Here is a 116,431-nt window from a genome sequence, read left to right as displayed (position 1 = left end):
GTGGACGATGCAGAGAAGCCCTCCAGGGCTGTGTGGCCTCCACTTCTCCCCCCTCCTCCCTGCTACTTTCCTTTCCTTTCCCTCCTCCCCTTCTGATGATGTCGAGGCTGCTCTCCCTTGAGCTCTCAGCATCTCTACTTTTTCTGGCTCCGCTTTGCCCTCTATTTGAAGCACACTGGAGGCAGTCAGCGTCTCTTTTTCCTACCTGCCTTTGCACCAGAGGCAGTCCACAGACAGTGACCTCTCTCCAGAGAGGGCTTCCCGCTGGGGCTGCATTAAACGAGGGAGCTGGGGGAAGGGTAGTGGAAGTGAACTAGGAGGCATTCCCGCGGCTGCCTCTTCTCATTTTCACTCAAGCACTCAGTGCCCCTCCTCCCCTGTTCCTACAAGCCTGCTGTGCTCTGGGTCTCTCTCCTTTGACAAGGGCAGATTCTTGCTTTTGTTAGTCATTTTCTAACAATTCCCCTCTTGCCTTCCCTCAAGGGCAGTAGGGATCTGAGACACAGTAATGATAGGCGGTTCGACAAGAATGAGAAAGGAGGGATGGAGCTGGGTGTCCTGGGTTGGAAGTTCCGCAGAGGAATCCCTTGGGGCATGGAGTACCGCTCCTCCGACCCTAGAAAGGGAGAGTACAGGGAAGGGGTGGAAACCGAAATGGGCTAGGAGTGCTGCTCTCTCCAGGCCTGGCTGGTCAACTTTTGCACAAGCCCCTGTTCATATTAGATGCGGGCAAGGCTATTGGGATACACACTCAAAGGGCAGGGGGAAAGGGCCGGAAGGGGGAGATCTGACAGCAATAAGGGGCATGAAAAGTCTGAAGTAAAGAAAACTCCAGAAATCACATGTAGTTTGGGCTGCTACAGTCATGGCCTTGGGGCAGCAGGTTTAATGGTGTGACAGAGGCAGGTGGTGGAGGCTCATGCGGACACAGTACCAAGTGTGTCATCTGTCTTCCCCCATCCCACACTGTACCCTCGTCTCCTTAGTCTCAGGTCCTCAATCCTAGTTCCTTGTGCCTGGAGAAGGGGACAAAGCAGAAAGAGAGGGACAGCACCTGATTGAGGAGCAAAGATTCTAAGAAGCAACTGACACTTCCCTCTAAAATAATCTTTTTTTTTCTTTAGAGGGGAAGGGAAGGAGAGAGGGAGAGAAATATCAATGTACGGTTGCCTCTCGTGAGTCCCCTGCTGGGAACTGGCCCGCAACCCAGGCATGTGCCCCGACTGGGAATCGAACCGCCATCCTCTGGTTTGCAGGCCCGTGCTCAATCCACTGAGCTACACCAGCCAGGGCCCCTCTGAAATAATCTTGAAGCTGTGGTTGGCAGTTGGTACTGGCTATAAAAGAGTGTAAGTGTGTGTAAGGGAAGGCTGTTGGTTAGACTAGCAGGCTGGAGTCTTGGTTATGTTTCCTGCTTTGTGCATGGTGGGCGAGGCTGGGTTGACTATAAGGTCTATATCTCCAGCTCCCTGGGGCCCTCTGGGAAGGGGTGACAATGCAATCCTCAGACTGCAAAAGCATGAGGCAGACTCTCTATTAGGAGGCATCATAGCTGTGCTAACAGTGCAGGCGGGAGGTGTAGGAGGCCTGTGCTGCTTGGGATGGGATTCTGGTCCACGTGGCCTTGTTTCCCTTCCCTTTTGGTATCTGAAGCTGGCTTGGCTGGGTCCCCAGCATGAAAGTTAAGGTCAGAAGAGCTTGGCAGTGACTCGGTTACCCCCAGAGTTCTTATCCCCAGAGGGCCGAGGTGCCACAAAGTCAAAGGTCACATGATGCTTGACCCGTCCTTTGCCCTTGCTCCAGAGGGCAATGAGGCCAAAGCAGAGGGTCACAGAGGTAAGGAAGGGGAGGAAGCCAACTGCCAGCACCACAGCTACACCTCTGCTGTCTAGGAAGAAAGGCCCTGGGACGCCTGGCGTGGTAATGTTGTGGTCAGAGAGAGTGCCATTTGGTGCCTCAACTTGGATCACTTCTAGCCAGGTCCTCAGGGAGTCATTCCCAGCGACATTGCTGACCACACAGATATAGGCCCCTCGATCCCGTAGCTGCACTGAGCGGATCTCCAGGGTCCCATCCTCTAGCACCCTTACTCGCCCAGCCCTTCCCAACCAAGCCCTTGGAGGCCTCATCCAAGAGACAGTGGGGGCAGGGTCCCCATCCCCAGAGCAGGAGAAAACAGCGCGTCCCCCCTCCTCTGCTATGACCCATCGTGGCCCAGACTTTTGGATCAGGGCTGGTTGGCAAGTGAAGTGCCCTGGAGGTAGGATGTCTGAGAAGTCCCTCAGGCTCTTTCCCCGGACATGCTGAGGGCCAGCACAGGCAGGGGGGGATGTGCCAAAGTCCAGGCGGCGGCGCAGCCGGAGCAGCCACAGGAGGCGGCAGTCACAGGTCAGGGGGTTGCCAGACAGCCTCAGGGTGACCAGTTTATCTGGAGAAGGGAACGCCTTTTCCTCCAGTGTCTGAAGGGCATTGTCTGCCACATCCAGGAGGTGGAAGGCCGTCAAGCCCTGGAAGGCGTGGGCAGCGATGGAGGTGAGGCAGGCCCCGGATAGTCGAAGCTCCTGGAGTCGCACCAGGGGACTGAGCCTTCGGGCTGGGATGGCTGAGATGGGGTTCTGAGATAGATCCAGGACCCTGAGGAAGCTCAGGTGGCGCAGTGCCTGGAAGGGCACGGAGCTCAGATTGCAGCGGGTGATGGCCAGGCTGCTAAGATTGAGCCCAGCCAGGCTCCCGGGCTCCAGGGACTCCAGAGCTGGCCAGTGATGGATCTCCAGCTCTTTTAGCTGCCCCAGCCCCCGGAGCGCCCCTGCCGGCAGCCTCCCAATATCCAGTTCTCGAAGCCTTAGGGCCCCTAGTTCGGGAAGCCGGGCCAGGGCCAGGCCGGGCACTGTGCTGAGGTTGCAGCGCTCCAGGGTGAGGGCGTTCAGCTTGGCCAGCCCTGCAAAGGCCCCCGGAGCCACAAACACCAGGTGGTTGTCCCCAACCTCCAGCTGCTGGAGGCTGCCCAGGTCCCCAAATGCTCCGTCAAGAAAGAGCACAATCTGGTTAAGGCGGAGGTCCAGCAAGGTAAGGGAAGACAGGCCTGAGAAGACCCCTGGCCCCATGATTCGCAGCCGATTGCCCTGCAGTCTTAGGGTGAGTAGGCTTTGTAGGCCATGGAAGGCCCCTGGCTCCAGGGTGGACAGCTGGTTGTAACTGAGGTCCAGTTCCTGGAGCAGGCCCAGGCGGGAGAGCATCCCCTGCTGAAGCGCCCACAGGTGGTTCCCACTCAGGTCCAGGAGCTCAGTGTCCACCGGGAGTCCCCCAGGCACGGCCTCCAGCCTCCGGTGGTCACAGAGCACTGCCCGGGGCTGGGAGGCGCAGTCACATACAGCAGGGCAGCCGCCACTGCTCCCTCCAGGCAAGAGGAGCAAGAAAAGGAGAGGGGGCCATGGGGGCCAGGCTAGCTTTGGAGCTACTGTGGCTGCAGCCATTCCCTCTTCAATCCTGGAACAGATGATGACATGGACCTTTTTGGAAAGTGGCTTCAGGTGATGGTGACCACAGACTTCCCTGGGCCTCTTTAGAGCAGAGGAGGTTGGGGGCAGGGGGGAGAGAGAAAGAGAGAGAGAGAGACCATCTCAGCACTGCTGGGACGTGGGGCACAGACCAGAGGAATTCTGGTATGCACCGCCCTGGGGCCTCCCGCAGCTTTTCTTTGTGGGAATGTCTCCTTTCCTCTGGGCCCTAGGTGCCTGCAAGTCAAGCGGTACTCACTCACAGAACCCTAGTCAAACCTGATTGCTGTGGGGCCTGGGCCTGGGCCTGGGACAGGAAGCCCAGGAGGTGCTGTGGGAGGTAACTGAGAATCTCCCTGCAATGGGTTTTCCCTTCATCTACGAGATCCAGAAGTGCTTCAGGCCCCTTCTCCCCGATACATATTCTCCCCAAGTTCTGCTCTGTCCCTCTCTTCTCCTCTCCTGTTACCTACCTGTAGCTTTGTCAAAGGCTCAGTGGGATCATAGCCTTGGATCCTGAATGGAGAGAGAGGCCTTGCTGTGAGTCAGTTGCCCAAGCGTGAGAACCCTGCAGGCCTCAGCCCCTCCGTCTCCTCTTACTGCCTCTCTGCCCTCCTCCAGCCTGGCCCAGATTCTGAGGCCCTGGACTAGCAAGATCCAGTCTCCTCAGATGCTCCCCAGATGCTGCCAGGGTATGTGAGGGACCCAGGAGATGCCCAAGCTTGGACCTTTGTTGCTGGGTCCTCAGACTTACGCTCCTCGTATGTCCCTCCTTCATAGTGTTTTGATTCAAGTCCAGTGTGTGAATGTGAGGGAATCTCTTATACCTTTTGGCACTGGCTGCCTGAGCAATACACAAGAGACCGACTGTGAGCCAGGGAGGCACAGACAAGCTTGGAGAGACAGCGCCTGACCGGATGTGGTGTGTGGGAGTGAGGCGGCCCTCGGCTGGCACCGCAGATCTCTGGACACAGGCCCTGTGCACAGCCGTTCACTTAAAGCAGGTCTCTGGGTGCCAGGCTTTAAGGGGCCTGGACAAATCCAGGAAGACTATGACTACAACGACCACTGGACACTGAGGGGACAGAAGAGAAAGGTGGTGAGGCCCCGTGACTTGTCCTGTTCAGTGCCAACATGGACCCCCAAGGAGGGCAGGGTGTGCAGTTGGCAAGGGATGACAAAAGGGAGGCGGGATGCCCAGGTTTCTTTCTGGCTGCAGATCGTGGTCACCTTTGGGCTTTCAGGCTTCAGGCTTTCTGGGTCCTAACAGGCTTAGCTTCCTACTACACGCCTCCCTTTCTCCCACATGGAACTTAGGAGGGCAGATGAAGAGATGGTATGATTTCTTCTCCTTTCCTCCCACTCTGCACCTCCTCTAGGATTGTTGTGGTGACTGTCCTGTGGCACTTCAGAGGCTACAGGAATTGGGAAACTGACGAAAGAGGCCAGAACAGCAGACGGTGTAGGACGCTACTCTGAGGCTCCAGAGAGATGGCATGGGGCAGGCAAAGGCTGGCGGCCAGTCTCCTCTCGTCCCTGTCCCAACCTAACAGGTATCTATGGCATGCTAAGAGTTCTCTGGGGAGACAAATACCCCAGCCTCCCTCATTCTCCCTGTGCCTGTTCTGGGAAGTCCACCTGACAGCTATCTCTTTATCACCACTGCTGCAGCTCCTGCTCATCCTTTTGCTCTGCATTGGAGAAAAGTGCAGTGAAGCATGTAGCCCAGCTCCCCTCCTTCCCACTGCTGTGACTTCCTCCTTGGTTCCCAAAGCCTCCTGAGCCAGGGGCTGGGGGATCTGGGCCCAACCCCTCTACTTTATCTATAAGGTGGCTAATTTAATCACAGACCTCCCTTGCCAATCTCCATGGCTACAGGACTGCCTTCCGGCCCCTTTGCAGGAAGAAATAAGTGACAGAATCACTTCTCTCTCTCTCCTTAAATGGGCTGGGGTCTGGGGCACCATCCCCTAAGGGAATAGGGTGCTTCTTTTGTCTCTGTGTTGCAGTCCAGAGACACTTTTGAACCTGGAAATCCTCTTTAAAGCAGACCTGATTGAGACTTGGGGACCTGTGTGGGGAGGGGCCTCTTGGAGGAAAGATTTCTGGACTATCCATACTGATTTAGGGGCCAGAAGACCCTTCTCAGAGGTACAGGGAGCACTGGGGAGATACAGACAGGTCTCCTTGGAGTCCCAGGGGCACTTGGGACATCTTAGTTTTCTCATCAAAGTCCTGTGGGGCCAGGGTCAATGGTTGGCTGAGGTGGGGTGGGGGTGGGGCCACAAATCCTCTAGCCTTGACCGGCCCACAGGTCTGGCCTTTTCCCTGAGAATGTTATGGAGAAGGGCAATTCCAGTGCTGGGACGGGAGGTGGGGGCACTTACCGGAGAAGCTGGGGAGCCGCATCAAGTTGGGCGCTGCATCTGTCCAGGGCGGGGGGCCGTCCCATTCGAGCTGCACCTTGCCTCACACCGGCCCGGAGCTCACTGCCACTGACCCCCTGCCCGCCTGTCTGCCTGCCTGCCTGCCTGCCTGCCTGCCCGTCTGTCCTCCTGTCTGCCGGCTGCTTCTGTTGGTGCTGCATCCGCTGCTGCCAAGACCGAGGTAGAAAAAGAGCCAGAAAGCATTTCTCCTTTTTTTTTCTCTCTCTCTCTTTTTAAACCAGGCGAGAATGAGTCTGCAGCAACCCTGTTGGTGCAAAATAAATAAATAAAGCAACCAGGGAGGGCTGCAGCAAGCACCACTAGAGGATGGCGAGTGAGGGGGTGGGCCCCCGGGTGGGCCCCCCTCTCCCGGTGGGCCCCCCAGGCGGGCTCTGGAGCCCCCGGGGGTGGGGGTGGGCAGTAGAAGCGGCTGGGTAGCTCCGAAGGCTCTCTTGGACATCCTGCTTCACTTCTGTGGAGCTCTGGGGCCAAGCGCCTTTCTCAGAGTTGTCTTTCAGTCTCCCAGAGGCAATGGAATTCTGTGTAACCCCTCGATGTCCCAGTCCCCTGTGGGTATCATTTGTGGGGAAAGTTCTCAGCCCAGAACACCCTCTGTGGAGATGAGTTTGAGGCTCTTTCCATGGGGGCTTCTGTGGACCGGCTCCCAAGCTTCAGGAGGGATGATGGAAGTGGGGGCTAGGGTCCTTACACACACTGGTGGGTGGCTGGGCTGAAAACCTGGGTCCCCACACAGGAACCAGACTGCCGAGCAGAGCCTAGGTAATCTCATTTGAGGCTCCCCTGACACACACACCTCTTGCCTTTAAAATTATTTTATAAAGAATGGCACAAGTTGGCGTTTACGTTTACCCAACTAACCCCTCCCCTGCCAGGCACCCCCCCCCCCAGGACCTGCTGTTAGTCCCTCAGCAGAGGTTGCACAGCTCTTTTTAAAGCCAAAAGGAGGGCCTCCTCCCCGCTGGAGTCGGTGGTTCCAGACGCTGAGTGGCAGAACTGCATCTACTTCCTTTCTCCTTAAGCAGAGCAGGGCCCACACAGCCCTCCAGGGGTCTGTCCTTGGCCTTCCGACTGATCAGTGTCTGGCCAACTCTGCTTCTCTCGGATTTCCTTGTGATAGGAGGCAGCTGGGCTGGGATAGGGTTTGGAGCACCCCAGGTCTAAGGCTGGCGGGTGGGGCACCATGGGAATGTTCTGGGGTCCCTCAGTATTGGCACTCTTCCTGAAGCTCCCCTGAGCAATGCATTACCTCAAGGAAGTCAGAGAGTGTGTCAGATCAAGTGTGTCTGTAGAGCTGCGTGACTGCAGGTTGAGTGTGTGTTTCACCTGTATGTGGACGTGCGTCACTGATCAGATTTGTGCTAACCTCTAATGTCTATTTTTAAAGTGCACATAGGAAGTTTGAGTTCTAACTCTCTCTCTGTCTAGGATGCTCCTGGCTTTCCTTGTCTCCTATCCTGTACCCAAATTCCATTTAAGAAACTAACCCCAGCCCCTCACTGTTCATGTATGCAGGTTTTTTTTAAGACCCCAGGAAAAGGGCAGGGTGTCTAATCATTTCCATGCCGAGCTGGGAGGAAGGAAGAAGGCAGGAAATCTAAAGATACAGATTCAAGTTGTCTACAGGTCCTTCTGGGCTCCAGCCCCAGTCTCTGAGCCTGACCTCCGCTGAAGCCCACAGGAAAATGCAATGAGGTATTTCAAAGGCCTATTCTTGCCTTCTGAGCCCAGAGTTGAGTTCCATTCCTTCAGGGTGTCCTGGATCCCCTTGTTGTCCCGAGGACACCTTGGTCTTCCTGGAGGTCCTCTCCCACCCCCGTCCAGAAGCTGGGGGGAGGGGCACGGGAAAGAGGACAGAACAAAGCTGAGGCTGGAGATGCTGTTCCTCTACCCCTGTCCTCTGCCTCTGGCACACTGCCAGGCAGGCCTGTGGGCAGAAAACCAGTCTCAGCACTTGCTCAGTCCCACAGAGCAGATAGGGCGACCCTCCAGGGGGCACGGGAATGGAAAAGGCTGAGGGTGGGAGGGGGTCCAGGGAGGTGGTCCAGTAGGCTCTGGGAAGGGAAAGGAGTCCCTCTTCCAGGTCACTCAGACAGCCCCTCAGGCGACTCAATTTCAGTGCTGAAGAGTTCCTTGTAGAGTGGGGGGAAAGCAGCTTGGACCACGATGGGGTGGAGATGCTGGAAGTTTCGCAGCTTTTCCATGTGCTGGCTGCACAGGCTCCGAAGCTTCCCCTTCGGTGGCAGCTGGAGATGCGTTAATGGGGAAGGAGGGTCAGTACTTCATGGCTCTCCCCAGAGCAACAAAGTCCTCTCCTCCTTCCTGGCCCAGAGGAACCCTCATTGCCGTCTGTCTATGCACTTGGCACTTGTGAAGCAGCCAGCCCCACTGCTGAGGGTAGGTATGTATCAGGAAAGTGGAGGCCAGGCTATGCTCATGCGGGCCAGGTACATGTTTTCTGGGTGAAACCCCAATCACATTCCCGCTACTCTTCAAGGAGAGCCTTTAATTCACAATCTGTGCTCTTACAAGAGTGAAATTCTGGGACTCTCTGCTTTACATATTGTCACATGACTCTCTGCCTTATTGATACCATTCCCTTTGCCTGGAATGCCTTTCTAATTCTTTGCTCGGCTAATTCTTACTGTCAGTTGTCAGTTCTGAAATAGTACTTTCAGAACTATTTCCTGTGGGAATAGTTCTCTAACTAACCCCTCCTCCCCCCAGGTTAGGGGCCCTTCCTCCGTGTAGCACTCAAATCCCATTTTAGGAAAAAAATGATCCAATTTGTCTGCCTTCTCACCCCAGGTTTAAGCTCCTTGGGTGGTGTCTCAGTCTCTCCCTCCCTCTCCCTCTCTCCTCCCTCTCTCCGCTCGCCCCCCTTCCATAAATGCTCAATTGCTATTTATTGGAACTGAACAGTTTCTAAGCCGGTACCCAACACTGCCAGGACTCAGTGGCAGGTGGAATGAAAAAGATCCAGAGACCCCTGAGGAGAGAGGGAGACCTCACTGGAGAAAGGCTGAGAAAGACGTTTATCTTCTGCAGTTTCCTCTGTAAGCAAGGGAAGCTTGAGAACACCCATCACAGCTACCCCCACCCCCTGCTACCCATCTGAGTTTCCCAGGAAAGGGGCAGCCAGGGAAGAGTTTGAGTTCATCATCTTTTCATTTATACGGCTTTACTGTTGAGCTTGTCCGGGCTTTTGCAATAGCTTCATTCATTCATTTATTAATTCAACAAATAGTTCTTAAGAACTTACTCAGGTAGGCACTGGGATAGGCTGTTTATTTTATTCACTAAAATAAATCAGTGAATAAAATAAAATATCTGCCTTTATTAAATGTATATTCTAGTGAAGGATCCAGAGAATGCACAAATATATAATATGTCAGATAATATTTTAAAGAACAATGAAGCAGGGGAAAGGGCTTTTTGTATGATGTGTTCTGGGAAAACCTTTTCAGGATGAAGGGATGGAGCAAGACATTTAGAAAGCTCCAGGAAGAACCTTCCGGCAGCTGGAACAGGAAGTACAAAAGCCCAGACACACAACTGTGTGTGATGTGTTCAGGGAACAGCAAGGAGGCCAGGGGACTGGGTAGTTGAGAGGGCAGTGGAAGGAGATAGGGTGGGGAAAGAAGTCAGGAGTCGTGGTGCAAGGCCAGTAGGCCCTGACACAGGCCCTAGATTTGACTCTCAGCATGATGAGCACCTGTAGGGAGGCTGAGAAGAGAGCTGTGTGGCTGACATAGGACAGACAAGGGGGGAGCAGGCAGGGGTCCAGTTCGAAGGTCTCTCCAATAGTCCGAGTGAAAACTGAAAGCTGGGCCGGGGGGGTGGGGACGACATGTGGCATGTGGGGTGACAGTGGGAGGTGATGTATTCTGGAGGCAGATCGAACCAGAGTTGCTTCCAACTGCTCTCCCAGGTTCCGGCCTCTCCCCCTCCTAATCTGTCCCACCAGACCAGGAGTTCTTCAGGGCAGAGACTGCTGCTGAAGTCACTGCTGTCTCCTCAGCACCGGGCACGGTGCCTGGCACTTAGCAAGGGCTTGTAGCTCGAGTGCTTACATAAGCGGTTCCTTTACACTGGTTTCAAATTAAATTGCCTAAATAATAGTTCTGATGATATCATCCCTCTAGCCCTTGGGGCTTGCCATTGCCTAGAAATAAAGCCTTTACTCTTTAATATGTCATTTCAAGTCCTTTCTGATTTGCTCCCTGACCTAGTTTTCAAGCTTGTCTTCGGCTACTTTCCTGCCTCCCTCAATCTATTCTGATTTTGCACGTCCGTCAAAACGTGCCATGAACTATATGCTCCATGCAGGCATTATTTTGTCTCCTTATTTTTGTTCACGTTATTCTCTAAACTTAAAATGCCTGCCCTACTCTCATGAATGTCTGTTGGAATCTTACCTGTTTTGTGGCCTAGTTTAAGTGACACCTTCTCTAGGAAGTGTTTATAGTTCCCTGCTTTTATCTCCAAATTATTTTCAGTCCTGTTCTGTGCTCTTCTAACATTTCCCCAATATTTCTTACCCAAGAAATGCATAGGGAGACAGGGATGTGGTAGAAAGAGCAGGGGTTAAATCTCACATTTACCACTTCCCACTCGTGTGAACTTGGATAAGTCACGTAAGTGTCCGTAACCCAGCAGGGAGATATTAGTACCTGTCCTATTGACAGAGCCGCCCTGAGGATGAGAGACCACCTCTGCAAAAGTACTTTGGTCATTGCGTCATTACTGTATCACATATTACCTTCTGTTCTATGTTAGAGCTATTGGTGCATGAGTCTCTCCTTCACAGCAGGTAGAAAACTGGTAGTGGGGATAAGGACACCTCTCTGTATCTTTCCATTCTTTCCACTCCACAGTGCCTCGTACAAGCAGGTGCTGGGTAAGTGTTGGCTATATTAAACTGAATGGCTCCCTGGAGGCCCCTTCCAATTCCAGGCTCTCTAACTTTCCAGCCTTATGCAGCTCATAGAAGTGACTGCCTGTTCCCTCTGTCCTGTGCCGTGGCAATCTCTCTAACGCATTACGGCAGATGTTCCTCTGCACCCTCAGACCCTGGGCTGCACAAGCCCTGATGTCACAGCTCTGGCGCTGAGCCTGGCCTCTTCTACCCCGGAGACTGCTCCTACCTCTGCCAAGATGCCTTGGCGATGAGTCTTGCAGAGATGATGGTGAAAAGCCACCTCCAGATTGGCCTGAAGCTGCTCTACTTTCCTTTTCTCTTGGAGCCCTGGCCGACCTGAAGGAGGGGATGGGACCGTAGTGAGAACAAAGAAAACCATGGACGTTAGCTTCCACCAAAACAGGGTTCCATTTTGGACATCTGTGCTAGACAAGGGCTTTCAGCTGAGTGTGTGTGCCTGTGGGTGTGTCAACTTGATCATGGTTAGTTCTGGGGCCTTGGGCTGGGCTAGCTGGCTACAAGGAGAACTGGGGAGAGGGAGGAAAGGCATGAGAACACCTAGTCTCCTCCCTCCAAGCTGTCTTCTCTCTGGTACTCTGGATACTTCGTCCATCCAATACTAGCCACTAGGACTCTGCCATGGGGGAAAAAAGGGACTGGAAGAGAGCCCCTGTCCCCTAGCCAAGGATGACCTCAGATAGGAAGGAGGTGGCCTTTGTGAAGCCACCTAGGCCAGCATCAGGGCCACTGCATCAGTCTGTAGCCAACACAGCAGACAAGTCACCTTTTGCCCTGGGTCTGCAAAATAGCTGGAAGTCATTTTTTAAATCTTTATTTCCAGTTTAAGGAATATTTTTAGGTCTCTGCTCATTGGCAGAGCCAGAAGACTACCTTTGGTCTGCAAACTCAGGTTAGTTGCGCTACCCTTTTCCCCAGGTTCTCTGAATAATGACCATTCTGCCAGCCCAGCCCACTCCCTGCTAGTGGAGTGGGTGTCCAGCCATGATGGCGTACAGGCTTAAAGTTGGCCCACACAGAGCTCAGGCTTGGGGGCACACTATGACCACCTGCGGGAGGCTGGGAAAAACTCGGGAGCTCTGGCTGCACCCCAGATTAGTAGCCCTGGAGTCTCCGGGAGGCGGGCCCAGGCAGCAATCCTTTTTACAGCTTGCCAGGTGAGTCCAGCATGTGCCGTGGTGACATGACTGACTTGGATGTCCAAGCAGACTCACTCCTCTCAGGGAGGTGGCCCACCTCCCCTTGTCCTCACATCTCCCCACTTCTCCAACTCCACCTGTGCTCCCCTTCCCCCTCTCAGGCTCCTCTGGATCTTCGTTTTAAGTCATTTGACAGAAATTTTGCACTTTAACGGCCTCATATGCTCTTTAAAGCAATTCCCCAGATTTAACCACATCGGAAGGTCCAGACTCCTCAATAATTGTCGCACCCCTACTAGCTGAATGTCCCTTACTCTAGCCCAGCGACACTCACTGGCATTGATGAGGACAAGGGCTGTGTAGAGGGCAATCTCATCCTCGGAAAGGTGCAAGGCACTCAGGGAGCGGGAGAAGTCAAAGATGGAGCTGATGAGCTCACTGCAGCCTGAAAGAAATGAGAGTGAGCAAGCTGGGTGAGACCACATGCCCAAGGACGCCCACCCTCTTGGTGTTTGGAGCAGAGTGGGCAATCTGCCTGGAAAGGAGGGTGCCCTTGAAGCTTTGGACCCATCTGACTCCTCTCTCTCATTTCCCCTTGACCCTCACCCAAGGCTCGGAAGAGCTCCATGCCACCGTATTTGCCCTCAAAAAAGACCGTGTGGTTGTTGGCGTCGTAGGCCCGGCACATCCTCACCAGCACCACTTCCATGGCTCCTGCGAAGGGAGGAGGGGTGTGGGCACAGCGTCACAAGAAGCCAGGCGACTGTCTCCGTTCCCCTTGTGTCCTGGTTCCTTACCCACCTCCCTCCACTCGGCCTGGCCCCACTCCACACTCTGTCCCCCTTCCCTCCCGGCCTGCCCACCCTCCCTGGGCACCTGCTTTGAGTAGCACAATCTGGTCATTCTGGCAGAGCTCCATAAAGCCCGACAGCCTCTTGGCAAACTCCACCACGTACTGAATGGCCTCAGTGAGCCGGTGGGCGCAGCGTTCCCACATCTCCCACATGGACTGCAGGGGAGGAGAAGGGTCCCACTGTAGCCCTCTTTATGACCCGGCGGCCGCTCCAAGCCCCTGGGAGCCCGGACTGACAAATTGCAGGGGGTAGGTTTTGAACTCCCTCACTCTGTCAGTCCGGCTGGCCATTTTAGCCTATTCTTAGCACAAATGCGCGCTTGGGGGCAATTCTTGTCATTGGGTCACACTTACTAAGCCCCCACCAGCTGCTGGCACCGAGTGGGCTCTTGCAGGAGAATAAAAAAAATCTAAGATACAGCTTTTCCCTCAAAGAGTTTGCATCTTGTTGACATAAAAAAAAATTCTGACCCCCCTCCCCAAAAGGACATACCCCAAAGTTTTAATAACCTAGAGGAGGAACAGTTCAGTGCCAAACGAGTGTTTTTAGAGCAGGCGATACTGTCAGAGTGTGAGAGAGAGACAACATAAGCTTTGGAGCCCAGTGGATCTGAATTTGCCTTTGGTTCCGCCACTCTGACCTGGAGTGACTCTATTAACCACTCTGAGCTCAGTTTCCTGGTCTCTTAAAAATAGAAACACATGCAAGCCTCCTAGGGTGGTTGCCATAAGGGCCAAGATAATGTAAAAAATCATTTGGCACGGTGCCTGGCAGAGAAGGGGATTCTTTCAACAAACGGTAATCAGGGCTCTGGCTGAGGAGGAAGGACAGTGCGCTGAGCTGGGGTGATGGAGGCTGAGTAAAATGTTACTAGTCAGGGGCTCAGGGAAAGCTCTCGCCCATCTGCTGGGATGTACACAACCCCCCCGCTTTGAAGTGTGTGCACGTTTGTGCGTATCTGTAGTACCCAGCCTCGCCCTAGCCCACACAGTGTGCAGGCTGTAGCTATCTCTGGACTCCTCAGTGGTTGGATGTCCTCCCTCCAGGCAGGTCCCCTGGCCTCACCTTCCTCTGATAGCCAGCCACCTCCTCCCGGGAGAAGAGGTTGGAGCGCTGCTGTAGCAGGTCCTCCAGCCGCAGCTGACACGTCTCTCGGTAGGACTTGCACACATTCTGCACCAAGTGCTCTGGGGCCAGAGGAGAAGGCACGGGCTCCATCTCAGCCAGCTCCTACCTACATGTACGAAATGCACCCCTCTGCCTGGCCTACCCTTGCTTTGCTTCCCCCTCAATCCCTTCTCCAAGACCCCTCAACTCCCTTGGCTCATGTTTGGTGGACGTGGGGTGCCTACCAGGGCCTCTCTCTTGGAAGCCCCCCTCACCTTCCCCACCCCTCTGCCTCCTCAGCTGCTCACCAATCTCCGTCAGGGAGGCATAAGGCGCCTCTGGGGTGCTGTGGAAACTGGGACTGCAGTAGCTGTCCAGGCCTTGTCCTGGTTCCCCTGGCCCGGGATGCCTGGGGTCTTCAAAATGGAGTCCATATCTGTCAGGGGCCAGCTGGCTGCCTGCGCTATAGAAACTTTCTCTGCCGTCAGCCTTGCCATGCTCAGGACTGTATTCAAGATGGTATGAGGCCCCGTTGAGCCTAGCCTTGGCCAAACTGTGGGAGTAGGAAGACCTGGGGCCTGGGGCTCTCAGGAGGCCAGGGGGACAGGCAGAGGCCTCAGGCAGGTCAGGCGAGGAGCCCAGGGGCAGCTGCCCGTCTGGAAGCCCCAAGGTGCAGGAGAGGGGGTCTGCCCCTTGGGGCCCTGCAGGAGGGGTCCTGGCCACTTGCTCCCGTTGCTGCTGCTGTTGCTGCTGTAGTTGTTTCTGCACCTCAGCGTGTAGGCTGTCCCTTTGCTTCTTGGACATGCGGCCAAACTTGACAGCTGAAAGAGGTTGGGGATCAGTGTTTGAGGCAGGCATTCTGATCAGTGTGGGATGAGCCCTGAAGAGCTGACTCGCTGACTCCAAGTAGATCTTTTCAGGTCTGGCCTGAGAACCTCCCTTCAGGGGACTTTTGTTAAAGATGCACCCCCCACCCCACCCCCGCCTCTGTCTCTCCTGCTTGCTTCAGGGCTCTGTCCAACCCAGACGTTCTGGTCTCCTGAGAAAACTTGCCTAGCTTGAAGACAGCTTCTAAATGTGGCAGAGTTTAAGCAATGAGTCTAGGCTGAGAATTCTGGCCTCCTGATATTGGGGCTAGGGGTGGTCGAGTAGGGGCCCTCAAGCTGTATTGGGGTCACCTCGCCTTTCTAGGAGGGTCGGAGGAAGAGGAGCGCTGAGAACACAGGTCTCCCTGTGGTCAGGCCTGCAGGCTCCCTGGTGACCTAGATACTCACCACAGCCCAACCCAGGCTCCGCGGCTTGTTTCTGAACATCCTCTTCTGCTCTCTCTTTCCTGCCTTTTCACTCCCCCCAACCCCTCCCAGGTGTGGGGGCACAGCCCCTCGCCCCGCCTGCCCCCTGCACCCCTGTGTGTTTCCTTTCACTTTGTTATTTTGGGCGCTGAAAAGTGCTGACAGGCTCCTTCTGGCTCCTCATCACCTCATGCCTCCCCCGGACCCCGCCTTGGGTTCCCTCTGTGGTGGGGGTACGGGTAGGGGTGGGGGTGGGGGCGTGAGGAGGTGGTGGGTAAGCAAGGTGGAGAAAGGCACCAGGAACAGCAGGCCTCCTCATCCTCACTGCTGCTGGGTTGTTCTCAGGCTGCCATTCCTGTCACAGTGCTATGTCCCAGGGCAGGGGTAGGGGGCTAAGGAGGAAGATGGGCTAGGACTGCAGTGATAGGGCAGAACCTGGATGGTTTCTGGGCTGTGGGGAGAGAGTGAGGAGAATCCATCCCGAGGAGAAGACAAGGAAGACTTGGGGACCCTGGGGAAAGGAAGGTTGTTCTGGCAGAGCCTGAAGTTGGGGACTGTGAAGCGCTCTGATGAGGGTGGCCTGCCCACCCCCACGTTGGACAGTGGAAGAGACAGGGCCTGTCAGGGAGGGGCAGAGCGTGGACCTCCGAGGGTGTTTGTACTGCCCCCCAAGCCTGCAGGGAAAGCTCGGATGGCTGCCCGGGTGGCCTCACCATCTCGGGACATGCCCAGGGCCAGGCATTTCTTCAGGCGGCAGTGCTGGCACCGGTTCCGACTAGCGCGGTCGATGGGGCAGTTCTGCTGCCGGGTGCAGGAGTAGGCCACGTTGCACTGCTGGCTCCGGCGGAAGAAGCCCTGGGGAAGGCAGGTGGAGGCCTGGCTGCTGGTCCTGGCGGGCCCCGCTCAGTCCCGAGCCCCTCCGGCCCACAAGCTCCGGCCCAGCTTTCCCAGCTCCTATGATCAGGTTTCTCTCCTCCACTTCTTAGCGTGATTGTACTTTGTCCTGCAATCACTTCCCCAGCTTAAGGCAAGGCCCCACCGTGTGTGGGCCCCTCCAGGAGAGGCACCACCCTAGCTGCCTCAGGAGCCCACCCCTGGAGCCAGAGGCCACCAACCCCCTCTCCTCATCTCTGGGAGACTGTGTACAGATGTGTGCTCACCTTGCACCCCTCGCAGGTAATAACCCCATAATGGATCCCAGATGACTTGTCCCCACAGATTTTGCAAGGGATCACTTCAATTTGTGCTGGAAAAGAAAGAGCAGGTTAGCCCAGGAGCCTTTACGATGTTCCTGGGCTGTTGGTGCAGGGCATGGTGTTTCCCCACCCTCCTGGCTCCAGCTTTGTTCCCCTCTTGCAAAATAGAAGACATGAAGTGCCAAATGCTGCTAAGCAAAAGGTCTGTGGAGGCTGTTTTCTGTTTTGTGGGGGGGCTGGGAGTTGTACCAGCTCTAGAGGGCAGAGAAAGCAGCTGCAGAGAGGCCACCTGCTCAGCCCTTCAAGTTGAAAAGCTCCAGTTGCCTCCCTCCCGCCTGGAGACCTAGGAGTCCTCACTGCTTCGAAACACCTGCTTCCCGCCCAGGGGGCTTCCTCTGTGTCACCCTCCCCCACTGGGGCCGGGCTCCCCTGGGCAGAGTGTGGGGCATGGTGGGAAGATGTGGTGAACCAGGCAGGGGGCTCCTGGGGGCCAGGTAGAGATGCCAGCCGCCCCCAGCTGGGCAGTGACGGCTCAGGGACAGACAGAGTCCACAGGGTGGGGCCCACAGAGGGTAGGGGAAGACCAGCTGGAGCGCAAGAGAGTGGGGCTAAGCAACTACCTCTGCTAGATTCTTGAGAGCCAGGGAGAGAACCAAATGGGCCTCCTGAGCTCCTGGCCCTCTGAGCAGAGAGAGGGCGGCCCTGTGTGTATTGGAACGTTAGAGTATGCTTATGTGCGTACGAGGGCCCCTGTGTTCAACTATATGTACAGAAATCATGAATGTTAGCCACTGCCTGGGACTTGAGACCATCTCCTTCAACCTGCACCAGGTTCACACAGCGAGATTGTCCCTGAGCTGGGTCTACATCCCAGTTCCCCTGAGCTTTCCATTATGTGTACACTGCTTTTGGGGTGCACATATCACTGGGCACACACATAAGAAGTCCATGTGATTTGTGAGCCAACAGTCATGTTGAGCCAGGCTGCGCATGTGCATATTTGTGTGTTAGTGTTTGTTCACTGGGCGATAGACCCCCCTCCTGCCCACTGAGCTCACTGTAAGCTATGCCTGCGGCCATCCCTTCACTGGTGTTCGCCTCTATGTTGCCTTGACCCTGTCAATGCCCACAGCTCTTTTCTGAGTTTCAGCAACTGGTGGTTGGCCCTCCTCCAGCCCGTCTTCGAAGGGGAGCAGGGGTTTCTATCACTCCCCACTCCCTCCTCTCCACCATTACTGACCTGCTGCCTGCCCTCTGAGGGGGAGGCCTGGGGCAGAACGGGCCAGAAAAGTGGCCTAGAACTGAGGCCTCTACTAATCTCTGACAGGTCTCCCCCTCCCCCTCCCCCCAGGGGTCAAAGGAAGCAGCAGCCTGCCTGCAGGGCAGATCCACATTCCTGTGAGCTCCCCTCTAGCCCAGACCTACACCCTGGTCACATGCAGGGCCTGGAGGGTGAGGCGGAAGGGTGACCACAGCTTGCCTGCTACTCCCTCAAATGTTGTTTCCATCGTCCTTGAACCATCCTCCCTTCGGGCCAGCCTTGAGGTGAGTCAGTGAGCAGCTGCCTCCTCAAGGGAACATGGCGGATGGGTGTCTAAAACCCTCCATTGGGACTCTACTCCCCAGCCCCCCAGCCCAACCTGCCTGCCGAACACCCACACAGCAATCTCTGATCATCCGGGACAGATGGGAAGTGAGCTTTTCAGGTTCTTTCCAGTGCACTCAGAGCATTCAGAGTGCATGGAGGGGAAGAGAGAAGGCTTAGAAGTCCTTGGAAAAAGGGTGAAAGTACTTAGAAAAAGTACTTAGAAAAAGGGTGGAAAATGTGGGGACACCTGCACGTCCAGTCACTTAGACTCTCGAGGCCTCAGTTCCCCGTCCGTAAGATCACATGGATAAAAACACCATTGGCTGTCCCTGGGGTGATTGCAGGTAATACAGTTAAATGATGTCACCCATGGAAAGCACTGTGCGTGCCTGTTACCCCTGAGCCGAGCTGAGGGCAAAGAAGGTCTGTGGGCATCTGAGGTGGATGGACATTCTTGTACCCCATCCAGTCGGCCCTTCCTCAACACCTCCCCCCAACACTGTGGGCTCTCTCTACTCAGTGGACCTAAGCACAGAGAGCAGAGAAACCAACCTGGGTCACCCAAAAAAGTAAGCGGGAGGGAGATTAGGCCAAGCCACAGTGGGAACTCAGGCCCCACCATCAACCACAGGCCTCCCTGCCTGTTCCCTTCTCCCAGAGCCACATCCGTGTGCGTGTGTGTGCTGACCACACAGGTGACCCAGACACATGCCTCTGCCCCACGACTGACCTGCTGCTGGTCTTGGTCCCAGGAACCTCACAACAGTATCACCAAGACCTCCCCCTTCTCATGGGACAGTGTGGCCAGCCACAGGCCCCCTTCACAATACCGTGTTTGGGGGATGTCTGAGTTAGGACCCCAGCCACCAGGGCAGCCACTCCCCCATGTCCCCAACTGTAGTCCAAGACAGAGGCACCCCGTGAGACAGACACAGAGTCAGAAGGGCCAAGCCAGAGGGTCAGGTTAACTGAGACTTGGACCCAGAGATAGAGAGATGGCCAAAGGACGAGAGAGAACCCACTCATGTCCTGGTCCTGTCAGCCCTAGCGGGCCCTCTGTCCTTCTCTTTCCCCCGTCCATGGCCACTGGTGTCCCCTTTGATGCCATCTACCCAAAACCTCAAGGAGAAAGTCCCTGTGTGCATGAGTGTGACCGTGGAGGAGGAGAGGGGAGGGCAGAGGACGGGAAGGGGACTGGCAGAGGTGCGATGGGGGCAGCAGGAATTGAAAAACACCTCGGATACCTCACCTTCTAAATCTACCCCTGAGCCACTGCCCTGAAGCAGCAGGTGCTGGGAACCCAGATTTGGGAGGGGGAGCTGAGTAATCACAGGATTACTCAAATTGTTGCCTGGGAGCCGGGCCTGCCAGGAACTTGCCATCTAAACGCCTGACAGTGCCAGGAACTAGAATCAAGCAAAGGTCAGGAACGTCTAGGCAAGCCCTGCAGCCCGACTCTCACGGCAGGCCTTCCTCTGCCCAAGCTGCTGCTCTAAGAAGATCTGTGGGTCTCTCTGCCGCTGTCTCCCCGGGCCCATCAAAGGAAGCCCTCTCATTCCAAGGAGAGGGAAATGCCCACACACGCACGTTGTCTTCTAAGATCATCTAGTGCCTGCATGACTCTAGCCCTTTTTGTCTCAGACAAGATTGCCTAGGGATCTTTTAAAATGCAGGTCCTGACTTGGGAGGTCTGAGTGGGGACCCAGACTCTGCATTCGAACAAGCTCCTGGTCGGTGCCCAAGCTTCCTGGGCCTTAGCCTAGACTTTTGAGTAGCGAGAGCTCCCTCCCTCTCCCTGATTTTGTGCTAGGCTGCTCTGCTCCCCCTGGGGGATGTGGTGCTGTTGGTGGTCTCCTCCCTGGCTCATTCTGGTATCTTCTCCATCATCCAGTGTGACCTCTAACAATGTCATTCTGACGCAGTACTAGGAAAAGGAAATGAGTCTCTCAGGGACGGCTTTGGACACTGAAGGAGCACCAGGGGCCTTCCTACGGGCACATCCTCCTGGGGGAAACACCGGTAGAGACAGAGTAGTCTGTGCTCCCCTCCCTCCGACCTCCTCTAATCTCACCCTCTTCACAGCTGCGAGATTCACTGATAACGCTCTTTGAATACACCCAGAGCTGGTCCTGTGCCACCCATGAAGCCAGCACTGGGCCCCGTCCAGGTGCCCTACGCCACAGAGAGGAAGTGGTAGACACAAGTGGGGGGTGCAACCCTGGGGGTCTCTCTCCTCAAACCCCAGAACCACCCCAGCCTGGTGGAGAATGGATGCAGACAGAGGAACCTGGGGTCCTCATCTCCTCTGTGCTCTGTCAGCCTAGAGCTGGGTGTTCCCTCTCTTCTCTATCTCGTTTTCTCCAGTGGAGGTTGGGTAAACAGGAGTCGCAACCATAGGCATAAGCACTGGCTGAGTTGTAGCTCTGTGCCAGAGTTTGTCTTCATTTTTCACTTAACGATCACAACAACCCTGTGAAGTAGGTACTACTTGTATTGTCCCATTTTACAGGTGAGAAAACTGAGGCGGGAGAGAGTAAATGGCTTGACTAAGGTTACATAGCCGGAAGGGGCAGGTCTGGCATGTGAAGCCTAGGCTCTAACTTGAGAGCCAGCATCCTCAACAACTTAGCTATATACCTTATAAGGATGAGCTGCCCAAATGCGCTGAGGAGGATGGGATAAGGGACAGGTCGCTTACTGGCTGGGGGGCGGGATGCAAAGTGAGGCGGGTGGGCTAGGAAGGGCGGAATTCAGGAGGACACCCATGGCCTAAGGCCAAGACTTATGCCTCGTGTAAGATCCTGGCACAATATTCCCTCTGTCCCAGCTCTTCCCCTGTGGTGTCAGCTTCCTCCCGCCTTCACCCATTTCTCAGGGGCAGGCTCCTGAGGTCCAGGTGGAACAGCTGGCCCATCCCAGCAGAGCTCCTGATCTGGGACTCCGCTGAAGACCACAGCTCCTTTGGGGTATGGACTGGCTTTCATACATCTCAGCAGACCTCTTTGCAGAAATGAATGAACGTAGCACCTCTTTTCTTAGCTTAGGTGCCCACCCCTCTCCCCGCAGCCCAGACTCTCAGTCCCTTTCCCCACGGAGACCGGAGACCGCAGCTGGTCCACCGTGTGCGCCAGCCTCCCTCCTTTCTCAGCTCTCAGTTCCCGCAGCTTCTGCAAAGCTGGAAACCACGGGCGGTGGGTACCACCACAGGGGAGAAGGAGGGGGAGGGTTGGGCGGGGATCAGGATAAAAGCAGTTCTACCTGGCGAGCACTCCTCCCAGCCATAGCGAGAACTTTCTGCTGATACACCCAGATCCCAGGGCTGAGAAAGTAGCGAAGCTAAAACTCAGGTGGGCGAGGGAGAGTCTGGGGTTTTGAAAAGCCACGAAAGACAGCCAGCCACCTGAAACCCCCTCCTTGTGCCCCCGCCACCCCCGCAGTCTGGGACAGGAGAAAGGAGGGGAAACAAAAGAACTGAGTGAAAACAACCAGTGAATGGGGGAGGGGGTGAATCACCAGGAGGAAGGCCTGCGGAGTGGGAGCCCAGACGGCCCCACTCAGCCCCTCCCCCTGCCTCCAGGGCCACATCTCCTTTCCAGAGGCCTCAGCTGCTCCTCGGGGCCAGGAGGACTCAAAAGACCCTGGCTCTGTACCCAAGGCCCTGCCCTGCTACCATCCCTCCCCAAAATACATCTCTGTCCTCTCTGAGTCCAAAGTCCCAGGAAGGGGCAGCATCGCCGCAGCAGGAGTGGACTAGCCATGGCGCGCGCGCAAGAGGAGACCCCAGGGCTGCCTTTCTTGGAGAGCTCAGCAGCAGGGGAAAGTCCCCGATCCCTGTCTGAGTCAGGGGCACAGAGGTGGGGCACGGGGAGGGAGCACCGGGGAGGGAGCACTGGGGAGGGGCGGCCATGCCCACACCCGCGTCTCATTGTGATGGGACAGGCTAGGGAGCCTTGTGCTGGGGGTGGGGGATGGGGTGGGGGATGTCTGGGATCCTACTTGGGGGCAGGGGATCCTTGTTAGGAATGGGAAGAGGGGTAAAGGGGAAGGTGGAGGAGTGATGCGAGAAAGGAGGGGCCCTTTGTAAAGTCAGGTGGCGCCGCTGCTCAGGGGGACATTTGTGGCACCCTGGGGAGTAGACATGTCTTTGGCCCATGCTCCTCATTAGCATGACCAGACCTGAGAAAGATCAGGTGCAGTGAAGACAGGCAGGCACCTGTACGCCTCATCCTCCCACCTGTCATCCAGGCCTAACACTAGGGTCTTAGGCCTATTGGCTCCACACTGGCCATGGCTCAAGCCAGATGACTGGGCCGCCCTCCTGGCTGGCTGGGGACTTTTTTGGCTCATGGACATTTCCTCTCTACCTAGGAGGAGGGAGCCTGTACCATCATTCCAAACCCTCCGTAAAGTCTGTGCCTCCCATTTTCCACCTTCCTAGACCCCACAGGTACTCAGCGGCTCCCTTCTCCTGCAGGCGTGCTGCCCTCTGCCTCTGCCCCAGAGGCTGCGTGCCCGGCTGTCTTCTGCACTCCAGCTCTGCTTCACGGGGTTCTGGCTTTTCTGGGTTTTCTCCATTTAGGTCTCCCTCAGGACATCGCTCTCTCCCAGAGATTAACTCCATTAATCTCTGTCTTTTGAGTTGGGCCTCTGCATCTCTATTTCTCAGTCTGTTTCTGCTCCTTGGCCTTTGGGTGCATCACCATCCCAAGTCCCCAGCTGCATCCAAGGGCGTGGTGGTGGCTGACGCTCATGGGGGGACAGTCAGAGCAGATGGGGCTGTGAGATACCCGGAGATGTCCAGGTGAGAAGGGCCGGTGGCACAGAGACCCTCTCTCCTTCCTGCCAGCCTGGATGGAGCTGTGTGGGGGTATCTTGTAGAGGTTCCCGGTGTCACCCCCACCCAGTCCTGGGGGCTCCTGCCCTCCTGCCAGACACTGAAGCACACCCAGTCATTGGTTCCTAGGACGGATTGGCTGATTTGTGGAAAGACAGGTCTGCCAACCTTTGCTGCTAGTGGGAAGAAGCTAGAAGGGAAACTAACACTCCAAGGGGTCCTTCTTCCTGTGGAAGTTTTTGGCTCCCCTGCTCGCACCCGCCCCCAGCCCACCCCAGCCATACCCTTGCCCTGGAGTCCCCATCCCAAGTGTGGACGGGGGCCTCTTCCCTTTGCTTTCCTCCTCTCTCCACCCTCTGGGAAAGCCGAGTGTCCTCCAGTATCCTGACTTGGGGACCAGGACTCTCTCCTTGGTGCTGGGCCCTCAGAACTGGAGCCTCTTCAAAATTGGTTTTGTTTTTAAATTCAGCACCCCCCCCCCTCCCGCCACCCTCTTGCAGATGAGGAGACCATGGCCCATGCCTTGCCTGACTAAGACTACATGGCTAGTCAGTGACAGAGGTGGCAGCAGCACCTGGTCTTTAGACTCTCAGCCCATGGGTCTTTCCAGGTCCCAAGATGGCTTTGCTTCTGTGTCTTGTGGGAAGACCCCGGGTGAGGCTAGGGCTGCCTCAGGGTTTACTTCACAGGGGCACAGGGCTTCCCTTTTTCTCTTTCGCCCAGTGCTCTGAGAGGCTCTCTGGCTTCTCTTACCCGAACACAGGGGCTGGCAGATTCATCCACTCTTGCTCTGCTAGAAGGCACAGGGACCCCAGATACCTGCCCACCAGCTGTCAGCCCATGGCTCCAAGCCAGGAAGCGGGTGAAGTTGAAAGCTTTCTGCTTCCATCTCCGCTGTCTGACCCCCCTTATCAAACAGATGACTGAACCTCGGGGCACACACACTCACGGCACCCTGGCTGGATTCTACTTGGTCCTCATGTCCTTGCTCCAGGCAGAAAGCACGGTGGCTTTGGGGCCTGGATGCCGGGGTTCTGACCCCCTCTGCCTGCTGACCTCGCCTGACTGTCACCGTCCTGCTGCTCCAGGGCACAGCAGCTCCTCTGGCCTCCTTTCCTCCCCACTCCCAGGCAGGTTGAAGGCGCAGAGAACAACACCACACCAGAGCCAGGGGAGTGCACTCAGGACGCCTGTTAATCCTTAGCCTCTGTCTACTACAGCTGTGTGATCTGGAGTGACGCTCTTGGCCTCTCTGGGTCTCAGTCTCTCTCTAAAATGAGGGGGCAGTGCACCTCAGGTACTCTTGAAGATCCTTTCCTGCACTCTTGATGGAGAAGTCCCTTTACTGCTGTTGCCCTAAGAGAACTGCCTGGGGAACCAGAGCCCTCAGCTACTCCCCCCATCTCCCAGCAGACCTCGGCCTTGACCAGGACACACCCTGCCTGGGGAGAGCACTCAGCTTTGCTCACTTTGTTCCCAAGACACCCCTCCTTTCCTGAAGGCCTGGGGACGACCATGGGATCTAGGCTTCCCCCGCTCCCAGGTAGCCCCGTTCACTTACTTCTCATGGCTGAACTGCGGGCTTTGCCACCTTGGCTCACTGTCCTTCTCAGCAGGAGGGGGTGGTCCAGAGATGGGGTGCAGCTGGCAGCAGGGTTGGGGGCGAGGTCTCTCAGCAGAGCCTCTGCTCGTTGCTCTGCACCCAGCTCTCCCCCAATGCTTCTGGGCAGGGGGGTTTAAGCTAGCACCACACAGGTGGCCGAGGGACAACCCCCCCACCCTGCCACCCCCCACCACTCCCTGGGGTGCAGCGGGTAGGATGACAGGCGCCCCACGTGGCCAATCTGGGTCTGGAGCAGGGTGTGAGGGGCGGGGCAGCCAATCACAGGGGGCGTTGGAAAATTCCAAAACCACATGCGACAGCCACACGCGGTAAAAGCTGTTTCCACCTGACAGGGTAGCTCTGGCTGGGGAGCCAGAATGGAGCTCACATGAGCCTGGGGCCAGTTTTCTACTCCTCCTCCCTTTGAGGACCCCCAAGTCTGACTCTCTTTGCCAGGTGACTCCAGGGACAGGGATGTTTCTAGAGGTAAGTCACAGGATGTCTGCCCGGGGTAGTGGCAAGTTCCACCCGAGACCCTGTGGACGGCCAAGAGCGGTGCCCACTGAGGTACAGTCTGGAGGCTGCCCCACCACCCACCGTGCTCATGGCCTCCCCACGGACATGGTGTATGCCCTGGGCTAGGGAATAAACTATAATAGTAGCAGAAACCATCAGACAAATGCCCCGGATCTGTAGGAGGGCTTAGTCTGCCAGACATTTCCTTAGGAGCAAAACTGTTGAAATTAGAATGATGATGATAATTTACTATGTGCCAGAAGTAGTTTTTAATGTTTTATGTGGATTATCTAATCCTCATAAGATGCTTTATGAGGCAAGTACCATTATCCTCATTTCAAAGATGAGGAAAGTGAGACACAGAGAGGTTAGGTAACTTGCCCAAGGTCACACAGCAAGTAAGTGGTAAAGTCAGGATTCAAACTCAGGCAGTCTGGCCTCAGATCCCACTTGAGAATTGGTATGGTCTCTCCGGTTCAAGTCTGCTCTTGTGGGCATCTCAGCTTGGGAGGGCTTCCTGTGGCCTGGCGGGGGAGGGGGGTCTTTCTGAGGGCCTGATCAATATTAGAGACCCTCTCAGGCTCATATCTGCTCTGTGGGGCACTTCAGCCTGTGTGGGGGTTCCTTTTCCAGGGCCCCTTAGTAATCAGGCCCTCTCTTGGTCTGGTGGTCCCTCCTGAGTTTCTCCCTTCTTGGGGTTGCCTCAATTTGCAGCCCCTTCTTCAGGGCCTCTCTGCCTGGGTGAGGTGTTAACTTTTCCTGGCTTCTCTGGGTCCAGTCTGCTAAGGGGTCTCTGATCTTGCTGGAACTCCAGTAGCTCCTCAGCCTGGTACAGGCCTTTCCCTGCTGGCCTTCCTCAGCTTTTAGGACCTGGATTGGGTGAAGGGCTACCAGCTTGGGTTTTTGGGAGGACATTCAGAGGGTGAGGGTTGCTCAGGGCTAGTGGGTTGGGAAGGGCATAAGGGTGTGTGGCCCTGGCTGAGGTTTCTGTGGTAAGGGGTTAAGGGTAGGAATGGAGTTTAGCCTCTTCCAGTTCTAGCTGCTCCAAAACTCCCCCTTCACCCCCCACCCACATAAGGTCCCTCGCTCTCCTCCCCCAGCTCACACGTCAGTCCTTGACCCGTTTTCCTCCCAGGGCCCTGCTCAGCATTTCCGTGGGGCCCTGTGGCTAGGGGCAGGCGAGGCACTGATCAGGATTGTGCTGAGCAAAGCAAGCCCCCACCAGGAGGATGTAGCACCCTGGGTGGCCCCCAGCCCCTGTCTGTCCAGCTCAGGCAGAGAGCGATGCTGCTGCCCTCCTTGGTTCCTCCCCCCGAAATAGGGAGGTTCAAGGTGATTCGGGCAGCAGAAGGGGTGGGAGTGAGCCCTCAGGAGAAACTGGTGGGCCATTCAAGGGAAGGCCAGAGAGGTAGGGTCTCCTGCCCCAGAGTTGTCCTCATCAAGTCAGGGACCCCTGCTCATGGAGGGTTCCCCCTGAGTGTCCTCCGGCTGTTAGGGTGAGCATGGCTCTGACGGGATATAAGCTCTGGGGCTGAGGTGGAGTGGGAGCATTTTCTGAAGGAGAAGCTTCTCCCCAAAACCAGGAGGGCGGATCTGATGTGTTGGGAGGTCCCTAGAGAGGGCACTGCTTTACTCCCTAGTATCCACTGGGAAGTCCTTCCCAAACTCTAGCCCCTCCTTACATGCTGTAGCCTCAGTCTTCCAGGGCCCTGGGGCCCAGGGTGTCCCTTCTGGTTGTGTTTTCTACAGAGATCAAGGCTTCCCTGCTCTCCAACCCTGCACAGCCTGGCTCCAGGTTCATTCGCACCTCAGTATGTGTTAACCGCAGAGATGAACACCAAACCTGGCGCTGCAGCCACACAGCCCAGTGCAGCCTCCCCGCCTCCTGCAGGCCCTAGCCCCTTCCGGCTCCTGCGTCTCTGTCCAGCACCTCTCTGTCCTTTTCCCACAGCTGCCTTTTAATTGGTCTCCTAGTTTCTTTGCAACGTCTTTCTTTGCAAGATAATGAAGATAATTCATTATCTTCAGCTTTCTTCCTTATCTCCTACCATCGCCCTGATCTTGAGGTGTCTCCATCCCTCCCTCTCCTTTCCTCATCTCCCCATCTTCCTTGCTTCTCTGGGCTCCACCTCTCTTCAGGCTGGGCCACCTCTGCGCGGCTCCTCCACCTCTGCATCGTCTACATACCTTTACGAGAACCTCCCACAGCCCTTGCTGGATTCTGTGCCATCTCTCCACACCCCAGCACCAGTCCTTGCCCCAGTCCTCTACTCACAGGTGTGGGTCTTCTTTGCAGCCAGCAGAAGACCACTGTGAAGAGAAGAGAGGGGTCAGGGCCAGCAGTTTAAGACCGCGGGAACCGAGAGACACTCCGCCCACTCACAGGCCCCCATCCCCACCCCAGTGGAACCTGGTGTCCCAGAAGGTGGGACCATCCTCTACAGCACCTCCTCCTCTTCTTTCTCTGCCTTTCAGTCGTACTGGCCCTCTTCCAAGTCTGCAGGAGCAGCAGGCTCCTCACCAGCTCTGGGACTGCCCAAGCTATCCCTTCTGCCTGGAATGCCCTTCTCTCATATCCCCTCAGTCTAGCCAACTTCTCCTCAGGCCTCAAGTCTCTCATTCTGCCTCCTCCCTGAAGAAGCTGTATGTGCCCCTCTCCCTGCCTTGGTGTTTTCACACTTAACACTTGCATTAGATTTCCTGGCACTCACTGCATCACCTAACTGATAGAATTGTGTCATTACCTGTGAGCCGGGCTTTTCTGTGAGACGGTAAGCCTAATGGGGAAGCAGGGGCTGTGTCTGCCTTGTTTGCCCTGTTCTTCCCAGAGCCTTCTATTGGTGAGGGCCATTAGAGGTACTCAATCGATATTCTTCAGCCAGAGTTAAAGCTCCGTGGGCATTCAGTCTCTTGGGTTTATTTGTGCCTGAAAGCACCTGGGAATCCCAGAGGTGTGGGGGTTGAGAGTAGGTTGGTGAGGGTGTTTGGAGGAAGAGGCCTGGGGAGCTGCAAGCACAGAGCTCGCTCCACCTTCCAAAGGCCCTGGCTCCTCCACACACCAGGCGGCACAGGAAGGACTCCCTGCCCCCCTGCTCTGTGGTGTCTGTCTGGGTGGAGAGCAGGTGGGCACCAGGGAGCACAGGTAAGTTGACGTGGGGTGAGTAGGGAGGCGCAGACCTCCAGAGGGGCAGCTGCTGAGGAGAAAGCCTGAGCTAGAGCATCGCTGAGCGTTGTTCATTCATGTGGTTAACATTTATCAAATATCCGCCCAGGGAGCCCCTGAAGGCCGCCCCCCCCCCCAGACCCGGTCCATTTGCTATATCCGTGCAGCAGCTCCTCACAGGGTACAGGGCCAGTCTTTCGTCTCAGAAAACCCTNAGAGCAGGTGGGCACCAGGGAGCACAGGTAAGTTGACGTGGGGTGAGTAGGGAGGCGCAGACCTCCAGAGGGGCAGCTGCTGAGGAGAAAGCCTGAGCTAGAGCATCGCTGAGGGTTGTTCATTCATGTGGTTAACATTTATCAAATATCCGCCCAGGGAGCCCCTGAAGGCCGCCCCCCCCCCCAAGACCCGGTCCATTTGCTACATCCGTGCAGCAGCTCCTCACAGGGTACAGGGCCAGTCTTTCGTCCCAGAAAACCCTGCAGCCCTGCCTTATGCCCCCCATAGTTTCCCTAGCCTCCGAATGCACTTTTCTGTTATCTTTTTCCTTCTGTGGTCCCATCCTGGACACCCCCCTCCCCCCAGTCCCCACACCATCCCTATGGCAGGCTTCCTCCACCGGTCTGAGTGGACTTGAAGGCCTGGCCCCTGCTGGGTTGGGGGTGGGAGTGGCTCCATCCGGCCCTTCCCGCCTGCCCCACTGATCCTGCCTAGCCCCACCCAGCTTCCTCTGTGAAGTGGCACCTTGGCATTGCTCTCTGGCCTCCAGTCTTGCACTTTCAAGACTGGAGTTGGAGGTGATCCCTTGCATGCCTGGCAGTGGCGTCCTTTCTCCACCAGGGGGCCTCAGAGCTTGGCAGCCTGGCACTCAAGGTTTCCCCTCAGTGCTTGCAGCTGACCAAGCATGTGGCCATTGAATGTGCTCTAAGAGGGTCTCCGAGTTAGATCACTGGTGGGGCCAGAGGCTGCCTGACTCTCTGCCCCCTACCTCCCTGGGCTTGGGACCCCACATTCTCTGCAGAAGTGAAACCGCATGCCCCTGGGCCAGTGGGCATGGGCACCTTTCTTCCTCCCCTCTGACAGACAAAGCTGACAGACAGCTTTGTCTGTCATCCTCATAGACAGGACAGGTTTCTCCACTGGTGAATGAACAGAATTGTAGAGGCTGCCTTTCCAGCCACTGCTCCCCAATCCCAGACAGCTGAGACTGTACAGCAGTGTCCCCACTGCTACCAGGTGCTGCTGACATATGGGGGCGTTTGCCCACATTCTAATCCTTCTCTTGATCTAGCTTCCCTGCCTGTGCCCCTGCCTCCTCCACCCACCCCACTCATCTCCTCCTTCCTCACTTCTCCCTTTCTTTTCCCTTCATGTACTTCCCATGTACTTCTCCCCGTTTCCTATCTCTACTTCTCTGTCACGTCTCCTGCCCCCCTTTCGCCTCTATCAAGACCTGTCCTGTCTCACCTGCCTGTGTCCCCTGACAGTCCATCTCTCTCTCCCGCCTTGTTCCTCCTCCCTTCCTCACTTCTTGACCAGCCCCATCTCTCCCTCTCCTCTGAACCTCCTGGCAGCCCCTTCCACCTGCTGCCAGGGCATAGGGCCTCTTACCCCTTGTGGCTCGGTGGTGTCTCTGTGGGGCCCTGTCCATGGGGCAACTCCCTGGGTGCCGTCCTTGCTGCCCTGGCTGCCCAGGAGGGCAGGGAGCAGGGCCCAGGGGAGGGGGGAGGGTGGAGGCAGGGAGCACCTGGCCCGTCATCAGGCAGGGGAAAGGAGTGGCTGGCAGAGCGTCCTGGCACCAGGAGGGGACAAGGGAGGGACCAAAGGGATAGACTTTGGAGCTTTGAGGAGCAACAGGACAGGTGAAGGGAAGGGAAAGGGGGCTAGCATTCACCTACTGTGTGCTTGGCCCTTTGCCATGTATTTTATGTAAATTCATTATTTTCTCCAATCCTCACAACACCCACCAGGAGGCAAACATAATTACTCCAGATTTACCCATAAGCTAAGTGATTTAACACACTTGCAAAAGGACAGTAAGTGGTTGAGCTGTGATTTGAACCCAGGTTTTCGTGACTTCAGAATCACAAAGTGCTTTCTCCCCAACAGATGGTGGGAGACAGGGAGATGGGAGGGAGAAGTGGGCTTATGTGGCGGGATTGTGCCTCTTTTTTCAGGATGTGATCAGACCAAGGTGCCTTGGTTCCTTGAGGCCTCTGCCTGCTTAGCCCCGTTCCCTCACTGCCCTTCTCCAGAATTCCCCCACTCCTTAATGCCTCCGCGTCCTCCTGGGCTGTTGGGCCTGGGGGAGAGTGTGGAGGCAGAGGAACAATGGGAGGGGAGTGGAGGAGAGAGGTGCTACACTTTGCTAGTTAGGGGGTAGAAGGTCCCCCAGGCTGAGTGGGCCCACACTGGCACCTGCACCAAAGAAGGGCTCTGTGGGGGTGGGGGTGGGGGGGCTGCAGGACGGGGAGGCTTCGGCAGGTCCTGGACGCCACTTCTCCCTCACACAGCCTTGGCCCAGAGTTTGATTAGCTGGGCCTGGCTCTCCTCATTACCCAACAGGCCAGCTGGCTAGGGGCCAGCCTGCAGTGGGGAGGTGCCTGGCACCTCCTCCTGCTTTCCCTCGCAGCTGGTAAACAGCAGAGCGAAAGCGGCCACGCCACAGCCTCGTGACCGTCCCACTCCCCCCCGACCTGGTGCACGTGGCACCTGGCGTGGAGAGGGCAGGCAGCTGTCCCTTCCCTCTGGGCCCTCCCATCTTGCCACAGTCTGCTCCTGCCCGGCCCTGGAGCTTCCCACTCTGCTGCCATCAGCACCTCTGTTCCTGGGCAGCTCCCAGAGTCTCCCAAAAGCTGCAGCATGAGGGACAAAGGTTAGAGGTAGAGGAGGAATTTCCGTCCCCCCAAATGGTTGACAAAGGAGATGGGGAAGATTGGAGTGGAAACTTTGGGGGACCACCTCATATGGAGGGTAGGGTGTGTGTATGTTTGAGCCTCTGACTGTCCCTGTGTCCTTTTGGTAAATTCGCGGCCCACGCATCTCTGTGCACTTCCCTGCACAAAACAGGATGTTGGTCTGTTTTGGGGCTCTGTCCTTAGGCAGGCTTGAAATAAGAAGCAAAGCTCTCCAAAATGCCACCCCACCCAGCACCCTCTGGCAGAGGACCAGAGCTAGCAGAGGGCGGTGGGACAGGGTGCTGGGCCACGCTGTCCAGCTCCCCCTGCCCTCTGGGGCCTGGATTTGCTTCCACTCAGCATTCTCTGTCTCTCCCTGAGCCTTTCCCTGTCTGTGGCTCTTCTGTTTTCTGTCCTTTCCAACTGTTCTTTCTCTGTCTCTTCTCTTTAGGCCTCTCTTCCTCCGTGACTCTGGGTCCCAGGCCCTTCCTGACCTCTCAATCATGGACACAGAGTGAGACCACGCAGAGTGCCTGGGAATGGGCAGTTGGCCGCGGCACCATGCCAGGCAGCCCTGCCTGCCCCAGATACCACAGGTATGGCTGCCTCTCCCAGCTGGGCCACTTTGTACACTGTGTGGGATGGGGAGGAAGTGAGGGGTGGAGCAGGAGGTGGGGGGGGTTGGAAGACAGGGTCCTGGCCTCTAGGCCTAGGTGAGTCACGTGCTTCTCAGATATTTTCCTGTCTCCACCTTTTTCTTCCCTAAAGAGCATGGATGACTGCGGTTCTTTCTCCCCAGGGCAAGAAGGCACCTTGGTCATCCTTCTGGGAAGTTCCCCTCCTGCCTAACCTTCCTTTCTGCTCCAATCACAGCCCCTTTTCTGAATGAATCAGTCCTTTCAAAGCAGGGTGTTTCCTTTTCAAATACATTTTTATATTCTTATGCAAAGAGGAGGCTGATAGGGATCAAGAGAATCATTTTACCCCCCACAGTGCCCAAGTTACGTTATCAGGCTGGGGCATCTCAAAGCAGGGGGCAAGCAGCCTGGAGCGGGTGGAGGGTGGTGGTGGCGGCTTGGAACTGGGGAGCAGTCACCAACTTCTCTTTCCCTTCCTCCCCACCCCTTAAACCACAGAAACCACTTAAAGCTCAGTACAAGCCTGTCCTTCTAGGGAGGGCCTGGGGTTGTGAAGGGGAAACGTATGTGGGTCTTGGGCAGCCTGCACGCCCTACCACCCTAGCACCCCCTCTGAGGGCCACCTCCTCTGGGAAGCCTGATCTCACGATTAGAGACCAGTTTTCTTTGGGTCCTTTCTAGGAGGTCCATGCCTGGGGACACCTCAATCTACTGGAGTGATTCAGGGAGGGGGCGGTACCTCCTCCCCCTCATCCATTAAAAAAGAACAACCCTCTCTCTGTTAATATCTATAGTTCTTACAGCTTCCACCCCTCCCCCCTCCTGTCACAAAGGCCACTGTGGGTGGAGGGAACAGCTGGAGTTTGACCCTAGCTCCTGGCCCTGAACTTCAAGAAGGGTTGAAAAGCAGGAGCGCTGAATGTTGGAACTAAAAAGCTTGGACAAGAATGTGTGTGTCCTGCCACCCATTAGTCCTCAGTTACAAAGGGGTCTGACACGTGTTTGTGAAAGTGCTTGTGCTTGAAGGCCAGAGCAGTCCGTGGCAGGAGGTGTTCTTAGGACCTGATCTGCCCCAGGCCATATCTGTGGCGTTAGCTAGCCGGGAAGTTCCTCCAGGAACACTGTGGCCCCCATCACAGGGGGACAGTCACAGCTCTGAATTCTGGGTGAAATGCTCCCTAATAGGGTGGACTTGGGTGCTGCCTCACAGCCTCCTCCGAGTGGCAGGGGGCAGTGAGGGCCTGGGCGGAGCTACAGTCCTCAGTCTTCCCTGTAGCTAAGCTGATCCCCAGGTAAATTTACTTTCCCTCCCTGATCTAGTTCCTCAGGAAAATGGGTATATGGGCAGGTGGCAATTAGCTGGGTAACGCAAGTAAAATACAGGACCTGGTACAAAGAACTTGGTCCCTTTTCCCTCCCTCCTTTCCTCCATTCCTATAACTTTCTTCTCTTTATCTGACTCTGCCCTCCTATACCCCCTTTTTGCTTCATTTTTCTCTATAACATAACACCTAGTTACATTTTTTACATGTAACTTATTTATTTTGTGTCTTGTCCAGTCCCCACATCTGATTGGACCACTGCTGTAGCCTGTGCTGGTTGTCCCAGCCCCGCCTTCGGTGTTTGTTGGAGAAATGCACCAACAAAGGTTAAGTGACCTCAACATTTCTTTCCAGCTATTTTCAAATGGTTGTTGCAAGAAGATTTGGGGCTGAAGTAGAGGGCAGTAGTAGAGATAGTGTTAGACTGAGGGGTGGCCTTCATAGACTGAAATGGTTGGAAGGAGGAGACCCCTTTCAGGGTGACCTGGTGGGGAGGCAGCAGCTGGCACCGAGGAATATTATAGTGAAGTGACTCTGGAGCCAGACTCTCTGGGTTGAAATCCTAATTCTACTCCTCACTAGAGAAGTCCAAAGTCACACTGAACCCAGTAGTACTTAGCTCTCATGGGGGTCGCTGACAGGAATAAATGACTTAAGTTGTTGGAACTATAGTGCTTTGCCTGGTGATAATCTTGTTGGTCAATGCTACCACCTGGTGGACACCTGGAGCAAGACATGTTCCTGGCCTAGGTGGCCTAGGGCTAGGGTTGGAAGAACCTAACTTCTGGAAGCAGAAGGAATTAGGGTGCTGTTTGAATGGAGAAGTGTGTGTGTTGTATTAGCTTTACACATGCATAGGTATCAGGATCCAGCAGGCTCGGCCCTGGATCAGGGCGCTGTGGAAAATGAGAAAGGGCTCAAAGGGAAGGGCAAAAGAAGCTGTCCCGGTGCCTCCCTCCTCCCCTCCTCCAAGCCTGGCTTGAGCCAAGAGGAACCAGCTCCAAAGAGGGTGGAAAGACAGAAGGTCACTGCTGACGTCAGAGACATTCAGGTAGGAGGTAAACACAATCTGACCTACATTCATCCATCCACCTTCCATGCCCTCCCCCTGCTCACTGGGGCGCCCTTTTCTGGGCATCCCCAGCTCTCACATCCCCATAGGACCCTCTCCTCGCCCGGGATCTCAATTCCTGGGGCATCATATCTTGGTCATTCAGGACCTAAGTGCTACTCTGGCTCTGGGTTCTGGCTTTGCCCCACAGGATGGCACAGGTGTGGAAGGGACAGGCAAGAGCCAGGACACCTAAAGGCACTTCCAAGACCCACCCATTTCGCCTTTCTTCAGGACAGATGTGGCTCGTGTAGGGAGGTGGATGGGCGAGGGAGCTTTGATTTCCCCAGTGTAGCCCCAGGGAGCCCTCAGGGGAAGGTGGTTTTAGTCACAGAACTTTTCCTGGAGCGATTCAGTGGTTGGAGGGCTCCCTGAAAGGGCGGGGGCCTTGTTGGACAGGGACCCCAGGTCCTCCTCAGTTGAGACCTACTGAAACTAGTGTCAGAGTCTCCTGGGGAATGGAGCCCAGGACTCTGCGTGTTTAACACATACCCCCGGTTTTCCGATGTCTGGTTATTCTGATGCTCTTCTGAGTTTGAGGACAACTACTTTAGGTCTGCTCCAACTTAGGGTCCATCTCAATGAGCTCCTTCCATACCTGTATGGCCAGGGCAGAGGTAGGGGGCTGGGCTGCAGACCTGAGAGTTTGTAGGGTGCAAAAAGTGGAGATATCTCACTAAAGATAAACAGACCTTTTATTAAAAAAAATAAATAAATACGCCTGGCAGATGGAAAGGAATGGGAACTACAGACCCGGTCTCAGACTACAGGCTGTAGTGCGCAGGCGCCAAGGAGGCCCCTGGACCTAGCCCCCCACCCAAGGGGGGCAGCAGGGCAATAAGGGGCGCCTCGCACTCCCCCAGCAGCGCGTCCCTGCGCAACCCTGCGCCCCGTTCCAGCACCTTGGCCCTCAGACTGCGGGCGGCCAAGTCCGGCGGGCCAAGCCCGTCGAAGAAGAAGTCCTCGTTGAAGATGGGGTTGGCGCTGCGCCTGACCACGCGGCTCCGCTGGTCCCGCGACCGGACGCGCGGCCGCAGCCCCAGCACGACGAAGCAGCCGCCGCCGCTCCCGGGGCCGGCTCGCGGGCGGGGCAGACCCTCCGCGCTGACAAGGCGCAGCCGCAGTTGCCCGAGCCCGGCCTGGTACTCGGCCGAGAGCCGCAGCTGCCCGCCGCGGGGCCCAACGCGCAGCACGCTCTCCTTGGTCGGCCGCAGCTGGCAGCACAAGAAGTCCAGGTGGAAGAGCGGCGGCGGGGCCGGTTCCGCGCGGCGCGGCGCGTACGGGCTGGTCTCGGCTGAGCTCGCCTCCTCCGGGGACAGCGAGTGCGGCCTGGGCGGCCGGGCCTGGCCCGGGCCGGGCCGCGGCGAGCTGAAGGGCGAGGATTCTGGCGACGAGGCCGTGTCGCTGTCGGGGGCCCAGCAGAGGCGCAGGTCCGGGGCGGAGCCGTGCAGCCGGTCCTGAGCCGGGGGAAGTCTCTCGGCGGGAGCGGGCTGCGGCGAGTGGAACAGGGACTCGCGCCGGCGCGTGTGCGGGCTTTCCGGCAGGAAGGTCCAACCTTCGCGGCCCGCCAGGTGCGGCAGCGAGCAGGCCGCCGGGAGGCCCCGCCCGCTCGCTTCGCGCGCAGGTGGGGGTTCTGCGCCTCCGGGGTCCGGGAGCCGAGGTGGGATGAAGAATTGCGGGATGCGATCGGGGGTGAGGACGTTGGGGCAGGCGCGCACGGTAGGGCCCGGGACGCGGCGCTTAGAGAACAGGCCGCAGGTCGCCCACCGGGCCCCGGGCTCCGCGGTCCCCACCCTGTAGCCGGCTTTCTGCAACAGCCACATGCGGTGGTTGGGGGTAAGGAAAGTGCGAGCTCCGGAGAGGCCAGAAGGTGCCAAATGCAGGGTCTCAGTGGCGGTCTGGGGAGTTGGCTGGACGAGGAGAGAAGAGGAGAGGAGTCCGAGGTGGGTGTCGCTGGAAAGAACACCTGGCCGTCCGCCACCGCGACCTTGCCCGGGGCCTACGGTGCGCACGGTCCCCTATTGGAGCAGGAAAATCCAAGGGCGGCGAAGTCTGGGGGCTCGGGGAGAAATGGAGGGAGCCGGGGGCTAGGGACATTTTCAGATGCACACTCATTGGTACTAAAGTTGTCACCCACTTTAGAGCTAGAAAGCCCAACACACCCACTGGAGTACTAGACTTCTGCTGTGAGACTAGAGCAATACCTGCTTATCACAAGGTATGTGGTCACAGACGGACCCAGGTCCTAACCCTCTTCATACACACGTTCACCCTGAAGAGACACCGCGGCCCTTGGCCGGCTCACCCATCCCCAGCTCTCCCCTGCCCATTCCTTAGATTCGGGGTCTCCTCCAAGATCGGCCCTGGAGCCCCCGGGAATCCCTTCCCCCGCTGCCCAGGCTGCTATTCCCTGTTCCACGGCAAGCTTCTCCAGGCTGAGCAATCCTTCAACCGCAGCACCCTCCCGCACCGCACGCCCCCCCCCCCCCCATCGGCCTCCTCTTGCTCCTCCCTCGCCTTCCGGAGTCGCTCCAGTATAGAAGCAGACTCGCAGCACACCCAGTTGCTGCAGAACGGCACCCAGGGCCAATCCAAGAGACGCACCCTCCCGGGATGCAGAATCCCACCCGCCTTAAGCCCCAAAGGTCTGGCTGCCTCCAACTTGGCCCCACCGCAACCAGAGTATGCAGGGCGGGAAGGGCCTGGGCCGCCCCTCCCACTCTCCACTCCTTTCTCCCTAGGAAACCACCGAGCACAAAGGCAGCATTGATTCTCCGCCACCCGCACGGGCTCGCGGAGGCAACTGCCACCTTGCGCTCGCCGCACCCCTGCGTGCGCGGGGTTCCAACAGTCTGCCTGGGAGTCTGGGCCCATGCAGGCTCAGTCGGGCACCCAGAGGGCAGGCCTCACCTTTGGGCGGCCGCTGGGTCTTGGCCTCTGGTCCGGAGGCATTCAGAGCAAGAGGGAGCAGCTTCCTCTCTAGCTTGCTCCCATAGCCCAGTCCCACTGGGAGGAGCTGGCAGGGGCCTCCGTTGCCTACGTACGACCTCTTTTCCTGGATAAACAGCGCTCTGTCTCTGTGGCCATCAGCCCGGCCTCCTTAACTCCTTCCTCCAGCCAGGTTTCTAGCAGCATGCCAGCCCAGTGCCCCCGCCCCCTCTGCTGGGCCAGGCTCCTTGGGAGTTGGAGAGGGCTTCCGTGAAGAGGGAAGTGGCCCTCAGCGTGCGGTGGCCTCCAACCCTCTCTGCTGCGCCGGCCCCACCCAGCCCTCCTAGGTGAAGCCCACACCAACCACATCTTCTGCAAAACCCTCCTTGCTGGAGTCATGCCTTGGTCCCCATTGTACAGTTCTGGAGCCATCCCAATAGCTCCCAGACAGAGTGACTGGCAGTGACTAGTTCTCTGAATTGCAGCGGCCCCAGGAAAAGTGACCAGGGTCAGGATTTCTGAACGTAGGAACACTGAGGAAAGAGCTGGTTCTGTCAGTAGCCCAGGTCAGGCTTGTCAACAACTTCTCCTGCCCCTTCCTTAGTAGACGGCTATTAAATTGTGAACATGGAGGATGTCCCCCCTTCCCTCTTCTCCCCATGGGTGGAGCTTGGGAAGCACAGGCCACTGCTGCCAATGTGAGACAGACGCCAACTGCAGGCCAGGCATACCCATCATCCTTTAGTCTCTCAAAGCATCAAGCTCATTTCCTTTTTAGGACCCTCCCATAGACTCTCTTCCCTCCCCGGACCACTACCCCTTCATCCTTCAGGCCTGGAGGCCCTCTCTAACGCCCAGCACCCCATACTTTTCCCTTGTGGCATCGATCACATTTTTCCCCTGTGACTTATGTATGTGATTATTTAATGTCTTACTACACTTGTGCACATCATGAGGACAGTGCTTAGAAGAAGGTAGGTATTCAATCGGGATTGTTAAATGAATTAATGATATTAAGCAGAATTGTGCTTGAGTCACTTCTTTCCTCCATTTATTGTGTGAGGTGCTGGGGTAGCTAGGATGGAGAGGAGTCTAAGGGGAGAGACAGGCAATAAATGTGCAGAGAGCAGCAAAAAAGATTGTGAAATGCAGGAAATAAACAAGATAATTATTTTGACCTGTGATATTTGAGGATTTTGAGGGAGCATTTCTTTTGTGGAGATTCATGGCCACCCCAGGCCCTCCATTCCCACGGCTCCTGACTCAGCTCGGCCCTGGCCCTGGTGTCGTGACTGGGGCAGGTGGTCTTTGTGTCATGCTGCAGCCAAGAACATCACGGCTTTGGCGTTAGTCAGGCTGGGCCCTGGGCCCTGGGACACACTAGCTGTACTGTGTGACCTCTGATAGGTACTTTCATCTCTCTAGGGTCCACCTTCCCCGTCTGGAAAGTGGGGAAAATATACGTAACTCTCAGAGCTGGCGTGACGATTACGTGAGATCACAGGGGCATCGGTGAGGTTGACTTCTGGTAAAGCACAGGAACGCAGAAACCCCAACTGGAGCCTGCCCTGACAATAAGGACACTTTCGGCTTCTACAATAAGAAGTCCAGAGGTAGGGTAGAATTCAGGGGAGCTTGATTCTGTGCCTTTATTCACTCATTTATTCACCCATAGTTCTTTACCACCTTCCATGTGGCAGGCACTGTGCCAGAGTCTGGGGACACAACAGTGAGAAAACAGATAAATCTCCTGGCCAGATGGAGTTTATACTTCAGTGGGGAAAGAAAGACAACAGACAAAGATAACTTAGTAAAAATAGTATATTGGATGGAAGTCAGTGTTGGGGAGGAAATTAAAGTAGGGATCAGGAGAGTATGCAATTTCCAATAGTGTGGTCAGGGTGGCCCCTTTGGGAACATAATGTTTCAGTAATGACATGCAGGAGGCGAGGGGGATGTGTGAGGCTAAACCATTCTGTGTAGAAAAGTTGCAGATGCAAAGCCCCTGAGGCAGAAGCATGCCTGGAGTGTCGAAGAGGCAAAGAGGCCAGCGTAACTGGAACAGAACGAGTGAGGGGAAGATGAGGTTAGAACGGTGGAGTCTGTAACCACTGTAACAATCTCAGCTTTTACTTATGGTAAAAGCTGAGGAGTGATGTGACTGGACAAGTGTTAGAAGTGTTGCTCTGGTGGCTGTAAGTAGGGGGATAAGGATGGAAGTAGGGAGATGAGATAGACTTTTGAAATAATCTTTGCGTGAGATAATTGGGGCATGGATTGGGTTGTAGCAGTCAGTTGCCGGACATATTCCGAAGATGAAGTCAATAGGGTTCTTATCCCTGTCTAAAGGGAAAGAATGATAAGGTTTTTGGCCTGAGCAACTGGCAGAGGGAGTTGCCATTTACTGAGAGGGGGAAGTATTAGGAGCTCAGGTTTAGATTTGTTAAATTTGAGATGCCCATTAGACATCTAACTAGAGATGTGGAGTAAGCAGTTGGATATGCGAATCTGGAGCTCAGAGGAAAGATCCAGACAGGAAGTATAAATGTGGGCACCAAGAGAAATGTAGATGGAATTTAAAGTCACAAGACTTGATGAAGTGTAGGTAGCAAAGAGAAAGGATCCAAGGACTGAATCCTGGGCGCTCCAGCATTTAGAGGTGGGGAGGATGAGGAACCAGCTGTTCCAGATGCTGTGGCAAGGTCTGGTACGATGAGGCCTGAGAACTGACCATTGGATTTAGCAATGCAAAGTCACTGGTGACTTTGACAAGAGCAGATTTGGTGGGGTGGTGGAAGCAAAAGCCACACTGGAGTGACCCCGAGAAAGGGTAGGAGGAAGAGGGAGAGCAAAGGCTCTTGGAGAGTTTGCTGAGAGAGAAGAGAGAAGTGGGGTAATGGCCAGAGGGGGAAGGGTAATCAAGAGAGAATTTTTTCAGTGACAGAAATAATGCTGTTCTGTTCTGCAGATGGGAAAGACCCAACAGAAAGGGGGAAATTGATAACACAGAAGAGGGGAATTTTGGGAGCAGTATTCCTGAGTAGACGAGAAGAAATAGGTGTGGCGCATAAGACAGACTGTGCCTGCTGCGGGAACAGTTCACCCGCAGTTACTGGAGAAACGGTAGAAAAAAATGGGTGGAGATATGGTGGTGGAAGCTTATTTTTTCTAGATGCTTCTGATTTCTCAGTGAAACAGGAAGCAAGGTCATCAGCAGAGAGGAGGTGGTCCTAGGGGTTGGAGTAGAGAGGACCAGGAATAAAGCAGTCACCTAGGAGGGCAGGAGAGTGGATGGTGTAGGGAGCTGCGGGATGACCACTGGGTAGTACCACAGTCCCACTGGAGGGTAGTGATCATGACTTTAAAGTGAGACTGGACAGCGTGGTAGTGTTCTTTCTCCAGCTGGGCTGGGCTGCACATCGTGAAAGGGGAAATGAGCAGAGATTTGTATTTAGCCAGGAGTGTGCTCAATCTTTGACAGTTTACCTTCCTGCTCCCTCTTTCCTTCCATTTCCTTCTCTTGGTGGATATTAAGTTAATGAAATCAAGGGGGCCTACCAGAGTGCTCACCGTCTGTGCGCTGCACAGCAATGGGATTGAAAACCAACCGGAGATAATATGCAGCCTGGTGGGATCAGTCAAGGTCCAATCAGGAATTTGGCACTTGCTAGGCGGTTCAACAGACGGAGTTTAACACAGGGAACTTGTTACAGAGGTATTGAAAGAGCTAAACAGTCAAATAGGATGGCGAGGGTTGTTTAGCAGGATCTGTAACCATGGAGACACAGCTACTACTTGAGTTGCCTTCCACAGCAAAGAGAAGAGGAGAAATACCTGACTTTTCCCTACTTCCCACCTTCCAGTCTTTGGTAAAACTTCTCTAGTCCTTGACATCCTCCTAGATATCACCTCCATATACTGGCCTGGTTGGAATCCTGGCCAGTGAGAGGATTTCACCTTCTTCCTGTGGAAGAAGCTGTTTCTCACTCCTGTCCTCCGCAGGTACCACTGTTCTCACTGACTTATCCATCTTGCCAGCTGGCTCGTACCTTCCTTTTACCCCAGGTTGGTGGCACTCCAGGTACCTGTTTTCCAGCAGCAGCTAGGCCTTTGGCATGCTCGGCCCACATGTACTTGGGCATTTGTTTTTCTGGTCCTCATAGTGACTTATCCAGTTCATTATCTTCCCTCTAGAACTTTCTCCCTCTGATGGTCTTGCCTCCTATTTCACTGAGAAAGTCAAAGCACTCTTGGATGAACCCTGTCAACTTCCCCTCCTGTTCTGCCCCCTCCCCTGCCCACTCCTTCCCTTTGGTCTCAGAATCATGCTGATGCTCTCCCATGACTACTATCTCCAAAGTGCCCTTGACCCATCTCTAAGACCAGATGGCTGTTCTGTTGGATGACACCGCTCTCTCCCCTAGACTAGAGTTTCAGTCTCTCTCCACTGGCTCCTTCCAAAGCAATTTATAAATACACCCAAACCTTTCTCTTTTTTTTTTTAAAGATTTTATTTATGTATGTATCTTTAGGGGGTAAGGGGAGAGGGAGAGATACATCAATGTATGGTTGCCTTTGTGCATCCCCTGCTGGGAGTTGGCCTGCAGGGAACCAGCCTGCAACCCAGGCATGTGCCCTGACTGGGAATCGAACTGCAATCCTCTGGTTCACAGGCCTGTGCTCAATCCACTGAGCTATACCAGCCAGGGCTCAAACCTTTTTCTTTAAATAACATTTCAACAACAAAATTCCTAGAAAGAATCATCTAGTTTCACTTTGTCATTCCCACTCATTTTTTTATCCACCATAATCTGGATTTTGCTCCCACCTCTTAGCACAGGAGACCAGCACCTTCCTCATGGCCAAATCCGAAGGCCTGTTTTTACTTGTCATCTGTCTTGCCTTCTCTTAGTATTTGATACAGCTGACCTAACCCTTGTAAGGACCATCACTCCTGTGCCTCCTTAACGGGCTTTTTGTCCTCTGCCCCAACTGCAAGCCTTAGTGTGACCAGTGGTTGTATCTGGCCCCCTTTCCTGTCATTTCTTTTCTCTCCCCACCCACCCCTCCTCCCCCGCCATCATTCCCCTCTCCTCCTCCTCACTTGCACTCTGCATAATCCACTCCCAGGAGCTCCATGTCAGTTTTTCTATTGAAGAGTTGCAGATGAAATCAGTCAGTCATCAATGTTGAGCTCCAAACCATCATATCCAGGTTCCTGCTGGTGTTCGCCACATGACGAAAGTTCCATGGACACTTCAAGCTCAATGCATGTGAAAATGAACTTATTATCTCTTCCCACCTCAAACTTGCTTCTTTATATTCCCAATCATGCCACCTGGAACCACCAAGCCAGAAACCTGGAGTCACCCCTGAAGGCTCCGCTTCACAGACCCACCAAGTACAAGTAGCGGCGAAGTCCTGCACTCTGTTGTCTGTAACGTTTCCCATATCTTTCATCTTTAGGGCTCTGAGCCCCGTCAGGCCCTTACTCTCTCTAGTTTGGAGTCCCACAAGGTTCTCCTAACAAGAGCTCTCACCCTTAGTCTTGCTGACCTCCTACTGCCACCAGGGTCATCTTTCTTAAAAACAAAAACAAAACTGTATGTCGTTCTCTAGCCCAAACCCAGTTAAGGCTCCCTGTTGCCTACAAGACAAAGTTCAAACACCACAGCAGGGTTTACGGAGCCTTCTGTGGCCTGCCTCTGTCCCTGCCCCCTTCTCTTTCCTCAAACTCCTGCCCCACCCACTCCTTGCCGTTTTTTTTTTTCCCCCAAGGTCACTGTGCTCTCTCACTGTTCTGTGCCTTTGCTCTTACTGTTCCCTCCTCCTGGAGAATCCTCCGTCCCCCGCCTGCCTAGAGAACACCACTTAGCTTTTGAGACTTGGTTTCAGAACAGCTTCCTCTAGAAAGCCTTTTTTAAAAAACCACTTTCATAGAGTAAAACTGACAGTCCGCCCCAGTGTCTGCACTGCACCCATGCCAGGGGCCGAGGTGGAGAGGAGAACCAATGGGGCGCTCTGTGACTCAGCTCCGGCTGCACCTCAAGGCCGTGGGTCCGCTCTTTTCATGGCTGTGTGTTTAGTGCCTGACTTAGCGCTGGTGCCTGGCAGGGGCTCAGTAAATCTCTTCCATTGGTGCTGATTGGGAAGGTGGGTGTGTGGGAGGCCCTGGAAGGACTTTGACTTACAACTACAGAAGCGTCTTGGGCTGAGAGTGGGGTTGTGAGGCTTTATTTGCTCAGAGGAAAGTGCCCCCTCCCTCACCTCATCAGTGGCTTCCCTGGGGAGCCCTCCCTGCCCTGCAGTGGGTCCCAGGCAGGCTGGACAGAGGAAGGCTCTCCTGAAGGTAGAGTGACTGCTACTCCTGTTCCAGCTGCAGCCGAAAGAAAACACCTGCAAGAGAAGGGCGAACGGGGTGGCAGGAATGAGGGCAGAGATGGCAGGAGCTTGGTGGGGCACTCTGAGCATTTGCATTCAGTTGCCCAGCTCCTGGGTCCTGTCCTGCAGTATAAGCTGGGCAATCAGCCATCGGAAAAACAAATCGTAGTTGGTCTGTCCCTCACTTCACCCTGTCTACAGCAGGCATCCAATCCCAGGTTGAAAAGCAGGACCTCAGCTTGGGACTGGATCCTTAGTATTCTTTCTTCCATTTGTTCCGGGGCTGGTTGTGGCAGGACAGGGCCTGGTGCTGAAGGACCTCTTTACCTGAGGACTTGGCATAGATGGTCTTCTGGTCTCTGCTCTGGGTGATGCAGGACATGTGAAGCTTCTGGTCCTCAATCTTTTCCACGTCAATGTTTAGTACAGCCAGAGAGCCCACGGGGATCAAGCTGGGAGAGGAGAAGGCTTAGTTCAGCCTTCATACAAACCCCTGGCCCTTGCTCCTTCACCCCTCTCATCCCCCATCATTCTCTTCATCCCACCTTGCCTCAAGGACTATGGTGGCTCTGGGCTCAGGACCCGCCTGCCAGCTCCCAGAACTGGGGAAGGTGACAGACGGGCGGGGCTCCCGTACCCGCCCTGCCCAGGACAGCCACTCCCCAGGATTAAAAGAACCACCACTGGCCAGCACTGTGAGGAGCTGTACTTACTTTTTGAACCTGATGTTGATGCTTAGTGTGAGCAGCCCCTCTCCAGCCAGGTAGGCAGTTTTAGAAAAGGTCTCATCTATCATAGCTGCCAGGGACCCGCCGTGGGCAAACCTGGGGTGGGGGTGGGGAGCAAGGCTGGGCTGCAGCACTGGGCAGACTGGTTTCCTGTGCCTTCCCCACCCTGAGGCAGAACCACCCCGCCTCTGCCTTTCCCGGGGAGACCAAGGACCCGGAGATGGATCCCACCTAATAGAATCAGTCAAAATCAACTGTTGCTTCAGCGTGTTAGGTACAATGAATTATTTCATTTCACCAGGAAAAAAGTTTTTTTCCCCTGATAGAGTTAATAGGAAAGCATGTTTCTGATTCGTCACCTAATTGCTGGTAGCAATTGCCAGAATTTGAGGGGCACACTCACAGAGGGGAAGGAAAACCCCAGACTTGTTTGGCTTAGTCTCTGAGGAACAGGCAAGCTCCACCTTATGAGCCAGTGCTGAGCCCACATTAAAAAAATATTGTTTGTTAATTTTTTTAGAGACAAGGCAAGGGAGAGAGAAATAGAGGGAGAGGAACATCAATCTGATCAGTTGCTTCTCTTAGGCGCCCCCAAATTGGAGCAGTGACCTTTTGCTTGGCAACTGAGCCACACTGGCCAGGGCCTGAGCCCACATTTTCAAGACAGGTAACTGTGAAAGCTAACTTATGACACAAACTTATGACATAAAGTGCCGATAAAGGGGACTCCCGAGCAGCGCTGCCTGAGAAAGCCCAGGACCCCCTTCACAGGGTGTGGCCAGCGTCTGGTCATTTGAAGTGCAGAAAACTGTTCTCTGTAGGCTGACCAATGCTACTTCACTGTTGGTTAAGTTGGGGACGACTGGAAGGCACCTGGCTTTAGAATGCAGATAACACAACACAGATTCGAGTTTCTGGCATTCAAAAGCACAGTTCCAATTCTCCATGGACCCAGGCACCTGTCCGGGCTGTATCACATGGGTTACCTGTGCTACAGCTCCTCCCACCAGCAGGCTCGCCATGGAGCCACACCCACCTGGTGTGACTCCTGTTTGATCTGGGGCAACCTGTTAAACCTTTCTGAGCCCTAGTTTTCCAGGACGAATTGTGAAAAAACATTCTTATCAGATTAGTTGAGGTAATGTTTTCAAAGCCTCATATCCACTTCTTGTCACTTCCCTCCCCACACTGCCCTCACTGGCCAGGCCAGACCATAGGCAAGTGCCTCAATTCTGCAGGGCGGCTCTTGGCCAGTCAGCAGCCTACCTCTCCTCGCCTAGGGGCGGGGTGGGTACTTGTGAGACAATAGAAAACTTACAGATTGGTCTCTGCCCCCAGCCTGGCACATAGCTCCTGAAACCCTTGCAATTTCCAGGTGGATAGGAATCTTTCATTAGGCAGATGTCTCCTGGATACCCCAGGTCACCAGAAAGATCAAGCATGGTTCGAAGCTTGGACTTTTCTGCCCTGCCTCCTTCCCTGCCCCCCACCCCCACATTCTCTTGAGAAGGGAGAAGGACTGGAAATGGAGTTAATGATTAATCAGGCCTCCATAAGGAAGCCTCCATGGAATCCCAAAAGTGCGGAGTCCAGAGGCCTCTAGGCTGGCAAACACACTCACACTGGGAGGGGGATGCACCCCAATTCCACGAAGACAAGCTCCTGTGCTCAGGACCCTCCTAAGCCTTACCCCACACATCTCTCCATCTGAATGTTCACCTGTCTCTTTTACCAAATCCTCTAATACACTGGTGAGCATGTTTCCCTGAGTTCTCTGAGTCACTCTAGCAGACCAATCAAACCCTGGGAAGGGATTGTGGGAACTTCAGATTTGTAGCCAAATCAGAAGTTATGAGTAACTTGGGGACCTACTACTTGTGATTGGCATCTGAAGGGGGGCAGTCATGTAGGACTGAGTCCTTAACCTGTGGGATCTGACACTCTGTCCAGGTAGACAGTGTTGGAATTGAGGTAAATTGTGGGATACTTCACTGGTGTCCCAGAGTATTGCTTGGTGTGGGAGGGAAGAACCTCCACATATTTGGTGGCCAGAAGTGTCAGAAGTGGAGCGTTCTGTGTGAGCAGTATGGGGACACAGGGGAAAGAAAGACGGAAGAACTGTGTTTTTCCCTGCACAGGAGGTAGACTGAACTGGGATTTTCTAATTCAGTAGTAATCTCTTCTCTGGACCCCTGAAGTACACTGACCTCAGGGTGGGATGGTCCTCCAATAAAAGCCAGCCACACGTAACCCCCATCCCCGCCTCCTTGAGGTCTTCTTCTTCAGAAGGCAGGGGATCCCTGACCTGGGCAGGGCTCTGGCCTTGTTCTCTGGGTCTGCATACACTAGTGTGGAAATCAGTGTCTCCACGGAAGGTGCCAAGGGCTGCAGTCTGAACCCACCACCCATGGAGGGCTGACATCCACTAAACTCTGTGAATTCTTTTTTACTACAGTTGGGTCCTTCTCAGGCCTTGGGACCCTGAAGCTTATTCTTATCTCTCCTTCCTCTGTCTCCCTTGCAGGAATTCCAGCAATCCCAACAACCTTCAGTGACTGCCCAAAGCAGGAACTGGGAGAAAATTATGGATTGGGTGGTTCACTAGCCTTAGGCAAGAGGCTCAGGGACAGCCTGATTTAAAACAGTTTTTAAAAAAGTCTTACCTGAGAATATGTTTATTGATTTGAGAGAGAGGGAGAGAGAAACATCAATGTGAAAGAAACATCGATGTGAAAGAGAAACATTGATCCATTGCCTCCTGTATGCACCCTGACCAGGGATCGAACCCACAACCTAGGTATGTGCCCTGACCAAGAATTGAATCTGGAAACTTTTGGTGTGTGGAACGATGCTCCAATCAAGCCACCCAGCCAAAGCCACCCTGATATTCCTTGTGGATGTATTTATGTCCAGAGTGGGGTCTTTCCTAGCTCCCTTCCAAGTTTAGAGGCAGTAGAATGCAGTGGAGAGATAGCAATGGACTTGGAGCCCCACTTCCTGGACTAGAGTCCTGCATCTGACCTTGATTGCATTGTGTTACCTTGGGCAAGTTAAGTTCTCTTACCTCGGTGTGCATCAGTTTGCCTGTGGGTAAAACACGAAGTGTGGATAGATGGCGTGTGATAGCTGTTTTGTGCTTTATGGTTGATGAGCACATAGGCCCATGATATATCTGTCAGCCACCCTGGTAGGTAGGTACTATTGCCCCAGGTTTTATGTAAGACGACTGAGAGCCAGAGGTTAAATTGCTTGCTTGAGGTTCCAAGGCTGGCAGTGGCAGAACAGGACTGGAGGCCTGGCTCCTCTTCCAAGTTCGCCACATCCTTCTCAAAGTGGCCTGTAAAACCCCTTCTAACTGGAAAATTCTTGCACTTAGGAGGAATTCCTGCAGCTGGGAGGGAGATAAGGAGCCTCTCCTTTATCCACACAATTGGACTGGGTTCAGTGACTCAAATGTCCTTGCAGGCTAGTGCAACCCCACCCAGCTCCTTAGGGAGAGGTAGTCGCAGGGCCTGGTGTGTGCCCCATCCACCTGCTGAGCCAAGCCCCAGAAGCAGCCAAGGACTTCCACCTCAGCCTTGTCTGTAGCCTTACCCAGGGGGCCCCTCCAAGTAGGGGCCTGGTTGGAAAAGACAGATGGACTTCTTCTTGGATGGATGAAAAAAGATGACATACTCATAGCCTCGTCCTTCCACTGGGATGCACCTGGTGAAGAGGCGCCAGTCACTTTTGTCTGGGGAGAGATGGGCATTGGAGCAGCTGGAGGAGGGAGTGCACAGGGCAAGGATGGGGTGCCAGTCATTCAGCACCACGGGGTTGAGGCCTGAGTCAGGCACAGGGTCAAGGAGAGAACCAGAGGACGCCCAGGCTCCACACCCAGGAGTCTTCCATCAGAGACCAGAGGCACAGCCATGTCCTCAGGAAGCCCTGGGTCTGGAGGGAGAAACATGCAGGAAGCTCCCTGGCTAAGGGTGGGTATAGGATCGGGATCAGGTCAGGACTTTAACAGACTCTATACACTGAAAATTTAAAAATGCAACTCACGTGATTCATCTATAGTAATTCAAAATAACAACAATACTAAACAGCAAAATAAGTGCAGAAAAGCTCACCCAAATTCTGATTCCACCCCGCCAAAGACAACTACAACTATATCCTTTTTGGATGGGTACCAACTTCTTTCAAAAATTATTTTGGTGCCCTTGCTTTTTTTGTGCCATAAACCCAAGGGTAGTCTGTGTATCATACCATCCATTCATCACTGGGCAGGAAAAACATACACATGAATGAGAGTCAAGAAAACATGGACACACACTTGCTTACACCCAGGCACACGCACACACACATACAAGCAAAAATATGGAGGTAGAAAACTGTCACTCTGGTGGGTATTTCAGGAGAGTCAGTGTGGGCCTAGCAGAGCATTGATGTGGGCAGGGCCTGCAGTGCCGGAGGGGCCCCAAAGCCTTTTGGGCTGGGGGAGGAGGATTTGGGATGAAGCCAAAGGGTGGAGGTCTGAGATGGCAGTTCTCCCGTGGGGCGTCTAGGGTAAGCTCTTTTCAGATGGGAGGAGAGAGCCCAGACAACCAGAGGATGCATTCCCTGTCTGGGGCTGTAGCACAAGGGGAGGAGTTAGCAAAAAAACAAAACAAAACAAAACAAACCAAAACACACAAAAAAACTTCTGGCTGAGAGTCAGGAGCTGTGAGTTTCCTTCCCCCGTGTCTTTGAACACAGGGGCAGGGGTTGGCTGACCTGACTCCAGTGGGCTGGGACAGCTGTGCTGATGAACCTTCTCAGGCCAGGCCTTACCTGAGGTGACTGCTAACCCAGATGGGAGCTTGAGCCCCTGGATGTGATCTCTGTTGGACTTGAAGGAAGGCAATTTGATCCAGCCATCGGCCTTAGTCTTCTCCAGAAATTCCTGGTACAGGCTCAGCATGTCCGGACACCAGCTGGCATTCGGAAGGGCATAATCCTTTAAATCTGTCCTCTCTAGGCAGAATTTTGAGACCTGAGTGAGAAAAGTCAGGGAGATTAGACTAGTGTGCTCCTGCATTCTTGGTTTCCTTAATCCCTTCCACCAGTGGTGACCTGAGGGAAATGCCCATCTTCCTTGCAGGGGGTTTGGGTGACTGGGCTAGGAGACCTTAAGGCACAAAGTAAGGGGAGAAAAGGAATCGGGGCTGACAATTAGGGGCATGTTGCTTGTGGTTTGTGCCTGGCAATTATCCTGTTTTAAAACCTGTGAGCTGTTCTTTGAAGCTGTGAATTGCCAGGATTAACCCCACTGTAAAGATGGAGAAACTGAGGAAATATGGTAAGGCTGCCAAGCTTGTGAGTGTGAGAGCTGTTGGTCAGACTAGAGCCCTTTCTGAGAGACTGTCTTCCCTGGGGGCTGACCACAGTTGGTGAGGACCGTGGTTACCAGTTCTCCCCCTCGGACTACTCCAGCTTGTCCACAGCTGTGGGCCTGCCCCAGCAGGGTGGCTCCTTTCAAATGGGTTTTGAATGCCAGGTGGGATGAGAGATCCCCTATGGCTTCACATGCAGCAATCACAGCTGTGGGCAGTAAGCCAGGGGCTTGCCAAGATCACACACAGGGTCCTCCCACTGGGGATGCCCCAGCTCAGCCGCAGCAGGAGGAGAGTGATTCACTGGATGGCCACACACAATTCAGGCGAGTACGACAATGTCCTGGTGGTCTTAGTTTTTGATCTAGGCTACTTGGTGTCCCCAGAGCATCTTCCCTTTGCCAAATCAAATAGTTCCCTAACACGTGTCCACCTGCCCTGGCCACAATCTAGGAAGAGGAGATTTGGGGTGTTCCTTACGTCCTCGGCCCCCAGGGAAAGGGCTGTCCATTGGCTGAGCTGGGAACTCACCAGGGAGTCCGTGGAGGATCCGAATGCTGAGGCAGGGCTGAGTCTGGGCAGGATGCGGGGGGCACCAGGAAGGGCTCCGTGGTGGCTGAGTCTTGCTGCACCTTGGAGGCCTCTTCTTATCATGGCTGAGCTCTGGGGTCCAGTTGGCAGGGCTGCTGCCTGAGTCTTGAGGAAGCCACGGGTGAGAGCACTTTTCAGCAGCACCTTGGGGCCTGCACAGCCAGCCCTCAGACAGGCCTCCCCCTTTCTGTCACAAAAGGTTTCATCTGCAACCTTCCACTGCAGGAGGCCAGACAAGACCAGGTTGGTTGAAAAACACCCACAGGTGCTTGGGGCCTTAGCCCCACCCTGGGCTTGGGGAGGGGCAGATGCAGTTAGGGCAAGAGTGTGTACGTAGCAGGGCTGGCTTGAGTCCAGAAAGAAGTATTTGTTAAAGAAGCAAGAAAACATGTTAAAATATGCACAGAGAAAGAGTACACGGAGGCTTGGAGAGCTGCCCTGGAGTTCTGGGGGGAGAACCCAGAAGAATTCCCAGAAAGATAAAGGAAGCCTGTCTCTTGATTATAGGGTGTTGGTGGTGTGTCAGTGTATGTTGGTGTGTGCTCTCAAATCTTGGTTACCATTCTGGGACTCAGAAAACCAACCCAGAGCCCTTAGCCAGGCAAAAAGCAGCACGGGGAATCCCCTACCTGCTGGTCTCCAGCAGGGATAGACGGGGAGGGGAAGGACTTGGAGCGGAGAACAGAAAATCATGTGGGAGGAAGCAGCTTAGCAAGGGTCCTCCATGGCTTTGGAAACTCCAGGGAGGGGACGATGGCAACAGAAAGTGCTGAGGGTGAGGGGAGGCATGGAGGGGGGCAGGGGAAACTGTCCCTGCTAAGCCTGGAAAAGAGGTAGGTTTGAGTTGGGGGTTGGCAGTGCTCAGCCAGCATTTGCAAGGTTGTGGACTTTTTTTCTTCTGGTGGTGTTTCTCCTTTTCAGTTAAAACTGCCAGTTTTCAAGTAAAAGTCCCCGTTTCTAGTTCACTAGGATAAAGCATATTCTAAAGGTCAGAACCGTACAAATGCAGAATTATAAGAATAATAATGGTGATGACACGTTGGCGGGTTCTGAAAGAGCAAACCGATTTAACGTGGAAGTTTAAGAGTCTTGTCCCACTTTCTGGATTCGGCTGCCCTAGAAGACTAGAGTATAAATGTTTTCCTTATCTCTTATGAAGCTTTGAATGAGACTTCCTCAAAGACTGGAGGAACCAGTTTTTTAAAATCTATCCCGGTTCTGGGTCCAACCAAAAATATGTGAATTAGTTGTCAACACTAAAACAGGGAGTTTCATACAAAGCAAAGGGTCAAGGATCTCCAGGTAATTGGGAAGATCTGGCAAGGGTGCATCTTCATTCCTCCGCAGCAGCCTCAGCCAGCTGGAGCTGACGCCCCGCGCCCTCTGGCTTGTCTGGTGTCTCCAGGGTACTGGGTATTTCTTCATTCCCTCTGCCTGCCTCTGAGGGAGGTTCTTGATTTGGAAGATAAGACTTGAGGAGGAGACAAGAGGAGTCTGAGGGAAAGGGGAGAGTCAAATCTCCACAGGGACCCTCAAAGACTGGGAGCTGATCTCAGAAAGGCTGCCCAGGGGAGATGCACGGGCTATTCTCCCGAGTCAGTAGTTGTACCTGGGAAAGGAAATTCTTGTTTCATTGCCTCAGGGCCACTTGGGAGCTGGGTTATCACCCTTTCTGTGGCCAGATTTTCTCTGCAGTTTGTACATCCCAGTGAAATCTCCATCTCTTGTTGCCTGACTAGAGGAGTCACACCTTCTGGGAAACAATAGAAAATGATTGGTCTTTGCCCCGTGTTCCTGGCACAGAACTCCTGGATGGCTTAGAATTCCCTGGGTGACAGGAGTGTCTTTTGTTCTAAGGAGAGGGCTCTGGGTGGGCTCCTGGATGCAGCTGACCACCAGAAGGACCAAGCCATGATCAGGAACTTGGAATTTTTAGTTTCACTTTCCCTCCTGCAGGAAGGGGAAGGAGACTGGAGATGGAGTTAATATTGATCACGCCTCTGTGAAGAAGCCTCCACAAAATCCCCAAAGTATGGGGTTTACAGAGCTTCCAGGATGGCAAACCCCAGCTCCGTGGAGAACCTGTAAGTGTTTCTCTGAGTTCTGTGAACTCTTCTAGCAAATGATTGAATCCAAGGATGGTGGGACCTCCGATTTGTAGCCAAGTCAGACAGAAGTTGTGGGTAACCCAGGGACCTACTACTTTTAGTTGGCATCTGAAATGATGTCAACTCAGTCGTGGGTCTGCACTTATTCTGGTTAGTGTTAGAATTAAAATGTGGGGCATGCGTCCAGCCGGAATCCCAGAGAATTACTTGCTGTGGGGGAATAACTCCCACATCTGGTGTCGGAAGTGTTGTGTGGAGGGTGAGGGAGAAACACAAAATTTTTCTCATAGATACCTTCCCACTTTAGTTGTTTCACAATTTTTTGGTTAAATCAGCTTTCAAATATTTACATCATTATGAGTTATGTCCATTTTGCTCTGGGCCTTAGCACATATTATAGTTCTATTTCTTTTCTTGTGTAACTCTTATTTTCCTTGAGTTGGTAATTACCAAGGTTTGGCTGGAGGCTCTGGTCTAGGGGAATACAGGGCAACTGAAGGAGCTGACTGGTGGTTGAGGGGATCAACCGTCATCTCCCAGCTGGGAGGGAAGAGAGTCCAAGAGAGAGAAAGGAAAAGAAATGAAGGTCTGGCTAGATCTGTGGTACTGAGAGCAGACATAATGTGTTCAAGAGCATGGCCAATTGAAGATAATTAGAAACAAAGCGTCCGAGAGAACATTGACGGTGATGGCCGAACCGTGGATGAGGCCCTGATTTGGGTAGCTGGAGGAGCATGGAGGAGGCCGGTGAAGGCCATCCTGGGAGAGAAACGTTAGAATTGTGGAGAAAGCACTCTTCCCCTTTTCTGACTCTTTTCCCACTGTTTCACAGATCTTGTGGATTCTCCCTGCAACAGTGATCCCTTTCTAGATGTAGACTGGGAGGTCAGCTATCCAGAAAGATGGGAAGGTGCTTGGCTAGTGCCTTGAGTGGTTTCTATTACCTGGGCTCTGGCCCAGTGATTCTTCTGTGAACTCAAAGAGATCAAACAAAACCAGAGAAAAGAAAGTGTCTCCCCAGACTTGGGCTCTCTGGGGAAGCAATCAGAAAAGAAGAGGCTAGTCTTGTTGCCTGCCTGGTCCATTTCCAGTTTGGGATCTCTGGGCAATGTTGAGTCTGGGGGCTCCTCTTGCTGAGATATTAAATATTTCCAGAAACACACCCTGGATCTGACCGGCCAGGGGGTGCACAGGGGAACCGGCAGTGATGTGCTGGTAAATAGTCAACAACCAGCTCTTTGCAGGGAGGAAGCTCTAATTGGTAGCATTTGCCAATTTCTGTGGTATAAATATTTCTGGAGTGGCTGATTTCAAGCTACCAGTGTGAAGCCACTGACACTCACTGTGAAGTTGGGAAGAAATGTGCACAATTGGCTCCTGCAAGTTTGTAGGAACTGGTTCTAGCACACCACTGAACTAGAAACTTCTTTGGCGTGGAGAGAAGCAACAGGAGTAACTAAGGCCTTGGTAGGTGCAGCAATCATTTCATGGTCCCAGCCTTTTCTCCCTTTTATTAGGCTCCCAAGTCTAAAGTCACGTCACTTCTTTCCTTGGAGTTTCCTTTTCTCACAAGGCTGACTATGCTGTAGCACTTAGTCTTTCCAGATCGTTCTGGACATGTGGTGGAGCTCCCGTGAGGTGGGCTGCACTTCCAGGTCATTCTGTTGGGATGGCCCCCACCTGAAAGGAACTTCCATGGTGGTCCTCCCTAGATGCTATTGCTATTTAGCCCTCTGTGAACTCAATTCCTCCTGAAGCCTGGCCCTGTAGGCTCACCCAGGGTGATTGCTGGAGGGCTCCCAGACTGCCCATTCGCCTCTCGGTCCATGGCTGACCTTTATACTCTGCTCTGGCTAACCTGGCCCTCAGGGAAACTCAGTTTCTTGATATTATGACCTAAGGGTCAGGGGTCAGGCTGGGTGGGGGCAGCTGTGCACAACAGAGAGTGAGGGGAAAAGTGGGCGTACACAGAGTAGTCAGCCCTGGCTCAGCCTCACTCAGGAGCTGTCATGATGCAGGACACGCCTAGTGCCAGTTTCCCTACTTTTTCAAGAAAAGCCAGCCCAAATCCAGACTTCTATGTGAACCAGACAATCGCGGTTCGATTCCCAGTCAGGGCACATGCCTGGGTTGCAGGCCGGTTCCTTGCAGGCTAACTACCAACAGGGGATGCACAAAAGGCAACCATACATTGATGTTTCTCTCCCTCTCTCCTTCCCCTCTAAAGATAAATAAATAAATAAAATCTTTAAAAAAATATTGCATGAACCAAAGCAAACATCTCCAGCTGGATCTTGTGCTGCAGGCTGCTGATTGCGCCACACAGTCCCTTTCCTCCCATTATTCTTCCCAAGTCTGTTGCTTGTGTGCCCAGATCTAGTCTCTCTGCTCCCAGATCAGCTGTCTTTTCCTGGTTCCTTTTTGGGGGGACCTTCCTAAGATTCAGTTTACAACATCAACACCCACTTTTGGGTGGGCCCTTTGGAAAGGAAAATAACTCTCACATGTCGAAGCCAGTTGGCTGTATGCTGCCTCAGGGTTTTTGCTTCATCCAGTTTCTAAGGTTTTGGGTCTTGATTTCGGATGGGAAGTATTAATTGGGATGCTTGGGGAAGAGCAGAAACTGAGCTTCAGACTATAACCAACACAGGGAAAAGGCTGTCTTCACTGTCTTCACTGAGTGTGGGGCACAGCATGGAGGTAGAAAATGTGGTTGCTTAGTACTCTGCCCAAAGGGGCCCTGGGTGGCTGGACTGGTGGTGTCCCTGCCTGGAAGGGCAGGGCTGGGGCAGAGGCTCGTGTGCAGAGGGAACAGGGAGCTGATAGCAAGTGCTGGCTCCCAATGCCACTGCCTGTGTGATTACTAGGCTGATGGAGGGGTTTGTACAGGGACAGAGAATGTGCCAGGAATGAGGGGAACATGAGTTGCCCCCAGAAACGTGAGAGCCCCTGCCACAGCTCAGCTGGAACTGAGTTCCTGTTTGTGAGCCCCTGAGAGCAGAGTCAGGACCTCTCTGCTCAGAAAGTGACAAATCCTGCAGGGTGTGTGTTTGTGTGTGTGTGTGCACACACTCAGGGTGGGGGCACAGGCATTGCCAGGTCTGAAATCCCCTTTTCCTCAAACCCAGACAATCACTGAAGAGGTGGCTTCTCCAAACCAGTGGAAAGGCCACATGGTGCCACTGGCACATCTGCTTTACCAGCTTGGGGTACAAGGTAAGGTCACATTCCTTTTAAAAGCATATTAAATGATTAATACCAGCCCCACGATCTCCTGAGCCCCTCTGTCTCCTGAAAACTCTGATATAGGGTTTCAGTCACTGTTCAACCAGTCAGGGGCAAAGCTCACAAATCCTCTGAGTGTGGACACCCTCTGAGCAGCACCCAGCTGCCGTTGAGTGCCTGGAATCCCTGTCCCCTTTCCTCAGGGCCAGGGGCATCCTGTGGCGGAGCGTGTGTCCACACAGGATAATCAGACGGTACAGAGCTAAGTTCTGCAGCCCTGATGGGGCATCACTTCTGTTGATGAGTCACAGGAGGGGCTAGGGTGTGGCAAGGGCCTGTGAAGGCTGAAGGAGAAAGGAGGCACCACCAGGCCTTGGGAGCAGTGGAAGGAGATGCTCATTAGGAGATTCACCTCCCAAGTGGCTCCTGGAGGAGCCTGAACTCTGTCCCTCACAGAGAAGCCACCTAGGGCTCTCCCACCTCCAGCCCCTAAGCTAGGAGCCCTCCCCTTTTGGGGGCAGTTTTCCCTGCTAACCTCCTTGTAGCCGCCCTTCTCCACCTCCCATCTCCACAGCCGGTCCTCCGGCCTCCAGGTAGTGGTGTGGGGGAGGTCAGTTTTTCTCTCCAAATTCTTCTCATCTTTCGCAAGAGTTGCCAGAGCCCCAAACACAGGCCAGAAAGGTTGGCGTCTGAAAAACCGGTTCCTCCTCCCTGGGGGCTGGGAGGCTCTGTCGTCATACCTCTGGGGAATGTACAGTTGGTATTCCAATCTTTGAAGGCCCTGGCAAGATTAAGGTTTGAAGAGGCAACCAACTGATATTTCTCTGTTATCAATGTTTCTCTCCCTCTCCTTTTCCAACCCTTCCCGTCTCTCTAAAAATAAGCAAGTAAGTAAGTAAGTAAGTAAGTAAATAAATAAATCTTTTAAAAAGTTTCATATTAAACTGCCTGACCATGGGTTCCTTCCTGGAAACTGAGCTGTTCAGGAGTGTCTAGCTCTGGGGCTCTGCCTCGGTCTCTGTCTATGAAGACAGAGAAAGAACCCATTGGGAGGGCCCTTCCTTCCTGAGGCTGTGGCTCTTGGCCTTCAGCAGGGATGGGAGATTGGGAGATGTGGTCTTGAAACCAGAAAAGACACTGGGGTTTGGGCTGCCCGTCACTACCAAACACAATAAGCAATGACAGCGATAGAATCTTTACTAGCACTTAATTCAGATGGCCATCGATCGATCTGAGAAGATAGTGGGTTCATACTCTAACAGACCATCTTGTTTTTTCTTTCCAGGCCGAGGTTTTTATAGCAGGGAATAAACAAGGTATGGTGAGGGGTTTTGAAGTTCAGGGAGGATTAGGTGAAAGAAACTGCAACATTCCAGTCCTGGGCAGTTAGCTATTCCCAGAGGTGGGTGGTTGTCTGTCTCTCCCTGGAACACAAAGGCCCGGATGCCTCCAGTTGTCCCCAGGTGGTGATCTTTAGCAGTGTCCCAGGAGGTCGGCTGTTTTCTCAGGAGCCAGAGTGGGTCTTATCTGGAGTTTCTGAAACTAAAGTTTTAACATATACATTACTTGCTAGGCTCATAACTTTTTACCTTAAACTAAGATTTTCCAACAGGAGACCTCTCCCTCAAAGGAGTCAACAGTCTCCTTTGAGGGAGAGGTCTCCTGTCCATGGCTGGGCACTGGGCACATGGCATTGTCACTGTGTCTTGGTGGCCTTGTCAGAATGGAACAATGTCATAGTTGCTCTGGTGTAGAGTTTGTTGTTGCAGAGAAAATCTTGCTCCCTCCCTGGTGTCCTCTGTTAGTCTTAGCTAGCCTGGCTCTTGGACACTGTGGACCCCACTGCTTTTCTTTTTTAAAAGACTTTATTTATTTTTTAGAAAGAGGGGAAAGGAGGAAGAAAGAGACAGAGACATCGATTGGTGGCATTTTGCACGCCCCCCCCCCCCATGGGGGACCTGGCCCACAACCCAGGCATGTGCCCTGACTGGGAATTGAACTTGGGACGTTTCAGTTGGCAGGCTGGTGTTCAACCCACTGAGCAACACCAGCCACAGGCCTGATGCTTTTTTCTAGATAAACTTTTATTTTTAAAAAATTCTTTAAAAAATTTATTGATTTTAGAGAGACACAAACATTGATTTTGTTGTTGTTGTTGCATGGATGATTATTGTATGTGCCCTGATGAGAGATGGAACCGGCAACCTTGTTGTATCGGGGTGACACTCTAACCAACTGAATCACACAGCCAGAGCTGACCCCAGTGCTTTACTCCCTGCCCTCCCACCTCTGGCAGCTGTGGCTCCAGAAGTTGCCTGGCTCTTTTAATGCGCACACAAATATACAAAGGACTTACACAACTCCACTCTGAGAAGACAAGCAACCCAATTAAAAAATAGGTGAAGAGCCCTGGCTGGCGTAGCTCAGTGGATTGAGCAAGGGCCTGCGAACCAGATGATCGAGGTTTGATTCCCAGTCAGGGCACATGCCTGGGTTGCAGGCTGGTTCCTTGCAGGCTAACTACCAGCAGGGGATGCACAAAAGGCAACCATACATTGCTGTTTCTCTCCCTCTCTCCTTCCCCTCTAAGATAAATAAATAAATAAAATTTAAAAAAAAAAGTAGGTGAAGGACTTGAACAGACACTTCTCCAAGGAGGATATACAGAGGATCCAGAGACACATGTAAAGATGCTCGATATCGCTAGCTCTCAGAGAGATGCAAATTAAAACCACAAATTAAAACCACTTTACACCCGTCAGAATGGCTATCATAAACAAAGCAACAAACAACAAGTGTTGGAGAGGTTGTGGGGAAAAGGGGACCCTAGTTCATTGTTGGTGGGATTGCAGACTGGTATAACCACTACGGAAAACAGTATGGAATTTTCTAAGAAAACTAAAAGTCAATCTGCCTTTTGATCCAGCAATTCCACTGCTAGGATGTTATTGTGGCCACACAGGCACATCCTTGGTTCCATGAGGAGAGTCACCTTTATTTTCAGGTGGGTGGGGCCAGAAGAGCAAGTTCCTCTCCTAAGAGTGAGGCTCACCTCTGGGGGCTCCTGTTAACCCAGTGGGCCTGGGTTCCCACTGCTACAGTGCTCTACAGACACAGGCCTTCAGCTGTGGTCACACACATGACCACCCAGGGCATGCAGATTCCACCACCCAAAAGGCTGAAAGGGGCCAGTTTTAGAGTCTGGCCAGCTTATGGCCCTGATTCCACAAAGCTCTTCCCTTTCCTCCTCTTGCCCACTGTTCCTGCCTCTATCTGCCCTCTTTCCTCCCACTGTACTGCCACCCATGCTACCTAGGAACTTCCAGACAAGATTCTAAAACTTTGAATTTTAGACCCCCAGGATCCTATGCAGATAATCCCCCTTTTCCATACTGATTCTCTAGGTGCCATAAATCGGTAGTAAGGTGGGCAGGTGTGTGAGGGGGTAGAAAAAGGGTGATTTAGCTCTACCTGTCCTGAAGGCCTGACAAGATTCCACTACTGGAGACAGAAAGGTGGGTGATACATAAACCAGAACTGGCTACTTTTCTTGGAAAAATGTTTTCCTGTAATAACTCACCAGGCACTACTCTGTTGATTCTAAGTTGAGTTTATCTCCTATCGGCTTTAAAGTTCCTTGACTATAGCTATGTTTATTTAATACATGTGTTACAGGACAGGGCCAAGGGGGGTTATGATATACTTTTACCGAAAGGAACCCCCACTAGGTTTGCTATGGAAACCTTTCCTCTGGCGTTTCTGAGAAATGCCAGGGGAAAGACCGTCTCTCAATGCCAGAGATTTGTGAAAAGGAAAGGAAATATTTGTTTAAAGCTATACAGACTTAGAGTACTGACCTGATGTCTTCATTAAAATATTAAAGTCTTTTAGGATACCCACAGATGCACACGGTCCTTCCTTCTCCCTTTGCCCTAGTCTGGGGTACCGTATTTCAGGAAAAGAAGTAGAAGTCCGTGATTCAGGCTCCTGGCATCATCGGCTGTCTCTCTGCCAGGATCTCCAGTTAATCCAAAGTCATGTGGCACCTCCTTATGGTCCACCAGCAAGAGTCCTTCCACCCTTTTCTTCCAGGGAAAGTCTCTCCTGCTTCCTAAGCCACATGGCAAAAGGGAACACCCCAAAGCCATGTGGTCCTCACTCTCGCCAAACCTGCAGGGTCCCCACTCTGCCAAAGCTGTGTGGTTCTTCCCTGGAGTGGCGGCTGAGTCTAGATTTAAATCCCCACACCAATCTTCTTCTGCAGCCCCATTTCCAATTCCTCCTACAATCGGTGACACCTTCTAGCATTCCTGTATTCTTCCAGCTTTCCTGGGCTGCCATAGTGAGTCTGGGCAGGTGTGGCCCCATGGCATGGAGCCAATCTTCTCCAAGCTCTCACACAGGTGCTGTAACCAGGGGGAGCTACAACCCCCTTACATCGTGGGTGGAAGTCACTTCCATGCCCCTGACTCAAAGCATGGCCACAGCTATTTAACGTATCTAAGCAACCAGTTAAGGGTTATAGATATGTTAAATGACCACGCCTGAGGTTAGCTGCAAAGCTGTGGCTGTATAAAACAGCTCTGCATGTTCCTGCTCCACGTGTCCTTTCCCCCAACTCACACCTGTTGGGAGTGAGGGGTGAGGACATCCTATATATCTTACTAATATTTCCTGGACACCTTGAGTTCTGGACCCCGTTCCAAATCCCTATTTGGGCCCCTGCTCTTGGCTGCACCCTGTTATATACGGGCTCCAAACACTCAACACATTGCTGTGTCTTGTGGGCTCAAAAGTGTGCTGACATGACTCTCAACCAATGTGGGCAAAGAGTGACAATTACAGAAAACACGCGCTTCGCATTCACTGACTCATTTAACTCCCATGGCAGTCCTAAAAAATAAGGACTCATGTTACCTCCATTTCACAAATGAGGAAATGGGGGCACTCAGAGGCTACCTAACTTGCCCAGAAGGTTAGGACTTGAACAGAAAGGACCTGAACCCAGGGCATCTAGCCCCCAAGCCCAGGCTCCCACTTCCTTTCACTGAGACAGATCGTGGGCTGCCAGAGGACTGCCCTCTCGAGGCAGCCTAGGCAGATGAGGAGCTAGCAGACCAAGCTACCAGCCAGACGCTGTAAACGTGGATTAAGTGTCTCCTTAGATGAGCAGCAATAGAAGCCAAGTTTCGGCAAGTTTTATCTTCCCAGGGCAAGGGTGTTCTAGTCCGATCACTTCCCTCTCTCCCTGGGGATATGCCGTGTAATGACTGCATACCTCCTCTGAGCTGCACTAAGTGAGGTATGTGGACTTCCTCTTCTACGCACCAAATCCCTATGAGATACTCAATATTTTTAAAAATTCAGTTTTGTCCTGACCTGTGTGGTTCAGTGGGCTGGGTGTCGTCCTGCAAACAGAAAGGCCACTGGTTCAATTCTCCATCATGGCACATGTCTGGGTTGTGGCCAGCCCGCCAATTGGGGTGTGTGATGGATGTGTCTCTTCCACATTGATGTTTCTCTCCTTCTCTTTCTCCCTCCCTTCCCCTTGCTCTAAAAAATAAATAAAAAATCTAAAAAAATATCAGGCTCTCTTGACGGTAATAGTTATGATCCAAGAACATTTTTTTAAAAAAAATTCAGTTTTTATTTTATCAAAGTAATTTCTTGCATGAAGTTTGGAATCAAGCCTTGTGGAAGCAAAATTTATTATAAAAACAGTGTATATCCTCTACCTTGCTCCATTCGCATTTCCACAGACTCAACCACTTTGAAATATTATAGCTGTTTCTTTCATTTTAAAAACTTGCTTAAAGTGCTTTTTGATTTTTCAGTGTTAGGTTTGTACTTGGTTACTTTGGTTTCACTTTCCTTACTAACATTTCCATATTTTATTTTGAATTAGAACCTATGAAACTTCAAAATATACATATGCTGTTTTTAATAGAAGCTTTGTAAGAATTTGTGTATTTAGTGATTAAATGCTGAGATTACTATTATTTTAATTTTCTCTTAACAAAATTTTAAAAAGGCAATCCTGGCATTGGGAGCCTCAATTCTGGTTTATTTTATTTTTAAAAATATCACAAGTCTTTAGTCTTTCATGCTGTGATTTATTTGTTTCCAGTTTTTAAATTTTGAAGGCTTTGTTCCAACAGCACTCCCATGCTTTTATCACAAATACAGTACACAATGAGGAAAATTCAGTCACTGCTAATATCAGTCTAATAACTAGGCTTGCAAACCTGCTACATAAAAATCGTCAAGTACTACCTCCCCCCACTGTAGGATTATGTAGTTTGGGATCATCCCTGCTACTCTCATTCAGATTACCTAATCCTCATTAGCTGTTTATTGCTACATTACCTCAAATTTTAGCAACACTATTTCTGAGGGTCAGGAACCCACAAGTACATTAATTGGGTGGTTTTGGTTCAGGGTCTCTCATGAAGTTGCAGGCTGCTGGGGCTGCATTCTCTGAAGACTAGACTGGGGGTGGAAACTTCAGCTCCTTAACACATGCACCTCTCTGTAGAGATGCTCTTCACATGGGATTCCTCAAAGTGAATGATGAGGAGCAGGGAGAGAGAAATCTTGTATCTTTAAATTTTGCTTAACTCATTTATTTGCTCTAGTTTTTTTATATGGATTCTTTGGGATTATCTATATACAGAATCATGTCATCTGCGAATACTTCTTCCTTTCCAATTTGAATGTCTTTCTTTTTATTGCTCAATTGCTCTGTCTAGGATTTCTAGTATTATGCTGAATAGCAGTAGTAAAAGTGAATTTGGTTTTTTCCTGATTTTAGGGGGATGGCTTTTAGTTTTTCACCTTTCAGTGTGATATTGGTTATGAGTTTTCTAGTTGTTCTTTATCATGTTAAGGAAGTTTTTATTCTGAATATTTGTCATGAAAGACTATTGGATTTTGTCAATGCCTTTCCTGCACCCATTGAGAGGTTTATGTAGTTTTGTTTATTAATGTGGTATATTACACTGATTAATTTCCTTGTGTCAAACTACTCTTCTATTTCTGGAATAAATCCCACCTGGTCATAATGAGTCATCTTTTTTTTTTTAATTTTATTTATTTATTTATCTTTAGAGGGGAAGGAGAAAGGGAGAGAAACATCAATGTATGGTTGCCTTTCATGCGTCCCCTGCTGGTAGTTGGCCTGCAAGGAAACGGCCTGCAACCCAGGTATGTGCCCTGACTGGGAATCGAACTGCGATCCTCTGGTTCGCAGGTCTGTGCTCAATCCACTGAGCTACACCAGCCAGGTGAGTCATCTTTTTAAATGTGCTGTTTGACTCAGTTTGCTAGTATCTTGTCGAGGATTTTCAGTCTGTAGTTTTTTTCCTCCTTGTGGTATTTTTGTCTGCAGCCCACTTAATTTTATATCCATAGTTAGGATGAAGAATAAACCAATCCTGTAATTATGAGCTTGTAATAGTAGCACCAGACCAAAAATACTATTAAAATTTTTTTTAAATATTTTATTTATTAATTTTTTTTAGAGAGAGGGGAAGGGAAGGAGAAAGAGTAGGAGAGAAACATCAGTGTGTGGTTGCCTCTCATGTGTCCCCTACTGGGGACCTGGCCTGCAACCCAGGCATGTGCCTTGATGGGGAATCGAACAGGTGACCCTTTGCTTCACAGGCCCGTGCTCAATCCACTGAGTTACACCAGCCAGGGCTAAAAGAAAAATTTTTTTAAGATTTTATTTTTAGAGAGAGGGGAGGGAGGAAGAGAAGGACAGAAACATCAACTGGTTGCCTCTTGCAAACTGGGAATTGAACTAGAGACCTTTCAGTTCATAGGCCAACGATTAACCTACTGAGCTACACCAGCCAGGGCACAAATTTCCAACCTCTCTGAGACATAAAATCCATGACTGACTTTTGGTGATTTAAATTTGAAAGAAACTGCCTTATTATCTCTATCACAGAGAATGTTGTATACTTGGCACGGAAGAATATATATTTGGCTAGGGTTCCACAATGACTGTTTATTAGGCAGAACAACAATCTGGCTGCTGGAATAGAGAAAAGGCTGGGATCCCGAGAAGGCGATGGGGTGGGAAACAGAGGAACATGAGGGACACAAGCTTCCTCAACACAGAACAAAAAGGTTTTATCGACTTCCTTTTGTTTCCTTCTTGCTTTCCCATTAGAGAAAAAAAGATAATATTTTTCATTTTTTATTCCTCCAACAATGTATTTCTGCACATGACTATCTTCTATTACGCTTCTTAGAAATTAAGAAACCTGTGGTTAAGACAAAAACTCACTGCCTAGTTTGTACTGATAGTTCAAAGATATTTGAACAGTGGACAACATCAATTTCCAATCTTTTCTTTAAAAAAGATATTATTTTTTTACAGGGGAAGGGAGTGAGAAAGAGAAGGAGAAATCTGTTGCCTCTTGTACATGCCCTGTCTGGGACTGAACCCACAATCCACATACCTTGACTGGCAATTGAACGGGTGACCTTTTGCTTGGTGGGACAAGGCCCAATGAACTGAGCTACACAGGTCAGGGTGATTCCTAACCTTCATTCTAAATGCTACCACCACTCTGTTAGAAAGGAGATAGTGGGCAAGGAGGAATAGCTCCATGGTTTATGGAGGAAACTTGTGATAGAGAGGAGCTGGCAACAGTTCTGATTGCACCTCCCTTCTTTCTGACTCTTTAGCTGCCTTTGGCCAAACATACTTTATCCAAATACAACCCGATGAAGGCAAGAATGCCAGAGTTTGATGAAGCTTAAGAACAGTCTTCTGCAAAGCAGAGAAAACGTTTTGACCTTACTAGGAACGCCTGCTTTTCTTTCAGCCGGGCTTGTGCAGTCTCATTCACATGCTGCAATGTACCCTGGATGTGATCGAACCAGTGTGAGAATTAAAACTAAAAGTGGATAACAAAGGGAGCTGGAGCGCACTTAATAGAAAGAAAAACTGGCCATCTGGCATTCTTTCAGTTAGGTTCTTTTGCCCTGAATGTAGCTCTGATGTGCTTTAGCAGTTTTGCAAACCTGTTCAGATTCACTAAATGATTGAAGTACCTTCAATGTCTAAATTCCTACTTGTCAGGTGAAATGAGACAGCAGTGCTGGGCTCACTGCTTAGGCTCCACATGGGTCCACAAAAAGCAAGTTGTTACAGCCGTCATAAGAGCCCACTATCTCTGTCATTTCAGGATTAAATAGAAGGAAGACAGGGAAGAAAGGGTGGCTGTTGCTATGTAAACGGCAAAGCTGTCAGCGCAAGCAGCTCCCTGGCACTCCAAGCTCTATCAGGATTTCCAAGAAGAGGAAACTGCCAAACTCACCTCTGTACTGGCCTGTCTGCTGTGGTCTTTCTTTTTCTTTTCCTTCTTTCCATAAGAGAAAGTTTATTTAGAAAGTTGCAGAGGTAGAAGAAGTGAGCCACAGAAAGCATGGGTTCAGGAAACAAGTTACAGAAAAAGAAGGGCCCTCTGAGCTTAGGAGAAAGATAGACAAGCACCTTGCAAAAGGAAAAAGAAAGGAGAGATTAGGGTGTATTGGGGGTGGGGGGAGAGAAACAGAGAGAGAGAGAGAGAAGGAGAGAAACACCAACTGGTTGCCTCTGGTACGCAGCCAACTAGGGATTGAACCTGAAACATAAGTATGTGCCCAGACTGGGAATTGAACCCCCAACCTTTTGGTACATGGGATTGTTCCAACCAACTGAGCCACCCAGCCAGGGCTCTTCCCCAAATTCTTATGTTGAAACCCTAATGTCTAATGTGATGGTACTAATAGGTGGGGCCTTTGGGAGATGCTTAAGTAATGAGGATGGAGTCCTCATGAACGGGATTAGTGTCTTTATAGAAGAGGACCCAGAGAGATCCCTAGCCCCTTCCCCCATATGAGGAACAGTGAGAGGCATCCACTATCAACCTGAAAGCAAGTCTTCACCAAGGTGACCATAATGGGGTTTTGATCTTGGACTTCCCAGCCTCCAGAACCATGAGCAATAAATTTCTGTTGTTTATTAACTACTCAGTCTGTGGTATTTTGTTTTGGCAGCTTAAATAGATCATGACATATAGGAAACAAATCCAGGCTCCTTCAAGTGATGGTAAATTAAGCTGTTGGTTAAGGTACAACTGCATGGCCCATGTTAAAGATGGCACAGTGATTCTAGATCCCTAGAATCCAAGAGAACTGAATTGAGGTATCTATTCCCACAAGAACTAGTTGTGTTTCCTACTGTAGTAAAAAAGGTTTGTTAAGAAACAACAAAGTTAGCTTTGTCATTTATTGATCATGAATGTACACACATACATATTACACACATGCATATATGCACACACATATTTGTTCCTTCTTTTGTTGTTCTGCAATGTCCAAGTTTGCAGATATCACACTAGGGAGAGCCATTCAAATGTCAGGAAAACCACGTATTCTAAGGACACATAAAAATTGCTGATACTCTCACACGAAGTGTTTTTACATTAAAAAGTTTACAAGGTAGGAATAGAGTTCCTGAAGTTGTATTCGAAGACTGTTCAGGAAGGCAGTGTTAGTAGGCTTCACCCTATGGGGTGCTCAACAGCGGGTGAGCAGAGCAGGACTGGGGCCACATTTTCTTCTGGAGGAAGGAGAGCCTTATGCAGGTAGAGTAAAACTTATCAGAAGCTCTTTCCACATCAAGCGTTTTTTTCAGGATCCAGCTGTATAAATAAGCCTAAACAAACAAAAAACAAACAAAAAAAAACCCTGAAGATAAGTCAACTGACTTTAACCTGATGGGACTTCTCTAAATAGAAATGTACATATTCAAAGAAAGGCATTTAGATTCATATTTAGATTTATTTTTTCAGCTAAACTGAGAATCAACTTTTGACTATCTCAATACTGTAATATCTTCCCTAGGTAACAGATCCTCTACTTGGTCACTTTATGGTTCATCGCCACTTCCATTAGAGACAGTCAGGGAAGTGAAAGTAAGTAAAATTACAACTCAGCCATCTGGTACCCTTTATGACACTGAAAGGTTTGGTAAGATAGGAAATATAAACTACAGTCTGAAATGAAGTTTTTAAATTTATGTATTCAAATTATTCATAATCTTTTTCCTGCTTCTCTTATCTATTATTCCAGCAAACAACTGATGCTTAGGGCAAACAATGAATTTCTTTTTTTTTAAAGATTTTATTTACTTACCTTTAGAGGGGGAGGGAAGGAGAGAGGGAGAGAATATCAATGTATGGTTGCCTCTCATGGGTTCCCTGCTGGGAACTGGCCTGCAACCCAGGCATGTGCCCTGACTGGGAATCGAACCATGATCCTCTGGTTTGCAGGCCTGCACTCAATCCACTGAGTTACATCAGCCAGGGCAAAAAAATGAATTTCTTACACACAAAAAGCATTAACCATAAAGGAAAAGAATTTAATTAATATGACTAAATTAACATTAAAAACTTTTGTCCATAAAAAAGATAATTCTTAAAGAAAATAAAAGATAACTTGTAAACTGAAAGAGGATATGTACAGTTTATGTATCCAATAAAAAGATTAGCTTAGTATAAAATAATTATAAATAATTATAAACCAACCTACCTGGTTCCCTTGCCAAGGGCAGCCAATATTAATGTGTGTGACTTTCCTAAAATAGTTTATGCAATACAAATATATACAGGTATGTTTACTTCCCTCCCACTTATTTTTCATTTTGAAATAATTTCAAGCTTACAAAAAACGTGTGAGACTACTACAAAGAACTATTTGCTCCTAAACCATTGGAGAGTAATTTGCCAAAATTTGTACAAAATGACAATATAAAGTTACTCAATACAGCATTATTTGCAGAAGCAAAAGACTGGGAAAACACACATGTCCAACACCTCCAATTCCAACCCACACCACAGGGTTCATTCGCATTTGCTCTCTTTCCACACTGGGAACTCGCTCCTCTGACAGGGAGAAGCCTGGCTCTCATGACTGCCAGCCCATACTGGTGCCACCCTCTCTCTGTGGGTTCTACACCCACGCCGCTGTCTGTGTAGAAGCCTTGCCTAGCCTACTTGGGCTCTGACACCCTATGCTGGGTCACGCACCCATGTGGACACCCTCCGTGCTCCACTCAGGCTCCAACATGGTGCTGGGCCTCAGCAGCCACCTCTCCCTTTGGCCTCCCCTCCGCCCTGAGCCTACCAAGCCTGACTACATAACTTTTGAATAAATTATTCCGGAAGGAAGAGGTGAAAGGGAAAGAAGAAAAGGGGAAGAGAATGAGAAGAACCTCTTTTACTTTTTCTACACTAATGATAACATCTGCATATTGTATTTTTCATTCAACATACAGGGTCTGGCAGAAGTAACGCCTGCTCGAGTGTGGTTGGTAGGGTAGTGATATGGGTGTAATATTTTATAGTTTTAATTTGAACATTTCACCTAAAGCGTCATATGGTGTGCTTGAGTGTGATGTGGTTACGTTACAGAGTTACATGCTTGCGATTTTGTAATAAAAAGGGGGTGTTATTTGTGCTGGACCCTGTATATCAATGAGGGCTCCATGGTATGTATGGAGAGTTTCCTTACTCTAATTTGTGGCACCACAACATCCCGTAGTACTTTTTATGGCACACATTATACAGTACGGATAAGCTGTAGTCTTTTGAACTTGTCTCCTATCTATGGATATCTGTGTTTTGCCAATCTTCTGTTATTCCACATAACATTGCCGGAGTGACACACTTGCTGGGACCCAGTACAGCCACGTGCACTGTAATTTTGCACCTGTTATGACACTGGTGGCGTGAAGCCCTGGAAATGGGCCAAAGGGTACATGACTTGGTGATTTTGATCAATAGCATCAAATAGCTCCCTACCAGCATGTATAAGGAATATCTTTATTCTTAACTTACTCTTTGAATGCCAGGGAATTAAACATTTCTGGGCATGTGTGACTTATAAAACCAAAGCAAAACAAACAAACAAACAAAGACCACCACCACCACCACAAAACCCAGAAAAACACAATTTAACTAAATCCAAACAAATACCCCAAAGCAAAACAACAACAACAACAACAACAAAAACCAAACCCAAACCAAACTAAACCAAACCAAAATAAAAGGGGCGGCAGCTTCCTACTTGTTGCCTCTGAGTACAGGGTATTCTTATCAACACTCCGAACATCACAGGAAATAAACAGTTTCCTTCCTTCGATATTATCAAGTTGGGTACTGATCACAACAACAGAACCAAGGGGGACAGGTCTGCAGAAGAAAAAAAAAGGGAAAAAATTAGTTTTTACCAGATTTATGTAACACTGAGATGCGATCAAGTACATGACAAGGGGTGGCAACTTACGATACTTGGGTTCAGAAAGTGCTGACTGTTCTAAATGAAATATTCCTTAAAAATGCTGACACCAGCAGCCACTCACATCCTTTTCCTCCCAAGCACCACTCACTGCTCTGCTGGGTTGGGATCAAAGGATCCCCGGGGATTACAGCTTTGTGGTGGCACAGGCTGTCCCAGCTGCTGATCCCGGACAGTCTGAAGGGAGCTAGAACCCCTCAAAGAAATGAAAAGAGGACCATGGGATAGCCCCAGTCAGCTTCTCTCATTTTCCCCGTCATTATCAAAATTTCCCACCCAATTCCTTTCGAGTAACTTTCTCTAGAAGGGCACTTAATACCAACGAATTGCTGGTAACACCTCAATGTGCTAATAAGCAGTGCTGTCCAATACAACTTGATGTGATGACAGAAATGTTACATATCTAAGCTGTCCAATATGGGAGTCACAGGTGACTGAGCATTCAAAATGTGGCTATTGTGAATAAAAACCCAAATCTTTAAATTTATTTAATTTTAATTTATATTTAAATTCAAATAGCAACATGTGACTGGTGGCTTTAGTCGCCTTTGTGAATCCGGGTAGCTAAGTTGATTGATTAGAACGTTGTTTACCAAGGTTGTGGGTTTGGTATACAGGGTCAGGATGCATATAAGTATCAACCAATAAATACATAAATAAGTGAAACAACACATCGATTTTTCTCTCTCTCTCTCCTAAATCAGTAAATTAAAAAAGATATTCCTTTAGAGGTGAAATTAGAGCTGGCAGAACAACGCAGAACAGAGAGATGTGTGCTGTGCTCCTACAGTGCCACCATGTGGATGAATATGGATATCTGTGGAAAGGTGGAAAGGAAGTTACCACCAGGTGGAAAGGAAGTTATCACTGTGATTAACCTGTGCTTACCTTCCCTCCCATTTGCTTTTCTGGGACCTCTTGACGGAACAACCCAGCTCTAGAAAATATTTCTTGGGCCAGTTCAAGATTTGCTAAGACCCAATGGACATTAGGTGTTCTAGCCTGCCCAAATCCTCCTTTTCTACTAACATTGCTCCCTTCCTTTTTCCATGTCTTACCCCTTACCTCCTTCTGTCAATCACACACACTGACATCTCCCTTATATGGGGAGTCACGACCATTCTGAACTCAAGTAGACTGACTAGAGTTGACAGCTGACTCCCATTACCCCAGTACACAGTGAATGGTTGTGGGGGCTGGGCACAGGCCAAAATGGTCAGTCCTGGAACTTGCACTGGAGCCCTTGGGACTAGGTTCTTTATCTGCTGAGGCTTGTATGACACAAGCCTGCCTGGTGGCCATTGTGGCACTACATTAGGAAGGGTACTTGGGGATAAAGCAGACCCAGAGGAAAGTGTGGCTGAGACACTAATGGCATCATTGAACACCTGCACCCAGCCACAACTGTCTTCTCAGTCACACAGGCCAACAGGTTCCCTTCTTTTCTTAAGCTAGTGTGAGTTAAGAGTTCTATCTCTTGTATTGGAAACAGTCCTTAATTAATGAGAGGCTAGGAGAAAGGATCTCAGAAAATACAAAACAATATAACCACTATATTTATAAAGTACAATTTTATAAATGCAAGTAATATTTAGGCACAGTTTAGTTTGGTTGGCATAGGAAAGAGGCTTCAAATAATTTTCCTTAATTTAATTTTGCTACATAACTTACTAAGACAGTATTAGAGGCAGAAAAGAGATGAAAGGCCCTGGCTGGTGTAGCTCAGTGGATTGAGCACGGGCCTGTGAAGCAAAGGGTCGCTGGTTCGATTCCCAGTCACAGCACATGCCTGGGTTGCAGGCCAGGTCCCCAGTAGGGGACACGTGAGAGGCAACCATACATTGATGTTTCTCTCCCACTCTTTCTCCTTCCCTTCCCCTCTCTGTAAATACAAATAAAATTTAAATTTTTTAAAAAAAAGTCACACAAAAAAAGAGATGAGGGATAAAAAGCAAAATTTAAAAATAAAAGAGAAAATACATATATATACAATAGAGAGTCTTAATAAATCCAAAGGATGGCTCTTTGAAGGACTAATAATCTCTATCAAGATAGATCAAGAAAAACAAGAGCATAAATAAATACCATTAAGACCAAAAGGTTATAACTACAGATTTAACTGAGATATAACAAAATGAGAATATTGTGAATAACTTCACGTCAATAAATTTCAGATGAACTACATTCTGGTATATTTATTTCTGATAAATATCTGAACTACATTCTGATATAACTTTACTCTGATATATATTGTGATATATTTCTATCAAAAATCAGAAATACATGATATCAAGATTGAAAAAAGATTAGGAAGCCTGAATAGTTGAACAAAGAAGATACTGAGGCCCCGAGAGAACAGGGAAAGACCCCTGGTCTCCGAATCACCCCAGGGGAGTCTCTCACTGACCAGAATACCACCCAAGACTAAATATAAACAAAAAGAGTCTACTGACTTAAGTAAGTAAAATGTTGGGACTGTAATAGTAGATAGTGTTTCCCTAGCTGATTTACTATAGATATTTAAACAAATTCCCTTATTTCTGACTTCTAATTTAATGTGGCCATAGAACTTAGTTGTAAGATTCTGATTCTTTAAAATTTATTGAAATTTGATTTATGGACCACTACATGATCAATTTTTGTAAATGTTCATGTGTGCCTGGGAAGAAAGTATATTCTCCAATTACTGGTTCTATATCTGTCCAATAAATTATACTTGTTATCTCATGGTGTCTAAATTTTTTCTAATTTTTTTGGTCTGTTTCTCTATCACTGAGAACAGTGTGTTGAAATCTTCCACTACAAAAGTGAATTAATTAGTCAGTCAATTTCTCCCTGGATTCTATTAGTTTTATTTATATACTTTGAAGTTATTTTGCTAGGTACATACTGATTCAGAATTGTTACTATCTGCTATTGAACTGAATCTTTTATTACAAAGTAGCCGTCTCTATCCCTACTATAACTTTTTAAACAATTAATTATATTTTTCTGATATTCTAACCCTCTTCTCGTTCACTTTTTCCTCGCATATTTTTCTTTCCTTTTGTCTCATATAAACAATTTATAGCTTTTCACATTTTATAATGTCCTTTTTCAAAATAAATTTTATAATCTCTCCCTTTGAAATAACAGTTTGGTCTACTTATTATGTTTAATGCAATTACTGATTTATTTAGACATTTCTTTTTTAAAAAAGCTTTTATTTATTTATCTTTAGAGGAGAAGGGAAGGAGAGAGGGAGAAACATATCAATGTATGGTTGCCTCTCCTGCGTCCCCTGCCGGGAACTGGCCTGCAACCCAGGCATGTGCCCTGATGAAGAACCAAACCGCGGTCGTTTGGTTCACAGGCCCACGCTCAATCCACTGAGCTACACCAGATAGGGCTATTTAGACATTTCTTTTATTGGCATTCCATTTGACTCACTTTTTTCCTCTTGCATTTTTAAAAATGGAATTTTATTTTATTTACCTTGTTTTTACTTTTCTACTAGTTTAGGCTTTAGTTATACATTCATTCCTCTCTACTGAAAAATACAGAGAGGTTGAACATTAATTATGTTTACCCTCTCTCAAACTACATGCTATTTTTGTTCAGTATTTTGGCTGTTCTTTCTTTACTTCCATGAATTTAGACATTATTGTTACTTATATGTAGTCTGTTTAGAGTTACATTATCTACATGTTTACTGATGTATCTGCTCACTATTCTGTCTTTTCATCCTTCTGCCTGGTGGGATTACTTTTCTTCTTTTTGTTGTATATTCTTTAGAAGATCCCTAGGTATCGTCCTGTTGTTTGTAAATTTTCTCCATTTTGTTGAAACAAAAATGCCTTTATTTTGCCCTAATTTTTAAACTTTAGTTTTTCTGAAAGCATGATCCTGAAGCAGGACAATAAGAAGTTGAGCAAATTTCTGGGTAAGTGGAATGGGGAAACTGAGACAAGATAATTAAACAAAGCTAAACAATTTGAACAACTCACAGTCAATTAGTGAATCATGAGACCTTACTTTCCCTAACCAAGGACACCTGAGAGCAAACGGTTTATACCTCTCCTCCCTAACCAGAGAATAAATAGCTTAAATCATCCTGTTTGGGGAGACAGAGAACAAAGACGCACTTAATGCCATGTATGCCAGCCAAACCCAAGGACTAACAAAGTCAGGGGAACAAAAACCAAAAACTCAATCAGAGCTGGAAAGATCCAACATAAAAGTGAAACAGTAAAGCAGACTAAAGACTAATCCCAAACTTCCCTATCTGTTAATTTATTATGCATTAGCATATTAAAAACACACCTGGCCCTGGCCAGTGTGGCTCAGTTGGTTGGAGCAGCATCCTACACCCAAAAGTTTGCCGGTTCGATTCCTGGTCAGGGGGCGTATGATCCCCAGTGTAGATACATAAGGGAGGCAACCAATCAATGTTTTTCTCTCTCTAAAAGCAATGAAAAAATGTCCTTGGGTAAGGGTAAACAAAACAAAAACAGCACCTGGAAAAGCTGATGAATATTCTGTTGAAACCCCCCCCATATGAAGAGAGATAAAACCCTGAAGACAGAATACCAGCATGGGCTCACTCTTGAGCACAACACTGCCCCTTCTCGGGCATGAGCTTTTCACTTCCTCCTAACCTCTATGGGTCCCCATGAGATTTGCAACCAGGGGAGCAGCAGGCAGTGGCAGCTTGTCCCAGGCTTACCCCCTGATTCTGTCTGCTAGGCTCCCCTTTCCTATGACTTTCCAGTGAGCTAGAAGCAGCCCCACCTTGGCTCACTCCTTTCATATAACATTTGTAGGGAGCCAAAGCAGAGCGCCACCTGAGCTCTCCCCGTTGCTTCTTCTATCCTAAATCCTCCCGTTGTTTGACTGTCCCCAGCTTTAATAAGCACATTCTCAAAATCACTTGGACTTGTATTGTGAAATCTTTCCTGCGTGAAGTCAAGAGCCCATACACTACAGGCCAGCTGGAGGCAGACCTGATCCAGGCCAGGTTCCTGTCCGGTGACAATTATAGGGCACATGTCTCTTTCAGGACTCTTAAAATATGTAATTATCTTCTGGCTTCCCCACTGCTATTGAGAAGCTAGCTGCCAGAGTGACAGTGCCCTGTTACTTCCAAGAAACAAGACTGCTCTGTTATGAGTACCATTTGATCTCTGACTGGTTTAAAGGTCTCTTTGCCTTCAGTATTCTTTAATTTCTTTGTAATATATCTAGATATGAATTTATTTTTATTTATCTTGGTTTAATTATGTTGTGCTTTCTATATCTGTGGACTCATGTTTTTTTTTAGTTCAAGAATATATTTATCTATTATCCCTCCAAATACTGGATACCCCTTCCACGCTCTCCACTTTCTTCTTCCATAACTGAATAGAGCACATTTAAACTTTTCATTTGTCCTCTGGACCTTAACCTCTATCTTATACTTTTCACCTCTTTTCTTATTTTATGCTAAATTCAGGGTAATTTCCTCAGTTCTCTATTTCTGTTCACTTTCAGCAGTGTTTAAAGCCTTTTAACCTATCCACTGAGAGGTGCTTGTCTTTAAACAACTACATTTTCATTTCTAAAAGTTTTAGGTTCTGTGACCAATCTGCTTAGTAATTTTTGATAGCTCCTTATTGCTTTCTCTTTTTGTGATTTCATCTTTTATTTTATATTGTGTATCTGATTATCATGATCTATTAAGTCCCTGATGATCAGTTATTCATGGTTTCTGCTGATTCTCACTTATTGTGGTTTATTTCCTTGTGAATTTGACACAGGGTCTAGTTGTTATGAAAGGAGAATATCCTTTGAAATTTCTTGTCTGCCATGTTGCATGAAGAAGTCTAATCCAGAGCTTCCCAACCAATATGCCATGAATGGGTTATAGAAATGCTGACATATTATTTTTCATCTGGCTAGCTACCACTAACAATTAGCTGCTCTATTTATCCTAATGTGCCAAGCACAAGGAAATAAATCAACATACTAAAAGCCATATAGGAAAAGCCCATAGCTAACATCACCACACTCAATGGGGGAAGACTGAAAGCTTTTCCTCTAAGATGAAGAATACGGCAAGTATGCCCACTTTTGCTTCTTCTATTTAACTTATTACTATAAATCTTAGCCAGAGCAATTAGGGAAGAAAAAAGAAAGGCATCTAAACTGAAGAAGAAGAAGTACATTATCTCTGTTCACAGATAATAAGATTTTTATATGTAGAAAACCCCAAAGCTTCCACAAAAAACTGTTAGAACTAGTAAATGAATGCAGCAAAGTTGCAGAATATAATATCAACACACAAAAACCAGTTGCATTTCTATACACTAACAACAAACAATCTGAAAAGGAAATTGAAAAAATGATTTCATTTACAATAGCTCAAAAAATTACACAGGAATAAACAACCAAGAAGGCCCAAAACTTGTACACTGTAAATCACAAAACATTGCTAAAAAAATTAAAAAGATACAAGTAAGTGAAAGACATCCTGCATTTAGGAACTAAAAGTTAATACTGTTAAGATGTCAGTATTAACCACAGTGATCTATAGCAGTCAGATCATCCTGCCTATCATGATAACACACAAAACAATCGACTATTTTTCTGATCATTAGCATTATTCTCCATTAATAGGAATCAGGAATATTTGTAGCTATTCCTTGCCTTGGAATATATGTGCCTTATTGTTGCTAGAAGTAAAAGTACTGATAGTAACTACAATAGCAAGCTGCTCAGAGTATTTAACATGAGTTACTGAGTTATTTGTTATGTGGCCAGATATTGTTCTGGGTGTTTACATGGATGGATCCATTTACTACTCACCAGGAGAAGTGCTGGGAAATTTATGGCCCCCAGGATAGGATTTTCCTATGACTCATCCTACCTCTGGCATGTAAGAAACATGAAGTCTCTTTCCAGCTCCCTTGCCTGATGTAGAGGCACACATTTCACTCGAGTTCCATGGATGATCAGGCTGAAGCTCCCCTTTGCAGGACTTTGAGAGCTCCTGTCCTGCTTGGTTGGCTTCTTCCCCTTTCCTGTCCTGCTCCCCCACTGCCCTGCTAGTTTCCTCCGAGCACTTCCTTGATAATAACTTGCACACAAATCTTTGTCTCAGGGTCTGTTGCTGGGGAACCTGACCTGTGACACCTAAGAGAGAATACTCATGAATTTACCTTTTCTTTATTTTTTTTCATGAATTTACCTTTTAAAATTGATGTTGAGATTGGCAGTCATGACAAGCCCTTTGGCTCTGATGGCAGACATGCCAAGAGCAGCATCAATCATGGTTGCAACAGCACCTCCATGAACGAATCTAGTTACGACAGGAGGGAAAGAAGTGTTTTAAACAGTGTGAAAAGAGAGAAACATTATCCAAGCATCTCCATATATTGTAATTTGCTTACATCTATGATCAGTGTATTAAATGTCAAATATCCATGTCCCCAACTTCAATAGTGTAGTATTTGTAATAAAACAAGAATTTAATGGTAGTCAGATCACAAACAAGCAAAAAGCTAAAATACCATTTAGAAAATTTATATTTTTAGTAAACTATATACATCATTGCTTAAAAATTTAGGAAATGTAGATAAACAGAAGGAAAAGAAAAATGAAAATTATAAGGTCATCTAGTGACACCACTGTTAACATGTCAATGATACTGTCTCAAAGTGTACTCTACTGCCTTATGTCCTATGCTTCTGTGACCATAATTTATTATAAATACCTTTCCAGGTCAATAAATACATCTACATTAACATTTTAATGCCTTCATTCTATGAATACATGGGGATACTGCAAGATAACAATCTTTTAGACCCACATGTCCAGGCTATCATTCTTACCCGGGCATTCCTTGCAGGCAAGGGCCTCCTTGAAACAAGCAAACTGTCCTTTTCTCGACGTCATTAGAGAACATCACATATTCAAAGCCCAGGCCATCCTTAAAGCTCTCAGTGAAGATATGGGCTTGTGACAGTTGTTCTTTGTCTACAAGTTTTGCAGTTGTAGGGAAACAATCTGGGTGGTCGCATGAGAAACAGGTAAGAGAAAGACGTTGTGACAGAGCTATACACATCTGTGCTCTGCTAGAATAACAGGTCAGTAAGTGACTGAATACAATGTTAACCAGGTATAAAACTAAAGGGAGCACTGACTGGTATGGCACCCACAGAGCAAAAGGGTGCTGGTTCAATTCCCGGTCAGGGAGCATTACTTGGGTTGTGGGTTTGGTCTTCGGTTGAGGTGTGTAGAAGGCAATCAATTGATGTTTCTCACATTGATGTTTCTCTCCCTTTCTCCCTTCCTTCCTCCCTCTCTAAAAATAAATAAATAAATAAAATGTTTAAAAAAAAACTAAAGAGAATGGGAGGGTATCAAAGAAACAGGATATAAGATCTTTGCCCTTATGGAATTAACAGCCTAACCAGGGACATAGTAAATGTAAGTAAAATAGTAACAAAGAACTTTCTCATACATGGCAAACATGTATGTTTCTCATACATGGCAAACATTTATGGTACATAAATGCTGAGGATATACTGAATAAAATACTAAGGTGTACACAGAAGTCCTTCTTTAAATGAGATTTAAAGCCCTGGCTGGTGTGGCTCAGTGGACTGAGCACTGGGCGGGGTTGCTGGTTTGATTCCCAGTCAGGGCACATGCCTGGGTTGCCGGCCGGGTCCCCAGTGGGGGGCATGCAAGAGGCAACCACACATTTGTGTTTCTCTCTTTCTCTCTCCCTTCTCCTCTCTCTAAAAATAAATAAATATGCCCTGGCTGGTGTAGCTCAGTGGATTGAGTGTGGGCCTGCGAACCAAACAACTGCGGTTCGATTCCCAGTCAGGGCACATGCCTGGGCTGCAGGCCAGTTCCCAGGAGGGGATGCACGAGAGGCAACCATACATTGATATTTCTCTCCCTCTCTCCTTCCCTTCCCTTCTAAAGATAAATAGATAAACAAATCTTTAAAAAATAAATAAAATCTTTTAAAAAATAAATGAGATTTAAAGAAAATGAATAATGTAACAGTAGGGAGGATTTCTTGCAGAAATGAGTTTAGCCTGAGCAGAAGAGAATTATTACAGTGGATCAGAACCAGTTTAGTCCAGCATACCGTTCCATGTGGTTATGACTCTTAAATTTCCAGACCTAGGGTTAGAACCATTAGGGTTCCTCAAATCAAATTAATGAGTTATAATCAAGCTTTAAAAAGAAACAGAATGCTTCATATATGTCCTGGGGAAGTAGTAGTACACTTGTTTATATACAATTGTTCAATTGGACAACTGTGCACAAGTCGTATATATTAGGTGGTGAGTCAAAATGCAGGTCACTTCAAAATACAGACAGAAAACGACTGCTCTAAACAAAGGGCATCTTTGTCCTTTCATATCTACTTCAAGATTTAATTCCCCAAACTCTTAGCTTTCGTTCACAGCTCACTATGATTTGCTATGCAGAACATTATCTAAGTTTCTTTTATTGCTACTGAATGAATGTTTACTGACTTGGGAAGAAATGTGAGATGAGAAGATGTGGGAGCAGTGGGAAGAAGGTCAGGAAGGGTGACTTTTACTTAGGCCATGAGCATCCTGGGGGTGGGCATCCTGCTTTTAGAATTTGTAGGCTCAACAACTGGAATAAATATGTACTCGATATTCGCTAGCAGCTGTTGAGAAGATGAATGATTTAGAGGTTCAATGAAACTTAAAACTGAGCACCAATATCATGGTATAGTAAAAAGAACCTTCTCCTGAGAATTAGATCCACAACTTGCTCCTTTCTTCATACTTTATCCACACAGTGAGGAGATAAACCTAAATGACTTCTAAGATCTGACATAATGGAATTTCAGGGTAAGATAAGCACTGAACCTTTTATTTTTTACTTAGGAGTCCAAAACTTCTGGTCTAGATTCGAACCTTGGGGTTATCTCATAAAAGTGAGAAAAATAAAGATTATGGAATAAGGTTGTTAGAAATGCAGAATCTTAGCGCCACCCCTGATCTACTAAAGCATGACCTGAATTTTAACAAGGTTCCCAGGTGCTTCATATTCGCATTTAAATCTGAGAGGCACTGGTATTTTAAAATATGGGATCACAATGAAGGAAGCAGAGGAGTAACATGATAGGTCTGCATTTTTAATTATTTTGCCAGCTGGATGAAAGCAGGGATTTGAGGAGCACAAGAAAGATGAATGAGACCACCACTGAAACACTATAAAATCACAGTCACCCAAGTTATCTGCTAGGTGGGGTCATTTTCTCTAGCAATGCTCAGCTCCATGAGGACCTGAGCCAAAAAGAGATGGCAGATGGTTACACTCTTCCAGGGCCCCGGGGCTGGGGTTCTCCTAAGTAAGTAGACGAGAGAGGTTAAGATAGAAGAGGGCAATGGGAAGGAACAATGAGAAAGTAGAAGACTTAATGAACTGAAGGTTTTAATGAGGCCGAAGACTCGTTTCTGTGGTGCCCTTGAACAAGTAAGCTAGAAGGAAAAAGGTTGTCATCAGAAAACAGGATGTCTAAATGTGTGGATTTGGAGATTGTGCACTTTCTGAAGATGATAAGGCTCAAGATGTCCAAGATGTCCTTGGGAGTGTGTAGCTGGGCTGGGTGAAAACATTCACAGTTGATGGGGAAACAAATGAACTAAAGAGCCATGGTGTAGATGCTGGAGTTGCTAAGTATGATGAACGGCATTGGGTAGAGAGGAAAATGGTTAACCAGTTGCTGAAATACTCAGCATGTGAGGGAGAGGTTGGTAGATGACAGCAAGGAGGGGAAGAAGAGGAGGGGGATAAACACAGGTGGTATAAACCTCAAAGGAATGGGGCTTTTCTCAAAGACAGGGGAAGTAATGGTTTGAAAGCAAGTATGGATAGTGAAGAGGACCTCAAATTCTTCCCCATTCTGAGAGGGTCAATTTCCAGGCATGGGAGGGTGAGTAGGTTGGATGAGGGGATGAGCAGAACCACGTGGGAACAAAACCCTGGAAAATACTGACATGTAGGGAGCAGGTAGAGAGAAATAAAGAAGATTGGTCAGAAAGGTTACGAAAACAGAGAGAAACAGTTTCAAGGTGAATGAAATCAACAGTTAGGGTTGAAAAATGTCCACCAAATTTGGCACTTAGGTCACTAGTGGCTTAAGGAAGACATTTCTGGAGAGCTGTTTAGGGTAGAAGCCAGACTGCCCTGGGTTATGGACATTTAAGTAATTGTGTGATATGGTAAATAGTGAGAATGGAATTAGTAATATAGATGACTATTTTTTCTGCTTCATTTAAAAATAAAGTAATTCTTATTTCTATCCATTGGAGGTTCTACTTGTATAAAGAAACTTATGCCCTGGCTGGTATACCTCAGTGGATTGAGTGCGGGCCTGCAAACCAGAGTATCGCGGTTCGATTCCCATTCAGGGCACATGCCTGGGTTGCAGGCCAGTTCCCAGCAGGGGACCCACGAGAGGCAACCATACATTGATATTCTCTCCCTCTCTCCTTCCCTTTCCCTCTAAAGATAAATAGAATCTTTTAAAAAAGAAACTTATAAACTATTTTTTCTTGGTCAAGTTAGTTTTTTTAAGGATTTTCTTACTTATTTTTAGAGACAGGGGAAGGTGGGAGAAAGAGAGGGAAGAGAAACACTGATGCAAGAGAGAAACATATGCACTCTGACCAGGACAAAATCCAGAACCCAGGAATGTGCTCTGACCAAGAATCGAACCAGCAACCTTTCGCTTTGCGGAACAATGCCCAAACAACTGAGCCACATTGTTCAGGGCTTGGTTAAGGTAGTTTTATTTTTGTTTCATTCAGTCCTTCAGCAAATATTGGAACATGGTACCATGAAGAAACAAAGGTAAGGAAAGGTAAAATAACTTGTCCAGAGTCATACAGCTTTAAATTGTGGAACTGGAATTTGAACACACACACTACATTGCAACCATTAAATTAGGAAGTTGCCAGCTTTTAGGCGGCCCCTAAAGCCATGAAAATGAATGAGATTACCAATGGAGTACTGAGAAAGAGGACTAAGGCCTGAAACACGGGGCACCTTGACATTAACAGTGTGAGGATAACGAGGCATCAGCTGAAGAAGGTGAAAAGCAGGGACCAGTGAAATGGGAGAATGCAGTGTCCTGGAAGCCAAGTTTAAGGAGAAGGGAGTCACCAACTTTGTCAAAAGCTGAGAGAGGTCATTAGTTAGCAACATGGTTACTGGTACCCTTGGCAAGTGTAGCTTTGGTGAAGTGGTAGGAGTGAGAGTCTGATTGGAGTGGGTTCAACAGAGAGTAGGAAGAGAGAAATGCAGTTGTGGCACGTCTGCATGTTGATGAGAAAGCTCTCTCGGAAAAGGGACATCCTCAAGTAGACCAAAGGGATGGAATGCAGTGCATAACTGGAAGGCTTAGCCTCTCCTAAGAGTATGGACAGTTCACTTAAAACAGGAAAAATCAGAGCATTTGGACAGTTGCAGGGAGGAAGTTAAATGAGGCAGTGGGAGCTTGGAAGTTCTATTCTGATTACTTTAATTTTTTCTCTTACTGAAATAGGAGACAAGATCAACTAAGAGTCAGGCTTGAGGAAAAGGTAGGAAATAGCCAGCTAGGAGAGCAGCAGAGAGAATAGATGAGGGAAAAAGAAGTATGATTGTCGGACTTCCACCAAGATGGACACATACGTGGAAACACTGTGCCTTCTCCCACAACCAAGTTTGAATACCACAAAGGTTTAGTAAACAAAGACACAGCCAAAGAACAGAAAATTGAACTATACGGAAGTCCGACAACAACGAACTGTTCAACCGGACCGGTATGAGGGGCGGAGCCAGCAGCGGAGCAGGATCAGGCAGGAAGGATCCCCCCGACCCAGGCACGCAGGCAGTTGGGGTAGCAGCGGGCTAGCAGCACAGACCCCGTGAAGATGCGGGGCAGACTGACCGAGGTTGCACATTCGCGCATAGTGAGACGGACAGCACAGGCCCCAGCAGGTGAACCCAGCAGCGGAGGGCTCACTGAGGGCTCACTTAGTATGTACTGGGTACTGTTCTAACCACTGGAGATACAGTAGGAAATAAAATGTAGACCTTACCTGTTAGTGGTGAGAGACAAACCATTAAAGAAAACACAAATGTACATTAACAACTGCATATTATTAAGTAAAAGAAAATAATCTGTAAACGATTCTAACTCTAAGATATTCTGGAAAAGGTAAAACTATGAAAAAGATCAATGGTTTTCAAGGGCTCAGAGGGAAGGAGGGGGGATGAACAAGAGAAGCACAGAGCATTTTTAAGGCAGTAAAAGCATTTGGTATGATAATTTTATGATAGGTACATGTCATTATACATTTGTCAAAACCCATAGAAGTACAACTAAAGAGTGAACCCTAATGTAATGGATAGACTTTAGTTAACAATAATGTATCAATACTGGCTCATCAATTGTAACAAATGTACTACACTAATGCTAGGTGTTTTTTGTTTTTGTGTTTTTTTTAAAGATTTTATTTATTTACCCTTAGAGGGGAAGGGAAAGAGAGAAAGAGAAATATCAATGTATGGTTGCCTCTCGGGTATCCTCTGATGGGAACTGGCCTGCAACCCAGGCATGTGCCCTGACTGGGAATCGAACTGGGATCGTGTGGTTCGCAGGCCCACACTCAATCCACTGAGCTACACCAGCCAGGGCAATGCTAGGTGTTAATAACAAGGAAAGCTAGGGTGGAATTCTGTACTTGCTGTTCATTTTTCTGTATATCTGAAACTGCTAAAAAAAAAGTCTTAAAGAGATCACACATACACAAAGAAGAACAGGAAGTATAATGTGTGTGTGTGTTGGAGGTATGGTAGGTTGCTTTGGGGCTCATGAGCCTGGGTGATGCGGGGGTGACCTAAGCACCCTAAGCTTATTTGGGTGGCAGAGCCATACACTGAGGTAAACGGTAGAACCAGATTACTGATGATGGCGTCGATGCAGAGAAGCAATGAGGCTGTGTGATGGTGGAAGCTCTCTGGGGTTTTTTTGAATCCTGCTAATGGTGATGAGGATGCCTGTGTGGGAGACAGTCTCATTTTCAGCAAAAGGCTTCACGTGTTCCCACAATCCGCAAAATTTATTGAGATTTCTGGCCTATAAAACTGGAGAACACAGAAACCCCTGTACTATACTCCTTCCTTTTTTCAAGTGGTAATCAGTGCTTAAATCTGTTCTTAGTTTTATATTTGATATTTAAATATTCTTTATGGAAGAGTCACTGTTCCTACCATGAATAAAGGTTATGAAGTCCTGAGCATCTTGAAGTCTTTTATAACTATAGGAAGGCAAAAGTGTCCAGGAGCCATCTTCACATTTCTTCATGAACTGGTCAAAGAGCAGTCTCATGTCCTTGCTCCAGCTGGGTTTGGGGAGAGAACAGTCCTTAGGAAAGACTGTCTCAAAACCCAATGATCTCTGGAAGACAAAGAAAAGAAAAATAAGAGTAATGGGAGGTACATCTATGCCATAACATATTCTCCTTTTTTTTAAGACTACTGTACTGGTTTTCCTTTTCCCAGAAGCTTGATTTTGGAGAAGCAAACTTCAAGGATTATCTGGTCCACCTTCCTTGGGAAAAACAGGAGACAAAGAGAGTTAAACAATTTACTCAGTGTCACCCAACCAGCTATTGGCAGAGCCGGCAGTAAGCCCAGGTCTGTGGACTCCCTCTTTTTTTCCAAACCTTAATAAAGCACAGTTGAGCCAGGTACTGGAGATCAAGAGAGATGATGGACAGACATTCTCCCCCATGTAAAAAGAGGGGTATGCTACTAGTGGGGTATGCACAGGAAGCGAGAGCAAAGGGGAGAGGTATTCATTTCAGATTGGAGCTCAGGGTGGGGTTCTCTGACGTGAATCTTGATTAGACAAGCAGAAATTGGGCAGCCAGAAAGAGTATTTTAGGCAAAGAAATAGTGTGCAGAAGCAAGGGGGCATGAAACAATTTTGAAAACCATATTCTAGTTCTCTGAAATTAAATACTAATTATTATCCCCATTTTACAGATGATGAAACTAAGGCCTTCAAGAAGCTTAGTGTTGCTTTGGTGCAGAGGGAAGAACAGAGAGCTGCAGAGATGTAGGCAAGGGCCTGTGAGAAGCCTTCACACTAAGCTACCTGGTTTGAATTGTGTCTGCAGTACTCTGAAGAATTTTAGACAAGGAGAGACATGATCAGATCTGGCCATGATATAAAAGATAATAGGAGTGACCAAGATTGGATTGGAGGGCCATGTTCTGAGACTACTGCGATAGCCCAGGTAAAAAAATTACAAGTGCACAAAGCAGAACTAGATGACTATTTCAATAAAAAGAGTGAGGGAAGAAGAAAAACACAGGAGCCAATCCTAGGTTTCTGAAATGTCCAACAGACTGGGTGACAGAGCCAATTACTGAGAAAGAATATAAAGAGGAAGGGGAGGTCAGGGGAACAAATGCTTGGTCACAGTAACAACAGCTTCCACCCATGCAATTTTTCTGTGGCACTGAGCACTGCTACCACTACCATGCCCAGGTAGCAAGGGGAATGGTGCAAGGGCCCTGAAGCAGCAGGATGAAGGAAATGCTCAAAGGCACCACAAAGGACAATTGGTCCTTTTTTGAGTTCTTCAGAAATTTTGGGATCTCAACGACCATAGAAGCTATCAACTTTGTAGCGTTCTATTTCCAGCCACCCTTAGCAATTCATTCAGATTCAAGGAACTACGGCACTTGGAATGTACCCTGAAGTCATAACATGGAGGGATGCCTACTGTGATGGGTTACCAGCTATCCAGACTGCTGTTGACTCTGGGATGGCTACAATCCTGGCCCAATGGCAATTTTAGGGAGCCCGTCTCAAGAACTCTACAGACCTAGAAACTTCCTGACTGAACAAAAGTAAGTCTTAACTTCACAAGGGAAAAATGTGAGCAGGGGAGAGAACAGGCCACTTCCTATAGCTCAGGAATCACACCTTTGTTTGTTCCTTATGGTTTTGTATTGGCTCATTCCTTCAGAACTCAGCTCAGAAAATTTAGAAGAGAAACAGAAAATTTAGAAGAGAAACAACAACAAAAACCCACCCATTATCTCTCCATCTTAATACACCAATAATAAAATTTTGACGTATTTCCTCCAAGTTTTTTGAAGGATAAATTTTCTTACATTTAATCTCTAAGAAATACATTTTTTTGCTTCATCACTTAAAATTACTTAGTGTTCTCTTTTTTATGTTCTTCATCTCAATTATGACTATTTCCAACATTAGAAAAATAGTCCTTTAACTTGTGTACTATATTTATTTAACCATGTAGTTGGACATTTAAGTTGTTTTCAATCTTTTGCTGCTTTAAATAAAAATGTTCATTAGAACATTTGAATGTAGCTTTTTCTCTATCTTAGATTATTTCCTTAGAGTCCAGTTTAATTTTTCAGCTTTTAAAGTACATGATTTCTGGAAGTGACTTAACAGACACTACTAGTCACAAAATAATAATGTATCAACCAATCCTCATCAAACGAGAGGGAGGCTTTGAAGTCATGGATCTGGGTCATCTCATCCATGGGTCTCATCTTAAATAGACAACTCTAGGACTGATCAGTTTTAGTGTCATTTATGGACCACTGCAACAGAAATAATTTAAGATTTTTAGGAATTAGGATGACTGCCTCTACTGTGGACTCTCTTACCTGATTTTAACTTTGAAAGTCTGGTATTCAGCTAAATGTAGCAAACGCTCTTAGCTCTACTATGTGCCCTGGTTCTGTGCCAGGAACAGGTAACACAAAGAAAGAAGACTTAGGCCCTGCCTTCAAGTGCTTGTAGGCTTGAGTGTAAAAAAATGCTAAAACAGCAGTAGATATAGACACAGAGTGACTTTCAGGAAAAAGTTCAAAATGAGGAGTGATTTCTAAAGGATACCATATTTTGCCATGTATAATGTACACTTTTGCCAAAATTTTTTGAGGGAAAAATAAGGGTGCACATTATACAAGGTAGTCCTAATTCCGTACCTATATATATGTTTTTAATTTTTATTTATGCTTATGTGTTAGAAGTAACTCTAGTAAGCAATAATGATGTCTGTATGCCAAATAATACCTTTGAATACTATAATCAGTTTTATTTGTAATATAAATAAATTAAAATTGAATTAAAAATTAAAACAGAAGTTTTTTTCCTGAAAGTTTGGGCCAAAAACATGGGTGTACACTATACATGGGAGCACATTATACACAGCAAAATATGGTAAAAAGTTCACTATGGAGAGAATGGGATGGTTGCTCCAAGCCGGGACATAGAAAGATGAAATAATCAAATGACGTGTTGGGGAAATGCTAGGATTTCAGTGTTAGGAAGGAAGTAAGGTGCAAAGAGAACAGCAGCCAGATGTGGACGGCAAAGTAGAAGGAGCATCACACTGCAGAACCCGTATAGACTTAATCAAGGGCTTAGATTTCATTTTTCTAGGTCAATGTTTCCAAAGGTCAATACAAAAGATAATTTTAGATAGCATGAGGGTGATATATATATTTTTTAAAATGCATATTATAAAAGGACATAAATCACACATCACACTTGTGATTTCACAAATGTTATCACTTAGGATGAAACTAATTAAAGAAAGGGAGTTTTTAAAGGATCATGAAGGTGGGACTTGAGTGATAAAATGCTTTTTCCCATTATGGGGAGACTTAGGGAGTTAAGCAAATCAGTAACATAAACTTGTAACTGCAGAACCAGCTCAAAATGATCCTATCATATTTAATGAGATACTGAATTACTTTACTGAGACAAAGACCAAACTGCAGGTCATGCAACCAAAGCATGGACGGAGGAAACTATGACCTCCAGCTACACCTAGAACCAAAATTTTGCTCCCCATCCTGCCGCAGAACCGAAGAACCAGGATGTAACCAAAACTTGAACACTTGGAACCCTTCTAGAAACAAAGGGTCCATTGTCCAGGAAGATCCAGTGTTGATGTCCCATTATCACAAATGGACAAGTTTCAAGATCCTCCAATTAAAACTTGTTCCACCTGCACTTCTACATACCTGTTCTCCTAACCCCTTAAAAACCCTTAACCTAGTCCAGTAAGCAAGATGGATCTGAGGCACTATTAGTGCCTCAGAGCTTCTTGGTTGGCACCTTTGCAGTCAATAAGCCTTTCCTTACTCCAAGCTCTGACACTTTCAATTTTGGCCTTTCAAACTGTTGGGCACACGGGTTGGTAGCAATCTGGCAAGTCAGCTAGGAGCTGATGCCCACAGCAGCCCAGCCCAGCTGGGGTTTCCCTCCTCAGCAGCTGCCAAAGCTGTTTTGCCTTGGGAGCTCAGGCTCAGGAGGGTCTTTCCCTGGCAGCACTGGCCGCCCTCAGCACACAACTTGTTTAGAATAAGGAAATGTCTTTGGACTTCAGTCTACAGCTGGTTTTATTTCTGAGGCAGGTTGCTCTAGTGTGAGCATTTAAGGGATCCTTCCTCTCTATCTGGGCTTTCTCTCCCTTGGGACAAAGCCATCTTCATTTTGAATTTAGTAGGGGGCCTCTGTCTGAGGGTAGGATAGGATGGTTGTACTCCACCCATTTATCTCTTTGTTTTTGGTAGACCATTTTAAGTTTGTTTGTTGTGCCTATATATCTGTGTATTTTGAAAATCTGAGTTTATAAATAAGAGAGTGGGAAATTCCAGTTCAGTTTCATGGGATAGGCCATTAAGAGGCATCCTTTAGAACTGGACTGCCATTAGGACATGATTCACAAGCAATGTGAGGTCATGGTGCAGCTGAGGGAAGCTAAGAAGAGCCCAGTGTTGCAGAACCTAAGCAAAACAGTGAAAGAGAAGATGATGTGTTATTAACCCAGACTGACCCTCCCACTGCACCACCAACCACTGCCTCCTTATGAGGGAGTGGATGGTCTCCTGGCTGCCTGCCCAAGCGGGGTGTGAACCCTAGCAGCTGACCCTGAGTGACCACCGAGACCAGTTTTTATCTAGGCTCAGCTGCTGGGAGCCTCCTCATGATAGAGTGTTCCAGGCTACCTTGGCACCAATTTTTTTTTTTCACTTTTAAGAGAAGAAACAGCCTCTGGTTACTGGAGAGTACTCAGTTTATTGTCTTGTTTGTGTGTCAATCTTGTTTTGTGCATACTTTGTTTATTAGCTTGGAAGTATGGAAGTAAGAAGTAAATGGCACCTGACACTTCCCCTCCTCCATCAAGTCTCTAGACACGTGGGGTGGCAGCCACCACCCTGGGTTCACTCTCCCCCCCCAGCGCCATCTTCCTCTTGGAAAATCTACCCCTTTAAATCCAGGTGCTCTGAAACCACCCCTTTTATTTTCTGAATTTTCGTCTTTATTGTTCACACTCATTTTCCATTTTCTGTTGTTCATATTTGTCAACAAGTCTACATCAAGAGGCACCTTGAAGGAGAGGATACCAACCCTCTCAAATATGATGGAATGTATTCTTCGATTAATTATAATTGCTTTTAAAAGGGGTTTAAAGGAATTCTTACAGCATGCAAAGCTTTGGTCATCTGAGTGGAATCTTAACAGTCCATCTGCCAGAAACAATTTGGTTCCAGTTTTTCCTCTGAGTTTTGCATTGTACTCAGGACACAAAAGCTAGCATTTTTAAAATGAAAGTTATGCGATCTCTATGCTTATCTGTGTGCTTCGTATGCCTACATGTTCTAGATATAGCATATTTCTACTACTGAATGGTACTGCTAATTTGTAATACTAAAATGGCTTAAACAAGCACTTAATAAGAATTCCAAAAAATATAATAGAAACTAACCCAAATGCTTTTCAGAATCACCTGAGAAAATATTCTACATTTAAGAAGGTTATGAGTTTGTTTTGATTAAATAGGCATATCTTTAGAATCATCAGCATTACTCCACTTGGGTTTACTAGTCAAACAAGTTCATACTATCTCTCTTGCAAAACTTGTCAGCAAGAAAAATAACTTGGTATGATAAAATTTTCATAAGTGATCTGCCTTGGCTGGCACGGCTCGGTGGATTGAGTGCCAGCCTGTGAACCAAGGGTTCAACAGTTTGATTCCTGGTCGGGGCACATGCCTGGGTTGTGGGCCAGATACTCAGTTAGGGGCCTGCAGGAGGAAATCGAATGATATGTCTCTCACACATGGGCGTTTCTCCCCCTCTCTTTCTCCCTCCCTTCCTGGCTTTCTAAAAATAGACAAAATCTTTTTCAAAAATTAAAAAAAACATTTGGAGTTAGCTAAGATGGAGGCATAGGGAGACATACTGTGCCTCCTCACACAACCAAAAGAAGGACAACAAAAAATTTAAAAGCAAAAAACCCAGAATTGATGTATGGAAGTCCAACAATTAAGGAGTTAAAGAAGAAACATTCATCCAGACCAGTAGGAGAAGCAGAGACAGGCAGACAGGTGGAGAGGACTCGTGGCAAGGAGGTGGCTGGAGGACTGGTAGCTGGCATAGCAGGTGGTCCCACATTTGTGTGCAGATAAACTGGGAGGAACAACAGGGGATCAAGACAGACCACTGACACCCAGGGTTCCAGGGCGGGAAAATAAAGCCTCAAAACCTCTGACTGAAAAAACCTGTGAGGATTGAGGTGGTGGGAGAAAGTCCTAGCCTCACGGAAGAGTTTGTTGGAGAGACCTACAGGGTCCTAGAACATACACAAAACCACCCACCTGGGAATCAGCACCAGAAGGGCCCAATTTGCTTGTGGGTAGTGGCAGAAGTGACTGAGTGCTGGCTAAGAGCAGAGCAAGTGCCATTGTTCCCTCTTAGACCCCTTACCCACAGGCACCTCCACCAGGCAGCAACAGGGATTGTCCTGCCCTGGTGAACACCTAAGGCTCTGCCCCTTACCATGTAACAGGCAAGCAGACACACACAAAAAATGGCCCAAATGAAAGAACAGATCAAAGCTCCAGAAAAAATACAACAAAGTGACAAAGAGATATCCAACCTATCAGATGCACAGTTCAAAGCACTGGTGATCAGGATGCTCACAGAAATGATTGAGTATGGTTGCAAATTAGAGGAAAGAATGAAGTCTATGAAAAGTGAAATAAAGGAAAATATACAGAGAACTAACAGTGACAGGAAGGAAACTGGGACGCAAATCAATGGTTTGGACCAGGAGGAAGAAATAAACAGTCATCCACAACAGAATGAAGAAACAAGAATTCAAAAATATGAGGAGAGGCTTAGGAACCTCTGGGACCACCTTAAACATTCCAACATCCAAATGATAGGGGTGCCAGAAGGAGAAAATAAAGAGTAAGAAATTGAAAACTTTCTTGAAAAAATAATGAAGGAGAACTTCCCCAATATGTCAAAGGAATGATATGTCTCTCACACGTGGGCGTTTCTCCCCCTCTCTTTCTCCTTCTAGGAAGAGAAGTTCTACTTCTAGGAAGTCCAGGAAGTTCAGAGACTCCCAAAGAAGTTGGACCCAAGGAAGCACACATCAAGGTGCATCATAATTACATTAGCCAGGACTAAAGATAAGGAAAGAATCTTAAAAGCAGTGAGAAAAGGAGAGAGTTACCTACAAAGGAGTTCCCATGAGACTATCAGATGATTTCTCAAAAGAAACCTTGCAGGCAAGAAGGGGCTAGAAAGAAGTATTCACAGTCATGAAAGGCAAGAACCTACATGCAAGATTACTCTGTCCAGCAAAGCTATCATTTAGACTGAAAGGGCAGATAAGTGCTTCCCACACAATGTCAGGTTAAAGGAGTTCATCATCACCAAGCCCTTATTATATGAAATGTTAAAGGGATTTATCTAAGAAAAAGATAAAAAACTATAAACAGAGAGACTTTCGGCCAAGATGGAGGCGTAGGTGGAAACACTGTGTCTCCTCGAACAACCAAGTTTAAAGGCGACAAAGTTTTAGTAACAAAAACACAACCAAAACATGGAAAATTGAACTGTACCCAAGTCCGACAACAATGAACCATTCATCCAAACTGGTAAAAAGGGCAGAGTCAGCGGCTGGTGGAGGGGGGTCATGCAGGACTGACCCAGGCACACAGGCAGCCATTGGCAGATCCCAGGTGTGGGGTGGCAACGGGAAGACCCAATGAGGGTGCAAGGCGGCTGGCTGACCATGGTCACACATTCACACACAGATAAACCAGGTGAAGGAACGAGCAGTGAGACAGACCACGCAGGCTACAGCCCCAGTGATGGGGATTAAAGTCTAAAAGCACCAGTTGGAAACAATCTTGGGGTCCAGGTGCTGGGAGAAGCTCCCAGGCTCACAGAGAGTTTGTTGGAGAGACCCACAAGCTCCTGGAGGGTGCGCAGGCCCACATACCTGGGAACCAGCACCAGAAGGGCCGAATTTGCTTGTGGGAAGTGGCAGAGAGGACTGAAATCTGAGAAAGAGCAGAACAAACGCTATTGCCTTGCTCTGACCCCGCCCCCACATACAGCATCACAACCCAGCAACTGAGTGGCCCCGCCCTGGTGAACACCTAGGGCTCAGCTCCTCATACCTAACAGGCATGAACAGTCCAAAATATGGCTCAAGAAGAACTCAAAGCCCCAGAGCTGATAACTCTAAGTGAAAAAGAAATAGCAAACCTCTCAGATGCACAGTTCAAAACACTGGTGATCAGGATGCTCACAGAACTGGTTGATTTTAGTCACAAATTAGAGGAACATATGAAGGCTAAACTAATTGAAATGAAGGGAAATGCACAGGAAATGAATAGTAATGGAAATGAAAGTGGGACTCAAATCAAGAGAGTGGACCAGAAGGAAGAAAAAAATGACCAAACAGAAAAGAATGAAAAAACAAGAATTCAAAGAAATGAGGAGAGGCTTAGGAACCTCCAGGACATCTTTAAACGTTCCAACATCTGAATTATATGGGTACCAGAAGGGGAAAAGAAACAGCCACGAATGGAAAACTTATTTGAACAAATAATAAAGGAGAACTTCCCCAGTCTGGCAAAGGAAATAGACTTCCAGGAAATCCAGGAAGCTCAGAGAGTCCCAAAGAAGGTGGACCCAAGAAGGAACACACCAAGGCACATCATAATTACATTAGCCAAGATTAAAATGAAGGAGAGAATCCTAGAAGCAGCAAGAGATAAGGGAACAGTCACCTACAAAGGAGTGCCCATCAGCTGATTGGAACTGTCAGCTGATTTCTCAAAAGAGACCTTGCAGGCAAGAAGGGGCTGGAAAGAAGTGTTCCAAGTCATGAAATCCAAAGACCTACATCCAAGATTGCTCTATCCAGCAAAGCTTTCATTTAGAATGGAAGGACAGATAAAGTGCTTCTCAGATAAGGTCAAGTTCAAGGAGTTCATCATCACCAAGCCCTTATTATATGAAATGCTAAAGGGACTTACCTAAGAAAAAGAAGATAAAGATATGAACAGTGAAAGGACTGCAAACTCACAGTTATTAACAACCACACCTAAAACAAAAGCAAACCAAGAGGACAGCTAGATCAGGAGGGGAACCATAGAAATGGAGATCACATGGAGGGTTAGCAACAGGGGAGTGGGACGTGGAAAAGCGGGAAGAAGGTACAGAGAATAAGTAGCATAAATGGTAGATACAAAATAGACAGGGGGAGGTTATGAATAGCATAGGAAATGTAGAAGCCGAAGAGCTTATATGTATGACCCATGATCATGAACTAAAGTGGGGGGAATGTGGGTGGGAGGTGGTGTGCAGGGTGAAGGGGAATAGAGGGGAAAATGGGGCAACTGTAATAGCATAATCAATAAAATATATTTAAAAAATTTTTAAAAATTAAATTGATAAGTAAGCTGAAGAATTGCTAGTAGCAAGTAAATTAAATAAATGTAAGTAGTACAAAATGTTTCTTTTTGGTTAACTCTCTAGCAATAATTATATTGTATATGTGTACTTAAAAGTGATTTTCTAAGTCTCTTTGGCAACTAGAAACTTTAAAATTTGTTAGGTAAATTGAATGATGGATATTCATGGGATATCTAACTCATTACCAATTAAGAATGTTGATTGCTTACTTTTTTGCTGTAGCTAGAAATTAAAGTTTCTAAAGGTTAAGAATTCTAATTAAGCCCTGGCTGGTGTAGCTCAGTGGATTGCGAACCACACGATCACAGTTCGATTCCCAGTCAGGGAACATGCCTGGGTTGCAGGCCAGTTCCCAGCAGGGGACTCACAACAGGCAACCATACATTGATATTTCTCTCCTTCTCTCCTTCCCTTCCCCTCTAAAAATAAATAAAGTCTTTAAAAAAAGCAAAATTACAAAAGTCAAAAAAATTAAAAAAAGAATTCTAATTAATATGGAAAAAATATGTGTTTGGTAAAGAAGGTATAAGTATGAAGATACATTTTTTTTTGAGGGACAGGAATTTTGTGCTGAAACGATGCTGGGAAGGGAAGAAAACAGAACAGAATCTAAATATAAAAAGGAAAATTGTGTTATATTAGGAAGGTTTGTGGAAAAGAAATCCTAAGAAAATATATTTTATGTGAGGTCAAGGTGAATAAGATTGAAATAAATGTGATCAAGTAAAATTTAAATATCTAAAGTAAGCTGATGCAAAATTGGAGTCAGGTTTTCTCTCTCTGCTAAAAGAGAGACTATTGGTCTCCTACTAATACCATAAAAAAGTTTTCTGCCTAGAAACCAGATTCGGTGTTTTATCAAATAATTTTGCTTTATATTGTCTTAATCAGGTACTAGATTCCATTAGAAAACTGAGCATCTATAGTAAGAACTAAATTTTGCTAACAGTTATGTAAACTTTTGTATGTCTTTAAAATATTTTATTGTCACTTTGATTAAATGGATAATTATTACTTCATAATAACTTATGATCCTATGTAGTCAACTTTGGACACATTTCGATAAACTTCCCAGGGTTCAGGGTTTAAAAAGAGATTTTTCTTAACCTGGAAATGGCTTTGGATTATCCCAGGGGCTTCTGGAATGCCTCAGAAAAGATTTGTTCTCTCTTTATAAACTAAGATTTACACTAATTAGGCCTATTTGATACACTAATATTACATGGGAAACTTTGTAAAATAAATTGTGTTGTATTAAATGCATATATTCACCCTGGCTGGTGTAGCTCAGTGGATTGAGCATGGGCCTGCAAACCACAGAGTTGCTGGTTCGATTCCCAGTCTAGGGCACATGCCTGGGTTGCAGGCCTGGTCCCCAGGAGGGGGCCTGTGAGAGGCAACCATACATTGATGTTTCTCTCCCTGTCTTTCTCCTTCCCTTCCCCTCTCTCTAAAAATAAATAAATAAAATCTTTTAAAAAATGGGACTTCCGCCAAGATGGAGGCGTAGGTGGAAACACTGTGCCTTCAACCACAACCAAGTTTGAATACAACAAAGGTTTAGTAAACAAAGACACAGCCAAAGAACAGAAAACTGAACTATATGGAAGTCCGACAACAATGAACCATTCAACCTGGACCGGTAAGAGGGGCGGAGCCAGCAGTGGGGCAGGGTTGGGCAGGAAGTATCTCCCGACCCAGGCGACCCAGGTGCATAGGCAGCCGGGGTAGCATCTTCGATCCAGTGAGGGTACGGGTCAGGCTGAGTGTGGTTGCACATTCGTGCATGCAGATAAACCCAGCAAAAGAGTGAGCAGTGAGATGGACCACGAGGCCCGGCGGTGGGAGGAGGCAGAGGGGACCGTCATTGATTTCCTTTGACCCCGCCCCCACATACAGCATCACAACCCAGCAACTGAGTGGCCCCGCCCTGGTGAACACCTAGGGCTCAGCTCCTCATACCTAACAGGCATGAACAGTCCAAAATATGGCTCAAGAAGAACTCAAAGCCCCAGAGCTGATAACTCTAAGTGAAAAAGAAATAGCAAACCTCTCAGATGCACAGTTCAAAACACTGGTGATCAGGATGCTCACAGAACTGGTTGATTTTAGTCACAAATTAGAGGAACATATGAAGGCTAAACTAATTGAAATGAAGGGAAATGCACAGGAAATGAATAGTAATGGAAATGAAAGTGGGACTCAAATCAAGAGAGTGGACCAGAAGGAAGAAAAAAATGACCAAACAGAAAAGAATGAAAAAACAAGAATTCAAAGAAATGAGGAGAGGCTTAGGAACCTCCAGGACATCTTTAAACGTTCCAACATCTGAATTATATGGGTACCAGAAGGGGAAAAGAAACAGCCACGAATGGAAAACTTATTTGAACAAATAATAAAGGAGAACTTCCCCAGTCTGGCAAAGGAAATAGACTTCCAGGAAATCCAGGAAGCTCAGAGAGTCCCAAAGAAGGTGGACCCAAGAAGGAACACACCAAGGCACATCATAATTACATTAGCCAAGATTAAAATGAAGGAGAGAATCCTAGAAGCAGCAAGAGATAAGGGGACAGTCACCTACAAAGGAGTACCCATCAGACTGTCAGCGGATTTCTCAAAAGAGACCTTACAGGCAAGAAGGGGCTGGAAAGAAGTATTCCAAGTCATGAAATCCAAAGACCTACAGCCAAGATTGCTTTATCCAGCAAAACTTTCATTTAGAATGGAAGGACAGATAAAGTGCTTCTCAGATAAGGTCAAGTTCAAGGAGTTCATCATCACCAAGCCCTTATTATATGAAATGCTAAAGGGACTTATATAAGAAAAAGAAGATGAAAAATATGAACAGTGAAAGGACAGCAAACTCACAGTTATTAACAACCACACCTAAAACAAAAGCAAACCAAGAGGACAGCTAGATCAGGAGTGGAACCATAGAAATGAAGAACACATGGAGGGTTAGCAACAGGGGAGTGGGAGGAGGAGAAGGGGGGAGAAGGTACAGAAATAGCATAGACAGTAGGTAGAAAATAGATCAGGGGGAGGGCAAGAATAGTGGGGGAAATATAGAATCTAAAGAACGTGAGACACGTGGTCATAAAGTAAAGGGGGGGAATGGTGGGGGAAGGGGTGTGCAGGGTGGAGGAGAATGAAGGGGGGAATAGAACAACAACTGTAATGGTATAATCAATAAAATATATTTAAAAATGCATATATTCTTTATTTTATTACATTATTTTTTCCATTACCATTTATCCCCTCTATTCCCTTGGGAGGGAATGGGTGGAAATGAAGCCTCCCTGTATATGTGCCATGTCCAGTCCCAGCGCCAACCGTGCTGTCTGACAAAGTCCCAGCATGGGGAGAACGACTTCAAAGAAGCGTGTTCCGGCTTGGCGGACGTGGCATGGATGGATATGTGGTGTTGCTCTTAATCTTGCTGTCTCTTGGTGTTCTAACCTTTACCTTTCTGATAATTTGGAATCTCCTAGAAATGCTGACCATTCTCAGGGCTGAACAGCAACTCGGTCAGGCTGAGAACAATATCACCTGGCCTTTCCCCCAAATAACACCTCCTTCCCTGACCTGATTAAGCAGCTGTAGGATATGATGATATCAGCTAGTAGGGGGCCTGGAACACCCAGGGCAGCCCCCTTAAGTAAGTCCCGAGACAAATCCCCTCTAATGAAATAGCCCCTGAATGTCTAAAGTTGTTGGAATAACAGCCCCTCCTTTACCTTGAATAGGGATATATATAGCTATTAGAATTAGACAGGCAAAGAAATAAGAGAAGCTAGTTAGCTATTAAACATGTAGAAAACAGTTACTAGGGAGATAGAGTTTATAGTACACAGAGAAATATTTTAGACAGTCTAAAACTAGTGTCTAACTAATAAGTTAGACATTACAAAGGCTTATAATAAATTTCCTAACCTCTGCTCAGTCTAGCGTATCTGTTGCCCGTGACAAACTCTGAGAACTTTAATAGACAATAAGACATTCAAACTGTGTACATAAAACTATTTCAAATTGTCTGATTAATAGTTCTCCTGGTCAAAATGACTTTTGTTTAACATAACTGACACTATGGGAACTTTCGTACTTTTCCTGGTTACCTCTGTACTGATTTTTTCTGCTTAACTAATCATGCTATGCACCTGTGAATGTTAATCACTACCAGAAATGAAAATATAAAAACCTGCTTGTACTTGCAATAAACGGAACAGTGCTTCACCTGCCTTTGAGCTGTGTAGTTGCCTGTTACCCATCGCCGACGCCTATCCTCACCTCGAGGGACCCCTGCACCCTGCTGCGGCTGGACCGCGGCATATATGTATATATTCTTATTAGTAAAATGAGCTTCTGGAGATTATCATCTTCAAGAGTCTAAAATGTCCTAATATAATATTTTCAGTTGTATTTCTCTTTAGTATCTTAAAATACCATGTTATGGAAAAAAAGCAAATTTCTTCATCAATTGCATTATAATCAGATCTATAACCATGCCATTTGCATTTTTTTGACATTTACAGACAGTCATTATTTCACCCTGATACTTTTGCAAATGTTTCATCTTCAGAAAGATCCATGAAGAGGACTCTAACATTCCAAAATACTAGTCTGTGAGAATAAGCTTTCAGGTCATACCTTTAAAATTGATGAAGAATTATCAAACTCTAAAAAGTTATTGCATTCATGAAATGCTGGCAAGTGATCAAAATAAACAATAATTGATTATATGGAACTCAGTGAACTGAGGATAATTATAATATTTATGAATTTTTATTTAAAATATTGTTGATTTTAAAAACTCTTTTCACTGGATCCAAGATGGCAACAGAGTAGGTGGCAACTACATTAACCTCCTCCTAAGGACCGAACTGGAATTACAACTAAATTGTAGAAATCGTCCTGAATAACCAACTGAACACACCTGGAAAGAAGCCACATAACCAAGAACTTACAGAAGAAACCACATCACCACAATGAAACTGGCAGAAGCACAGAAGCGCAAGAGGGCTGGCTGGGTTCCCGTGGGTGGCTGCTAAAGGTCTGGAAGGATGTGACTATCCAAACATGTTTCCAGTTTTCCTCCCATCCTCTGACTACACAAACTTCGCTTTTCCTGAACCTTGTAATTAGAAACTGCAGCTGGATGACATGAAATAGATTTCAGAGAAATTGCCACAACAGCTCATGCTTAAACAATCTCAGTGACTGATGCTATGTAAGCCAAACAGTTTGCCTGAACATGTGATGACATCATTACAGTCATTTTAAACTACAAAGGATGCTTCCAGCCACACATCTAAAACTCTCTCAACTGACAGCCTTATAAACTTAAAAACTGATTTACAATTTGCTCTGATCATTAACCTGTTTTCCTTATTTTCAAAAATAGGTGTCTTATCAAACACTAATATATGGAATTTAACCTGTACTGTCAGCAGTTCATTGTACAGTGAGCCAACTCAGTATGTTGCATTTACACGAACACTCCTACAGAAGCTGCAACTCTCCTGGGTAAAATAAGACGGGAAGCCGAGCGGCTCCGAAGAGTCTCTGACAAAGACTCAAAGTCTGACCTCCTCCATGATCTTCTCAGTTGGCTTCCTGAAGGTGTCAGATCCTTCTTCTGATTTGGGTTACAGACGAAGTAGCGTATATAAACAACAGCTAAGCCTCCCTTTGGATAGGCTGAACTTTGAATAGGAATCCTGTCTCCTTTACTTGCTGCCAGTAAATCAAGCTACCTTGTGAAAACCGTATCTTGTTCTTCTTTTTTTTTTTTAAATACTTTATTTACTTATCTTTAGAGAGGAAGGGAAGGAGAGAAGGAGAGAAACATCAATGTATGGTTGCCTCTCGTGAGTCCCCTGCTGGGAACTGGCCTGCAACCCAGGCATGTGCCCTGACTGGGAATCGAACCGCGATCGTGTGGTTCGCAGGCCCGCACTCAATCCACTGAGCTACACCAGCCAGGGCTCACCGTATCTTGTTCTTGAATAGAGCACCCCAAGAAGCCAACCCCTTGAGTTTGGGAACAAATTTGGTGACTCTATATGGGACTCTTGTAAAAGGATACCCTTTTGGCCTGGTATAGATGCTTGGCGAATCAGTCAACAGCAGCAGCTTGGCCGAGGCTTATTTGCCTGTGTCTTTGCTGGATGGATGATCTATTCTAGATGACATTCTGACTTGGTGCTGATCCCTAGAGTGGCTGCCTAGCCTGACTCGACAGTGAAGTACAGTGGCCACTTGAACATCTTTCATTCAGCATTTCGAAAGGTCAGCCCCTGTGGTTGCTTTAATTAGAGTCTCTATTCTTATACTGGGAATAGGGTTATCAGAAAGGTAGTTTCAGTTCTGGTGTGCACTGGGTTTCTGGTTGGTTAAGCAGGAGCTGTCTCTGGGATGCTGGACTCAGGGCTCAGCCTAGGTTTAACTCTAGAAGATTGAGAGATGCCCATGGGGCAATTTAAGACATCATTGGGTAATGACCTCTGGTATGATTGCCTGACTCTGGAAGGCTGAGGAACACCTGCTGGCAACCCAAGACATCCTTGGGTGACAATCTCTGGTCATCTGTCCTGCAGGAGTTGGATTTATGTGTGTATATTTTCATTTGTCTTGTCTCTTTTGTATATGTGTGTGTTGGCAACAGGAAACGCATATTGATCCCCAGATGCAGAAATTAAGGGCCATATAAATTAAGAAATATAACAAATAGGTCAATGGTAGAAAACTGCCTGTCTTACTCAAGGCAGACTTGCTTCTGGCTCAGTCTACTATGGATTTGGGAGGCACTGTTTTCTAAGTGCAGCTTCTTTGCTTTCTCAGGTTTCAGCATTTACTAACCACACCTAAGTTTCTCCCCGGCAACCCTCGCCCAGCTTCCGTCCAAGGAGTGCACTTTTTGGAGAACCATCCAACCGTTCCCTGAGCAACAAGGTTCCCATCAGACAGTCTGTGCCACTTTCATTAAGGAGGACAAGCAAGTGAGCTCACGGTTTCCAGTGGAGGTGATACGAGATAGAAGAGAGAATCTCTTACCTAGAAGACAAGCAAGTCTGAGAGGCAAAGGTGTAGCTATGAGACTCCAGGGCCAGTCTATGGTCAATGGTGTAAAGATATATGGAAAGAATAATTGGGTAACTGGTGTTATATGGGAAGAATCACTGGTTTTATCTATGAGTGCTGTGAATAAGATTCCCACTGCTTTCCTTCCTCTGAAGAATAAGGGAAAAAATTATATGACACATGTCTTCAAAGAGTCTTACTGGTATAAAGAAATATTCTGCTAGCAGTTTTGATTTCAGAAATTTTACCAAAGGTGTGGTAACACAGGCCAAATATCCTAGGAGTATGAAAAACAAAACAAACCAAAAAGATTACCTGACTGGATTGTTGCCAGAAAGAAAGAGAAAAGTCTGCTATGATTTAAAAATGTAGTTTGAGCCCTGGCTGGTGTAGTTCAGTGGATTGAGTGCGGGCCTGCGAACCAGACGATTGCGGTTTGATTCCCAGTCAGGGCACATGCCTGGGTTGCAGGCCAGTTCCCAGCAGGGGCCAGTTCCCAGCGGGGGAGGCACCAGAAGCAACCGTACATTGATAAAACAAACAAACAAACAAACAAAAATGTAGTTTGAGTCAGCTCTACTGGCTTTGCAAAATGAAGCAACTGGGAACAACCACATGTATTTGGAGTAACAGAGGTCAAAAGGTTGGCCTTCTTAAATTCACAGTATGGGAAGAAGGTAGAAATGACACAGGAAAATGAATTGCTTTTAAGTAAGAATTCAGCGTGGTCTCAAGAAGTAATTTATGGATTCTCTGTTCATTCATCTCCAAGGATGGTTTTGAGATCACTGACTCTAGGCAGGTACAGTGATAAATTCCCTTGTGTCAGTGTCCAGTTAAGTCTGGAAGACTTCTGAAATCCTAGCTTCTTTTCTGAGCAGTAGCCTGTTAATTCCCCCTCTTGGCTCTAAAGTGAGAGAGCTTGTTCTCTCAACCTAGGTTTAACTCTAGAAGGTTGAGAGATGCCCATGCATCTACAGGCAGGATGAAGTGCTTCTAGGCTGTGTTATCTCCTTGGAGAGTGGCCCACGCTCAGCCTATGCACAGGCCCCTGTGGCTTTGGGAGTCTGCTGATTGGCAGTGGTGTGGGATGACCAGGGCACTTGCTCCTCTATGGAAGTAGCAAAGTGGAGCAGCCCAGCATTTTGTCACAGTCAGAGGCAGCCATGGAAGTTTAAGAACAGAATATTGCACTGCTAAGGTGTGAGCTGGAAAGGAGAGAGGTGCAGGGAGGAAACCACCCCACCCAGAACCTTCTTTTTAGCAGACTGGGTCTGAGTTGTGACATGTTAGTTAAGCTGTTAAACCAGGCATCCTAAGCCTGTCCTGTGCCTCTCACAGTACCACCTGTTAGAGATGGGGAAGGGGGCAAGCCTTGGGGAGGCTTCTCAGCCCATCTTCTCTAGCAGTCTAGAAGCCAGAGGGCTGAAAGGAGCTGGGAGATAATTGCAGTAGGAAGTGATTTTGCTAGTGTGGGTGTCTAGGCCAGAGAGAAGAGGTTGAGGCGAGGAAGTACCTCATGTGAACAGCCCTTGCAAAATGGGCTCTCCTTACTTTTCCCTCCTGCTTCATTATACCCTGTGGCCACAGCTATTTCCTGTATCTTCTTAGCTCAGAATCAGAGCTTCACTCCTAATGTTCCCAAATTGGGAACAAGGGGTGGAGGAACCAGAGTTTGTGAAAGATGGAAACTGTAGGTTATATACAACTCAGGTGATCTGTTCATCTTAAGGCTCATCTCTGTACCTACTGGGTTTAGGGGACAGAGAGGTTGCAGGTGAGTAGTGCTTTCTCCCTGTGACCTGATTTTCAGAAGGGCTTAAGTCTCTGAACTGCAGCTATGCAGCTGGCTAACTAGGGAATGATATCTAACAGGATGTTTGCTCACATAACCCCTTGGCTATGTGGGCCTCAATGGCATGTTTAGCCTTAACCTTGTCTTGTGTGTGTGTGCACATGTGTTTATATTCCCTGGGTATGCCTCCTGTCATCACAGGAGATTTTCTGTGATGCACTGTGTCAAGAGAGTATATGCAAAGAGCCATTATCAGGACTTCTTCATGTGCTGTCCTCCCTCCCCTGGCCAAGGTGTCTTACAAGGTTCAGCTCTTCACTTAGCCACACGGCAAACATCACTGTGCTTGAGAAACTATGGGATATTGACTGGATATTCACCTCCACCCCCCAGGATTTCTGTGCTTTACCTACTGGGTGCACCCTTTCTGCATAGTCATTTCCTGCCCCGATCCTACCTGTCCTTCAAAGTCCCGAACAGACCAAGCAGCTTAATAAGTGATTCCCGAATAAAAATCACAGTGTCTTGGATCACATGGAAATCGAATATGACAGCCTCTTCCCTCTTCTCTCCCTTGCTGGCATGTCTGTCCTCAGATATGCTGTCATTCTAGTCCATCTTGCTCATTAGATATCCACCAGAGTGTGAATTTATGACCGGCAGTGTATTGGTCTCCTTGATTTTCCCACTTCTTCTGTCTTGCCTCTTATAACACAAGTCTCATGTTAGAGCACTGCTTTCTTTAAACACCCCTATTCTTATGAATCCCCAAACCTAGGGAACCCCAGAACTTTCAAAATGAGGCAGCCAGAGAATTTCACTCTTCTAACTCAAAGACATACTAGGTCCACGTTGAACAATAAGCAGTACAGAAGTATGACCTTTGTCCCCATTCCTTCAAGAATGAGGACTGAAAGTACTCAGGAGGAATTGTTAGATAGGACAAAGGTGTCAAGATCTGGGCATTCTTACTATATGCTATTTTTGCTAAATGTTAAAATGTAGCCCAATAACTTGTAGACCAGGTGTAAACAGGATGAGCTTGATAGAAATTTAACTGCATAAACATAACTAATGCCAAGACATCAACATGTAATTGACTAAATGGTGTATATAAGCAATGTAGAAATCTTCCTTTGGGAAGACAGAGTTTTGAATATAAATCCTTCATCTTTTACTTGCTGCAACCATGTTTCATTCTTCATTAGAGAACCCCAAGCGTTAAACCCCTTGAGCTCGGTAACAAATGGTCAAGATTCAAGGTCCTTCAATTAAAATTTGCCCCACCAGCACTTCTGCACACCTGTTCCCCCTAGCCCTTAAAAACTGTGTACCTTGAAAAATAATATACTTACTAAGGGCCCCTGGTGAATATCTGGGTATGAATTGGGGAGGGTGGGGAGGGTGGGTGCCTCAGAGCCCTGTTCCATCACAACTGAGCTGCTTCACAGCTGTGCTGTATCACAGTTGAACTGTTTTGCACCGAATAGTTTTTCTTACTGCAACTCAAATTAGGGATTCTTATTCACCTTGAACTGGTCCCAACAACCATCGGTTGACAAAACCCTTAACTTAGTTCAATGAGCAAGATGGATCTGAGGCACCATTAAGTCTCCAATCTTCTCAGTTGGCACTTTCTTAATCAAGAAACTTTCCTTACGCCAAACTCTGACATTTTGAGTTTTGGCCTTTTGAGGCAAGGGGCACTTGAACCTGGGTTCTGTAAACAAACTTAGGTTTTAGAAACCTCCCTCTGGTGCAATGGATTAATTGCAAGGTGAGAAGCAATGGTAAGGAAACAAGTTAAAAAACTGCTGCAAAGGTGCAGATGAGATGATGGTTAGAAGCTGAACTAGTTAGAATTAGTGAAAAGATTTAAGAAATATTTGAGATATTGGGACAAAGTGACGTGATAGTGGGAGAGGAGAAAGTAGAGGAGTTCTGGATGATTCTAGAGTTGTGACTTTGAAGATTGCAATGGGCAGAAAGAAAAGAAAGAGGTTTTGTTAGTGTTCCTGTGTGTGTCAGGAGGCAAAGAGTAGGAATGAAACTATTAATTTTATCTTTGGGCACGATGAGTTTAGGACCCCAGATATTGTGAGAAATAAAAGTTGCAGTTCAAGGAGACAAAAACTAAGATTACTTGAAGTAAACATATTCGTAAATTCAGAGAATGGATTGCATATGAGGGATAAGTGTTAGGGATAATTATTATCTTCTGTTGCCCTGAATAGAGGACAAGTTTTGTTTGATCTTCGTTTATATATTTTTCATGTGGAACTTGTTAAGTTATAACTTTAAAAAATGTGTCTCCTTTTAAGAGTAAATTACTGAGCCCTGGCCCAGTAGAGTAGAGCATCATCCCAATAGACCAAGGCTATGGGTTTGAAACCGGGTCAGGGCACATATAAGAAGTAACCAATGACTGCATCAATAAGTGGAACAACAAATCGATGTTTCGCTCTCTCTCTGCCTTTCTAAATATCAATCAATACACACAAATTTAAAAAGAGTAAGTTATTGAACATAAAGAAACATGACCTATGAGCCTGTAACTACTGTTAAATGTTCTCAACACAGATTACAAGGCACCAATATATAATTAAGGAAATGAATTTATCTTTGTTATGAAATTATTAGCATAGGACAATTTCTTTTCCAATTAGCACTTTATTATTCTTTAAAAGAACGCTACAATAGCTTCTGGTTCCTGCTCCCTACAGAACTGCTCCCTTATTATTGGGTTGGCCAAAAAGTTCGTTATGTTTTTTTCATAAAATAAAAGATACAGTTTTCATTTTCACCAATAACTTCATGGATTTGGATATTCTGAGTATGTTGGCTATCTGCCACCACTGGCTTCTAGTGGGTAGAGGCCAGGGGTGCTGCTAAACTTCCAATGCATAAAACAGCCCACAGCAAAGAATTATTTGGCCAAAATGTCAAGAGTACCAAGGACCTTCTCAAACCACTTTTGACACAGCACCTTTTTCATACACAACGCAAATCTTTTTTGCACTTGAGTTGTGTTTTCACCTTTCTTGAAATAATAAAGCATAATATGCCAAAAATGTTGCATATTTTTTCCATTTTCAGTATTAAAATGTCTACACAAAAATTCACCAATTTTGCTGTTTTTAAGAAATGCACACTGATTTGACAGCTGTCATAATACAATCTAACGAAATTGTTTTGAATGAAGTTAAAGACAACTAAGCACTACTTAGAACCATGGTATGGAAAAACACAATGGACTTTTTGGGTCCAACCCAATTCTGCATAATAGCACACTGCACATAGTACAAATGTTGCAATTTCACCTTTCTTCCAAACTAATATGAAACAAAACATGGTAATAAGAACAGTGATATAAGGCATACTGCATGTAAATGTTTAACAGTGCCTGGCATTTACCACTAATGCCAGGCACTGTTAAACATTTCCATGCAGTATCTCCTTTAAATCTTATAACAACCTTTAAAAACGAGAAAACTGGCATAGAGAGGGTATGATTATCCGGCAAGCAGAGAAAATTAGGACCAAACCCGTGTAAGAGATAGTGCTCTTGTCGCACAGCATCATTTAATGGTTATTAGCCACCCTGCAGGGATTCTGACCCAACGTACTACGTGTTTTCTGAGACCTTGTTGGAATAACTTTAGTAATAGCAGTGGCAGTCCTTCACATACAGACCAAATACCCTGCACGGTTTCGAAGGGGGAGTAACCTTCCTACTAATCTCTCTCGGTTTAAATTTCAGGATTTAAATTTGACCTTGATAGATCCTTTGACCTTGGTAATACTAATGCCTTTCTGAGCTGACGCTAGTTTTTAATCTGAGACCAACTGGTTGAGGTAACGGATAGCCTAACGTATCTGCTACTGCAGGCACGTTCCCGACAGAAAATCGAGAAAATCGACAACGCCCACGACTGCCGCTCCACCTGCGGAACTCACCGGCGCGGGCCCCGGGATCCTCCCCAGCGTATCCCTGCAGCCCGATGGACCGCATGGGACCCCGAGCGCGAGCAGGCGCGCAGCACAGCTCCTCAGCATGGCTCTCGGGGTGCGCGAGAATTTGCACGGAACCGGAACCGAGAGAACTGCAGGGTCAGAGGCTAGATGACTCACTTGGTAGCCTGCTCGCTCTTCCACTTAATCCACCCAGAGGCGGGCGGAGCCTGACACGAAGGTCATAGGTGTTCTCGAGGGGCTGTGAGCCGGAAATGGCTTAACGGCTTGGAGGCCAGCGAGGACTCCCCCACCGCCCCCCCCAGCCCGGCGCCTGCGTTCTGCAAGTGCGAAGGTCAATGTAGTCTCTCCCTTCTTAAGCTGGCTTCCCAACCCCAACTCCGCTCTGCCTTGTTCCCAAGTAGATGTCCCTCTAAATACTTACTCAATATTGATGTAGCTACAGAAAACCTTATACATAGGCAACAAACACATGGGCTTTAATATAAAAGAATTGGCCTTTATAACTAGCTCAAACATAAAGTTACTCTTTGCTTTGTCCTAACCTATTTAGTGATGCACCATCAGACCTCTAGACCCGTAGCTTTTTACTATGTAAATAGATGATTCCCCCCTTTAGACAGGTGAAACAAAACCCCAAAGTTCCAATGTTAAATAAAATGATCAAATTCTAAAGTTGCAGCAGATGTTAACACTAGAAATATTATGGGAAACTCTTAAGCCTTTTGCATTAGTACTACAGAAGGTTTCAGTGTTGGCCCAACGAATACACAGGTTTTTCATTAAACTTTATTTAAATGGTTCTTAAAATTCTGTGACAAATTTTTAGTGAAGTTATTTCCATTAAAAAGTACTGATTCAAAAAAAACGAATAACTTAGAAAGTGCCACTCACACACACAAACCCAAATGGTCCACAAAACATTCTCTTTTCCTTTTGAAGCTTTTACCATGCATTGTAATCATTAACCAACCTTTGTCTAATAAACCTAAATGGTCAATTGTGATGTATAGTTCTGAGACTTCCACCCCTGATTAAGACTTAAGTGACAGGTATTGAGGATAATACCCATTTAGCCTTCTGAGCTTTCTGGGCAGCTTGGTGACTTTGCCAGCTTCAGCTGCCTTCCATCTATCTAATGCCAACTGAGCTGTTAGGTGAAGATTGTGGTAACGAGTGAGGTCAGCTGAACCAGATAAACAGCATTCTTCATAGAATTCTGGTTTAAGAAAGGTTATTGTTGCCTTGGTGTGCCATGAGTAATGAAAGCACCATTCATAAATACTTAAAAATGTTCAATACAGATTTTAAGGCTCCAACATGTGACTAAGGAAACAAATCCACTTCTGTAGTTGTGGCTTTACTTTAAGCTGTGGTGCCTTTACTACTGTATAAAAGCATTTAGGATTAGACACTAATCCAAATGCCTTAACAGACTTGAAAAAGAAAGCTACAATAGATAGTGAAACTATGAATCTATTGTGTAAATTGCTAAATCCCTGAGCAGGTCAAGTCTGAGTGAAGTCTTGAGAGCAAGTAGGAGTTGACCCAGCAAATAAAGCAGGAGTAAACATGCAGGAGTAAACATGCAGGTGTGGAGTTTCCAGGAGTGAGTCTCCATGTTAAAGGAGAGTGTGGAGTCAGTTGGCAAGTTCAGGGAACTACCAATAGTTTCTGTGGTGTTTGGGCATCAGTTAGGAGGGAGAGGCAGGGAGAAAAGAGTCTGGGGAAGCAGGCAGGGCCTTCGGCATCCTAAAGGACTATTACCACCCATACTAATGTGCTTGGGATTTACTATCTAGGCAGTGTGGAGCCACAGAAGGACTGTTAGCAGACAAGTAACATCTCATTTATATTTTAGAAATATCATGATGGAGGCTGTGTGGAAGTTGCATTGGAATTGGGTACTCTGTCGGGATTGGTGGCAGTGAAGAGACACGGTACGAGATGAGACACGGGCATGGGAGAGGAGGAGTCACAATGCCATCCAGGTTTCCTGGCTTTCATGGCAGGGGGTGGAAGGTACTCTTCAAAGTGGGAAAAAGGAGAAGTGTCTTTAGTGGCAAAGTAAAGGAAAGTGAGTTCTCTCTTAGGCTATAATAAATTGGAGATACCGGTGGAGGGGTCCAGAGGGCAAATAGAAAAGTCAGGACCTTGTGTAAGACCTTTACATCCTTTGAAGGTAGGATGGTAAGAAGCTAGGCAAATTCCTGAGGGAGTGGAATGGGGAAACTGAGACAAGGTAATTAAACAAGGCCAAACAATTTGGACAACTTAGAGCCCATTAGAAATTGTAAGATCTTATCTTCCCTAAGGAAAGATACTTGAGAGTAAATGGTTTATACCTCTCTCCCCTAACCAGAGAATACATAGCTTAAATCACCCAATTAATGCCATTTGTGCCAGTCAAACCCGAGGATGGATAAAGTCAGGGGAACAAGTAACAAAAACCTGATTACAGCCAGACAGACCCAACATAAAAGTAAAACAGTAAAGTGGACCAAAAAATCATCCCAAACCTTCCTATATGCTCATTTAGATGCATCAGCATAATAAAAATTCACCTGGAAAGCTGACGAATATTCTGCTGAAACCCTCCCCAAAGATTCTTGCCTGCAGGAGAGAGATTAAAAGCTTGAAAAGAAAGATCGCTGTGGGCTCACTCTAGAGCATACTCGTTCCCCTCCTCAGGCATGAACTTTGCACTTCTAATCTCTAAGGCTCCTGTCAGACTTGCAACTAGGGGAGCAGTGGCAGTGGCAGCTCGTCCTGGGCTTACCCCCTGTCAGGTTAAAGGAACATTGAGAATCCTCCCTGTTTATGCCTGAGCCGTGACTGTTATAGTTAAGAGTGAAATATAGGTGTGCTTTCTCCCAGGGAGAACTGGCCCTTCTCCCTGGGAGGTTAGTACCTTTGATCTTTCACTGTTCCTTTGCAGGGAATTGGCCCTTCTCCCAGAGGGACCTGTTGGTTAAGTAAGTCACGAGAGGTCCTTGGTGCCCATAGCCACTTTTGTCTAAAACATATTTAACCATAGCCCCCAAAGTGAGACTTTGGAATCTCACCCAAGAGAAGGATACTTTGCTCAGAACTTTCCCAGTCAGATCCCGAATGCATCTCCAGGATCTCCTAGCATCTGTGTTCGAGTGTTGGTTAACTCCCACCTGGTGATGTATGCTCTTGATTCTTGCTTTTGTCACAGGTGGGCACAGGTAACCAGGTTCTTGGTGATTGGGACCAAGGTTTGAACCGAACACCCAGAGTTTATAGCAGAGAACATGGGAGCAGGCCAACTCCAAGCAGAGATTGACCTCATGGGCTGAAGGGACTCTATTGTTATAGGGCGGATCCTTCCTGGCTACTTTTGGCAGGTTTTTACTGTGACAAGTAGTTGTAAAGCTACCGCACACGGGGTCTCCCATGGTTTTCCCAGATTGGCCACCAGGGAAGGGGTTCCACAACATTACCTAATTGACCCCCCTTCTCCTGGGATCCCCCTGTACTAGGTTTGCCTTTCCCTTCGCCAGAGAATTGTAGCTCTCCATGTTAGATATTGGTGGAAAGGAAAGGAATTATTTATTCAAGTTATACAGACTTAAGAGTAATGACTTAATGTCTTCATCAAAATCCCAAAGTCCCTTAAAACACCCACAAACATACACAGTCCTTCTTTCCCCCTTTCCCCCTCAAGGTACTCAAGTCCAAGGTGCTGTACCTCAGGAAAAGAAATAGAAAGCCGAGTGGTGATTCTCTGCCAAAGCTGTATGATGATTCTTCTCATAGCTGTGGGGGGGGGGTCCCCCCCACTCTGGCCAAAGCCACATGGTTCTCTCTGCTAAAGCTACATGGGGATTCTCTGTCACATGGCTGCGAGAGTCCCCATTCTGGCCAAAAGCATGTGGTTCTCCCTTCAATGGCTGCTGTACTTGTGTTTAAATCCCCGAGCCAATCTTCCTCTGCCTTCCCATTTCCAGCTCCTCCCACAATTGCCTACACCTGCCAGGACTCCCATATCCTCCCAGCTTTACTGGGCTGCCATAGTGAGTCTGGGCAGGTGTGGCCCCGAGGCATGGAACCAATTGTCTCCAAGCTCTCCAAGCAGGTGCTGTAATGGGGGCTGGGGAGTTGCCTCCCAGTTACATCTTTTTTTAAAATATATTTTATTGATTATATCATTATAGTTGTTCTATTCCCCCCCTTCATTCCCCTCCACCCACACACTCCCTCCCCCACCATTCTCCCCCCCTTAGTTTATAACCACGTGTCTCAAGTTCTTTAGATTCTATATTCTCCCCTCTATTCTTGCCCTCCCCCCTATCTATTTTCTACCTACCCTCTATGCTATTTTCTGTGCCTTCTCCCCCCTTCTCCTCCTCCCACCCCCCTGTTTCTAACCCTCCATGTGTTCTTCATTTCTATGGTTCCACTCCTGATCTAGCTGTCCTCTTGGTTTGCTCTTGTTTTAGGTGTGGTTGTTAATAACTGTGAGTTTGCTGTCCTTTCACTGTTAACATTTTTCATCTTCTTTTTCTTAGATAAGTCCCTTTGACATTTCATATAATAAGGGCTTGGTGATGATGAACTCCTTGAACTTGACCTTATCTGAGAAGCACTTTATCTGTCCTTCCATTCTAAATGAAAGCTTTGCTGGATAGAGCAATCTTGGATGTAGGTCTTTGGATTTCATGACTTGAAATACTTCTTTCCAGCCCCTTCTTGCCTGGAAGGTCTCTTTTGATAAATCCTCTGACAGTCTGATGGGAACTCCTTTGTAGGTGACTGTTCCCTTATCTCTTGCTGCTTCTAGGATTCTCTCCTTCATTTTAATCTTGGCTAATGTAATGATGATGTGCCTTGGTGTGTTCCTTCTTGGGTCTAACTTCTTTGGGACTCTCTGAGCTTCCTGGATTTCCTAGAAGTCTATTTCCTTTGCCAGATCGGGGAATTTCTCCTTTATTATTTGTTCAAATAAGTTTTCCACTTGTCGCTCTTCTTCTTCCCCTTCTGGTACCCCTATAATCCGGATGTTGGAACATTTAAAGATGTCCTGGAGGTTCCTAAGCCTCTCCTCATTTTTTTGAATTCTTATTTCTTCATTCTTTCCTGGTTGAATGTTTCTGTCTTCCTTCTGGTCCACTCCATTGATTTGAGTCCCAGTTTCCTTCCCATCACTATTGGTTCCCTGTGTATTTTGCTTCATTTCACTTTGTGTAGCCTTCATTTTTTCATCTAATTTGTGACTAAAATCAACCAGTTCTGTGAGCATCCTGATCACCAGTATTTTGAAATGTGCATCTGAAAGGTTGGCTGTCTCTTGGTTGCTTAGAAGTATTGGCTCTGGGGCTTTGAGCCGTTCTTCTTCTTGAGCCATAATATTTTGGTCTGTTTGTGCCTGTTACATATGAGGGGTGGAGCCTTAGGTGTTCACCAGGGTGGGGTAACTCCTGTCCCTAGTTGTGACACTCTATGTGGGGGCAGGGTCAGAGAGGGGCAATGGCATTTTTTCTGCTCTCTCTTGGATTTTGGTCCCCTCTGCTGCTTCCCACATGCAAATTGGGCCCTTCTGATGCTGGTTCTTGGGAGTGTGCTGGTGCTTGTGCACCCTCCAGGACCCTGTGGGTAGCTCCAACAAACTCTCTGTGAGCCTAGGAGCCTCTCCCAGCACCTCTACCCCTGAAAGTTTTTCTAATTGGTGCTTTTAGCCTTTAATTCCCAGCGCTGGGGCGCTGGGTTGCATGGTCTAACTCACTGCTCACTCATTTGCCTGTTTTATCTGGGTGTGAATGTGTGACGTGGTCAGTCAGCTGCCTTGTGCCCTCACTGGGTCTGCCCATTGCCACCCCACGCCTGGGTCTGCCAACGGCTGCCTGCGTACCTGGGTTGGGTCTGGCCGCTTTTTACTGCGTGACTCGCTGACTCAGGCCCTCTTACCATTCTGGCTGAATGGTTCATTATTGCCGGACTTCCTTACGGTTCAATTTTCTGTGTTTTGGTTGCATTTTTCTACTAAATCTTTGTTGTCTTTAAACTTGGTTGTGCGAGGAGGCACAGTTTTTTCCACCTACTCCTCCATCTTGTCCGAAAGTCCCAATTCTTGAAATAAGTGGTGGTTAGGCGGGTTTATGCATTTGTATAAACCCACCGAGCTGCATTTAAATTTACACCATACTCTTAAATGTCTTTTTAGTTAATTTTGAAATAACAGGCCACTGTTTTGATCAGTTTTGTGGGCATGTCTTTCTGACATACTCTATTATTTGTAAGAGTGTTATCCTGTTACTTACTTAAAAAAAATTGTATCTTTGTGAGTGTTCAACCTAAACCCTTTTTCTGTTGCTCATTTTTATGTGAAAGTAGTTTTCCTGAACTTTTAGAGGACGAAACAAGACAGCATTTCTAACTCAGCAGAGCTCCCTCTGATGTTTTGGTGCAATGGTACAAACATGAAGCCTGATTTCTGAGATTCCTGGGTCTGTTCTCTCTGACTTTGATCGGGGCCTTGTCTCCCCTCTTGTCCCTGTGCTGCTCAATTTTTATTTCACTCTCTGCATTTTCTCTCCAGCATGGGGTTCTGTCCTGGAAGGAAGCCTGGGAGGTAAGTTTTGAGAGTTCAGAGGGGCCTGACTGCTCCAGCCCCTTCAGTCCTTACTGGGGGTCCCTTGCACTCACCTAATATTGGAGAAACCAAAATCTCTCAAGCTCCTGCTGTGCGTTGTGACCCTGTTGCTATTTTGGAGTGCTCCTGTTCTCTGGCCATTAGACACTGCCCCCATTTCTTTCTCCTCTCCATGCATGCTTTGTGATTATTAATTTGTCCCTGTTTGCTTTTATTTCATCATTCATGGGGACATTTCATCATCTAGTTTTACTAGTTTTCCCAGGCTTGCAATCTAGTTGCTTTTTTTTTAAAGACAATGTATTTTTTTAAATTTTATTTATTTATTTTTAGAGGGAAAGGGAAGGAGAGAGGGAGAGAAATATCAGTGTATGGTTGCCTCTGCTGGGGACACACACTATGTATTGTGTGTCCCCTGCCAGGAACTGGCCTGCAACCCAGGCATGTGCCCTAACTGGGAATTGAACTTCGATCCTCTGGTTCGCAGGCCCACGCTCAATCCACTGAGCTACACCAGCCAGGTAGTTGCTTTTTTTTTTATGACAGGGTTCAGAGAGACTGACAAACTGTGCTGTTGTCACCACTGCCTCCGTCTTCCCAGAATCCCCTACACAACAGATGTGTGTACTCTGCTCTATGCATGTTCTAGACACACATGTATTTAATAGCCTTTGTTTTTTTAGAGCAGTTTTAGGTTCACAGAAAAGTTGAGCAGAAAATACAGAGTGCCCATATATGTGCTTTCCTCCTAAACATTTCCCTGTTATTAACATTTTGCATTAGTGCGGTACATTTGTTGCAATTGATAAACCTAGTGATACATTAAATACAGCCCATACTTTACATTAGGCTTCACTCTTTATGTTGTATAGTTGTATGGTTATACAACTTAAGATACTGAGATGTCAAGACCTTAAAACTTAGATTCATACAGGGGCTCTCATCGAGGGAATTCTACATAGTGCAGTGAGTAACATCCATGCTGTAACAAGAAGTCTCATGGGGCTCTGTAATGTCTCCCATATAGTTTGATTGCACTCAAGCCCAGTGGAATTTGAGGAGATGGAAGAGACAGAGCAGGGCAGGCAAAACAACATAATATATATATATATAAACAAACAGCTTTCTGGCAATTTGGCCTAATCTGGATGAAAAGGTACTATGATTTACATATACTTCAGATAACCCTACGTGAACATTTTGATAGATATCAGGAAGCAGCACCAACATTACAGATCTGTTTGCTGATTAGACATTCTTGTCAAATGCATGCCGTTTTTGTTTTGCTGGAGAAACTGTGCTTTAGGTTGATACTACATATGAGAAGAGTTAAGCTTTAAGCATGGTTTGTAATAGTCCATTAACAACTGTGACATCTTACCAGCTTGTGGGGACATATATGAGAGATAATGCCAGACTCCTCATGGCCTTTTTATAACCCCCATTTTGTGTCTCAGTGTGGAGCTATTTGAAGCTCTATGTTCCACAAAGTTTGTGGTTTTAATCCTTCCAATTAAATTGCAGTAACTCTGCCTTCCATTTTTTCTTTAAAAAGTTCTCCTTTTGTTTATTTTGAAATTACCTTATTGTATCACTGAATACACAGAAAAAGTACATCACAGAGTTTGTTGACAATTTTGATAAATATGTTGTGACCAAACTGCGTATTAACCTGAAATAGCCAAAATACTATGTATCAGTTTCTTATTGCTGTTGTAATAAATTACCACAAACTTAATGGCTTAAAATAACATAAATGTAGTAGAGTTCTGGAGGTCAGAAGTTTGAAATGGGTCTCATGGGACTGAAATGGAGGCGTCAACAGGCTGGAGGATTTATAAGTCCCTTTGAGTACATTTTCCAGCCTCTAGGGGGTGCCCTTATCCCTTGGTTTGGGGCTCCTAAAAGGCAGCTGTATTGCTCCAAACTGTCATCACGACTCTTCCTGCTTCCCTCTTACACATTTAAGAACTGTTGTAATCACTTTGTGTCCACCCAGATAATCCAGGATAATTTCCTTATTTGAAGACTGCCCCCCCCGCCCCCCCTCCCCCCGCAACTCACCTTTGGCACAGTCCATTTGGCCAAGCCAGGTAACATGTGCATAGGCTCTAGGGATTAAGATGTGGACATCTGTGGGGGCCCATTATTCTGCCTGCCACAAGTGTATTTAGATATTTAGATATTTATTCTATTTACTTTTATCCTGAATCTTCTGGATGTGTGGTCAGTAGGTAAAATTTTGGCTATTTTAAATATCCTTTGAGTAATTTGGAAGATTTTTTGTATTTTTATTTCCTGATATAATTTTAGGCTAATTTTCCTCAGTAAGCAACTATGTATTTCAATACCTAATAGTTTGTACCTTTAATTGATGACTACTGTCTTATTTGAGGCTTATAAGAACTTCAAAACATATTCATTTGGGCCTTACACAAATTTAGATTGCTTTATTATTTAACCTTTTTGGTTTCCAGCTTGGGTATAAAAGAGGTGACAGATATATACAATGAGACCTTGGAGACTCTTTCCTCTTCTGTAAAAAGAGGGGTAAGATGCTCTGTTTCCCCTGTCTCCAGTTCTTACATCCATGGCAGGACTAAATGAGACAATGAAGTATGTTGAGTGATTCAAACTAGCTCAGAAATCACCAACAGGAATACACATCCTAGCTAGCTCCCCCTGAAACCTGGACTACAACGCTTGTCACCATCAAATCTTATCGAATACAGTGGTGACAGATCTTGAGTTGTTGCTTTTCAGAGGTACTGCACGGGTAGTACTGCCAGGTACATTGTACAGAAACAGAAACATTGTACCACCAGGTACATTGTAGCAGAAACACGGAGGAGTGGCTACCCAGCAGTGCCTGTGTCTTCCTCTGAGTGGGATTAGGGTCGGAGAAAGCAGGTTCCAAGGCATAGAAATCTGTCATATGAAAAGTCGGTAGGTGTATGCGCCGCCATGTTCGTAGGGCTTTGAGAAAAAGTACCACACTTCTAGTGGAAAATGAAGTGTGAGTCACCGTGAGGACAGCATTTCTCACACTGCAGTTGGCAGCTGCAGGAAACATGGGCTCCACCAGTGGGATCTCTCATTACAGAGCAGAAACTGCAACTCTCCTCGCATGGAGAAAAGGGGCCGGGATGGGTGGGGGGAGGAAATAACAAAGTAAGGTTATTATGATTTATTATTTACATCTCCTTGGCTTCTGGTATCCCAAGGGAAACAGAGTTTTTAACAATGTACTTTTCTCTTTGTAATAAAGTAACAAAATCTACCACTTACTGAGGAGCTCCTTAGTACTGGATACTGAATGAAGCACTTATTACCGTATCTGTTTTAATTCTCGCAGCAGCCCTATAAGGTCTATCTCTCTCTGTTAAAGGTGAGGAAATAGCTCGGAGAGTTTAATGAGCTTTTCCAGGATTACACAGCTAGTAAGTTATGGAGCAGGAATTGAAAGCCAAGTCTTTCTGATAAAGCTCATGCATTTTAACAAAACCACAGCAAATGACACTACCAGTATTTTATAAATCATGATAAAATCTGTCATTTCATTTATATGGGGAATCTGAAAGAATAATCTCAAAATAGTTCCCACTCATTTGTAAAATAAATAACTAGAAAAAAATTCCCAGAATCATACACTTGTTGAAACCTGTAGATACTCTAGCTCACTGTTGGACCCAGGTTCCTATACAAAGATTAAGTATGGTCTGATTAAGTCACATTAAAAAAAATAAAAAGAACAAGTTGCCTTGAGGACCTGCAGGGGGCACAGAGGCCCATCAAACCTGGTTCTCATTAGTCTTTAGCAACATTTAGAAGGAAGCCAAAGGGCACTGTGACAGGGGTTTCACTGTGTGTGAGTTGGTGTGGGAAGGGAATAAAACAAAGTGAAGCTTACAAATGGGGAGAAGATACGTCTTACTTTCCTCCTGGCTGCTTTCCTGCCACATTTCTCTTTCTTTACTTAAAAATATTTTTTTTGTTTTAGTATTATCTTTAAGCTTTCTTCCTAATTCTGTCCACCATAATTACATTTTGTTTCCTACACTAACTTAGCTTCTTTATTCCTCATAAGTCACTCTCCTTTCTACTATTTTTCCTCCTCCTTTAGATTATTTCTCTTATTTTTAAGAACTTCACAGTGGTCTTAAAATGTACTCATTTAAAGTTATCTCTATACGTGTAAATTAAAGGTAACATAGCAGCACTGCTATTGTAAAATAATTGCTACAAGAGAAGAGAGCTCTTGGTAGGTAGGTACTTGGTGTTTTGGAGAGGGGTAGGGCGGGGTTGGGGGA

At 47.8% G+C, this 116,431-nt stretch overlaps 5 protein-coding genes and 1 long non-coding RNA gene across 11 annotated transcripts; 1 reads left to right on the top strand and 5 right to left on the bottom strand.

Moving 5' to 3' along the window:
* Nucleotides 1–1,301: 1,301 nt before the first annotated feature.
* On the bottom strand, nucleotides 1,302–7,643 carry LINGO4 (leucine rich repeat and Ig domain containing 4). The gene is made up of 2 exons (XM_037060354.1): nucleotides 5,885–7,643; nucleotides 1,302–3,560 (listed from the first exon to the last, which is right to left on the bottom strand). Exon 2 carries the CDS (start codon nucleotides 3,471–3,473, stop codon nucleotides 1,689–1,691), a length of 1,785 nt encoding a protein of 594 aa, XP_036916249.1. The 5' UTR covers nucleotides 3,474–3,560; nucleotides 5,885–7,643; the 3' UTR covers nucleotides 1,302–1,688.
* A 282-nt stretch (nucleotides 7,644–7,925) lies between these two features.
* RORC (RAR related orphan receptor C) lies at nucleotides 7,926–29,892 on the bottom strand. The gene is made up of 11 exons (XM_037060355.1): nucleotides 29,781–29,892; nucleotides 27,197–27,319; nucleotides 16,433–16,518; nucleotides 15,986–16,127; nucleotides 14,289–14,801; nucleotides 13,939–14,060; nucleotides 12,896–13,028; nucleotides 12,626–12,733; nucleotides 12,354–12,464; nucleotides 11,089–11,198; nucleotides 7,926–8,187 (listed from the first exon to the last, which is right to left on the bottom strand). Exons 1-11 carry the CDS (start codon nucleotides 29,818–29,820, stop codon nucleotides 8,026–8,028), a joined length of 1,650 nt encoding a protein of 549 aa, XP_036916250.1. The 5' UTR covers nucleotides 29,821–29,892; the 3' UTR covers nucleotides 7,926–8,025.
* Nucleotides 29,893–30,885: 993 nt separating this feature from the next.
* On the top strand, nucleotides 30,886–33,683 carry LOC118996791 (uncharacterized). Of its 2 annotated transcripts, none has more exons than XR_005068552.1 (3): nucleotides 30,886–31,051; nucleotides 31,518–31,662; nucleotides 33,264–33,683. It is a non-coding gene; the product is annotated as an uncharacterized LOC118996791 (long non-coding RNA). The 2 variants fall into 2 exon arrangements; XR_005068553.1 differs by lacking the exon at nucleotides 33,264–33,683 and adding an exon at nucleotides 31,866–32,111.
* A 1,131-nt stretch (nucleotides 33,684–34,814) lies between these two features.
* On the bottom strand, nucleotides 34,815–37,975 carry C2CD4D (C2 calcium dependent domain containing 4D). 3 transcript variants are annotated; one of them, XM_037060352.1, is made up of 2 exons: nucleotides 37,048–37,975; nucleotides 34,815–36,196 (listed from the first exon to the last, which is right to left on the bottom strand). In XM_037060352.1, exon 2 carries the CDS (start codon nucleotides 35,958–35,960, stop codon nucleotides 34,902–34,904), a length of 1,059 nt encoding a protein of 352 aa, XP_036916247.1. In that variant the 5' UTR covers nucleotides 35,961–36,196; nucleotides 37,048–37,975; the 3' UTR covers nucleotides 34,815–34,901. The 3 variants fall into 3 exon arrangements, with proteins under 3 accessions (XP_036916247.1, XP_036916248.1, XP_036916246.1); XM_037060353.1 differs by having other exon boundaries at nucleotides 34,815–36,189; XM_037060351.1 differs by having other exon boundaries at nucleotides 34,815–36,047.
* A 5,302-nt stretch (nucleotides 37,976–43,277) lies between these two features.
* THEM5 (thioesterase superfamily member 5) lies at nucleotides 43,278–68,652 on the bottom strand. 3 transcript variants are annotated; one of them, XM_037060347.1, is made up of 7 exons: nucleotides 68,578–68,652; nucleotides 50,060–50,338; nucleotides 48,987–49,188; nucleotides 47,769–47,907; nucleotides 44,160–44,270; nucleotides 43,774–43,898; nucleotides 43,278–43,461 (listed from the first exon to the last, which is right to left on the bottom strand). In XM_037060347.1, exons 1-7 carry the CDS (start codon nucleotides 68,620–68,622, stop codon nucleotides 43,427–43,429), a joined length of 936 nt encoding a protein of 311 aa, XP_036916242.1. In that variant the 5' UTR covers nucleotides 68,623–68,652; the 3' UTR covers nucleotides 43,278–43,426. The 3 variants fall into 3 exon arrangements, with proteins under 3 accessions (XP_036916242.1, XP_036916241.1, XP_036916243.1); XM_037060346.1 differs by lacking the exon at nucleotides 68,578–68,652 and having other exon boundaries at nucleotides 50,060–52,108; XM_037060348.1 differs by lacking the exons at nucleotides 43,278–43,461; nucleotides 43,774–43,898; nucleotides 44,160–44,270; nucleotides 47,769–47,907; nucleotides 68,578–68,652 and adding an exon at nucleotides 47,958–48,107 and having other exon boundaries at nucleotides 50,060–52,123.
* Nucleotides 65,815–105,714, bottom strand: THEM4 (thioesterase superfamily member 4). The gene is made up of 6 exons (XM_037060349.1): nucleotides 105,491–105,714; nucleotides 83,086–83,272; nucleotides 76,656–76,830; nucleotides 76,013–76,123; nucleotides 68,578–68,702; nucleotides 65,815–66,166 (listed from the first exon to the last, which is right to left on the bottom strand). The coding sequence occupies exons 1-6, from the start codon at nucleotides 105,587–105,589 to the stop codon at nucleotides 66,129–66,131; spliced, it is 735 nt and encodes a 244-aa protein (XP_036916244.1). The 5' UTR covers nucleotides 105,590–105,714; the 3' UTR covers nucleotides 65,815–66,128.
* Between the last annotated feature and the right edge of the window lie 10,717 nt (nucleotides 105,715–116,431).

Source organism: Sturnira hondurensis, unplaced genomic scaffold (assembly GCF_014824575.4).
Source record: "Sturnira hondurensis isolate 20B ecotype Veracruz unplaced genomic scaffold, ASM1482457v3 Scaffold0011744, whole genome shotgun sequence".
NCBI lineage: Eukaryota > Metazoa > Chordata > Mammalia > Chiroptera > Phyllostomidae > Sturnira > Sturnira hondurensis.
This window is presented reverse-complemented; position numbering and strand designations above follow the sequence as displayed.

Excerpts from the sequence above, each read along its gene's own strand:
- LINGO4 (XM_037060354.1), bottom strand. The coding sequence starts at position 3,473 with ATGGCTGCAGCCACAGTAGCTCCAAAGCTAGCCTGGCCCCCATGGCCC.
- RORC (XM_037060355.1), bottom strand. The coding sequence starts at position 29,820 with ATGGACAGGGCCCCACAGAGACACCACCGAGCCACAAGGG. Across the intron at positions 14,802-15,985 it reads CCTGGGCATGTCCCGAGATG|CTGTCAAGTTTGGCCGCATG; the intron begins GTGAGGCCACCC and ends AACCTCTTTCAG. Across the intron at positions 12,734-12,895 it reads GATTGTGCTACTCAAAGCAG|GAGCCATGGAAGTGGTGCTG; the intron begins GTGCCCAGGGAG and ends CTCCCTTCGCAG.
- C2CD4D (XM_037060351.1), bottom strand. The coding sequence starts at position 37,089 with ATGCCTCCGGACCAGAGGCCAAGACCCAGCGGCCGCCCAAAG. Across the intron at positions 36,048-37,047 it reads GACCCAGCGGCCGCCCAAAG|CCAACTCCCCAGACCGCCAC; the intron begins GTGAGGCCTGCC and ends CTCCTCGTCCAG.
- THEM5 (XM_037060346.1), bottom strand. The coding sequence starts at position 50,509 with ATGTTTTCTTGCTTCTTTAACAAATACTTCTTTCTGGACTCAAGCCAG. Across the intron at positions 47,908-48,986 it reads TGGGTTAGCAGTCACCTCAG|ACAAAAGTGACTGGCGCCTC; the intron begins GTAAGGCCTGGC and ends ATCTCTCCCCAG. Across the intron at positions 43,462-43,773 it reads CATCTATGCCAAGTCCTCAG|GTGTTTTCTTTCGGCTGCAG; the intron begins GTAAAGAGGTCC and ends CTTCTCTTGCAG.
- THEM4 (XM_037060349.1), bottom strand. The coding sequence starts at position 105,589 with ATGCTGAGGAGCTGTGCTGCGCGCCTGCTCGCGCTCGGGGTCCCATGC. Across the intron at positions 76,124-76,655 it reads TGCCTGCAAGGAATGCCCGG|ATTCGTTCATGGAGGTGCTG; the intron begins GTAAGAATGATA and ends TGTCGTAACTAG. Across the intron at positions 66,167-68,577 it reads CCTGTACTCAGAGGCAACAA|GCTTATTTATACAGCTGGAT; the intron begins GTAGGAAGCTGC and ends TTGTTTGTTTAG.